Here is a 144,179-nt window from a genome sequence, read left to right on the forward strand (position 1 = left end):
GCAATTTATTAAATCCATCAGTGCTTCCATCCACCCCCCTCCCCACATGCCCTCCTTCCCCGCATTGCAGAGAATCTTCTTTAAATGGGTCCCCTTTAGGCTGCTACTCCTCACAACAGCAGCAGGGTGGCGGACAGGTTTTCCTATGCCTCTGGTTGTGGCATTGTTGACTGGGTTAGGAAGAGGCAGGTCACCAGGCTTCTTCCCAGTAGCAGCTCTTCTCAGTCTTGACTGGGCAGGGAGGCAGAGGTGGGCACAAGTAGCTGGCAGGGGTAATGAGTGTGCACTACATACTGCATATAGCTGGGAAGCTCCCATTTCACCAACTGCCCCCACAGGAATGGCAGATACACCCACAGCACAGAAGGTGCCTGAATCACCAGTGGCCTCCTTAGTCCCGGGCTCAACGTTATCCTAAGCAGAGCCAGTCTTATTGTTTCTGGGTGGGCCTGAGAAACAATTGAAAATCAAAGTGACACTCAGCCAAAACCACTAAGGTTTGGGCCCTGTTCTGGGTACAAAACCTGTGAAACCAAGAATTCCTGTGGTTTCTACACAAAGGTAAAAATCAGCCCAGACTTGCTCCAAACCCAAGCCCCTCCAGGCCCATTCTGAAACTTGGACCCTGGGCTTTGTCTCAAATTGCCCTGGGCTTGGGCCAGAACCCAAGCCACTCTGAAACCCTAGCCATAGATTTGTTAGGATCACGAATTGAACCTAGCCTGCATTTCGCATTGTAACAAAACTGTATTTTATTACAATTATGTTGCACAGCTCCAGTTATACCACCCCTGTCCTCTCTAACAGCCAATCAGAATGTGCCTATTGTACCTCAGTTTATGACCTCCTTCTTTATTGCCTGTCATTGCTGGCATTATGACTCAGCTTTTATTGAGACTGGAGCGCCAACATTTTGAGAGCACCAACAGTCAGAGAGCCCCTTGCTGGCCTGGCAAGACATGTGCCTGGCCTGTGCTTTTCCTCCCAGCTGGAACTGCAGTTCCATCAGTATGCTAATTCAAGACAGCTGAGAGCAGAAATCCCTACCTGCAGCTTCTTTTAACTCAAACATTTTTAATCAGTTTCCTAATTGGGACCTCAGGGACCCCATTATGCTTTAATAATACATTTGACAAAACCTACCTCTTTTTCTTTTAAAGTCCTTAATTATGGGATGCATTGCAAATGAGTTTGATCATGCCAGGATCTATTCCTTCTGGGATTTTTCGTGCCTTTTAAGGTTGGCACGTAGTAATACATTGGAATCAGATATGAAATGTCTCTCCATATGGACGGTTTATTTAAGGCTATGACATTGCACAGAATCAAGCTGTACTTGCTGATAGCTTTGCTTTGTTCTGCATGCCCCATATTAAGTTACATCCTCATCTCTACCCTATGAGTGACCCCAGTGATGCACCTGTGGTTCCCAGAAATTTAGGAGGAATGTGAGATACTGTACAGGAACCTAAGAATTGTAAACATTGGCACAGACCAAGGGTCCACATTATTCTATTTTTTACATTGGGTACTCACTTGTGCAAACACTGTGTTGTGACCTCAGCAGCTGATCAGTTTATGCCCTGAAGTATGACTGCAATTTAGTATTCTCACTAGTGTCACTGCAGAATCAAAGGAAAATGAAAAAAGTTTCAGAGCACGTGCTTACGCACACATCGTCTGATATATCCCACCCTGTAAGAGGCAGCACACCCACTTCGTACAAGCCAAGAACCTTTCTTGTTTATTGTGCACTCAAAGATACACTGTCCCCTTTATATCCCTGCTCCTGTTATATTCTAGGTTACTGGGCAGGGGGGCTTTTTTCAAGGCACTGAGACTAAAATAGTGAGTTACATAAACTGTGAGCTTTACTGCTCATGTGCATGGCTCCAGGACTTTATGGCTTGTCCTAGTGCCCATCCACTACATTAGAAGTCATATGGTGTTGTTGCCAGGTAACTCTAAAGAGCATGCAGCTGGTATAATGGCACAGTGAAGGGCAAGATTACTCTCTAGCAGGACATCCAGTGTAATGCATCTGTTTTCTGTGTAAAATTGGAGCTGCACAACTGGATGTTGCCTCATTAAATATCTGCACTCTACCCTCAGATTGGAACAAGGGAGAGAGAACTTCTAGGAAGGAGCCGAGTGCCAGAAGCCTGCGGGGGAATAGTTTCCCCTCAGGTTTACTGCTTTAAATCTGTGAGCTTGTATTTCTTGGCAACTCCAGGAGGTTAGTGGTCACCCTATAATGTCTGAATTACAGGGTGGGAAATAAATATTGAGTGGGATGGTGGAACCTGACATAGCTCCGGGAAGAACAAGTTGCCAAGAAACGCTGGGAGTTTGCTGTCTGGCTTTATGGGTGGCCCAGTTTTTGTGCCTGCAGAACAGATCTAGATGATGAAGAGCTTCAACTTTGTTGAAATTCCTTCACACTAGGACTAGAATAGACCATGGTCTGGCAAGTGATTCTCTCCACTACTTGTATGGAAAGGGTGATCCATTTGGTATGTAGGGGCAGAGGTGGGGGAAGGAAAGAGCCTGGATACATTGCGCTGTGAGGTTATCCCTTGAGATTGTATGCAAGAGGGTTTAAAAGAAGGATCAATGGGTACATACTATGAAAACAAACTATGACAGTACAGATGAGGATAAGGTTACACAGTGTCCTGCCACTGAAGGGAGAGAGGTATTGCTAGGGGCAAGATAAGAAAAGTAGGAGATAGGAAAGACTGAAGTCCAAAACTGCAGGAAATGGATGCAGTGGGATGCATCCAGCTGATATTTACAAGTTATTCCTGCTTGACCCTCAAGAAACTGGCTCTGCCTCCTCCAGTATCTCTGGTATCCACCATTACGGGAGGAGGGGACATTCTTGATCACAGATTTTTCACTCAGTTTAACTTTGTTTCTACGAGTAAGTCACTCCATAGTTGTTGTTGTTAATTATTATTGAATATTTATATCATGGTACCCCTTAGCGGGCAATAAGGTCAGGCCTTCTGCTAGGTGCTGTTAAAACATGTACATGATCTAATCCCATTATCCCCCCAATAAAGAAATGAGACATGGCAGACATACAGTTCTTTGGCAGAAGGAAAGAGAACAAGGGAATAAGCATATCCTGTCTTTGGATGCTATCTGGGCAAGACATCGCATACCAGCTCAAACCTCCTACGTCTAGAGCAGTGGTTCTCAACTGTGGTCCACCGCTTGTTCAGGGAAAGCCCCTGGTGCACCGGGCCGGTTTGTTTACCTGCTGCGTCCGCAGGTTCGGCTGATCGCAGCTCCCACTGGCCGCGGTTCACTGCTCCAGGCCAGTGGGGGCTGCAGAAAGCGGCGCGGGCCGAGGGACATGCTGGCCGCCCTTCCTGCAGCCCCCATTGGTCTGGAGCGGCGAACCGCAGCCAGTGAGAGCTGCGATCAGCCGAACCTGCGGACGCAGCAGGTAAACAAACCGGCCCGGTGCACCAGGGGCTTTCCCTGAACAAGCGGTGGACCATAGTTGAGAACCACTGATCTAGAGAGACCAGGTACTCCTCTCCTCATAGTCCCAGGTCACTTAGCATTGTCCACCACTGCTGGCTCCCACTGTTGCTTTCAGCAAACAGGCACACAGAGTACTTTCCTGACACCACTTGTCTAGCCATCAGCTAAAGCAGGAGAGATGGCTCGGCAGGAAAAGCAGCAAATGTCAAACTGCATGACACATCTGCTGAGAAAGAAAAAAGCAAGTGTCTCCGTGTGAATAGCTGCATAATATATAAAAGGCCTTCTTTCTATAAACTGTTAAACATTCTCTCTGGTGTAAGTTCCCTGGCTGCAATGAGCTTACACTGGAAATAAATTGGCCCGGCTTGTTTAGACAATAGAGCGCTTTGCAGATAATGTGTTCATTTGTTTCACAGCTTGGAAAAGTGGCTCTAACTTTTTTTTTTTTTTTTAAAGAAATTAAACTTTAGGTCGGTTATAAATTTTAATGTTCTGTCTAATTTATCTGCTTAAATGCACTCAGATCATCTGTTAGGCCCATTACTTGCTGCAATTTCCCTATTCACTTTGTGAGAATCAGTAACCTCACTGTCCCTTAACTTGAGGTGAAATAGGTTTTTCATGGTAATTTTTAGCATTAACTCCATTTATTGGTTTTTTTCCCCTTAAAGTGCAGTAATAATCAGAAAAGTGACTGTTAAGTTGAGTATGAAGGTGCCGCTTTATCTGTTCCTTTTGTTGCTCCAAGTCATAGCTGCTGATTAAAATCTAGTTTTTACTCCTCTTAGCCCTGCAGAGCCAACAGAGTGACAGGAGAGGGAGACAGATTATTTTCGGCATCATGCAACATGAACTGAATTGTCAGATTAATTCCAGTTGTGAAATGTTCATTGATAATGTCAAAGTGACAGACAGACCCTCGCTGAATTTTCAGACCCTCAGATGAGTATGAGGTACTAGCAGTTGGGAAAAAAAATCACCTTTTTGGCTTGTAAATTTGTTCTGCAATCAATAGGAAAGTATAAACATCTCACCCTGCAATGTCATTTTTAAAGTTACTTCTCCGATTGTTACCATACTTAAAATAAGAGGACATAAATATGGGCCTCATCCTGCAAAGTGCTAAGTACCCTCAGTTCCCAGAAATACATCTCACAGGATCAGGCCCCATAAATACATTGATAAGAAACAAAGTCCATGTTCTAAATAGCACCAATTTACAGAGATCAAAATGGGTAAAGTGCACAATAAGAGCTGGGCAGTTACAGCAGTTATTTGGAAGCCACAGATGTAGTGTGTTGGGTACAAGGTTGAAGCCCATATGCCTTGAACTCTCTCTCTTTCAGTGTACCCAGCATAATTGTACCACTTGCCTTTACTGCTCTTATATAAATTGAGTTGTTATATTTTATAGCAATTAGCTAAAATATGTCCAGAGCATCTGTTTAAAGTTGCAATTTTAAAACAGGATATAGCACAAGTATGTACACAGTAATATAATACACTGTAAAACATTAAAATGTGGGAAATTGAAAACTGAAACAAGGAAATATTTTTTTCATACAATCTGTGATTAAGCTGTGGAACTTACTGCCCCAGGAAGTTGTTGAGGCCAAAAACTGAAGATTCACAAAGAGACTGGAGAACATTATGGGTATCATGAATACCCACAGTTATAATTAATGACAACAAAAAATTTGGAAGGGATATTTAACCTTGTGCTTCAGGATTTAAGCCAATCTCTAACTATTAGAGATCAGGATGAGATCGATGTGTGTGTGTGTGTGTGGGGGGGTGCAGATTACTTCATATCTGCCTACTTCAGGGTTCTTATATTTTCCACTGAATCATATGGCATATTGGGTTAGATGGTCCTTGGGTCCGATCCACTATAGCAATTCCTAGGCAACTTGGAAAGTCAGCTGTTTTTATGCTATGGGCAGCTATATCTATCTAGGTTTTTTATACTGCATTCATCTGATACCTTACTATGGACTTTATTCTAAGTATAGAAAATACTGCTATAAAGTCAAATACTACAGTATGATAAATGTTGATGCTTTAATTGTATGGAGCTGGCCTCTGATTTTAAATCCACAAATAATTGCACCTGCATAGTCAGAGGCTCCTCTTAAAAACAAATAATCAGGCCCACTTTATGTACTGTAGCATGCACATCTGAATGGGAAGTGCTGAATTTTAAAAGAGGAAATTAAAAATGGTAAAATTAACACTGCCAATGGTGTTGAAGTGATTGGTGGTTTTATGATGTCCATGAACCTTCACTAGAGAGTCAAGAAGAGAGCACCAATCTTTTAAATTTGTGGTTTGATCAGGATTGAGCCATTGACCTTGTTGATTTCAATGCTCAGCCAGCTGGCAGAAAGATGTGTGCGATTTATCATAATATACAGCATGATTACTTTTCCGAAACACAGTTAAAATCTATTCCTTTGTTGGTGGGAGATTCCAGTATCCACTCAGGAGAAGGCTAGTTGGAATTGGGGACATGCCGAAGTTATGAGATATATCCCCCACATTTTCCAAAATATGGCCTCACCCAACTCCTTGTTAATAATTCTGGTTAGTGTGCCCAATGGGCATTTCCCATTGAAAGCTACTAACAGAGAGCATTCAAAGCACTATGCACACATGTGACTTCTCTACCACTGAAACGGGAAGGGTGCTGTGAGTCAGGAATGACAAAGCTAGCAGCAACCAGGGCCAGGTTCAATGTCTAGGGGTTCCTTTCCATTGATACAACACAGAACTGGCTCAAGCCCCCACCAGTAACCTGGGAAAATTACACACCACCCTTGGGTGCCTCTAAGAGGCAATACTTCCCCACTCGCAAGCACAGAGTCTGAGTGTAGAAAAGAAACTTTTAATAAAAGGAAGAAAGTAACTGGGCGTTAATTTGGGAAAACACCACAAACAGGGTTCATAAACATAAACCATGAGCAAAAGACCTACCCCCAAGTAAATTGGGCAGTGTCCTTTTCCCCTCAGGTTCTTAAGTCCAGCAACCCAAAAGTTCCTTTCATGTGCCTGACCTTTCTCTGCACCCCACTCACAGTTGCTGTCCTTGGTCAGTGCAGACACAGAGTTCAGAGGTGCATTTGCAGAGTTCACTTCCCACCCTGGGTGGAGGGGAGGTAAAGAGGCACTTTACTCACTCACTTGCCACCCCTCTCTGTGGGGCTCTGCTCTGGCCCTCTCCGCCAGCCGCTCCTGCCGGCTGCCTGTTCACCACGCCTGCTGGCCGCTTCTGCCGGCATCCTGCTCACGCCTCTCTGCCAGCCGCCCTGCTGGCAACTCGCCACACCGCTCTGCCTCACCAGCAACTCGTTTGCCAGCTGACTGTCAGTCGCCTTCTGCTGCCACCTGCCTCTCCGCTGTGACCTCTGTACGTCAGTCTCTTAGTAATTTTCAGCTCTTTGCAGGCTGGGCAGAAACACAGCCCCATCTCAAGTGACTTCAGCTCTCAGTGATTTTTAGCTCTTAGCAGGCAGGGCAGAAACACAGTCCTACCACAACTGATTTCAGCTCTGATCGAGCATTTAAAATAACAAAGAGGCTCCTAATGAAACCTATTTAGCTCTTTCTTTGAACAGAGTGTGTGTGGGATGGATCAAGTGTTGGTGGGGGCAGGGGCGGGGGCCTGGGCCGAGATCCTGGAATTCAGATCAGGCTCATCTCTCATTTAAAGTGAGACTGAAACAAGTTTACTTGTAAGTTCTTGTTGGGAAAAAAAAAAGGACCAAACCTTGCAGGCCTCAGTCAGTTTCCACCCAGGCAAATCTCGCATTGACTTCAATGGCTATTTTGTTTGTGAAGGGATGGTAGGATTTGACCCAAACTCATCAATACCTGACTGTTTTCCCAGTAGATGCTAACTCAGGCTAGATTCTGATGTTTGTTACACCAGTGGAGTCAGTGGAGTTACTGTGGACAATTGCTGGTGTAATAGAAATCAGGATTTTGTCCTTTACTTGTTCCTGAAGGGAGACTCCTGGATAATATATTGTTGCTAACTTCTTTTTCTATGTTCAGCTTGGAGGTGAAGGGAAACTTTGGGGTCCATTTGTGGTCTCCTGTCCCCATGCATTGAGACAGCATCTTTCTCCCCACACCACATTCAACCCCACCAGAAATGTTGTTCCATCTACTCTACAAATGAAAGAAACTGTATCAGCAACAGTTATTTGAACAGTTTCAACATATCTCCAATATTTTAAAGTATTTAAATATTTATACTGATTTGTCAGCAGTAAGTAGCTGACAAGTGGAGATAAATTGTTATTTATGCAGAGATATCCCATATCCACTTGTTTGACTGCATTTGTGAAGGATGATACTTTGGAAAATAAAATATAGCATCCATCATTGTTTGCTTGAATACAAGAGGTGGGATTTACGGTCTTTCTGCTCTGTCACGCTATGGCCTGGTCTATACCTAACATCGACCTAGCCATGTCACTCAGTGGCATGAAAAATTCACACCCCCGAGATACAGAGTTAAGCTGACCTAAGCCCCAGTGTAGATATCACTAGATCAGTGGTTCTCAACCTGCAGTCCAATCAGCCAACAGCTGCTGCCCCCGTGACATTCTCAGGGCCATACAAGTAGTACCGGATATGGCCCACAATGGTAAATAGGTTGAGAACTACTGTACTAGGTTGTTGAAAGAAGTCTTCTTTCGGGGGGTTAATCTACTGTTAAGGTGGTAGATTAACTACAGTGATGGAAAAGCCCCTTCTGTCGCTGTGGCAAGTGTTTACACTAGGGTGCTACCATGGCACAACTGTGGCACTATAGCTGTAACTTCAGTAGTGTAGACAAACCTTGGGGAAATTTGGAGTAACTCCACAGACTTCAATAGGATTTCTCCAAATTGGTACCAGTGTAAAAGACCATAGCCTGGTGCAAGAAGCTGACATAGTATAATTTCTTCAGCCTCCAGAGCTTTTCTAAAGCCTTCTTGGAAGCAGGCACAGACCAGTGCTGTATTGGAAAATGGTTTTACTAATACAGATTAAATTGCATGACTGTCTTAAGGTTACACCAGTGATTACATTGGAACCCTTCTTTTTATCTGTAGGACAGTTACAGCACAAGCAGTGATAATGTAAGCTTCTTCCATTTCTGCCACACCAATGTGCCCTGATTTGGAGGGACCGTGTCTAGGGATAAGATTCATAAAGAAGGGATTTTATTTTCCATGACCCATCCAGCCGTTGGCTTCTACTGAGATTTCCAGGAGAGTTTCACATCAGTGCCAATAGTGCTTTTTTCAGAGCAGTGGACACTAGCCTATAGGGAACTGGACTGAGACCGTCCTATTGATGAGACCGGTCACCAAACAGCCATCAGATGGTAGCAGTGTTAGTCACTACTAAGCTTAAACATGGAGCATCCACGCTGAGTACTACTGCTTGAAATTGTTCTTAAATTCACAAGACTGTCTGGAATTGCCTGGGTCTGTTTGTTATGGGTGTTGTGATGCAACATTGCTAAGTTCTGAGTTCAAATCCTGGTGTTGTGCAATATTTGATGACACAAGGTCACAGAGGAAACAGGACACAAATGTCATGACATAACATCTCCTTATCTCATAGGGAAAATACTACTAGATGGCACCACTCTCCACAACCACTCTATGAACCAGTTCAAATGGATTTGGAACACATAGAAGCACAGGACAGGTACAGTTGTATCCCATGATTCATTGCATGGTTTCATTGTGTGATGACACATAGCTGAGCAGTCAATACTTTAGTGAGGTTTTCCACTAGGTACACTGTTGTAAGGGACCAGGGCATAGGCAGTCTGCCCTAGCAGTCACAGCTGGGCTGAGGTCTGCCTACCAAGGATGGGAGTCACGGGGCAGGAGTTGGAGGAATTGCAAGGCCAAGTCCCATAAACAAGAGTGAAAGTCAGGCTGGATCACAAAGCAGAGATCAGTGGTAGTATGAGGTTAGAATTGAGAGAGGAATCAGTGTCAGAGTAGGCTGACATCAGAAATCGGGCAATAAGGCAAGGTCTGACATTGCAGTAGGCTAAGGTCTGTGTGATTGCCCAGACAACTTCCTGGGGCAACCCCTGGGGTTAAGTAGGGATACTTGGCCAATCAGAGGGCCACAGGGTACTGTCACTCTGGGTCTCATGGATGGTATGTCCTACGGTGCCTACTCTCCACAGTACTCCCTGGCTGTGCCTCTGCATAGCCTCTTGGTGGCACAATAGGAATATCAGCTTTGCCAGGTTTTGTAGACCTGGGTTCTATTCCCGGCATTTTAACAACTGTCATAAGCCTGATCTACTCCATATTTATTTTGTGAATTTTGATTGGCTGTTGTGCATAGAGTTTCAACAACTCACTGGTATTATAATTTGCTTGTGCCAGGGCCTAGGAGGAACAGATCACAGAGGAAGCAGTTTTATCACAACTGCCTGTGTCTGACTTAAACTAGAATGGGTTAAAAAAAAAAAAGGGTAGGGGGAATTTCATGAAAGTTTTTTGAATTGCCTTCCATTTTTTTTAAAAATCCTGAAATTTAGAAAAAAAAATGCAGTTGGCTCTATAGCTGACCAAAAGCCAGGAGAAAAAAATGTGCAACAATTTCACCAAATTTTTTCCTGATTGTATTTTACATTTTAAAATTTCTGTCCAGCTCTAAAATAATCTGTTTCTGAGACGATGCTCCAAAACCTATTAATGCTTTGGTCAGTTTGTAATGCATTGGTTTTGTGTATGAGTGAGGTTGCGCTTTATTAGCTGCCCACAGAGAAAGTAAAAGATCAACTACTGCTACTAGCCTCATCCTACAAAGGCTTACATGTGTGCTTAACTTTACTACCCCTGAAATCAAGGCAGCCGTTCATGGTAGTACATGCATCAGTGTTGGCAGGATCAGGACCTAATGGATTCCTTTTTTAGCTCAAGTAATAGAGGATTAGAGTTCTAGGCCCAGAATTCTAGTGTGTGAGAGAGATTTATATAATTCTTATAGAATCATAGAACGATAGAAAGGTAGGGCTGGAAGGGACCTCAAGAGGTCATCTAGTCCACGCCCCCCTGCACTGAGATATGACCAAGTAAACCTAGACCGTCCCTGACTGGTGTTTGTCCAACCTGTTCTTAAAAATCTCTAATGATGGGGGTTCCACAACATCCCTTGGTAACTGTGATGGGGTGTACCTGGCCTTTTTGGCTCCCTACAGGAGGCCCCATGATTCTACTCCATCCCGCGCCAGGAAGCAATGATGTGGGGCAGTGAAGCTCCAGGCTTGCCCAGTTTGCATCTTGGAAACTACAGAGAACTGGTTCTCCAGGGGCCGAAAGGGCTAGTGACAGCCAATCAGAGCCCAGCAGGCTCAGATAAAAGGAGCAGCTGGGGCTTAGCAGGGCAGTCCTTGGCTTGGAGAAAGGGTGTGATCTGATCTGATCTTCTGGCTAGGGTGACCAGATAGCATGTGTGAAAAATTGGGACACTATTGGTGGGTTATAACTGCATATATAAGACAAAGCCCCTAATATCGGGTTGTCTGCTTACTCTACTTCTGGCCACAGGAACCTGAGCACTAGCTTCTGGTGACATTTGCACAGTTGGGGTTTCAGGGAGAGAGAGATCTGAGAACTCTGGCCCTGAGCTCAGGGTCAAGATAAAGGGTCTGGTAGGAAGAGGCCTGGGGAAGTAACAGCACTTAATCAAAGTGAGTACATGGCTGCTGTTTATAGGGTCCCTGGGCTGGAACCTGGAGTTGTGGACGGGCCTGGGTTCCCCACTGGCCATGAATAATGTGGCATAACCCCTGAGAAGAGTGGGAGGGGGAAGCCTTACCTAAGCCCCAAGAAGGGGACAGGACTTTTTTTGAAGCCCAAGCAAAGGGTTGACGTCAAAGTGCTTAGAATGGGGCTGAAGACTCTGCTGAGGGCAGATAGATTGTTTACTTGTTGGACTCTTTGCTACCCTGTAAATGGGGTCATTTTTCACTGTGTGACCTGGCTAGAGGGCCAAGCCACAGAAGACTGGCAGTGACAGAGCGTATAAAGGAGTGGAAAAGGACTGCAATACTGCACCCAGATGCATGGATGTACTCAAGAGGTATTTCCCCCTACAGTATCCTGCTCCAATTCTTTACTATCCTTATAGTTTGAAAGTGTTTCCTAATATGTAATCTAAATTTCCCTTGCTGCAGATTAAACTGATTACTTTGTGCCCTACCTTCAGTGGACAACGAGAACAATTGATTATTGTCCTCTTTATAACAGTGCTTAACATATTTGAAGACTGTTACTGTGTCCTCCCTCAGTTTTTAAACCTTTCCTCATAGATTAAGTTTTCTAACGCTTTTATCATTTTCGTTGGTCTCCTCTGGACTCGCTCCAATTTGTCCATATCCTTCCTAAAGTGTAGCACCCAAAACTAGACAGAATACTTTAGCTCAGGCCTCACCAGTGCCAAATAGAGTAGAATAATAATCTCCTGTGTGTTACATATCACACTCCTGTTAGTACACACTGATATATTAGCCTTTTTTGCAGCTTTATCACAGTGTTAGCTCACATTGAAATTGTGATCCACAATAATCCCCAGATTCTCTTCTCCAGTACTACTGCCGAGCCATTTAGTCTCCATTTTGTATTTGTGCATTTCATATTTCCTTAAGTTAAGTACTATGGACTTGTCTTTAATGAATTTCATCTTATTTCAGACCAATTCTCCAATTTATCAAGGTCCTTTTGAATTCTAATCCAGTCTTCCAAAGTGCTAGCAACCCCTCCCAGTTTGGTATTATCTGCAAATTTATAAGTATTCTCTCCACTCCATTATCCAAGTCAATAATGAAAATATTTAATAGTACCAAATCCAAGACAAATCCATGTGGGACCCCACTAGATACATCCTTCCAGTTTGGCAGTAAACCATATATAATTACTCTTTGGGTATGGTCTTTCACCTCCTTATGGACTCCCTTTATAGTAATTTAATCTAGACCACATTTCCCTAGTTTGGTTGTGAGAATGTAATGTGGGACAGAAAGCTTTATGAAAATCAAGACATATCATGTCTAGGGCTAAGATTGTGTCATGCTTATTTTTAGTATTTTTATTTCAGGGAAGCTGTGACCTGTCTTTGACTTTTGCTGCTGCGGTTCCATGGTTTGCCCTGCCACCATGGTGGCAAGAAACTGTGGGGTCCCCCCTCCACCCATGGTGGCTGGGAGCTGCAGGGTGACCATATTTCCCAAAGAGAAAATGGGACACCCCCAGCTGCTCACCCAAGGCGCCCTTCCTGCGTGAGGCTCTCTCCCATCTATGGAACCCAGAGGAGGGCCCCCTGAGGAGTCTGTCACCTGTTGCTGGAACCTTGCAGGGGGCCCCCTGTCACCGGAACCCTGCCAGGGCCCCTGGGGCTGAAGCAGAGAGTGTTAAGGAGGTCTCTGGAAGTCATGGATTCCATGACTTCCATGACATAAATATCACCTTAATCATGTCTACTCTTTTCGTGTCCCCCTGCCCCCAACCACTAGGCCAGTAACCCTGTCAAAGAAGGAAATTAGTTTAGTTTGGTATGATTTGCTCTTGACAAATCCCTGTTGGTTATTACTTATCACCTTATTATCCTCTAGGTGCTTACAGATTGATTGTTGAGTAGTTTGTTTCATTATCTTTTCAGGTATCAAAGTTAGACTGACTTGTCCATAGTTCCCCAAGTCGTCTTTGTTCCCCTTTTTAAAGATTGGTGCAATGTTTGCCCTTCTCCAATGCTCCACGAGTTCTCAAAGATAATCACTAATGGTATCAAGATTGCTTCAGCTAGTGCCTTAAGTACTCTTAAGGCACTATCTGAAGTGTGTCTTATGTCTGTTGCCTGTAGCAGATTCATTACAGATTGGTGTGCTGCCAACATCAGTACTGCTCCAGAGCCAATCTGTCATACTGGTGATACGACAAGGGAAGCTGGGTGGGTTCCCTCTGAGTCCATAATGAACCCAATGTCAGAGCATGATGTTCAAGGGAGCTGTGCTATTTTAATTGCTATCTTAAGGGGACAATTTTGTGTTCTTTCTCAAGTGCAATGTATCACATACTGAATAGCAATGAATCCTGCAACCAAGTTAAAAAAAATGTAAATAGTGGCTATTTAAGAGGCCTGGATTACTTCTTTAAACTGCAAACTTGTCAGTCAGACTTTTACAGTACACTTTCCCTCATCTCCTTCCCACTCCCTCCTCCCACTCTCTCATGTGTTTGGCAGATTAGACGAACCTTTGACGATAAAATATAAGTAGCTTTTATAAATAGAAAACTTTAGTAGCAGGGCTGCCAATAGCACTCAGAAGCTTTGGAATTGTATTATAATATATTATACCTCTGAAAGGTGCTCAGTGGTAAACAGGTTTTGTTCTCATGCTTACTCCAGCACTTCTACAGCAGAGCAAAACAATCATTTAGAGCAAATGGCAAGTTTCAATGTTGAGTGAAGCAACAAACAGAAAGAAAAAGAGATGTTTTTCTTTATTTTTATTTTTGGTGTTCACTGACATTTACATTGCCTAAAACATTGAGCTCTTTGGATGAAAGGTGCAATCTTCATTGATTATACAGTGTACATGAAGGGATGCTTATATGGGTTTACGTTGTATATAAAAGGAATAATTTTAGCCACCATTGAACATCAACCATCCCTGGAGAGAAACACAGCAGCCGCTTAAGAGCATACAGCAACTCTCTGCAACAGTTTGAGACAAGAAGTAGGGACCATTATATTCATGTGAAACTGCAGGGGGAGTGTGAGTGGAAAGAATGCAATAGACCCGTTCTGAACCACTACTCATACACAAACTGTCATATCGTCTTTGAACTCCATAAGTGATCAACATTTTGGCTTCACATCTCAATCAAAATGTAGCACCTCCAGCAGCACTGAACACCCCTCCCCCCGCAAATACCAGGATGGGTTGTTAGTTTGGTGCTGACCAATGTTAGGGGGCTTATTCCTTCACCTGCTTACTTCCCTGGTCCTTCTCGCATGAACAGAGAGCAACAATACCCAAAGTCCAAAGATGCAAACAATCTGATGTTTATTGGGGTGAACTTCTGCAAGCAATGATTCCAGTTTCCTTCCTCAGTGTCCCCCTTCCCAGCTCTGACACCACAGAGCCTTACCTGTGTCCCTGTTCCCATTTCCCCCCTTAGCAAAACATGATTCCAATTTCCCCACCCCCATTCCCCCCACCTACTTCCTGATTGACTGCAGACTATATAGTAAAACTTGAGTTCTGCTTAGCTATACCTTAACCAACCATTTTACTGAAATTTAACTAACCAATCCTAACATATTGTGACATGATTATTTAACCAATTATATCCCACCACCTTAATTAGTTTACACCCAGCAAAATTAATTATACAGCAGACAGGAACAATTACAGAACCAGACAGAGACCATGCAAATAAACAATAGCAAAGTGAGAACTATTATGACAAAACAATATAGAAGTGAGGATATCACAACTACATCTATAAAGACATAAGGGTTTCCCAGCTGTGTCTATTGATAAGTGAGTTCTTACTGAACAGAAAACTATCAAACTAAATTTCCTTTTACATTTTCTAGGCACTTCCTTTTCTCTGGAGGTGGTCGGCACTATCAGCCCAATAGCACCTTATTTCAATGTGTCTAGTTTGGAATGTGAGGATGTGACCATTCGCTTCCCAGCTTATGGCTGCCTCTGCTGCTTAGCCAAAGGCCTTAGCCTAAGAACAGGGCCTCAGACTGTCACAGTAAGAGAAGGCCCTTACACCGGCAGACAGTGATTTTGATTCTTTCTTTTGTACCTCTATAACTAGCTAAGTGATAAGAATACAGCTAAATTCTTAGAGTATAGGCCTTTACAGACAGCCCTGAATATCTATATCCTAACAACCAAAACCTTAACATCACCTCATACCAGAGATGTCTGTGAATAAACTCCAGGCTGACTATTGGAGGAAGTTAAGATGTGGATCCAAACCTTGCAGCATGGGCCTCTCACTCTTTCCTATGATCTTTTTACATGTTTGTCTCTATTTCATGTAAATCAAGTGGCAAAGCAATATATGCTGATAAACACAGAGGTATGAGGAAAAGCCATTAGCAGGTTTTGAGTCCATTGGTGCCATAAATGTCTTTATTGTAGCCCAATGTAGTAACCGTAGACTTCCCTACAGCTGGAAGTGTGAGCCAGAGAATTCTCCCAGTGTCACAATTACAGAAACACCTAACTGGAGTCACTGTGTGCTGATTTGCTATGACAATTAGCAGTGTTCAGTGGCCCTTGGTATGTCTCATTTGTCACTGCTGCTGTGATGGTCTAGTAGTTGTATATGGGTAAGCAGTGTAAAGCAGGTAGGCATAAAGTACGTCCTTCTTCCTGCATCTGTATCTGCCCGATTCAAAAGGGAGGAAAATAGATTTCAATAGTGCTTCTAGTATAGTGATCAGAGTCTAATCGAGATCTCCAGTGCAGACTAAGAGCAAAACTCACTCTATATAGAAAATGAAGCTTACATAGGACTTTTGGGTGTGATGAAAAATCCAAGATCTCAGCCATAAGGCATTAAGAACATAAGAATGGCCATACTGGGTCAGACCAAAGGTCCATCTAGCCCAGTATCCTGTCTTCTGACAGTGGCCAGTGCCAGGTTCCATGGCACATTTTGTAATCCCCATCTCCTTGACAAATTCCATCTTGGGTAATTATACTCCATCCATTTACAGTTTAGTTGGATACAGGATTCTTCTTCATTTCCTGTCCTTGAATGCTATGTGGTGTTGTTATGCACTGTTAAGCAACTGCCTTGTTTCATCCTAAAAGTGGCTGCATTATAGGAGGAGGTGTCCATATGTGTTTGGGATCTTTCAGGGGGAAAATATTATTTGCAGATATAAAGGAAATAGAATGGACCAAATTCTGTTCCTAGATACACGATAATTATTACTCTTTGTATCATGATACTGTTTAGAGGCCCAACCAAAATCAAGGCCACATTGTGCTAGGTGCTATACAAACACAGAATAAGAGACAGTCCCTGTCCCAAAGGTGTTACAAACTAAATAGACAAGATAGACCGAGGGAGTATTATTGTCATCACCCCCATTTTATAGATGAGGAACTGAGGCACAGAAAGATGAAAGGACTTGCCCAAAATTGCACAGGAAGTCTGAGACAGAGCCAGGAAGTGAACTTAGATTACTTGAGGTTCGTTAGCCCTAGATAATGCTTAGATTACTTGAGGTTGCGTAAGCCCTAGATAATGGTTCATTATGTGTACAAAGGTTCTGTGGCAGTTGGGATGTGCCAGTTGATCACACAAGGTGGGAGCAACAGCCACGTGGGGTAACAAAGAAGTAGTTGCACCTACATCCAGGGGAAGGTTTGTGCACAATCTTTGGGGGGACATGTTCAAACAGCAACATTGCATATTACAACATAGTGCATGGAAACACCACCCCCCCATTTTCAGCTCTTTCACACACATGACTTCACGAATTACACTCATGTGACAGCACGAGATTTCAACTACAAATATAATTATAATTATAATTTTCAGTCTCATTAGCAGCCTGGGGAGGATTTGACCTAATGTTCTTTGGGCAGAGGGCTCCATATCCAGTCCCTTGTGTCTTCCACTTACCCTTGTAACTTGGAGGAGTAAATAGTTCTACCATTCACTCCAGGCACAGATTTAATTCCATGTTGTAAAACAAAAATTCCTGCCGCACAATTCATCACAGAGACTAAACAATTGAAGCCAGTCACAGAAATATTCCTCTTAGTTTAGTTCTTGTCTGCGCTCTCCACCCTGACACTTCAGATTTCCCTGCCACCCATACATAATAATGAAAGAGGAGAAGGAAGCTTCCCGTTGGACAGTAGCATGATTTATCCACAAACATCCCCTTTCTCTCATGGAGATGCTTGTCGGGTTACCTGCTCCAGACCAAATTCAGGGCAAACATATAGTTTTATATATTGTAGTCCACAACAAGACTTTCCCTGTAGTGATAATGCTATTTAGTGAATCAGTGGCAGCCAGATGGAAGCCAATCCCTAAGTGATCCCCTATGAGACCACAGCTAGCGTGAGGGATGATGGTTCAGTTATTAGTGCTCGTCTAGGACTCAGGAGACCTGCTCTCGCTCTGATGTACCACAGTCTTAATATCTGACCTTAAACAAGTTACATAATCTTTCTCTGACACAAATCCCCATCTGTAAAATGGAGAGGAAAGTACATCTCTAATGCACTTGAGTGCTATATACTTATGTTTTCATAGTATCTGAGTATCACAAAGAAAAAAAGCCCATACATGTCTTACCGAGAACATGATTAGCTCGTGTGTGTAGATACACCTCAATGATACAATGAGCCATGTCCCAGAGTATGTCTGTTCTTCAAGCAGTGGGTTAAATTCCCAGCTCAAGGAGACATACCCATGCTAGCTCTGATTGAGCTAATGCACTAAAAATAGAGTGTAGCTGTGGTGGCTGGAGGGGCTATCTGTGCTAGGGTGTCATAAATATAAAGGGAAGGGTAAACCCCTTTGAAATCCCTCCTGGCCAGGGGAAAACTCCTCTCACCTGTAAAGGGTTAAGAAGCTAAAGGTAACCTCGCTGGCACCTGACCAAAATGACCAATGAGGAGACAAGATACTTTCAAAAGCTGGGAGGAGGGAGAGAAACAAAGGGTCTGTGTCTGTCTATATGCTGGTCTTTACCGGGGATAGACCAGGAATGGAGTCTTAGAACTTTTAGTAAGTAATCTAGCTAGGTATGTGTTAGATTATGATTTCTTTAAATGGCTGAGAAAAGAATTGTGCTGAATAGAATAACTATTTCTGTCTGTGTATCTTTTTTGTAACTTAAGGTTTTGCCTAGAGGGGTTCTCTATGTTTTTGAATCTAATTACCCTGTAAGATATCTACCATCCTGATTTTACAGGGGGGATTTCTTTATTTCTATTTACTTCTATTTTTTATTAAAAGTCTTCTTGTAAAAAACTGAATGCTTTTTCATTGTTCTCAGATCCAAGGGTTTGGGTCTGTGGTCACCTATGCAAATTGGTGAGGCTTTTTATCCAACATTTCCCAGGAAAGGGGGGGTGCAAGTGTTGGGAGGATTGTTCATTGTTCTTAAGATCCAAGGGTCTGGGTCTGTAGTCACCTAGGCAAATTGGTGAGGCTTTTTACCAAACCTTGTCCAGGAAGTGGGGTGCAGGGTTTTCGGAAGTATTTTGGGGGGAAAGACGCGTCCAAACAGCTCTTCCCCAGTAACCAGTATTAGTTTGGTGGTGGTAGCGGCCAGTCCAAGGACAACGGGGGGAATATTTTGTACCTTGGGGAAGTTTTGACCTAAGCTGGTAAAGATAAGCTTAGGAGGTTTTTTCATGCAGGTCCCCACATCTGTACCCTAGAGTTCAGAGTGGGGGAGGAACCTTGACATAGCGTCTCAGATGGGTATGTACTTGGGGCAGCTAGCTGCTCATGCCAACATGGCTACACTCTATTTTTAGTACCCCCGCCTTGAACTGTAGCCTTACCCTCAGATAGATATAAGGACCAGAGGAATGTGTTTATTTACCATTACTCTCTGCTGAATGGAATCAGAGCTACTCAGCCATGTGTCATAGGCTCTGTACTGCTAATGGAAATTCTCATGTAGCTCAAATGGGGGAAAATGTGAATTATTTGGAATAGGAGGATCTTGGTCCAATCTCTGCTGTCACTATGAAGTTAAGGGCCCGTTGTGTAGTGAAGTATAGCTGTGAAGTTCCAGGTGGCCTCGCTTTGTTACAGGAGACAAACAAGATAATTCCATTGATCAAACAGAATTGTTCATTTTTTCTATTTGACTTTCAAATACTGGATAGGTGGGTTCACGTTCCCATGTATATTTTAAAGGTACACTCATGCTTTCCTCTAAGTTTAGTGTAAATATTTTTTGCAACTGTTTGTGGGCTTCTCTTTGTTTTCTAAACCATTTTTATGTGAATTTAATGCTGGCAGAAGGTGCCTGATTTACTGGCTTAAAGCCCTCTGTCCACAGAACAGGTACGATGTGGGCAGATGCAAGGACAATGCAGGCTTCCCCCCTGCCCCAATGATATTTTCATTTCTTCTTGGCTTCTCTGCTGTGGGCTGGGGTGGCAAGGTGGTGATGTACACACCTCTCCCTGTGAACTAGACTTAGAACATATAGAAAATGAACCAAAGTCATTGCGTGTAGGCCAAGAACCATTCATCACACAGCAACAACCTGTGGTCACTACCAGACTGAATCAGCTGCAAAATTTGGATCTGGGTACAAGTTTTGATCCCACCTCGCCCAAAATGTGGGGGTCTCACAGTCAGCGTTTTCACTCAGGCCCCTATCTCCTTCACATATACTTTGCTTTGCTGTTGCTGTCCACTGATAATGTTGTGCCTTGGATTTTAAGTTTGGCTGTGAGATTTCCTCCCCTATTCTGAGAAGCAGTTAATGACAATGTTGTACCAACAAATGATTGGTCCTCCATCATTCTGAAGCCTCCCTCACTTCACTTCTCTGCAAGAATAAACTCAGGAGGGAGGCTGCATCTCCAGCTGTGTCATGTGCCAGTAGATGGCAGCAGAAGATCACTGTGGGAACAGAGTGACAGATCATGCAAGAGAGAGACAGGGGAAGAAAAAGAAGAGGGGTTCACAGGAGGCCGGTATTTTAAACAGAATCATTTTTCTTCCTCTCTCCCCAAGACATCTCTGGATCAGATTCTTTTTTTCTCTCTGTCTCCTACTTCTTTTATTACTTTCTATAACAATTATCCAGAAGGGCTTTTCATTTTGCTTGACATTACATTTCCACACGTGGGTGTGGGTTTAATGCAGGGGTGGATAATAATTTTCGCAGGAGGGCTACTCCGTGAATTTTGGTAAGTCGTCAAGGGCCACACATTTCTACTATATTAATGGAGCAGGTGCGGGGTCTGGGAGGGAGTTTGGGTGCTGGAGTGGGTTCTGACCTGGGGTAGGGGTGCAGGAGTGGGTGCGAGGTGTAGGCTCTGGCTGGGAGGCGCTTACCACTGGTGGCTCCTGCTAGCGGTGCAGCGGGGCACTCAGGCAGTCAGCCTGCATGCTGGGCCCCACGCCATTCCTGGAAGTGGTTGTGGCCGACTGCTGCTGGCATGTCTCTGCGCGCCTCTTGGGGGCAGAGGGCAGTATAGGGGGGCAGCGGGTCTCTGTGTGCTGCCTGCACCTGCAAGCACCACCCCTGCAGCTCACATTGGCTGTTTTCCAGCTAATGGGAGCTGTGAGGACAGTGCTGGGGGCGGGGGAAGTGCGTGGAGCCACCTGCCCCCAGATGTGCCAGCAGCAGCCAGCTGCTTCCGGGAGCGGCATGGGGCCACGGCAGGCATGCAGCCTGCCTGAGCGCTCTTCTGCGCCGTGGGACTTTTAGCAGCCTGGACTCGGAGGTCGTGTGGGGGCAGAGGAGGCTGGACAGAAACGTTAGTCATGGCAGGCTAGACAAAAACATAAGATGGGCCAGATCCAGCCCACCGGGCCATATTTTTTCCACCTCCAGTCTAACACACAGCCCTCCCCCTACACCTCAAAAACAACAGCATCAAAAAGAACCAGGAAATGTAGAGATTATTTCACTAAAAACGTGGCTTTCTAAGGTTTGTTTGGTATCCCTTGGTTTCCTATTTCCCCACCACCCGCAGCCCTCTGCACACCTGCCTGTAAGACAATGTGTTTCTGGATTAGTTAGCTGGTTCCCTTGTCCTCTTTTCCCCCCTCCTCCCTGCCTGAAATGACAGTCTAGATCAGGGAAGAGAGAATTTTCTTTGCACCGTCTCCTGGAGAAAGACTCCACATGCTGCTTTTCTGTGTTGAAATGCACCTTTTATCCTGATTGCTCCATCTGAAAGCTGCTCTGCAAGGGTACACATGCAGAGTAAAATATTAATAATTATTCATATTACCACAGTAGCTAGAAACTCTGGTCATGGATTGGCACCCCATTGTGCAAACATACAACATACATGGTACAAACATAGAACCAAAAGACAGTCCATGCTTCAAAGAGATTATAATCTAATTGTTGGTTTCAAGCATCCGGGCTGCAGGGTAATTTAATTCCCTGTGGCTCCACCTGCCATCTCATTACCTTTCAAGTGCCATGTGCTCCTGACACTTCTAATAGGTCATTAATCCTGGACCAGGGCGGGAGAGCAGGTGCAAACGGTGAGTGGGAGAGCTATTCAAGGGGCACAAGATGATTATATGACGAAGTCACAGAGTGCATTAGCTTCTGTGCTCCCCTCTCCCTGACAGGTAGCGACACGGTTTTCAGTATTGCAAGGCACTTATATTCCATCTTTGGTAATTGTATGTCACTGAGTGCTGGCCTTCAATGTAGAAAGGGGAAGAAAGGGCACAATTATGCCAGTTTTTGTGCTTACAGTACACACAAGGCTGTTTCCAAAGAATCAGAGAATAAGCCTGATCATTATTAGTACTTATAGACAGCCCAAAGGAGTGGTGTTCAGGCAGGGGTCTGGATTCAGTTCTGGATGGGATTCAGGGCCCAGACTTGAGGCCAAATCAGGCTCAAATTTTGGGTTTGTTGGTGCTGAATAATAGTCCCTGTATATTGATACAAGATTTTTGGTCCCAAATGGCAGAAATGTTTTGGCAAGATTGCTTGCTATTTTGAATGCTAGAAATCTCATGCCAACAGCTCTTCTCATGGTATTCTTGCTATCTTGGGCCACATCTGGACTATAATGGGCCTCTTCTTGGATCTGACCTGTACACCAAACTGTAGAAGCAAGTTTGGATTATATGGTTTGAAACTTGTCCCTTATGTTGAAGTTGAGGTTTGGGTTTGGGATAATCTCTGTTACCAAGATCTTGGAATGAAGGAAGGAGGATATGTCAGATACATAGAAACAGAAGAAAGGATTGATGGGGATAGCTCAGGATGGCATTTGATGGCTCAGGGGATTGGCAGTGAGTTTATGGAGTCCTTCACTTCAAGGACACTGGTCCCCAGGCCATGGTGCCGGAACAGGGGGGGCCCAAAAGGCCATGGCCCTTCCACTTTTTGAAAGTGGACGGGCCTGGACCATCCACTTTTTGTCATGGGCCCGGCCCCCATCCCTCCTCTTTCCCCTGAGGCACAGCCCCCTGGCCAGGCTGGGAGCAGAGCCCAGCCCAGGGAGCCTAGGCAGCTGAAGACCGCTCCACCTGCCTGGGGTGGGGGGCCCAAGAGCAGCCCCTGGCCCTGTGTCCCCACCCCCAGACTCTCACCCAGAGCAGGTGGAAGGTCCACAGCTCTGCACAGCTGCCGGGTGGCTCTTACTATGGCCCAGATGCAGCTCTTCAGCCACCAAGGCTCCACCCCAAGGCAGGAATCCGGAGCCGGGTTGGGGTAAGAGCCACACAGGCAGCTGTGGGGAGCTGTGGACCCTCCACCTGCACTGGGCAGTGACCCTTGCAAGCTATATTGTGACAAAGTTCTGTCCTTGTCTCCATGGGTCCCGCATTTCCTGGCAGATTTCACTAGCCTCAGAGGCTTAGTGTGACCCCCCATGTAACCCTTCTCTCTCTAGAGACAAGGGTTACAGTCTAATGAACCATTTTCATCATAAGCCAGCGAGGGAGGTGAGGAGAAGCTATCCTCCCTTCACAGTCTCTGTTGTCTCCCAGTCTCAGTGATTAACAGGGGGGTGGGACAAAGGGGGTAGCTCAGGCCCACCCTCTACTCCAGGCTCCAGCCCAGGGACCCTAATAGTATCAGCTATGGTAGCTGACCTTTTAGAAACATGACACGTACAATTCCCTGGGCTACTTCCCCCACACCAGCCCCCACTTCCTCAAGTTCCACTTCACCCTTACCTCAGGGCCTTGTTCCTTGTGTCTTATATAGTGTGTACTGCTCAGTCTCTCCAACAGCACAACTTCCTCCCACAGCTCCTGACATCCACACCCACCTGACTAACTGGGAGGCTTTTAACTAGTTTCAGCCAGCCCCTGATTGGCTTCAGGTGTCCCAATCAACCTAGCCTTCTCCCTGCCTTCTGGAAAGTTCTTAATTGGCCCCAGGTGTCTTAATTGACCTGGAGCAGCTGCCATTTCACTTATCCTGGTACCAGGGATTTGTTTAGTCTGGAGCTAATATATCTATCTCCCACTACTTTTCTATAGCCATCTGGCCTTGCCCTGTCACAGTATCCTTGGCATGATTTGCTCCCTATGGGGAGAAAGAAAAGTATTTTTAAATGTTAAAGGAAATCTCAAGCGTTCTAATGCAAAGAGCCTTGCATAATCTCACCAGGATGCCTTCATCACAGTGCCTGGACTTGTCCTTTATTATTAGCCATTCACCCTATCAGTCCTCATTATCAGGGCCATCGCTTACAGGCGACAAAGCCCATTAATACCCAATTTAAGCAAGAAGCTTGTAAGGGGAAAAATAATATCTACCAAGGTTCTATTGACCAGCTTGAATGTGAAGAGTGGAATTAGCCTTCCAGCAATGGGTATTTCCATCCAAGATATTATTACTAGATAACTCATCGTCAACTTCCCTCATTTGCATAATTAAAAAGATGGCAGCCCCTATTATCTGCTTTGCTTCCTCTGCACAGCATATTTTAAAAAAAGTCTAAGAAAGTTTGGGAATGCACAAAATCAGAACCGTCCTCTAATGATCTGAAATCGCTCCAGAGCTTTAGTGCAATACAGTTTGATTGTTGCGTAACTTCTTTTATTACAAAAAAGACCCCACAAAACAAACCTGCATCCCAAAGGTTTGTTAACTCTTTAAAGCCCAAGAGGCTTAAGGAATTAACAAGCAATAGCAGAGTGTGATAGCCATTAACACATTCAGCCCTGGTGTAAGTGGGTCACTAGAATAGTATGCAGTCCCCTTCTGTGCCCATTCCACAGATGACATGAGTCTATTCTGCTCTTAGCTTGAAAGAGTAGCTCTTTAGCTCAAGCTATAACCAGTCATTCTTTTGGGGCTGGAGGGTCACTGGTTCAATCCCAGTCCCTGGTGTTGTCAAAGAGAGCAATCTTACCATCGCAATAATACCATGGCTTCTTCCACAGCTGAATTTGACGCATCATGTTAAGACAGAGAAGACAGTACAGGGAAGTGATGTGTTTGAGGTTGTACGGAGCAAGTCTGGGGAGGTTTTGGACTGGATGCTGTAAATGAATCCCCATTCACTAAAGCAAATGGAGCTGTTTGAAGGTGGGAGCTGAAGTGGTCATGCTTTGTGTATATGAGAAACTAGGCAGCAGCTGGAGTATAGATGGCTGGGGCTTGGGGAGGCAGTAATCAAGGGAGTTACACATCTCCTTTGCTCATTTAACAAGGAGTGTTAGTGGACTAGCATACTGACATTCTCCCTCACTTCTAGCTGAAGGACAGAAGTTCAAACACTATCATAGGTCATGATAGTAAATAAGGGGGCTTTGCTCTTCTTTGTTCCTGTGTCTATATCCTTGGACTCCTACAGCAGAATGGCAGTGGAGAGGGGTCGGACTGTGGTTCATGGCTGGGAAAGTATTAGTAGAGCTGGGAGGGGGCCCAGGATTGCCAGAGCAGGGGTTGCTGCAGGTTTGGACTGAGGTGCAGTGGTGGAACTGTGTTAAGGAAGGAGCCTGTGCAACATCTGGAAAGGTATAATCAACTAATTAGGATACATCTTTAAAAGGGATATCAATCCTCTCTCCTTCAGGAGGCAAGGCACTCAGTAACTGCATGGGCAAAGGAGGAAATGCCACCTAATGGCATGTTGCTATCTAGTTGCCCATTATGGGGATTATCTCTGAAGCAGATGGTACAGGCCGACATTGTGGCTGACGGTACCAGAATAGCTGTACCATTGACTTGATACATACAGCAATACCTGTATCCCTATTCCTCACTCAAGCCAGCACTATTTATGATTGCTAAAAAAAATAATGTACCTACAAAACTGAAACAAAACCAGATTGTATATCATTCTTTGATGTGAGGAGCAGCAAGCCAATAGAAGAGGCAAACCAAACAGGTGTTTGTTTATAGGCAAGGGCGCAAACCTAATCAACCCAGACGACTGTTTGAGATGCACCTTGTTGGTCTGTAGACTGAAAGAAAGCTGTGGGTCTTAAGTCGTTGCAAACTGGTAGCAATTATTTCTCAGGGTGCACCATCATCCCTCTGGCAATCTGTACTATGAATGGAGGCTGATGAAAAGACCAGAGGGATTTTAATGCTTTTGATGATCTGTTACTTAGAGTCAAAAGACTTCAGCATAAAAAAGGAGCTGGGATTCTGGGTGTTCTAGCGGCAGTTATATTTGAATGCAATGGTATAGAAGCAACAGATGAAACGATGACTGGAAAGTGTTCAACAAAATGGGGTAAGGGGGAAGGTATTAAAATTAGCTTTGACACTGAGTTACAATAGTCAGCATTTCCCTGCTCTGCACTGCCAGCCAGAAATCTCAGGGCCTAGGGAAAGCAACCTCTGAAACACATAGGAAAAAATAATAGGAGAAAAACTAGGGGAGAAAATTCTGTGGCATTTAAAACAGACAAGCAAAATTGGATTCACAGTGTCTGCCTTTCCCTCCTAAAGGCAATTACACTTTGTAAAGTCTTCATTTCCCCTGATGCATCACTTCCATGAGATTATTATCTTAATTAGATATGAGCTGGTAATTTAATATAGCAGTAAAATAAACAACCTTGTGAGAGGAGCAGATAGGTAGCTATACTGAGGCTGCACCTGAACTGCTATGTTCAGGTATGTTGTACCAGAAAGACATTGTACAATGGAGATAATACGTGTCTCCCTCCCAGGAGTTTTGTGAGGCTGCATTCATTCATTTTTGTGGGGTGCTTATATTCTTTGCTGATGGGGTCCGGATAGGCACCTAGTCTGCCGTTTACTTCAAGTAGCCAGTACTTGGAATATAAGCAGTTTAGGTTGCATGCACAGGTCACATGGTATTGTTTCTATTCACTGATTGCATGAACAGAAGCTTCAGACTCATGTCTGGTGCAGAAACTCATGATAAATTCAATATTTGCTTTCTGTGAACATTCTGCAATATTATTATAATTATTATTACTTGTATTACAGTAGTGTCTAAAGATCCCCATTGAGATTGGGGCCCCACTGTGCTAGGCACTGGACAGACACAGAGTCAGACATAATTCATCCTGCCCCCAAAATAGACAAGGCAGATAAAGCATGGAAAGAAAAACAGGTGAAATAAATTCCTAAGGTTACAGAGCAGGTCAGTGGCAGAGCCAGGATTATAACCCAGGTCTCCTAATTCCCACCATTGTGCTTTGGCCACTAGACTACACTGCATCTCAATAACCCGTTTCATTTCTAACTTCCCTGCCATTTAGTATCAGAAGCAAAAGGAGTGATGCACTGCTGGTCTTAGCCAGAAGTTGCTTTTTGCTGATCCTCCATCAGCTCTTCCATTTGTACCACTCAAATGATTTTCCCAGTCCACTTGATATTTCCTGTCTTTTATCAGCAGAAGAAAAGTAAGTAATGACTGAGAAGACATTAATAACATCTAAATAAAGTGTTCATGGTTTAAGTAGGAACAGACTACAGAACATACAGCACAGAAGAGAGCCCTGCAGGGCATTGTGAAGGAGCCTCTTAAATCAGCTGGGTAATGTTTGCACTGGACAGTGGTAGACAAGGCAAACAAAGACCTCAGGATGCATCTCTAGAAGCAGAGAGTATTGTAACAGGCAAGTACTTCATTAGAATGTGGAGAGTGTCTCTGGTCACTCTGTAAGAGTGAGGATATTACACAAAACGAGATGGTGGAGTAAAGTCAAAAGAACACTGGCAAGAAAATGTAACTTCCCTTTTTCCTCCATAAATTTTGTTTTGCCATGTCTATGTAATTCTTTGTTATTCCTCAGTGAAAAGCAAATACATTGCTGCCAGGCATCCCTACAATACAAAAACCAGTGTTCAGAGCCCTGCTGTGCACAAGCAGCTCTACAATAATACACTGTATGTGCAGCCCAAAAGCTCATGAGCAGCTGTGCAAAACCAAACCAGTCTGCCCAGCTTCAGCACTCACAGACAATCTTACACCAGCAATCCAATGACTGTAGCCTCTGCATTCAGAAGCAAGCTCACAACATCAAAGTAGAGTGACTCAGTAATCAGGATGAACCCTAATGTGTATGTGTTGGGGAAGGGAAAGGAGGAGATCTGTTACAGAATTTAGGGATTTTAGCAAGCATCCTACAGAAAGTGGGTCTGGGCTGGAACAATCACACACCCTAATGTGTATGCAAAACCACTTTAGTATCCTCCTCATGCTGCAGGGAGTTTGTCATGTTTATTCAATTGATAATCGTTATGATTTGTGGTGCACTTGTGCCTAAAAACCCAGCAAATAGATAACGAAAGACAGTCCCTTCCCCAATGAGCTTACAATCTAAAACAGTAAAAAAGTGGAAGGAAAGGAGTATTATCCCATCTTACCTACAGGAAACTGAGGCACAAAGAGAATAAATGACTTGCCTGAGGTCACACAATAAGTCTATGGCAGACTAGAAATTGAATCAGGTCTCTTGTGTGCCAGTCTAGTACCTTAATCACAAGACCATCCTTCTTGCCTTTTACAAGATGTACAAATTACTTTTCTGCACATAATTTTTGCCCACTGAGCTAATGCGTTCTGGCAAAGGCATACAGACATGCAATACTCTTGTTCTTTCTCACTAATTTTGGCAGCCTGTCCGTGTGCACTGTATATATCTGGACAGCTCAAACCAATAAAAACAGATTTTATCACTGTCTGTGGCTATAGACCTACACACAAGGGCAGCGAGATCATAGTGGGGGAATCATTTGATTTGATTCGTTAGTTTGAGTGGAAAGAGTCTGTGCTCTCTTCATTTTTTTCTTTATCATGTTACCTCCAACCCCAAAACCACAGCATAGCCACAATATGAACACCTAGCATGTCTGATTTTGCTCTCAGTTACACTGACGTGAATCTGGAGTAACTCCAATGTAAAACTGGTATGAGGCAGAGAAGAATGAGGCCCAGAGATTAGAGGAGTGATGTAGTAGTTGAGCAGGGGTATAAAATTGAAGGTTCCCCGGTCCAGGGAGTGCATTTGCACTTGTTGGTATCAGCTTGAGATAGGTGAGCATATTTCCCTGTGCTTAATATGGGACACCCGGTAAATTACACGGGAAGGGATGGGAGCTGCTTTCAGCCGCAGAGCAGGAGGACGGGGGGGGGGGGGGATGTTCTGGCCTGTGTCTTTGCTGAGTTCATTACTCTGTGTCCTTACTCCCCCACTCCCCTGTAGCTGGAAGCAGCTCCTATCGGTGCTGGCCACCGACATAACCCAGCCACCTCCTATCCCCTGGCTACAGCATGGGCAGGAAGGGGTTAAGCCCTAAGGATGCATTGTGTACAAGGGCCCAGGGAACCTGACTGCAGGGGCTTCAGGGAACCCGGCCAGAGAGGTGGCTCAGCAGGGGAGGGTGTGTAGAGGATGCAGCAGCCCCGTGCTCTCTGGGGGCAGGACCTGGGGGTGTGAAGAGGGTGCTGTGGAGCCCGCAGGGTCGGGGTGCAAACAGGCTGGAAATCGCTTCCTCCCCCACTCTAGAGCTCAGCTGAGGGGCGGAAAGGCTTCCCTGTGCCCGTACTGTATGGGGCTTTGGCACACACAGGGCTCGGCTCCTCCTGACCAGCATCCTGAGCTGGAGGGTCCTGGGCTTTCCTGGGGTGCAAGCCCAGTCAGAGGCAGTGGGGGAAGGAAGGAGCCTGCTGGACAGGCTGTAGGTGAGCTGAGCGCTCCGACCAGGGCCTGGTTCTCTGCACAGTGTTGGAAGAGGGAAGCACCCTGCTGGAGAGGATATGAAGGAGCAGCGGGGCTGGGGGAGGCAAAGGGGCAAAGCAGAGAGAGGACAGTGACGGAGAGTGTGTAAAGGACTGATGGGTGGGAGCAGAAGCAACGCATAACCGGTCGCTGCCTGGCATCTGGCCGCACTCATTAGCCACCACAACTTGCAGCACACAGCCAGTGCTGTCCAGAAACGGAACGGGGGGAGTGGCCCTGCTGGTCAAGAGCTGGCATGTAGCGGGGGCTGTGCTGATGGACAGTAGTGTCCGGCCCCCACATGTTGCCTTGCATACCCCGCCCCCATCATTGGTCCACTGGTGGGCAGGCAGCTGACAAGTACCGATGTGGGGGAGACAGAAAATATGGGACAATTTGCCTGTTTTTAAGAAAAAGTCGGGACACCTGCAGGAGAGCTTAAATATGGGACTGTCACTTTAAAAACAGGACATCTGGTCACCCTAGACAAGAGACAATCCATTGAAAAATACAACCACCTTTTCCAACAAGCTCCAAGAAGTTGCTTCTTTCGGCCTCCAACCTCAGTGCCCACGAGCTGAGATCCAATCTCTGATGCTCTTTCATTGGTTTTACACGATTGTAACTCCATTGACTTCAAAAGGGGTAAACAGTGAGTTGGTAAAATTTGCAGATGATACAAAACTACTCAAGATAGTTAAGTCCCAAGCAGACTGTGAAGAGCTACAAAAGGATCTCACAAAACTGGGTGACTAGGCAACAAAATGGTAGATGAAATTCAATGTTGATAAATGCGAAGTAGTACACATTGGAAAACATAATCCCAACTATACATATAAACATTGGAAAGCATAATCCCAACTATACATATAAAATGATGGGTCTAAATTAGCTGTTACCACTCAAGAAAGGGATCTTGGAGTCATTGTGGATAGTTCTCTGAAAACATCCACTCAATGTGCAGTGACAGTCAAAAAAGCGAACAGAATGTTGGGAATCATTAAGAAAGGGATAGATAATAAGAGAGAAAATATCAAATTGCCTCTATATAAATCTGTGGTATGCCCACATCTCAAATACTGCATGCAGATTTGGTAGCCCTATCTCAAAAAAGATGTATTGGAATTGGAAAAGGTTCAGAAAAGGGCAACAAAAATGATTAGGGGTATGGAACAGCTGCCATATGAGGAGCGATTAATAAGACTGGGATTTTTCAGCTCGGAAAAGAGATGACTAAGGCTGTTTTGATAGAGGTCTATAAAATCATGACTGGTGTGGAGAAAGTAAATAAGGAAGTGTTATTTACTCCTTTTGATAACACAAGAACTAGGGGTCACCAAATGAAATTAATAGGTAGCAGATTTAGAACAAACAAAAGGAAGTATTTTTTCACACAACGCACAGTCAACCTGTGGAACTCCTAGCCAGAGGATGTTGTGAAGGCCAAGACTATAATAGGGTTCAAAAAAGAACTAGGTATGTTCCTGGGGGCTAGGTCCATCAATGGCTATTAGCCAGGATGGGCAGGAGTAGTGTCCCTAGCCTCTGTTTGTCAGAAGCTGGGAATGGGTGACAGAGGATGGATTACTTGATGATTACCTGTTCTGTTCATTCCCTCTGGGGTACATGGCATTGGCTACTGTCGGAAGACAGGATACTGGGCTATATGGGCCTTTGGTCTGACCCAGTATGTCCGTTCTTATGTTAAAAGAGTTACTACTCATTTATAGTGGTGTAAGGGAATGAGGCTCAATAAATCCAATCATCGCCAGCTGCAAATTTGTTTAGTTTGTTTCACAGATATTTAGAGACACGTTTTTCTATCTCTCTGGGTACTTCCATAGCTCACATCACCCTAGTATCTGAGTATCTTACAAAATCTAATTAATTTATCCTTATAACAGCCCTGTCATGTAGGGAAGCATTATGTAGGGAACTGAGACACAGTGAGATTAAGTCTGGGGCAGAACCAGGAATGGAACCCAGATCATGGAGTCTCAGTCCCACTACATTAATTACAAGACTGTCCAGACCTTGACAAGACCTTCTTGTTATAAAAAGCAATTCAAAGTAAGCTTTTGCCTGGCAAAGTAGGGCCATTAAATTCTCTGTTCAATCTCCTTGACAAAATGGGATTTCGGCACTGTACCTCATCCATGTCCCCATTGTCTGCCCCATTCTCTGGTTGCAAAAACAGATGACTAACGTCAGATCAATAATGTCATATCCTTGAGGTATTTATATGTCATCTAATCTCTATGTAATGGATTACACACCGCATTTGCACTAGGGGTTTGAATTTCATTATTGTTATTAAGATGTCATTTTCATCGCATCTCCATTCATTTTCATTTTGCAGAGGACTGTGTTGAAACTTTGGAGGCTTTGCTAACCAATTACAATAATGTCTTTCAATTATGTTGCAAATAGAACTCTAATAGCTAATATTTTGAGTGTAAAACTTTCGCCTTTTATATGGCCTGACAGTCAATATATGCAAGCATCTTCAAATACTATTATTATTCTAAATCATTTACAGAGTGCCATCAATTCACACATGCTTTGTACACATAGAAAAAAACAAGTCACCTGCCCCAAGAGCTTATTATCTAAATAAGATACGACTCAGGGTATGTCTACAATGGCAGAGTTACAGTGCTGGCAGTTACAGCACCGCTCAGAGAGCGCTGAAGGGAAACCACTGTTGTGTGTTCACACTGTCAGCTGCCTGTGCAATAGCGTATTCACACTTGTGGCACTTGCAGCGGTATTCGGAGCGGTGCACTCTGGGCCGCTATCCCACAGAGCATCTCTTCCTCTTCTGCCACTAAGAGTTGTGGGAAGGTGGAGGGCGTCGCGGGGCATCCTGGGTCCTGTCCCAATGCCCCGTGATGCATTGCTTCACATCCCAGCAATCCCTGTGCTTCCGTCTGCATTTGGCATCATCTTTCAATGGTTTGTGTACTGCGTGCTCTGCCTCTTTGGTCTGCAGAAATGAATCTCGCACTGTTGACCAGCATGCTGCTCTCTCTGACTAACACTTCACTAGTTGCAGTGGAGTTATTCCTTAAACTACAAAGGCAAGAGGAGTGCGACATTGATCTTCCCACTTATACTAGCCATGACACGAGATAGCTTGCGGCATTCATGGAAGTGCTGACCACAGTGGAATGCTGCTTCTGGGCTCGGGAAACAAGCACTGAGTGGTGGGATCACATCGTCATGCGCGTCTGGGATGACGAGCAATGGCTGCAGAACTTTCGGATGAGGAAAGCCACTTTCATGGGACTGTGTGATGAGCTCGCCCAGCCCTGCAGCACAATGACATGAGAATGAGAGCTGCCCTGCTGTTGGAGAAGTGCGTGACAATTGCACAGTGGAAGCTGTTTACTCCAGACTGCTACAGATTGGTTGCTAACCAGTTAGGAGTGGGAAAGTCTACCATTGAACTCGTGTTGATGGAAGTGTACAAGGCCATTAATCTCATCTTGCTTCAAAAGACTGTAACTCTGGGCAACGTGCATGACATTGTGGATGGCTTTGCACAAATGGGCTTCCTTAACTGTGAAGGGGTGATAGATGGCATGCCTTTTCCAATTCTGGCATCAGACCACTTAGCCAACGAGTACATTAATCAGTATGGGTATTTCTCAATGGTTCTCCAGGTGCTTGTGGATCACTGTGGGCCTTTCACAGACATTAACACAGGCTGGTCTGGAAAGGTGCATGACATATGCATCTTTTGGAACACTGGCCTGTTCAGGAAGCTGCAAGCAGGGACTTTCTTCCCGGACTAGAAGATCACCGTAGGGGGAGTTGAAATGCCCATTGTGATCCTGGGAGATCCCACCTACCCCTTAATGCCGTGGCTTATGAAACCATACAAGGGGCACCTTGACAGCGGCAAGGAGCAGTTCAACAATAGACTGAGCAAGTGCAGAATCACTGTTGAGTGTGCTTTTGGCCATTTAAAGGCCCTCTGGCACTGCCTATATGGGAAGCTGGACCTGGCCGATTACAATATTCCTATGCTTATAGTTTCATGCTGTACACTCCATAATATTTGTGAAGGGAAGGGTGAAAGCTTCACTCAGGGCTGGACCGCTGAGGCTCAGTGCCTGGAGGCTGAATTTGAACAGCCAGAGACCAGGGCTATTAGAGGGGCACACCGCAGGGCCATAAGGATCAGGGATGCCTTGAGGCAGTAATCTGAAGCTGAAAGTCACTAATATTTGTTGCTATGCTTGGGAGTGATTATGATTGGTGCAGACGATGCAATATGAAGGTTTAAGGTAATTGTCTGTTTGCTTTCAATGAACAAAATAAAGATTGCTTTCAAACCAACACAATTCTTTTATTAAAAAACAACAACTGGAAGAGAGAGTCAAACAAAAAACACATCAGCACAGAGGGGGATGGAGAAGGGAAGGTCCTAGGAGGAGGTGGGGTCCCGGGACAGTTAAAGATTTGTGTATGTCCAGAGATCATTTCCAACCTTCTCCTTTGGAGTACAGTGCAGCGGTTTCTGTACTTCAGCAGGGCCAAACTGCAGAGGGATGGGTCTTGAGTGTAGTGGGTACTGGGAGTCTGCAGTGTTGGACAGTGACAGGGGAGGAGTGGAATGTCACAGGTACAGACTGGAGCCAGGAGGTTGATAAGAGTGTGTTGGCGTTGTCTGGGGGGCACATGGGAAAGAGTTTTGCGACAACGGTTGCAGGAAAGGGCGGCAAGGAGCTGCTCGGTTTGCCATGCTAGTATCGCCTGGAGTGTGTCCGCTTGGCGCTCCATAAATTTTAAGAGTGGCTCCGTGGCTTCATTCTGGTGTACCGCATTCTCCTTTCTGTCCCTCATCTCGCTGTCTCACCACTCCTTCAATTCCTGTTTTTTGGCCGTGGAGTGTGTCATAATGTCATGCAGAAAGTCCTTCTTAGTTCTTCGTGGCCACTTTCTAATTCTGAGCAGCCGTTCAGCCTGCGATAATAAAGAGGGAGGCTGGGCTCCCAAGGTCTCCTCTGTGAAGCCAAAACACAACATTTTAAAGAATCAGTATTGTTTGCAACACACGGACCACTGACTCAGTGATTTAAACACAGCCAGTATTCACATACCTGTCACTAACAGGCTGACCCCAGGCAAGCACACATGAGCCACAAGACCCCCAAAATGGCGAGTAGCCACAGAGCAGGGTAAATCAGTGTTCCTGGCCCCTATTGTACACTGGGCACTTGGCTCTTGAGGAGAGCCAGCACTGTAGGGGGGGCCTGATAACCATTCCTGTCCCCACAGTTTCCACAGGATGTGTTCATTATGGAAGATATCTCGCTGCTGAGGGTGAGCAGGGAATCAAGAGGGAAGGTCATCTCCAAGACTGCGGCTTACAACCTGGCCCTTATGTGGCTTGCCTGTGTGCAGCATTGGTCCCCCTGCTGCCCCCTGTGATAGCAGAGTGGCACAGGAAATTTACTGTTAATGGGGCAATAAACAAAGCAGCTCTGCCAAAGAACCTGTGGCAGTGGATTGCCCAGTATCTCTGTGAGTTTCCTGGAGCTCTCTGAGGCAGATTCCCATGAAATGAGGGAGTCAATCAACAGCCTGTTCCGCTGCTCAGGCTAGGCATGTGGTAGTATGCACATCCTATAGACACAAGCCTGCTTTCTGCAACCCTCCTGCCCCCAACAACTTGCTTCAGCGATTCCCAAAATCAAATCCACTTACCAGGGGCCTCCTCTCCTGTCTGCTTTGCCAAGATCCAACAGCTGTGACTGGCTAGCCTTCTCTGGGTTAGAAAAGTGCTCCTGGTTGCACACATCTCTGACCTCTGAGTTGTCTTCTGCTTCTGGGTCCCACTCCTTGTCCAAGTTTTCCTCCTTCTGGCTCAATCCACTCTCAACTGGCCCGTGAGCCACCGAAGTATCCACAGTGGCCTTCTCAGTGGAGGTTTGGTCGCCACCGAGTATCATGTTCAGCTCTTTGTAAAACTGGCAGCTTGTGAGGGCAGCACTGGAGCGGCGGTTTGCCTCCCATACCTTGTGGTAGGCATTCTGCAGCTCCTTCATTTTGACCCTGCACTCCAGTGTGTCCTGGTCATGGCCCCTTTCTGTCATGCATTGTGAAATCTGTCCGAAGGTATCATAATTCTTACAGCTGGAGCGCAGCTGGGACTGGACAGCCTCCTCTCCCCAAATGCTGATGAGGTCCAGCAGCTCGGCATTGCTGCAAGTGGGGGATCGCCTGGTGCGTGGACCAGGCATGGCCACCTGGAAAGATGCGCTGAGACCACTGCACGCATCACTGAGCAAACAGGAAGGGGACTTTCAAAATTCCAAAGGGGATGACGGTTGGTCACCTGAGGGCAGGGCAGTAGAGTTCAAACTGATGACCAGAGAGGCAAGAACAGGGATTGTGGGACACCTCCCGGAAGTCAATAGCAGGGTAATAGCTGTAATCAACCAGGGTGTCTACACTGGCAGTGCAGCGCTGTAGCCCCGACGCAGAAAGCTCTACGCCTCTCGTTGGGGTGGTTTTTTTACAGCGCTGCAACTGCGCAGTTTCTGCACACTAAGTGGCTTGGCAGCGTGTACACCTCAGGAGTTACACCACAGAAAGCTGCTTTACTGCGCAGAAACTTGCCAGTGTAGACAGGGCCTAAGATAAGACACAACAGTGGACAACAGATCAGGTTAGGCATCTGAGAGAAAAGAGAGAGGGAACCTGGCCGTTCTAAGTGTAGAGGCAGCATTTGAGAAGGCACAAACTAACAGTGGGAGAAGGAAAGGAAGGATTAGAAGGAGTGTAAAGAGCAAGAAGAGGGTGAAATGAGAGCAGAGGGCCCCAGTCTTTTGTAACCCAGACACTTTGATAGCCATCCCAGCATTTACAGCCTTTAAAGATTGTTCACTTGAATGTAAGAAGCCAATGACTCTGATTTGAGACAGGTATCATGAGGGCAAGCATTATGCAAGTGTTTCACTCCTCCCCAGCTTTGCCATAATCTTTCATACACTCTTTCATTCCAGGGCCTTCTCCAATTACATGATGGTTTTGTTATGGGGGCCAATATACTGTCAATTCGGAAACAGGCTGCCTTACACTGAGCTTGTTTTCCCTTGAAATTCATATAACAACTTGATCCTGGGCTTACAGACATGATATGCCAGAGCCCCACTTATCGCCTACTTTTATTTGTCTCAGGATTCAGGCTCTAGGACCCTGGGAGGTGGGAGGCTCCAGAGCTTGGGCTGCAGTCTGAGCTGAACTTCTACCCCACAATTAATCATCCCCTTAGCCTAAGCCCCATGAGCCTGAGTCAGCTGGCCTGGGCCAGCTGCAGGTTTTTAATTGCAGTGTCGACATACCCTTACTGTCTTCTAGTGATTCACTCTTTGATGGGTTCGTGATATGACAGAAGATAACCAAACTCACCAGGCCTGCTGTGACTTTTGGCTCTAGACTGGATACAGTGGTATAGCTGGCCTCAGCAATAAACTAGGGAAGATAAACAGGTTGTGACATCAGCTGTGGCTCATCTAGGACCTCTGTTTCCTTGGGATGCACCCGATGATTCTATAATCTGATTTTTCGTTCTAATAAAAGAGACATAAGAACAAACTTCTGCTCGTTCCTTAAACTGAACTATATTATTGTTAAAATAGAGCCATACGTTTGCATGACACTTAAACATAAGAAGACAAGGCCCCCTGTCCTGATGAGCTTCCAATCTATTGTATTTCTCTGGACTTTCCTGCTATGAAGTGACATATGTCGAAGGAAAACTAACTGTATCATCTTTTGTTAATTTGATCTGAGAATAAGGCCTTTACCTTACTTAACCAGAATCTGGGGAAACAGATGCCACAGAAAGTCCAGCAAGGGATACTTTGTAATAACACTTTACGATTTGCTTTATCCCAGGATCTCAGGTGCCATGGGGATGAATACAGGATAAATACGTGAACTAATAGATCTCAAAGCACTTTACAAACTTTAATAAAATATACCTCTCAAGTACCTGCTACCACTGCAATGGCAACCAGACATACTAAAGTTTGCAATGACAGGATTAGGACACCTATTTTTGGACCCCTTTATAGCTTACCGACTCCTCTTCTGCTCTGGGTATTGTGCTCTTGGGTGTAATAAAATGTAGTGCTTTGGCTGGCTGGCTGCTTTGGAGACTATATCTGTCTATGGAACAGACCTCCTTTTCTTGGCCCACTATGAATGGCTGTTTAATTTTTGTTAGGGCACCTTTTGAATTTTAAACTGATTGGGCAAAGCAAGAGGAAAGGCAGAGGTGGATTTATTGGCCGTAACTCTGTGAAAGGCAAGCTGCCTTTCCCTCTCACCTCTGCGTTAACACGTAAATCACCAGATTATCTGCAGTGATTATTTAGCTAACTTCAAACACTGAGCAAGGGGGCGCAGAAGGGAAAATAATTGTTCATCTTTGCTAATGAACCCTGGGAGCACATACTATGCAAAAACCTGAAATGCAAGGCTCTGGCTACACATTTTCCAAATAGTTTCTTTGAGTACATCATGGAAACCCAGAATATCATGTTCAAGTAGTGTGTGGTTGATAGCATTAGAATCCATGGCTATACGTTCAGTGAACCTACTGAGATCAGCAAAGAGGAAGGATGATCCAGTTGTTAGGATGATAGACTGGGCTTGGGACAGCTGGGTTCAATTCCTTGCTCCACCAGACTTGCTGTTTGACATTGGACAAGTCACTTAATCTCTCTGTGTCTCGTTTCTCTAGCTGGAAAATAATAATAGCACTACCCTACCTCCCATGGATGTTGCGAGAATACATACATTAAAGATCAGGTGGTGCTCAGATACTATGGTGATGGGGGTCAGATAAGTACTTTAGATAGGGTGTGCTGAGTCAAGGCCTGGGAACCAGAAACTCTGTAATTCCTGCTCTCTGGCATTCAGCTCTTTGCATTTCTCAGCTATGAAGTGGTATGCTTCAAAGAGGAACCTCATCATATGACCTCAATTTTCTCATTTGTTTGGAAACAATATAACTACATCTTCAGTTTGCATTTGTACACAATGTTCTCTACTTTTACTACATGCGGCCTTTCATAGAAAGATCTCAAAGGATTTTTCAAATTTCACAAAAGCCTAAGTTAAGTGAATGTTGTTATCCCCATATTACAGATGGGGACATGAGCCCCAGAAGTCAAGTTAATGGAGGTGGATTCAAACTAAAAACCTCAATGTGAGAACAAACGAATTTTGAAATAGTTTGAAATCCAACCTCTGTTTTGAATTTCACAAATGACTTCTACCCCTTTAACAGGTCAAAGTACATGGATCCAGACTTTAGGGTGTTCAAAATTCAAAATGAGATTGGAATTTTGCAGTTGCACCCCCTAACACTTTATGGAAATATGCTTAGGAATGTAAATATGACATAACTGGAATATATTTTATGCTACATATACCATGTAACATATCTTTGCAAAGGTTATGTTCTACTGAATGTATTCATCCTATTTGTATGCAGGTATCATTTTTATATCTAAAGTTATGAGTGTTGGCTCTATGCTTGTATTTAAAGTGTTTGCTGTAGAAAGCACCTAAGGCAGATTTGGTCAATATAGTGTGAAGGGGTTATTCAAGTAATTGGGAGTACTTGGCCAACAATAGACCTTGATAGACGCCAGCCCACATCTGAGCTTTCCTGGGAATGTTCCAGCTAACATGGCGTCGGCCTGTAAAGAATTGAGTCATGCATGGACATGTGACTTGCCCATGTGACTCCAAAACTCTACCTTGTAGCTGTAATTCTACATGGGAGAGAGAGGGGTTTACACCCACAAGAGGGAGACTATATAAGCCCCTGGGGAAACCTCTCCATTTTGTCTTCAGCTGGCTCAAGAGATAGCCTCTCCACCCCCCCCCCCCCCCAAGGATTCCTGAAAGAAACTGGAACAAAGGCCAGTAACTACAGGGGTGTGAGTGATTCCTGGACCCAGACTAGAAGGAGGCTAGTCTGTCAAATAAGCTTATTGGAACATCTTTGAGGGTGAGATTTGCCTGCATTTAGTTTCCTACTGTATTAGGCTTAGACTTGCATGTTTTATTTTATTTCGTTTGGTAATTTACTTTGTTCTGTCTGTTATTACTTAGAACCACTTAAATCCTACTTTTTGTATTTCATAAAATCACACTTTTTACTTATGAATTAATCCAGAGTAAGTATTAGGAGGAAGGCAAACAGCTGTGCATCTTTCTCTATCAGTTGTATAGATGGCAAACAATTTATGAGTTTACCCTGTATAAGGTTTATATAGGTTTATATATATAAGGTTTATACAGGATAAAATGGACTTATTTGGGGTTTGGACCCCACTGGGAGCTGAGTATCTGAGTGCTAGAGACAGGAGCACTTCCTAAGCTGTTTTCAGTAAAGCCTGCAGCTTGTGGGGGACGTGGTTCAGACTTGGATCTGTGTTTGCAGCAGAAAAGCGTTCTGGCTCAAACAACGCAAGGTACTGAAGTCCCAAGCTGGCAGGGCAAACGGGCTCAGAGGGAGTCCCAGCACATCAGGGGACAGTTCCCAAGGGGGTTTCTGTGATCCAGCCCGTCACACCCCCATTTCTATTTACTAAGTAATCTTGAGAAGTGACTTTTCCCAATGTCACATGGTAAGTTCAGAGGCAAATTTAAATAGGTCCATTAGGTTTGTAGGATTCTATACTATATAGGTTCTGATACCATCTTTGCGATCTAGGTGCCCTGGTGAGAGCTGGACAAGATGTGGACTAGCAGGTGGCAGCACAGGGTGCATCTGATTGCCGCTAGCCTGTAGAGGTGTTTTTTTTTTTTTTATCTTGCCTGGTAGGAAGATCAAGATTTCAGGAGCAAGAGGAAGACAACAGTCCGATCCTGTGTGGAAAGAGGAATGGGAGCCTGTTCTAGTAGCCCTGAAAACTTGGGTGGCTCTGCCTCATTTAGCTTTAACCCACACGTAGTGCTGGCAGGCCCATTGGGGAATTGGTAGTGAGTGAAAACCTGGGTAGCCCATTGAGTGGAGAAGGAGAGGAAAGCTGTGAGGTCAATTAGGGTTTTGGAGAGGACACTGAAGGCTTGGAGGCATGTTGAGGGTTGTAGGCAGGGATCTAAGGGGTCAGGAGAGATGGGAGAGCACTTCTCCAAATCGATCCAATGCTAAAGGTTCAGGTTTGGTTCTGTTTGGACCCAACTCAGTTTTCTGTGAACTGGTTTATCCTCGCACCCATAATCTGAACATGATCAGAAATTCTGGGTGGAATCTTGGCCCCACTGAAATTAGGGCCAAAATTTCCTTTGATTTCAATGAGGTCAAGATTTCACTCACTGTGTTACCTAATTCCATTTGTGTTTGTATCACTGCTGTTTCTTGCGTCCTGACTTTGGGCTGAACCTAGCAGCCTACCTCAATTCTGCATGGGAACTAGGAAAGCCACAAACAAAAAAGGAGCGTTATTCTACCAAGTGCATATGAGAAGAGAACAATTCCACTTCCGAATGCTGCGAACTCAGCTGTTCCCCCTGCCTGACACAATCCTTCTGCAGACTGCATGGACTGAAAATACATTCATCTTTCCACACCATTTAGGCCATTGCCTACCTAATGGAACATATAATGTGATGAAATTGCCACCTGGTGGTTGAGATATGGGAAAGTTCCCAAGGGCATAATTATATAGACTGTTTTTTAATGTTCCAACTCTACCTGCTATATAGATATATCCCTGCCTCTGAATTTAGTTAATGGTATGGCCAGTAGATATCAATCAGAGACATTATTTTCCTGTGCTTTTCCCCTAATTGTTGAGCCTGAAAGAGTCTATTTAAGATGTGAATTAGCCATACATATGAATACAGGGTGATGGAGTCCTGGACTGAAATCTGACTGAAGGAGCAAAGGACAAAAGGGCAGTGAAGAACAGCAGTGTATCAAGTGGCAAAGAGCTGGTGTCAAGTGAGGTTATGCAGTGTTAAGTCAGTCTTATGCGACACCTTCATTAATGATCTAGGAGTAGGGATAAAATAGCCTCTTAATGGAGTTTACAGGTAATATTAAGTTGAAAGGTGTTGCAAATGCCATCAAGGACTAGAAAATAACATGAAGGGGTTTGTACATTATGGCTAATAGAGCTTGGACATTGTGTTTTTCCCCTCTCCACAAAGAGTGAGAGCACATGGATATTTTCAGCCAGAAAACAAGACAAGGAAGAACAAAAGTAAATTCTCCATGAGAAAGAGAGACTACATGGTGTGTGTCTCCTCTGATAATCTGTTCTGATGATCTATGAGAGCAAAATGGCTGCTGAACTCTCTGCAGGTGGAGAGTGCAGGTACGCTTAAAAGTGCAGCACACACAAAAGAAGCCATTAGTCTCATAGGTACTTACATCACTGACATATGGGTAGAAAAGAAACCAGCCTTCTTGGAAAAAAACATAAGCTGATACATATGGGAGAAAAGAATCAGAAAGACAGCTGTTAATCGGGAAAGAGGGATAAGAACTTGGGAAGCAGTACTGACAAAAATAAGACTGATAGCAAATTGGTTATGAGCTTGCTATGTGATACATCAAGAGTGTTTTTTGGGATGCATATGCTGAGGCACTGTGTCGAGGAGAGGAGATAGTTTCTGGCTATGGGAGAAATTTCTCCCTGGATAGAGAACGAGCAAAAGGTATATGTATTCCTTAAATCCCTTTTGTGATTTTGGTGAGAATGCACCCAGTGTATTCTCTTTTGAGCACCTACAAGATGTGACCAAACCTAAACATATTCGGAGAAGAGAAACAAGAATGATTGAGTGGTTGGATGTACTGACTTCTAAGGAAAGGTTAAATAGGAAGAGCCTTGACAAACCACGACTCAGGATGAAGTGATAACCAGCTCGGGGCCTTTTTCCATGCCACCCCATAGACATGAAATGCTCTACTAATCCTGGCTTGCCAAATAGCCATCACCCTTCCCACATTCTGAGCCCTCCTAATGACCCACTAGTTCCACAGTGCATGCAAGAATTGATCCAAACCAAGCAGAATCCTCACCTCCCTGCCCCCTACATTATTCCTCCTTCTGACCTTCCCAGGCTATATTCTCCATTTCTGTTTAACAGAGACGGTGAGCTCTTTAGGGAAAGGACCATCTTTGTTACCCTGTTAGTGCAGCACTATGTGCACATTGTCAGTATTTAGAAAATAGCTAATGATAATGACAACCCTTCTATCCACAAGTATTTGAGGAGTGCAAATGAACACCAGAGAGGGAAACAAGAAAAGAATTAGGGTGATCCAATGGGTTAGGTAGGGTGACCAAATGTCCCGATTTTATAGGGACAGTCCCGATATTTGGGGCTTAGTGTTATATAGGCGCCTATTACCCCCCATCCCCTGTCCTGATTTTTCATACTTGCTTTCTGGTCACTCTAGGGGTAGGTCTGGCTAGGAATACAAAGACAGTGACACTGAGCAATGGAAAAATAGGCTGAATATTTGGGGAGAAAAAACAATGCTCCAATAGTGACTCTGGAATAATCTTCTGAGGGAAAGAGTGAGCATCTCACTGCTTAAGTCATTTTAAACTGGACAGGACACAGCCCTGAAGAATATGCTGTGAGGAAGAGTTTTGTGTTAGTCTCCAAGGGATGGATTAACTAGTCTAACAGGCCATTTCTCTCTCTTTCTTCTAGGAGCTCTGGCCCGACTTGTCATTACTTCTCTTTCACAGAGAACTCTCAGCCATCAGCATTTCTTCTAGCTGTAGATTTAAGCACCGCTTTCACGTGTATGCTCTCTCCTTTCTGAGGGGGGAAAGGCAGCAGCTTAAAGCTGGGTTGCTGGTTAGCATGCTGCATGCATAGACAAATCAATCAGCCCCCGCCCAGGCATCTTAATCAGCAGCATGTGGTTCACTGCAGTGGTTAAGTGCTTACCATGCCGCCGATGGCATCTTCTTTAAAGACACTATTGATTGCTTTTCTCTCTCTTCTGAGGAGAGTTTCCAGCTGTGTAGACAGCATCAGGGAGAGGGCAGGGGTAAAGGTGGCTTCTCAAAGCTCTGTGGGATTTGGATCGACGGTTTAATTTCCTCAGGGGCAGGCAAGTTGACACTGTACTGCACGCAGGCTTGTGTGGGGAAGGGGAAGGAGATGACTGTTTGAAAGGGCTATTGATTATTTGAGTCAGCCTAGCATATGGCCAAGGGGGGATGATGCAGTGTGAGAACCATGCACAGCAAGGGGAAGGAGGGAGAAGGAGGTAGCCTCAGAGTGAAATGGAAGAGACCACACTACTGAGTGATCTCCCTTGGGAGACTGTTTAGCCAGGGAAAGAGTCCAGGAGTTGGGGGGGGGGGGGGGGAGGGAGGATGGAAGTGGGCGTGTTCTAATCCTCTGTCAACCCCAAAATAGCACATTGAAAAACTGCGTGTGTGGGGCGAAAGTGAGGGCATGTGAGATCATTTAGAGTGCATTTTCACGGAAGGAGGAGCTGTAGGGGGGAACAAAATGAACACATCCACAAACATGTTTACCACTATGCTGTTTTGAGAGGTTTCCTCGGTGGATAAAAAATAAAATATTTTAAAACAACTGCAATGTCCTTTTTCTCTGGAAAGATGAAACTGATGCTGAAGTAAAGTGCCATCCTGATAATCACAGAGACTGAAATCTGTGTGACTGTCTGTCTAATCTGTTATAGTTAATGTGTCTCTCACCATAGTATCTAGGCCTCAACTATTCTGTGTATCCCTGGCACATTATGGCCACAGGTAGTTCAAGCCTCCTTCATGCCATCCTTATTCTGTGCCAAAGTGCCTCAGCTTTGACATGGAGGGACCATAATAGAGAACAAAGAGGTTGGTAAAGTCTCCAGGGCTTATTCAGTTCTTGTCCTTTTTGAAGGGATTACCAACCAGAGGGCTGCTAAGTGGCCAGTTATGGTGCAAGCATGGTACTGAACTATATATACATGCACAGAGATTGCTTTTAATTGAAGCGATCTCCAAATGTACATCTTTGATCCTGCTGCACTCCAGAGCTATTGCTGAGGTTAAATCACATTCCGCAAAGTGAAGAGGTGTATTTAGCTGCAGTAAGCAACAAAGGCAGAGAGCAGCATGCGGCTATGTTGTCATTAAACACCATCTAGTTACACTATATTGATATTAAGAAATATACACACTTACAAGGTGATATTTTAGAAGAATACATTTTCCAGCAAAATTGGCGTGCCCTAGCAGATTTGTGGAGCTGAGTCCGCAGGATAGCCTGGTGTTCACACAATCATAGATGTTATAGAAGGCAATTGCCTGCCCCCAGCACAGCTGTTTTCAACCTTCTCCATATTGTGACCTCATGTTTCAACTGAAACAGGTTTGGGACTCCTTTCCCAACTAACCAGACAGAAAGGGAGGCTGGTTGCACCCTGTGGACCCCTTGATCAGTGTAAGTGGGTGGCAGACTCTGAATAAGCATGCAAGACTCCACTGTCTATGCATCTTGTCTAGTGCTTGAACCTTGCATGAAAGTGGAATTACTGTTGACTTAAACTATCAGGGTCCAGTAAGGATATAAAAGGGATTAGTGTCTCTTTTATGGGCAGAGGAGGTTCTTCAGGGGAACCCCTAGGAACATCCAGGCTTTTGGAGAAGGTTGGAAGATTGTTTTGTTGTTGGAGTTACCAATAAAGCCAGATCCCAAGAAGAGGGTGAGTATGGACAATCTATAGTATGAGCATACTCTGTTAATCTGGAGCCTGGTAGGAACTCTGTCTGCTTACAGTAATCCAGTCCCTCTTTCTGCCAATGCAAGTTTGTTCCCTCGAGGATATTTCCCAGTGTTCTGTATTAAAAGTTTCAAAGAAGTGAGATTTCAGCCCCTTCCCTTGCAAGTGTACTGCACAGTTTAAGGACCCATTGACACTATAGGCGCAGCTAGGCGTTTTGTCTGCAGGTCATGACATTCATGTCTGAGCAGGTTATACAACAAATAGGTCTCAACTGTGTTTACATAGCAGCATTCTTCACACCAAAATCATGTGTCACTCTGGCTAGTGTGTCTGCACTTACCATACTTCTGTGGAAAATTCTGGGAAAGTCTGGGCAGTTATTCTCAGCATGAAGAAAAGACGGAAATGCCCTCTGGAAATACCTACATGAAATCAGTGGGTGTCTCTATCCAGTACCAAGATCACCACCACAGCAGCTCTCTCTACAGACTTGTCCATACAGTATCTGGAATTAACCAACTTGTCTGTGATTCACACCTTTGCTATTTCATTGCAAGTCTGTGTGGGCACAAATTTTGTACCCTATTTTGATCTAAATTAAGTCAGTAAAAATGTGAATTACAATCCATTATTAACTGGCAGTCTTGCCAGAGAGGCCAAGGATTGAGTGAGAGCATGAGTGAAGAGTGCGCCCCACAGTGTTCTTTAAGGTGGTGTGGCACACATTCCCCTCAGTGCTTCTGGCCAGCTCCATTGGCAGGTGCTGGGTGCAGGTTGGGCCAATGCCCCTGCTGCTTTCGGTCAGTGGTTGCTGCAGAGCACTAGAAAGGTGAAGTCTCTGCAGTCACCTAAGAGCAGGGCCTATGATTTTTCTTGGCCCTTGCATGGGGAAGAAGGCTCCTGGTGCACACACAAGGTGCTTAATTCCCATCTGTGCCTCTGCGGGGCAGTAGTGCTAGATGGGGGCCATTGTCCTCCCGTGGGTGTTCTGCTAGGCAGGGCAGGTGTCTCAGTGCCCTCTTCTGTGCAGTGCTGTGAGGAGTAGTCGGGTGGGAGTGTGTGTACAGTGCACTGAAAATGGGGAGGACTAAATATGATTTCACTGTGTTTAACCAAGGGAGTTCTGGACGGGGCAATTTCCTCAGTACGGTATTATTGAGTCAGTTGGGCTTGAGCCTGACTTCAGTGGGATTTGCAGGTGTCAAACACTTCTCAAGATTTGGCCCTTAGTTGCCAAAGCTGACAGAAAAATGATCAAGTGAGCAAGTCTGAATTCAGTATAAATGGAGAATAAAAATGAAATGCTTGCCAGGGATAAGGTGGAAATGAAAAGCCAGCCTCACTGTAAACCGTCTTTCTAAGCCAAGGTGTTTCCAGCATGTGTCAATGTGACCTCCCATTCCCCCTCATTATCTTTCACTTATTAACCCTGATCTAACTATTATTGATAGCTCCATTATTCTACTTGGGACAGCACTGATGCTCTCACTGACCTTGCCCTGGGTGATCAGAAACTCATTGAACGCGCAGGATATTCTTTGGAAGAGAAGATTGAGAGAAAAGTGTATTTAAACAAGAAACAGCCACATGCGCTCAGATCATTTGCAATAGCGGGGTTTCCTCTGGCACTATTCATTACCTCACAGAGAGCACTGTATCAGACTAAACTGGAAACTTGTCCAAAAGCCTCTTTTGTCTTGGCGATGAAGGGCATAATAAGGACGGGGGAAGGATCCATTAGTCCTTGGCGTACAGTACTACTCACTGTGCTTGGGCTCAAATGTTGAACAATGATCCAAAATAAAGAACACAGGAAACAGCACAGTTCAGGAAGATTTAATGGATGTAGGATTAGCCTCAGTTTCTTGATTCTGTATTTCTGGCCTGTCTGTTCCATTGGTATGTGTTATTTATATTTCAGTCACACCCCAAATGCAGTAGCTGCTTTCCAGACAACAAAAGAGACAGTCCCTGCTCTAAAGAGCTTATAATCTAAGCAATAAATAGAAATATTTTACTTTGCAATAATAAGAGAGATCCAACCAGGATTGTTTGGGGTTGAGGGTAATGTCCCTAGGGTGAGGACTGTTTGCTGTGATGAGTGACAATCCTTCGAACAGTAACAGCGCTTGTCTGTTTTATTTAAAGCAACATAATCGCTAATGCATCACAGAACAGCATGTCCAATTCTGCATGTGTTGAGCACTTCCTATAGATGCTCAACTCCTACTGAAATCAGTGAGAACTGAGGGTGCTCACCATTCCCAAGAAGGTGGCTTAGGGCCAGACAATACCCTTGTTTATGAATGGGCTTCATGCTCAGCCTCAGAATTTCACTCCTAGCATTGGGAGACTGTTCAGTTAAAAGTCGTATGTGTAAAAATATATCTGGAATTACTTGTGTTACTAATACAATAACACTTTAATTATTAAGAAGGAAAGATTTTTTAAAATGGAAGTGCCTTTTCACTGTGATGATTGTTTTAGAGGTCCAAATAGAGAGAAATGAATAATGGAAACAATCAGGCTTTTGTTTATTGGTGATTTCAGTTTCCAGTTTTCATGCATTTACACAGTGCTTCAGGCTGGGGATGAACATGCTGCAAAGGACTGTTCATTTGCTTGCAGAAAAACCTGCACAGGGAACCAAAATAATACAAAATAATGGATACATTTGTATCAGTCTTTGGTTTGGTGAATGCTTGATTTTTGGAAAAATTAATATCTGGGCCAAATCCGGCCTCAATCTTGATAGAGAGAATACTAGTGGACTGTTAACTGATGGATGCATGTAGGCTGGAATTTTAAAAGAAGTCAAGATTGGGGTCCTAACTTACTTAGGCACCTTTATAAAAACCCAGTCATAATGAATTATAATTTTGGTTCTATTTGGCAATTCTTGCTGATATGTTGCATAGGTCTTTTTTTCCAGAGCTACTGCTGTTTGTATCGGAGGCCTTCTTATGAACACTGCTGATGTGAGCTGGAACTTAAAAAATATCACTGGATGTTGTAAACATATAGCATTGGATGGTGCTAATTACATTTGTAAAAAATCACAGGATCCTAGTTTTCAAAAGTGGCTGCCTGAACTGCATATCCAAAAACCAGCATCTGTGCATGCACTTGTGCACCTACATATGTAACCCCCCATTTCTTCTTCCAGCTTGGTGAAAAAAAAATAAAGCTGTCTGACTGGAACAAAGTGTCTCAGAAATATTGCCAAGAGTTGCCTACTATGGGAAACCCAAGTGTAAGACGCACATGATAGGTGGAATGAATTTCCAATTCTTTCCTTATCTCCAGTTCACACTGTCATTTCCTGAGGCTTTATTTATATTTTAGTCACGCCCCTACATTTTCAATATGAAATAATGTTTAATTTCTAGCAGATTAGCAACCACTGAATAGCTGGACACAGGAAGCATAATTTAAATTCTCCCATCAGTAAAAATTACTCTCCATGCCCTTTTCTTACTGGATTCCTGAAGTAAAGCAAAATGTATCAAAGACAGCCTAGGACTGATATAGCCAAATCCAAGTGGAATCACAAAAGTAGCTTCTACAGACAAAATGTATCTGTAGTGTAGAGAATGTTAGGGAAGACGTTGGCAGTGCAGCTAAATGCCCAGGCCACTGCCAGTACCTTGAATATCAATTATCATACTTATTGCCAAAAGTACCTGTTAGGCCTTTGTAGCAGGCTTAGCATAACTAGGCAGGCCAGGAAAGGAGGGGAAGTGACTACGAGAATTGAGCATGGTCCTGTGCCATCCTGTCTTGCTTCCTTCAAACTGCTTAAGTATGTGGTTTTGGAAAGACAGGAAGTCTGTCTCTCTTTGACTTCCAGTGTGTGTGTGTGTCAGGACTCATGGGACTGCAGACTCTGCAAAAACACATCTGTATGACTAATGGCTTAAAAGTGCTTGCTTAATGGGTTTTTTTTTTTTGATTGACATGTTGTTGATGTAATTGTAGCAGTTACTAACATAAAAGGGGCAGACAGGTCTGAGTGATTTGGATTTGACCTTCTGGACATTTATGGGAATCCCCAGAGATATCCCTGCAGATAGCTGGCCACTTGAACCTTGTCATTTGATCACTCAAGACCCCTCCAGACCATGGGTAACTTCTGTTTGGAGGTGCTCTAACGCTTTTGCCTATTTGTGTGTACTTGAGACCTAATAAAATAGTAAGTTTGAATGAGAGCACTTGGTTTGTGCCAATCTTTAATCAGACAGATGTGCTGTGTCCCCCTTTGATTGGTTCCTGACAGCACCTCGCAAAGAGTACAGTTACCCTGAGCTTTGGGTTGAGAGAATCCTGGGTAACAGGCACAGCTGAATGGGAGTAGTGCCTGTTTATTCATGGGCAGAATTTGACCTTAAATATTCTACTAGTGGATAATCAAGGAAACCACCACATATTCTCAAAACATAGAAACATTTCTAACTGGATCAAAGCTGGCATGGCCTTTACTTCCTCTCTGCAGACCCACAAAGACCTGAAAATGTTTCCACAGTGGGTTGGATCAAACATTCAGTCCCCAGGGTCACAGTAGGAAAGAGAATACAAATGCCGTGAACAAAGGAGGAGATGAAAGGAGAGCAGTGAGGAGAAAAAGATTACCATAGGAATTGTCATTCCAGAGCAGTCCTCTGGTTGACTAGTCTAGTATCCTACTTCAGAGCAGCCCGTTGGTTCATCTAGCTTGATCTCCTTCTTAATCCCTCGTCAGAGTAGAGGACTAGATGCTAGACTACCTCTGAACTTCCTAAGTCATAGTCATGATAGAGTCATGTTTAAGACCACAAGAGAACACCTGGTTTGACCTCCTGCATATCATAGGCCACCAGCACCTGCACACTAAACTCAACAACCGAAATTAGACCAACAGTTCTAATTACAGCTCACAGGAGACTAGACTATTATGTGACACAGGCAAAGAATAGGAGGGACTGAGGTGCACCAATGCTTGAGGCCCCTGCCAGTTGATTAAGTGAGATATACCCCGATAATCCTGGCAAGAGACTCACGCTGCAGTGGAAGGTGAAAAACCTCCAAGGACACTGCCAATCTGACCTTGGGGAAAAACCTTCACAACCTAACATGCAGTGATCAGTTATACCCCAAGCATATGAGTAAGAATGAGACTTTGAAAAGCTCCTGAGAGACAGCATTCTCAATACCACCTCAGAGCACTGGTTCACCTTGTCTAGTGCCCTACCTCCAGCTGTGGCCATCTTTGTTGCTTCTGAGGAAGGAGACAAAAAGCCCCCCAAAACCTAGAATACATTGGGCTAAAAAATCCCTTCCTGACCCCTGCAGGTAACTGGCTAACATTCTGAAACATGTGATTTTAGGACCATAAGACATGAACCAGAAGGAACCCCCAGGGCTGAGCCCTGCCCCCCCACCATCTGCTTCTACAGGATTGGACTAAAAATCTTGCTGGAACAGTGTCACTCTCTCAATCAGTACTCCTTGTTTCTGAACCTAGTCCAAAACATCGTGTGCCTCTCTTTCTCTGGAGTATCTTGGCATATCCACTTCTTGGATGAATATACTCACTTGAATGAGAATACTTACTTGCCTGAGCCCCAGAAATACAAAGGTTTCCAAGAGAAAAACTTATCTGAACATTTTGGACCTTCAAAAAGTGTTTTCTCTGAGGTGGGTAAAGGTTTTTTTGGAAGCTGGAGCTCTCACCATTTTAAAAGCAGTTCTGCTCATCCATTGTGGTAATGACACTGTTACTGTGTCTTCTGGGCAACTTGATGTTCCAGGAATACATTTGTTTTAATGAGGTGATCCTGGGGTTAGATGTGGAATCAGAGGAACAGGACACCTGGGTTAATAACATTTAGTTGAATTTTTCTCCCAAAATTTGTTGCATCGGTTGCACAAACTAACCAGGAAAGTCAGTAGCAGTTAGTTGATGGTGCAATAAAATGCACCATCCAATAAAATGCTCACTACTCCTTACTTCTGGAGTAGATGACTAACCCATATTCAAGGTCACTGAACTTCTTCATGTGGGGTTGACCTATCTCTGTTGCTGAGCAGGATTCCTCTTGTCTATACAGCTCCCATGGAATGAACACAAAATGCTTTATAACCACCATAGTGTACCACCACCGACCCCTGGCCTTCTTATGCATCAGAATGAAAGCTAACTGTGGCAGCTTTTTGTGAGATAATGTAAGGGAGCTGTATGGCCTCTTGTTGGGTGTGCGTGTCAGGTCTCCTTTTGACCATGCTGATAAGAACACCTTGAAGCAGTGATGATGAAGACTTGATTTGCATACGACATTGTCAGCAGTTTTCCTGCTAGCTGGCTGTTGCCTCTGCAAAGACTACCATGGGGGAGGAGATGGAGGTGTTGAACTTTGAAGTGGGTTATTAATTATTCATATCTCCAGTGCCTGGAACGAGGTAGCTAGAATCTCAGTAGCTAGATCTAGAATTCATTATCTTCTTCTTGCTGTTTGCAATAAAAATAACACTGAATATTAATCCTATCACCTTCCCTCCCTCCACTTGCTCCTCTCTTCCTCCTCCCTGGTCTCTGCAGGTTGTTCAGAACCATACTGCTCACTTAATTTCCCAGTCTCTGGACTACTCATGCTCCTCACCATGTTTATTTGGTTACACTGGTGGACCGTTATATTGAGGTCAAGGTCCAGCTGCTGACTTTTAAGATCCTCAAAGTCCACGACAGTCTCCTACCTAATCAGGCAGAAATCATGCTCATTGTTATGATCTGTGAGCTAGGTCATCCCCACTGCTTTTATTTCCACATTCCAAATATAAAGCTTCGGCACATCTTTCCTCTACCTAAACAGAGTTGTTTGTCAGCCTCAGTGAGTGTGATCATATCTAAACTTGAAGACTTATTTCTTAACTGAATGCATATAACTCTTTGTTAGCTTTTATTTCCATCTATGATACTTGCCAGTGATGTGATATAAATGAATACAAATATGGAACTAACAAGCTGCATGCTAAACAGCCACCATTCAATCACTTGCTGTTTATAGCATCCCATCTCTCATACTTCATGTATATATTATCTGTTTCCATCAGCAGTTCTCATCCTTTTTCCTAATAGGATCCCCCCTTCCATTTAAAAATATGGGAAGGGCAGGTCTGTCATGACCCCAGGCATCTGTTCATAGAGTCCAAAGCCAGAAGGGAATATTTTGATCATATAGTCTGACCTCCTGTACAATATAGGCCAAAGAAATCCCCCAAAATAATTCACAGAGCAAATCTTTTAGGAAAACATCCAGTCTTGATTTTAAAATTGCCAGAATTTAAAAATGGAGAATCCACCATGAACCTTGGTAAATTGTTACAATGGTTAATTACCCTCACTGCTAAAAAATGTATGTCTTATTTCCAGTCTGAATTTGTCTTGCTTAAATTTCCAGCCATCGGATTGTGTTTTACCTTTGTCTGTTAGACCAAAGAGCCCATTATTAAATATTTGTTCCCCATGTAGATATGTGTAGACTGTCATCAAGTTACCCCTTAACCTTCCCTTAATTAAGCCAAATAGATTGAGCTCCTTGAGTCTATCACTATCAGGCATGTTTTCTAATCCTTTAATCATTCTCATGATTCTTCTCTGAATCCACTCCAATTTGTCAACATCCTTCCTGAATTGTGGGCACCAGAACTGGATGTAGTAGTCCAGCCGTGGTTGCACCAGTGCCAAATATAGAGGTGAAATAACCTCTCTACTTCTACTCAAGATTCCCTTGTCTAACCATCTGAAGGTTTCATTAGCTCTTTTGGCCCGAACAGCTCACTGGGAGCTTATGTTCAGCTGATTATCCACCATGACTCCCAAATCTATTCCAGAATCACTGCTTCCTGTACGTATGGCCTATGTTCTTTGTCCCTATATGTAGACATTTACATTGGGCCATATTAAAATGCATATTGTCTGCTTGTGTCCAGCTTCCCAAGCAATCCAGATTGCTCTGATTCAGTGATATGTCTTCTTCGTTATTTACCACTCCCCAAATTTTGTTCATGACACCTGGGGTGAGAAGCCCTGGTTTAGATTATAAATTCTTCTGGTCAGGGACCTGGTTCTCACAGTTGTCTTTAAAGTGCCTGATACACTTTTGGTGCTATAATAGGCCAAATCGTAAACTCCTTACTTAGTTTGCTGACAGACTATGTTTAACACTGGTAATCACCACTGTTCGTATTCTGGTATCACCTCAAGGCACCAAATTGAGATTAGGATCCATTGTGCTAGACAGACACAGTAGTAACATGACATAAAAGACAGTCCCTGTTCAAATTTCTCCCAGTCTAAATAAACTCGACACATGAAAATTGGGGAGGAAGGATGTGGCTATAAGCAGTGATCAGAGTGATGGGTGGCAAATGTCATGTTAGTTCCTCTACTTTTTTTTAAAAAGTTTTGTTTTCCTTATTAAAAAAGTATATAGTGGGAAACGGTTTGAGAGACTAAATGGGACAAGTCAATAAAGGGAATACAAATGGAAAAAGTAAGAGCGGCAAGGAAAGGATGGATTTATTTCTTCATCCTCTTATGTACTGTTCACCTTTACAAAAGCACTTGCCTTTTATTCCTTTTGCACAGAAATCATCACAATAACGTTAATCATGATTTTTTTTGTGACAGTGAAGGCGTATACTGTGGAATTCAATTTTGTAATTTAACATTAATTAAAGACTTTAACATAATGCATACACAATAGGGGACTGAATTAAGGTGGTACAGACAACCATGAATTTTCAGAGGCTTATAAATTGGCCAAATTTGGGCAGATTTTCATGGGGATGGCAAAAGGCACATCACTGACCAAAACGCACCCCCTGTCAAATGTCAAGTCCCTGCTCCAAAGCAATGAGGCAGTAGTGGATTTAAAATAAATGTTTAACAGCTGAACTCTTTTGGCTGAATTCTTCCAGAAGAATTCTGACAGAGGCAGACAGCCTGCATGGAAAATTTCACTCCAAATGTTTAAAGTTTTGCAAAGTTATAAGCATTTGAAACCAGGGTCTTATAATAGGAAATGTCAGACAACCTTAAAAGGAGGTGACGCTACCAGCCCTGCCTATAAGTAACCCATTTACACTGTGCTTTATGCTCATCCAGAAAAGAATGGAGAACGTAATTATAATGTGTGATATTTTTGTTAATAGAAGCATAGAACCAACACCTATGTTTCCTATAGGTGGGGATGTGAAAAACTCATAGATTTGAAGGATAGAAGGGACCATTAGGTTGTCTAGTCTGACCTCCTATATAACACAGGCCAAAAAATTTCACTCAGTTACCCCGCTGTTGAGCCGGTGTTAAGCCCAATAACTTGTGTTTGACTAAAGCATATCTTCCAGAAAGGTATCCAGTCTTGATCTAAGACTTTCCTTGGTAGTTTCTCTCAATAGTTAATCACCCTCATTGTTAAATTTGTGCCTTATTTTTAATTTGAATGTATCTCTTTTTTACATCCAGCCATTGGTTCTTGTGATGCATTTCTCCACTGGACTCAAGGTCCTTTTATTACCTATGTTAGCCCTATCATACCTTTAATACCTATTTTCTCACTATGAAGTAATCAAGTCACCTCTGAATCTTTTCGCTAAACTAAAGCGTTGAGTTCCTTAAATCTCTCATGACAAGGCATTTTTCCAGCCCTCAAATAATTTGTTGTTCTTCTCAGCATCCTCTCTCATTTTTCAACATCTTAGACAGAGTTGGCTTCAGCTCTGTTCAAATGACAATGAAAGAAGCAATTAGTATTTGCCAAATTAAAAAAAAATGACAAAACTGTTTAGGGACACAAATGTTTTCCTCAAACTTCCCATCATGGATTACACAGTGAATCAAGGGGAAAAAATCACAAAAATCTGTACATTTTAAGCATACCTAAAAGTGTAGTGTAAATTTCTTCTGTATAATAATACAGAATAACTTTTCACCCCATTAACTTTGCTCCTCTGATAATATCAATGTGCTTTACAAACAATAATTAACTAAGCCTCTCAGCACCCCAGAAACATAGTTAAGTATTATCCGCACCTTACAGATGGAGAAACTAAGGCAGAAAGATTAAGTGACTTCACCAAAGTCACACAGTGAATTAGTAGAAAAGGCAAACCCTGATTCTCAGTCCCTTGCTCTAATCACTAGACAGATATCCTTTTAGATCAGCGGTTCTTAACCTATTTACCACTGTGTGCCGCATATGCAGCTCTCTACGTGTTATAAGGGCCGCATCCAAACAAAATATATATTATACACACACACACACCCCCCGTGTAACCCTGAGGATGTCACATGGGCTGCAGCTATATGCTGATTGGGCTGCATGTGTCCCATGGGCCATGGGTTGAGAACCACTGTTTTAGATGCATCCTGCCAGGGCCTTGAGAAAAATCCCATATTTCCTGCTTGCAAAGTGCTTTGCCTTACAAGTGCATTAAAATATGCCATTTATCAAGCAGATTGTAAACTCATCTCAGGCAGGAGAAAGGAGATGTAAAGTTATTGAAAATATAGTTGCCATGATTTCAAGTTTAAAACCTATTACATTCTTAGTACACAAGTCTGTGTATTTGGATGTGTGCGTAAGTGATCGTTAAAGCTAGGCACACTGCTGTTAGACAAAGAGGCAGTCCACCTCATGTTAGCTTCTTTATTTCAAAGACCTAAGATACTTAAACTAAGATGGAAATGAAGTGTTTAAAAACTCACACTGTGAACCACTGATCATTGCCATTCTTTCTCCATTTCCAGTGGTGAAGGATAATTTTTTTAAAGAACATTTGAAGATTTCAGCTGGGATGAAATAGCTACCCTGGGCCTTGAAGGAATCTCGGGAAAGCTGCTCTACCATCATCTCTGAAACACTGGAGGTAGAGAGTCAGGAGACCATCAATCAGAGTTTATACACACAGCTGGGAGTCAGATATAGGGAGGATAAAAGTTGATGAGAAAAAGGTAGTTCTTACAAATCATAAAAATCTACTGAACTGTCAGCATGAAGATGACAGTGTATGGTTGCAGTGATAACAACAAGCACAGCTGGATTGTGCATGTGAAACAGAGAGAAGAATTTGTCTGACTGTGTCAGAGCTTTACTGCATCTATCAAACTGGTTGCTGAACAGGTTTTAGCCAAGTGGAATAAATAATAATAGTACTTTGCCCTTCTACAAGGGGATCCCAAAGCATTTTCCAAGCTATGGATTAGGCCTCACAGCTCCCCTGTGAGATAGGTCAGAGTTGTTATCTAAATTTTAGAGATGGAGAAATGGAAGCACAGAGAAGTGAACTGATCTCCTAACTCCCATCTCATATTCCCCTTTCCAAAGCTAGTCTAGAAGAATATTCTTGTCTCCTTTCTCTGAAGACAGCAGTTGAACTATTTCCAATGAAAACTTACCACATTAATTAAAAAAAAAAAACCACATTCAGAAATAACCCTTTAATCAGAGCTGTGAGATCCTGGTTGGTGTCATTTCAAAGGGGTGGAAGAGGACCTTTCTTTTATTCTGATCCATATGGGTTCAAACTTCTGAGTTTGTTTTTGAGTTATCAAGGAACATAAAAACTCAAAGAGAGACTCAGCCAAAACAGTTGATTCACCTGATTTCAAAGAAAATTCCTAAATTGGCTCAGGATCTTTTAAGGGACTTTAGCGAACTCTATGACAAAGTTATTCCAAATCTGCAATGAAATCTAAAACCAGGCAAATTTTCTGTGGTTTTGCGTTTACCACTGCTTTGTCCATATCTTTATTGCTGTATCTAATTATCACGATGGAATCCAGGATACTGGATCTCAGTGAGAGCTTCATGGTCTCTACTGTATCTTTGGTGGTTGCTCCTCAAACCAGATCTGTGCATGGAAAGGCCTCCCATCCACAATGAACTTCCACTCTGAGACTCCATATTCTCCATTTCCAGTGGTGGGATGCTGTATTTGGTGGTCAACATTATCACAGTGGCTATAGCAGATAGTGCCTGGTAGAGCGTGGTTCCAAACAAGCAGAGGAATGTTGGTAGTCAGAGCTGCTCAGAATTTTTTCCTGCTGAAAATTTTCTTCCTGAATCATCTCATTTAGACAAAATTGAATTTTTTATATGGGAAAGTATCAATTCTGATGAAAAATTTTGATTTTCTGGCAATAAATGCCAAAATGAAAACTTTTGTTTTCTATCAGCATTTTGGAATGAAACAACAGCTTTTTGCTTTGACGTAAAATGTTGCTTCATTTCTTTGGTTTAAAAAACAAACAAACTGAAGTCACCTTGTATGTTGAAATGTCAATTCAAAAGGAGTGTTTATTTTGTTTCGATTGAAAAGGCCAAAGTTATTTGTTTTAACATTTCTGATGTAAAACTTGTTGGAATTCTTTGTTTCACAGACTTTTTTGATATTTGACTCTGTTCTGAATTGAAACCGAAACCAGTCTTGAAACAGCAAAATTTTCAGCAGGCTGAAAATTCTATTTTCTGAACAGCTCTAGTACTCGACTACTAGAGCTGTTCAGAAACAGAATTTTCTGATGCTTTGTGAGAGCCTCTTTATAGCCCTGGCTAAACATCACAGAGATGTAGTTTCAATTTTCAAACACTGACAGCGTTGGTGAAGTTAGTGAAAGGGAGTGGAAGTCAGGAGATGGGGGTTCTGTGCTAAGTTCTTCCTGAGCATGACGCTGGGCAATTCACTTCTCTGTTCCTTGGTTTCCCCAACTGTAAAGTGGGAAGTAATAATAATGATACTTCCCTCCTTCAGGGGAGTGTTGTGAGGCTGATATAGAATGAGCTATACAAGAACAAAGCATTATCTATTATGCAGTATTACCAACTCCTGTTAATCAACCCATTTGCTACTCACAGAGTCTGTTGAAATCCTGAGATCCATCTCTTCTGCTACCAGTGCTTCACAATGCTGTCATTTTCCCTTCCTGAAAGGAACAGCATTAGTTGCTGCAGAAGGTTTTAGAAACTGCTGATTTGTGGCAGTACCTGCTGAAAAGATGTATCACTGGCACTAAGCTCTTAAGTGACTGTCTCAAGTGGACAGAAAAAGGCAACTCCGCCAGCAATCACATTCCAGTGTCTGCGCATCAGTCCAGAATATGCTTTACTAACCTTGTGCCTGCTCACTTCTGGACAGCTTTCTGTGTTAGTAAGACCCATTCAAGCATATAATGGAGTTTCTTCCGTTAAGATCGCTTCTCTTGCTCCAATGTATCTTTCAGGTGTCTTCTACTGACAGCATTTTCACAAATCCTTAAGGGATAACACTGAATGACCATATAAGGCACAGAGGTTCAAGGGGGGAGTAAGAGTCCCTCCTCCACACTCTTCTGTGCAGCCTCACCACATCTTGGCTCCAGTTGCAAAGGGAGGTGGAGAAGGGAAGCAGCCACTGCGCAGCTCCTATTTCCCCCACCGCCTCATAAGCAAATGGGCAAGGAAGTGATGGAGAAGGGTGAGAGGTGGACAGATTCTTGATTCTGCCCCCTACAAAGCCCACGATAGTGCAGTGAGCTGGCATGGAGTGGGGAAGTATGTTGTATCTGGCAAGGGGCTGTAAAGCAAAATGGGAGCAGGGGCAGGATTGTGACTATCTGCTTTACAAGTACTCCTTGGTGCTTCTCCTGAGGCCATAGCCCTTGTACCCTACAGACGCAATCTAACCCCCTAAAGCAGAAACTGAGGATTTCCTCTTAAACTCAGTGTCCTGGGAGAACTCCTTTTGGGATGTAATAAACTATTTCAGGGTTTTTTTTTTAGAAATACAGTAACTGAAAATGGAGAGTATTTTTAAATGCAATTTTCTCATTGATTTTTCCATAGAGTGCTATATAATCCATGGTTACAGAAACAAAGAGACGAATCATAATGTAAGTAGCACATTGATAAAACCAATAATAAATAAATTGGACTGAAAACGCATGAGAAGTTCCAGTAAAAATTCCAAATTGCAACATTAATTATTGACAGTCCATATATAGCTTTATTCAGATGTTTGGAAAGGAAACTCTGACGCACAGCAAGATTAAGGTATGAGCATTAAGATCTTATGGGGAGGAATAAAATGTAAATAAACCAGAATAAGAAAACCAACCCTCTTACCTCCTTCTACCTCGGAGGCCCAGAGGAGTAAACCAGCCAGAACAAAGCACAAGCTTTCACTATTAATGGTCTGATTCTGTAAGCTGTGTATATATAGGAAACTTGCAGGATTGGCCCCTATTTCTGCTGAAAAGTTTGAATGCTCTGTCCCAAATTTTAGAAAACATTTTGGGTCTCTCACCCATCATGTATAGATTTTTCATTAGTTATTATGCTGTGTAAAGCACAAGTCTCCAACTCATGGACATAGGAAACTGTCACCTTCTATTCTGATAACTCTCTCTCTTTTGTCCTCCCAAATTGTAACTAGTAGAAGATGAAGGGCCAACCCTGCCCCCAGCTGAGGTCAGGGAGAACAAGATAAACTAACCGTCCGTGCTTAGCTTTATATACTGCGAATAGTCCCATTGAAATCAGTCTTTGCAGGGCTGTGGACTTTTAAACAAAATTATCTGTAGCCCCTCCCTTCAATTGGTTTCCCCAGTTGAAGGCAAATTGAGGGAGGCTACGCTACTCTGGAATGGAAATGTCCAGTGGAGATCTAAGAATTATATTGATAGGATAGCCCTTGCAATGATTGTGGATGGAAGATGACCAAGGGGGAGACTAAAGAGTTGGGACGTGAACTGGATATCAGCAGTCTGGATATCAGACAATTTGCATGACAGCCAGGCATATGATCATGAGTTTTGGAAGAAGGCTATAAAAGTCACCAACTCTGAATAGGGAAGTGGCAAGAAAGAAGAAGACGATGACTATCTGTAGCCCCAACGAGTATCCTAAAATAACCACATTTGTTTAAGTGATAGGGTTTGTATAGAGTATATTCATAATGTAAAGGAAGATTTTAGTCCAGAATCTCCAAATGACCTGAGAGGTTCAGAATATGAAAATAGTTTGCTGAATTTGTGTTATATTTCTAGCTTCCATCCAAATTACTGGTGTTTGCTTTCAGCTGGAAAAATAATCTGTAGTAAAAAATCTCTCTCTCTCTCGTTACTTTCTCCCCCTAAAACATTGTATACTGAATCTGTTTATTGAGATGTAATTACTGTTTAATAAGATATGTATGACTATTACACAAATGCTGAATTCCATTAGTACATATGAGTCAGACGGATGATATTTAATTTGCAATGAATTATTTTATTTAATCTATAATTACATATTTCATGACACTCTTTAAGAAACTGTGGGTATTTTCTGACATAAAATTATGCAATAAGACAAATCAACTAAGCCGCTGACGGTACCTCAGAAATATAGTCTTAAAATAGAGTATCTAGTGGGGTCCAACAGGGGTCTGCTCTGGGTCTGGTACTAGTTAATATATTCATTAATGACTTGGGTAATGGAGTGGAAATACAATTTCAGATGACACCAAGCTGGGGGGTGGGTTGCAAGCACTTTGGAGGACAGGTTCAGAATTCAAAATGACCGTGAAAAATGGAAGAATTGGTCTGAACTGAACAAGATGAAATTCCGTAAAGACAAGTGCAAAGCACTTTCACTCAGGAAGGAAAAAATGAAATGAACAACTAAAAAATGAGGAATAACTGGTTTGGTGGTAGTACTGCTGAAAAGGATCTGGGGATTATAGTGGATGCATTTCTTAATGTCCTGTTTTTGGCAGAAACCAGAAAAAAGTGGTACCAAAGATACCACATGAAAGAATGATCCTCTTGGCTTTGGATTTCCAACTGGGCCAAAATCAGAGAACAATGGAAACAGTCTGCAAAACAACAATTTCCACACTTAGAAAATAATGAAACTATTATAAGAGGAAGCCTGCTTTCCTGACCAAAAAAAGCTTTGTAACAGTTTGGATTTCAGGAGACTTTCTCCTGAATGGAGCTATGCTCAGTCTTTCTTTCATGGAGTTTTAAACAACGTTTGTCAGTTTCTTTAATCTAATTTTACTGTATTGGTTGAATGCTATTTTCACATCAGTGAAATGCCTGTATTTTGTTCCATATCCATATAGCATTGTGGTTGATTCATCTCCATTACACCATGGAGTGCAACTATTTCTACAAACCTATGATTTGCAAAAGACATGCGAAAGTAAAATAAACATGCAAAACTGATTTTTATGTTTTGAAAGTTTGTTCAAAAAAGGTACATAACTTACCAAGGTATACTGCAAAAATGAGTGAGTTTCACAGGCAAAACCACATAGTTTTAATAGTTTTGCATTCTTTAAAAGTAATTTGGAACCCTCTGGTCTTTCCTTAAATCTTTTGAGATTCATTAAGTGCTAATGTACAGTGCAGAGCACTAGAAGTGCCCGCTAGAGCAGCACTTTTCACCCCACCCCTCTGGCACATAGATCTGAATGGAGATGGCTGTCTTTAATGCTCAAATTGGAGGGGAAAGTGTGTCCCCACTCCTCCTGCAATGCCAGAAGTCTGTATGTAATTGGTTGGAAGACTGCCCTTCCCCTCTTCTACACCTGGGACCAGTGCTGTCCCCACACTGTTCTTCTGTTCCACACAAATACAGTATAAATGTGCATACATTTCATAGCATTTACGTACCTGAGATGCATTGGGAATGCCTAGATTCAACAGTGACAGGTTGTATAGAAAACACAAAGATGACAGACAGATTAGTCATTTTGTTTTCTTTCCCTCATTTCTTCACTGCCTTTTCTCTTTTGATCTTTCATCTCATCTGCCCCCACAACTCCCTTTTCCACTCTGAGGGACCTCAAACCTAACCAGCCATCTCTTTCCTGAGCTGTATGGTTTTAATGGTGGTGATGGGGGGACACCTTCATTACCCTTCCTAGTTGCAGCCTGATCTCCACCTAAAGCTTGCTCATGTATTTCCCTCCTGCTGATACCTAGGCCAGTATTTCCCAACCTTTCACACAAACTGTACCAAGTCAGTAGACTAAGCCCTCGTCTGAACTTGCCGTTACTCACTGGGCAGTCCCTGGGGCCTCTACACAGAACAATGGCCCTTCTGGCAGGGAGAGGCAAAGCAGGTCCTGTGGTTGGTAGAGCGGTTGCTGCAGTCTGGTTACTCAGTGAGTTGCTGAGGTAGCCCATATGCTTTGCTGGTTAGAATTTGCCTGGAAGGGATGGCAGCCATTTTGGCTGGATTTGGGCACTGACTCCATTTTATGCAAACCAGGTAGGGGCCCCACAGGCTGCTGGCATGTTGCCAGTGTGGCACAGAACACAGCAAACTTTGAGTTTGTCCTGGCCTTAGAGCCTGCCAAATTTCTAGTTTAATATGCATTCATCTTTGCGACATTCAGGGGAACGTGTAATGAAAATCGCCATATTAGTCATGAGCTGTCAACAGTGAAGAATTTCAATTACCATCTTACAGTGTCAGCTCACTCCAGAGAATGAATATAGCATGACACATCAGAATAACAAACGTGTGACGGATCTATTTTAATTGCCTTTCTTATCCACACTTAACCTCTATCATTGTGGCAGGAGGGAGAAGGCGAGAGAGGAGGTAACCTTCTTTTATTTCAAACCAATTGCAAAGGGTAGAGAAAAGGATGGGGAGTCAGCCACCATCCATCAACATCTGAAACTGAATTGGCAAGCGGCTCCCCCTACGGAGACTGGCTATTGTGTCTCCGTCCTTTTCAAAACAGTTGCATGTAATCAGCTGATTGGATATTCCTGCTGTTTGCCTATAAATTATTCATCAGTTAAAAAGGACAGGCTGATTTTCTTTTTCTCAAGATAAATTTGGAATGGGGGCTACAGCACAAGCTTTGCTGGTGATTTCCTGTCTCCACATGAGAGTGGCTCGGTTGCTCTTCTGCTTATTATTTGATTGTTGGGTGGTGCTAGGTCTCCCCACATGGATATGACGTGAAGCTTTGCTATTGTCTTTGTCTTGTGGGACCTTAATATTTCTTCTCTGGGAAAACACGATGTAGTTATAGATTTGTTTAATGTATTCAAAATTATTGATGGCATGTGTTTCATACTTGCAGTCTACCCAGAGTGATTTGCTGCAGCATAGCATGGATGCCTGAAAATCTTCGACAGCAGGCACCGGCCCATACAAGATGTTGGTTTCAATTAATCGCTTGCCCGATGTTCCTAATGTGCCGCAGTCATAATTAATTTCACATCACCCATGGAAGGGCAGCATCATGATGATTATGTTACTAGAAATCAGGTGATAGGAGGGAGTTGGGTTTTTTGAAGAACTGACATATTATTGACTAGCAGTTATTTCACCTTGCAATTAATAATGGCATTAAAAGGTATCAAAGATGTCACAGAATCATAGACATTAGAGTTGAAGAAGGCCTTAAATCATCTTTAATTCATCCTTCCTTTGCCAATGTAGGGTCTGGATTCTAGGTGCTGGTTCCAGTCCAGCTCAACTATGAACAAGAAACTGAGCAATTTAGTCACATTGCCCAAGATAAATGAAGTGCAATAAATAAGCAGTAGAAATGGTAGAAAAGTAGAGTGGAGTTTTGAATGGGAGTTACAGGCTCTCAGCACCTCTCAGGATCTGACTCATGGTTTCTGTCTTGACAGTGTCCCTTTACAATTATCTAGATGTTTCCCATAAATATTCATGAGCAGTTCTGATGAAAAGTGCCACATGACTTCTCAGCTGTGTTTACAGACCCTTCACCTGGGTCCTTGAAGAGGCTGCTGGCATGCACTCAGCAATGCAGTAATTATATTCATTAAGAAGGAATGGATGAACTGTGTCTAGGTATATGTATTTTCTTGATTTTAAGAAGAAATTCTTGTACCTGCCTCCGAGATTTCTTTCCTTAAAACCTCACAGGGCATCAGTGGAAAATTTTAATAATAATTTGTTTTTAATATGGTCTGAACCATACAAGTCTCAGTACATTTTTATCATTCCAAAACCTGGGCATATGAACATAGGCACATGTGAGCTCATTTCTACTGGCAGGTATAATAATGTGGGGATATCTGTTTGGTATGTGGGAAGAGCAGTGTACTCCCTTCAGAAAACATGGAAGAAAGGTGTAAATCATGATACCCTGCACTTTTCAAAGTGAATTACAAACATGAACTAATAAATCCTCACTACACCCTGGAGTGGTAAGTAGCTAAGGCCCAGACCTTGCAGTGAGATCCATGTGGACTCACAATAGGACTGGGGCTTTTGGGATTTTTTATCCCCATATTGGGAAACTGAGGCAGAAAGTAAGTGACTTGCTCTAACCTACAAAGCGTCAGTATTAGAACTCAGGTTTCAGAGTAGCAGCCATATTAGTCTATATCCGCAAAAAAGAAAGAGAGGACTTGTGGCACCTTAGAGACTAACCAATTTATTTGAGCATAAGCTTTCGTGAGCTACAGCTCACTTCATTGGATGCATGCAGTAGAAAATTATATATAATTATATATATACATTTTTTAATTAAAAAAAAGACTTTTTACAGGTTATTTAAAAAAAACCCCACAAACCTTTTGTTATTGGTTGGTTTGGTCCAATAGCACTTGGCCGACGTAAAGCTTGGTGTGCTGGCCAGGGGCCCAGCCACCACCATGAACCCGGACTTGGTGGGCGTAGGCCGAGGAGCTGTCCCGTTAGTGTTGTGACCAGGGCGCTGGAGCCAGCGGCAGCCATGGAAGGAGTTGATTCTTTGCGGGGAAGAGAGGTTTTTGGAGCCCCCTTTGGTATTAGCCTCGCCTGTTGCAGTATATTCCCAGAGCAACCTGTGTTTGGGAGAGATGGAGATGCGAGGGCCCGGCACCCAGAAAGGGCCCAGGTTTTCAAACAATCTCGGCACCCAACATGCACCCAGTGTCACGGGCTCCATGGAGAACCTGGGCCTAGGGATGTGTGCCTCATGCTTGGAGACATGGCCCATTCTGTACAATATAGGAGGACATTTCCCCATCAGATACTCTGACTTTCTGTAATTTGATGAAGTGATCAAGTGAAGTGAAGTGAGCTGATGAAGTGAGCTGTAGCTGATGAAGTGAGCTGTAGCTCACGAAAGCTTATGCTCAAATAATTAGAACTCAGCAGTTCCTGATTACATTCCTGTGTTCAGGCCATTGCTCACTTTGCCACACTAAATAAACAATACTGGGGATTAGCAGGTGTATAACAGAAAATGTGGCTCAGAGATAAAACATTTACAACTATCTTAAATACATTTGCTAATACAAATATCAGAAAATGTAGAAGAAATTCCCCTCTCACATGGAGAACAAGTAATATTTCAGATATAAATGTCACACCTGTACATAATTCAGAGCAAAAGAGCATTGAGGGGTGGTCATATTGATCCTTCTCATTCAAAATTGCATCCTGCGTCCATATTAACATGAACTAAGTTCTCATCAACCCATCCCAGGCTTGTGTCCATTTAGAAAGGAAAAGCCAGTGTAGGTATGAGTGGCTGTGAGATGTTGTCCTCTAGTGGCTGGTCCACAGAGACAATATGGGACGTTCCACTACTAGAAGTTGGGGGGAAATCGCCTTTAGCTTGTGGGACACAGACCTGTGTTTTTATCTCTGCAAGGCATGGCTTGCTTAGCTGCTAAACTGATGGGATAAATCGCAGAGCTCATTGCACGCTGCTATGCGGCAGAGTTACCGCCCCCCACAGCTTCCCACAGTCCCAGGGGGGCATTGGTGAGGACTGAAAATACTCAGGACTAAAGATGGCTGAGGAGAGAGAAGTGTTTTCCACCAAAAATGTAGGAAGAATTAAAAAAAAATTTTTGTTCTTTTTTTAAATGGAATTCGGTGTTTGAAAATTTGTAATTTTGTTTCATTTTGGGGGGTGCCTACCTCCAGTTTTCCCCCTCATCTTTTCCCTCTCCTTTTCCAGGAACAGGAACCTTTGATTGAAACATTGGAAAATTTCCCAGGAAACGTAATGACAAAATTTGTTTCCTTCAAAAATTGTTTCGTAAAAACAAACAAGCAAAGAAACAAACAGCTCTTCTATCAAAACATTTCAACCAACTCTACTGAGATCTGATTTCCAAAGGTCAGGACAGTCCCAGCCAAACTAGAACGGTTGGCAGCTGTTGAGTCCTAATGCCAGCTCCCTGTGATTAGAGAACAAAGACGCCTGGTGTAGTTGGTACATAAATTTGTTGTAACAGGATGATGCAGTACGAGGTACTGATGATTCAGTAGGTGATGCACTTCAGGACTGAACCAATGCCCTAGAACAATGTTAAGAGTTACTGAATTACCGGTGAGGCATGTCTTTAAAGTGAGATGGATTTTCAGCTCTTGAATTGCCTGCAATTCTTTTTTTTGAAAACAAGGGCTGCTGGTGCTGATATGATGACATCTGGAGCAGGACCCGTGAAAGGAACACCAGGGGGACTGCCCAGCATGAGGTTGGGCTGTTGAGGGATGGGATAGGTTATCTGAACCAATGCCATTACGGATACACCTGCACATTCTTCTCAACAGTATTTTGCACTATGGATTCACCGAATGGTGTCAAGAAGAACCTTGTGGACCAGGTGTTCACCAATCCAGTTGCAGCAAGGCATGTTCTGGTATTTTCATACAGGTAGGGCCTTTGTTCTTAGCTCGTTTCACTTTTCGGATTTCATAGATTTCAAAGCCAGAAGGGAACATTAGATTGTCTAGTCTGCCCTCCTGTATATCATAGGTCATAGAATTTCATCCAGTTACCACTGGATTGTGTCTAATAACTTGTGTTTGGCTAAAAGTGTGTCTTCCAGAAAAGCATCTAGTCTTGATTTGAAAACTTCAAGACATGGAGAATCCAACACTCCCCATGGTCATTTTCTCTAATGGTTAATCACCCTGACTGTTAAAATGTGTCCTTATTTTTAATTTGAATTTGTCTGGCTTTAACTTCTAGCCATTGGTTCTTGATACATTTTTCTTTGCTAGATTGAAAAGCCCTTTAATAACTGCTGTTTTCTCCCTGTGATGATACTAATACACTGTAATCAAGTCACCTCTTCATCTCCTTTGATATGATAATCAGATTGAGCTCCTAAATATCTCACTGTATGTCTTTTTTGTAGCCCCTGAATCATTTTTGTTGCTCTTCTCTGCACCCTCTTTAATTTTTCAATACTTTTTTTAAATTGTGGACTCCAGAACTGGATGGCGTATCAGTCTAATCAATGCCATATACATAGGTATCTCTTGACCTAACTGAACTGGGTGCCTGATCCAACTCCCACTTCAGACAATGAAGACTTGCCGTTGACTATGATGGACACTGAATCTGGCCCCTGGTTTTCATGTCCAAAACAAAACTTTGAACTATCCCTAAACTTTGGAGCAGTTGAGATATGATTCCATATCCAAACATTGTGGCTCCAGTCCATCTTTAGGCTTAATTGCAATAAAAATATTTATTATTAATTAATAATTAATTAAATATTAAAATCCAAAAGAAAAAAGAATGTTTCCATTTGTAAACCTTGTCAGGATTTCAAGCTAAACTAAGTTGTGTGTCCTTTTTATAAAGAACATTTTTGTAGACATTTTTATTCTTGCTGAATGATTAAATCCAGGAAACTAAATTAGGCAGATCCTGACAAGTTAATCAAGCCTATAAGGGAGTATTAGAATTAACTGTGCTCATTTAGTCTGAAAGAGAAGTGATCATAGAATTGATAGAATACATAAAAGAAGGCCAAACCAAATTTATTAACCATTTAACAACTTCCTTTAGGTAAATGAAAATGTAAGTAGTGCTATATAATTACTGCTGTTTTGTTTTTTTAGGGAATATCACAAGCTAGACTAGAAAAGGAGTACTAGTGGCACCTTAGAGACTAACTAATTTATTTGAGCATAAGCTTTCGTGAGCTACAGCTCACTTCATCGGATGCATTCGGTGGAAAATACAGTGGGGAGATTTATATACATAGAGAACATGAAACAATGGGTGTTACCATACACACTGTAACCAGAGTGATCACTTAAGGTGAGCTATTACCAGTAGGAGAGCCGGAGGTGGACGGGACCTTTTGTAGTGATAATCAAGGTGGGCCATTTCCAGCAGTTAACAGGAACAGCCAAGGAGCGGGGGTGGGGGGGGAGGAGGAGGAATACACATGGGGAAATAGTTTTACTTTGTGTAATGACACATCCATTCCCAGTCTCTATTCAAGCCTAAATTAATTGTATCCAGTTTGCAAATTAATTCCAATTCAGCAGTCTCTCGTTGGAGTCTATTTTTGAAGTCTTTTTGTTTTAATATTGTGACCTTTAGGTCTGAGATCGAGTGACCAGAGAGATTGAAGTGTTCTCCGACTGGTTTATGAGTGTTATAATTCTTGACATCTGATTTGTGTCCATTTATTCTTTTACGTAGAGACTGTCCAGTTTGACCAATGTACATGGCAGAGGGGCATTGCTGGCACATGATGGCATATATCACATTGGTAGATGTGCAGGTGAATGAGCCTCTGATAGTGTGGCTGATGTGATTAGGCCCTATGATGGTGTCCCCTGAATAGATATGTGGACACAGTTGGCAACGGGCTTTGTTACAAGGATAGGTTCCTGGGTTAGTGGTTCTGTTGTGTGGTGTGTGGTTGCTGGTGAGTATTTGCTTCAGGTTGGGGGGCTGTCTGTAGGCAAGGACTGACCTGTCTCCCAAGATTTGTGAGAGTGATGGGTCGTCCTTCAGGATAGGTTGTAGATCCTTGATGGTGCATTGGAGAGGTTTTAGTTGGGGGCTGAAGGTGATGGCTGGTGGCGTTCTGTTATTTTCTTTGTTGGGCCTGTCCTGTAGTAGTTGACTTCTGGGTACTCTTCTGGCTCTGTCAATTTGTTTCTTCACTTCAACAGGTGGGTATTGTAGTTGTAAGAATGCTTGATAGAGACCTTATAGGTGTTTGTCTCTGTCTGAGGGGTTGGAGCAAATGCGGTTGTATCGTAGAGCTTGGCTGTAGACGATGGATCGTGTGGTGTGGTCTGCAAGCTGGAGGCATGTAGGTGGGACTACAACTGTTCCTACATGTAGGACTACAACTGTTACAACTACAACCCCCCACTGTTCCTCAGATGTTCTTGTCAACTGCTGGAAATGGCCCACCTTGATTATCACTACAAAAGGTTCCACCCCCCACCCCCCCGGCTCTCCTGCTGGTAATAGCTCACCTTAAGTGATCACTCTGGTTACAGTGTGTATGGTAACACCCATTGTTTCATGTTCTCTATGTATATAAATCTCCCCACTGTATTTTCCACTGAATGCATCCGATGAAGTGAGCTGTAGCTCACGAAAGCTTATGCTCAGATAAATTTGTAAGTCTCTAAGGTGCGACAAGTACTCCTTTTCCTAATATCATGCATGTATGTATCAATTTTCTTTGTAAACCTTACATACTCCAGTTCCTGAAATTTTTATTCAGAGTCCTCCCCCCTTACTCACTATGGGTAATAATCTCCTTAATTCAAATGGGACTATTGGCAGAGTAAAATACTGCTCAATCTGAATAAAGGTATCAGAATTTGACCTTCAGCTTTTACTTCATGTTCAGGAACAACTCCCACTGATTTGTACCTGAGTAAGGACTGAGTAAAGTGTTCAAGATTTGGCACCGAATATATAGGGTCCATAGACATATAGGCACTTCACTCACCACTGAAATGCTTTCAGCTCAGAGATGGAAGGCAGTTGCTGTTCAGCAGTGCTTTAACTCCCTCCTTTAACTCCATTTCATGCAGAGAAATCCATCTCTGATATGACCCATCATTGCTTAATAGCAAAGTCCTTTAGTTACTTGCCTCCAAGGAAGTTAAATTTGGCCTGAAGTCAAAAAAGAACTCTATATCCAATTATAATCACAAAGGGAGTTTTAGGCAGGTAAAAATATAATCCATAAAACTGGCATTTGGCCAGAAGAAATTTGTAATTGCAAGTCCTAACACTTGAAATCTGATCCTATCAACTAAGTTTATCCAGCCTGGGAAGAGAAACATACCATGTTACCTATGTGTCCAATCAAAACATTTTGAATGTCAAACACTATGTTCTCTCAACAAACTGCTCCAAAAACAGGCCATGGACCAAGAAATATTCATCCATATGTTAATAAGTGATTGAATTGTATTTTAGGTTTGACGGAGCAAAGCCAGAGCAGAGGGTGGGGGGCGGTGCTGGGAGGCTGAACCAAATGATCAAGTTTTGAAAGGGGATTTGAAGGAGAAGAGTGAAGCTGAATGGTGCAAAAGGATGGCATTGCATGCATGGGAGGTGGGTGGCAAGAAAGTGCAGAACACCTCTTGTGTGAGAGAAATGGGAGTGCTCAGGGGATCTGAGTTGGGTGTGAGGGGGACTGGCAGAAGAGAAGGGAGATATAGCCAGGAGCAGAGATGCTGCTATTGTTTTCAGTATACATACAGCACAGCATTTTACTCTCACATATTTCCTTTCTAATTTAGGCCCAGTTAGTGTTCCCTGCATGTGGTAGGCAGCCTGGTGGAAGGAAAATTCTGGAAGTTTCCTCTAAATTTTTCCATCTTAGATGCAGGGCTTTCTTTCCCCTAGGTTAGAATCAGGGCATCTAGCCCCCAAACCACAGAATTTGAGGATCCAGCAGAAGCCCTATGCCATTTGAATGGCTTATTAGTGGACCCCTATTTCTTTCCCCATTCTCCCTGACAGAGCGGCTGCTTCTCCCACTGGCAAATGCCCCTAACATCCCATGTGAAGCATATTCCACAGTGTGGAGGAGAGTTATAGCAAAGAGAATACAGCATGGGGCTTTCCAATAAAGTTCCAGGGATCACTGCATATCAGTCCCAGCTCTTCCCTCCAGCTCCACAGTCACAGAGCCCTGGATCCAAAGAAGGTTCTGTGCAGGGTCTGGGATGTTGCAAGATGGATGGTGCTGTGAACGGGCCTGAACCTCACCCAGGAGAAATGACATGTAAGAGGGTAGCCTCAATGTGCTGAGTTAGGGGGAGTGGAAGTCCCATCCCCTAATAATGTATTCACTTAGGTATTTTCCATCCTGATTTTACAGAAGTGATTTTTACCATTTTTAAAAAATAAAATCCTTCTTTTAAGAACCTGACTGATTTCTCTATTGTCCTGAGACCCAGGGATTTGGGTGTGTGATCACTTTGTAACCAATTGGTTAGGATATTATTCTCAAGCCTCCCCAGGAAAGAGGATGTAAGGGCTTGGGGGGATATTTTGGGAGAATAGGAGTCCTTTCCCTGATACTTTGTTAAATCACGTAATGGTGGCAGCATACCCTCTAAGGGCAAAGAATTTGTGCCTTGGGGAAGTTTTAACCTAAGCTGGTAGAAATAACCTTAGGGGGTCTTTCATGCGGGTCCCCAGATCTGCACCCATGAGTTCAGAGTGGGGAGGGAACCCTGAGAGCTCCATTGCAGTCAGTGGAGCTCAACTAACTCACCCCAGCTGAGGCTCTGGCAGAGAGTGTGCATATAAATGTCAGGGGAGAGACTGGTCAGATGCAGCGGACTTGGGGAGCTTCGTATTTAGGACAAGTTTGCATGTTGAATTTAGAAGCGAGAGATATCAGGACAGCTAAACAAACACAAATCTCTGACCTCCTCTCTTTAATTGGTGCTCCTGTCTGATGAGCTCATTAAGAGAAAAACTGTTAACACTCGCTTCATGTTGGCAGAAGACTAGTATGCAGTGCGTGCTGTCAACTCAACAGGAGATCAAGAGGAATCCAGCTCTGACATGACCCATCGTTGCTAAATAGCAAATTCCTGTAGTTACTTGTGTTACGCAAAACGGCTTGAGTCACATTAAAGGGGTCCTTTTGAACCGCAAGCTCATTATTTTTAATTTTTTATTTATTTAATTCTTCAAATGCACAGGCAGGCTGCTGTACAGCCTGGCTCTCTGCGTTTTCCTGCCAGACACCTAATGAATATGGATATTGTTTGTGCTGCTCTTTTGGGGCAAGGGGCCAAGTCCTGCTGCCTGTGCTTCCCTTGACTTAAAAAAATTCCCAGCAATTAGGGCCCAATCCAGTGAGGTGTTGAGAGCCCTTACCTCCCATTGACTACAATGGATTGGCACCACTCGGTAGTACTCAGTCCCCTGCAGGATGGACCCGTGATGCGAATGGAAACCTTCAGAAAGTCCTAGAAGGGAATAGGTCCAAGACAGTCAAGTTTTCCAGCTGTCTGCATGCTCTGATTTCTGCTCCTAAATGAAAACTAGAAAACACACCGATAAACACAACTCCTTTCCCTCAATAGACAAATGGACAGCAAACAAACATACTGGGTTTTACTGTGTGTATTTTTTTTTTAAATTATGGATATAAAAATTTGGGTCAAGAATCTTAGACCGGGGAGAAATGGTGGAATTTTACAAGTGCAGAAGGGCTGAAGACCTCAGAGGATTGGTGACAGGAGCCTTAAACCTCCTGGTTGCCTATTCATATTCACCCCACCTCAGTAACAACCAAAAGTGTTACTGGTTGCCATATGGTGGCCAGTATGAAATGACATTTGTAAGTCTCGTTCCAGTGTCCAGGAGACAGATGCCTCCTCTCCTCAGGGCAGCCTCGGCAGACAACCAAATGCTTGAACAAAGTGGGGACTGAGCTTGCATCACATTCCTAGCTAATAAATCACACTTTCACCTGTGGTCTCTTAAGATCTAGGGTGCACGTACTGTGGAAGGACAGTGTCGGGGAAAATTGTATTGCCACTGCCCATGTTTTATTCTAGGTAAAGGACATCATATCACATGAGATATCAGTCCAGTACCCTTCACCAGCACTACAATTCATTAGTAAGGAAAGCAAGAAAACTGAAATACAGATCCTCCTTCTGCAAAAGCTCTGTTCTATATGAACTAGAGGAAAATCTCTTGAGTTTTTGGCAGTGATGGGCCTCTGATGTACAATTAAGCAGTTCTGATTCCATCCAGTAGAGGCAAATGGTTCGCAGGCACACTCCTAAGTAGCACATTACAATACATTAGAGGTAGACAGACGCTTTGTCCTTGGGAAGTGCAGAGTCTGCAGACACCACCAGGCACTCTCCTTTCACATTCCACATATCACAATGGACATATGTGTTGGTCCCTAATTTGACAGGACAGGAGTGTAATGTATTGATTAACATTGATTTGATATTTGCATTGGTGATTTATACCTGTGCTGGACTGCCCTTCAGGGGGGAGGGATAGCTCAGTGCTTTGAGCATTGGCCTGCTAAACCCAGGGTTGTGAGCTCAGTCCTTGAGGGGGCCATTTAGGGATGGGGCAAAAATCAGGGATTGGTCCTGCTTTGAGCAGGGGGTTGGACTAGATGACCTCCTGAGGTCCCTTCCAACCCTGATATTCTATGATACTGAAAAAGGTCTGACACTACTATTGGATACCTGTACAGATTGATGGGAAAGCTCAGATTAAACCTGATGGTTTCCTTAGGAGCAGATTTCCCGGATGGTACTGTCTGACATGCAGTATCTTAGGGTCTTAGAATGGTCTTCATAGGGCTATAGCACCTGAGGTCACAGAGCTAAAAGCTAGGTGGCAGTGTATGAGTGCCCTTATCTCACACCTCAGTAGACATGAGTGCTGAGTCCCTTTGCTGTTTGCAGTTTTTGCACATCACTAAATACTCTGCCACAGCTCATCAGGGTGGTGAATACTTATTGCTCTGGAGTGGCCCAGGATTGAACTAGACATAATAAATAGAAATAAGAACAGGCATGGTGGAGGGTGAGACTGGATTCCAGGTCAGCCAGAGGTAGGTAGGTAGGTAGGTAGGTAGGGTGTGTGTGTGTGTGTGTGTGTGGTTCTGGCACTTCTGGACTGAGTAAACTGACAGAGCAGTTGGGTGGAGGGAACAGGAGCGTGAAATCTGCCTACATGATGCCTGGCAGTAGCCTGTGCTATCAGAACTTCTCTTTCAAAGCTTGTAATGTCACTTGCAGATTAAAAAAAGAGAAATAAATAACATATAGTCCTGTGTGGTGTGGACTTTTCTTTAACATGTCTGAAGAGTGAGCACAAATCAAAGGCTCCTACACATTTGCTGCCCAAATTCCAGGTGGTCTCGTGCACTGTGAATTATTTTTATGATTGTTGGTATTCCTACAGAAATACCTTAAAAGAGCCTTAGCCAGGGATAAAGAAATGCCATACATGGATATTTATATGTAGAAGGGTTATTTTATTATAAGCACCTTAATCTATGAGCTAATAGCATGTAGTAATTTATCAGAGCTGACATGCTGCCTTTTTATATCATCTCTTCCTAGGCAGAATCTGATCTAATATAATGCAAAGTAGGAGCAGCTTTAAAATACTTTGCATTGACATTTTTCTTCACACTGAGATCATGTGATAAAAAAAGTATTTTAACAGCACAGAATACAAGAGAGGGTGGTTTTATAAAGCTTCTTGTAACCAAGGAGCTTCCAGGCACTTTACAAAACAATGACTAAGATACGGGAAACACGGCAGCTGGGTGAGATGAACACCAAAAGCATGTGCACAGAGCAGCCTCGGACATTAGAACTGGACTTAGCAAGAGAGGAAAGCCGAATGCTGGCATGTAGCTGTAGGTACTAGGTATCCACAGCATGCTTTATTCAAGCAAAAAATGAAACAGCTCTGCCATTTTGCTGTTCTCCCTGACTCCTTTGTTAAGGTTCCCTCTAGTGTTCTCAAATGTGTAACGGACTTAATCACCCCATATTTATTTAATTAGCAGGCCCAGAGGCCTCAATCACAGAGAAAATCTCTTTTTGACACAGATTTTACATACCCATCCCTTCTATTAGGAGCTGAGAACTCACAATTCATTGCTTTCAGAGATTAAGGTGAAAAAGGACATTATGGTCATCTAGTCTGCCCTACATATAAGCCAGAGAATTTCACAAAATCCGTAACTTCTGGATGAGGTAGAAAATATATTTTAGAAAGACATCCAATTATTTAGAGATCTCAAATGACAGAGAATCTACCATGTCCCCAGGTAAGTTGTTCCAATGGTTAATTACCTTCTTTCTAAAAATGTGCACTTTATTTGTGGTCTGAATTTGCCTAGTTCCAGCTTCTGGCCATTTGAATCTTATGATGTCTTTTTGGGGGGTAAATTAAAAAGCCCTCCATCAGAAATCTCTTCCCCACATAGGTACCTGTAGCCCTTGATCCAGCCAACTCTTAACCTTCTCTTTGTTAAACTAAATAGAACAAGCTTCTTTAGTCTCTTGCTGTAAAGCAGATTTAGGCTTCCCAAGAGGTCCTCTAGAAAAACAGAGAGGGACTGATACTCTTGATACTTCAAAGGTAAAAATACAAGCAGGCCAAAAAGCTGGGTATTTTTTAAAAGAATCAAAACTTTCCAGAAACTTATTTGTCCAACATAAACAGGCAAAAAAGACCTTTGTAGGTCACCTTTCAATCCCACTTAAAACTCTGGTTAGGAGCTTTAGTGGAGCAAAAATCTTTGTTCAGGTCCTCTGCACAGGGATGAACTTAATCTGCAATGAATTAACTCAAAACACTCCGGACAAGATATGGATATATTCAGTGCCTCCCCTCTAATATACAGCATCCAAGGGGATTTTAAAAACATAATCCATATATAAAGAGGCTTTTTAAAACCTTTGTTCTGACATGACAGAAAGGCTGGTCATGATACCTGAGATTGCTAATACCATTTCAAAACAAAACCACTGTTCTTTTCTATACAGGATAGCTTCCTACATTTAATTTTGTTTGCAGTAAAACACATGAGAGTGCACTGGCAGTTATAATAAAACATATTTTTTTAATTTTTAAATACACCAAGGAAACAGCATTAACAAAAGGCCCAAAGCCTGCAGATCCCCGCCTGATCATTAGCACGTACATCACTGTCTTAATTAGAATTCAATTTAATGAAACATTTTTCATTGCTCATTCTTAAGTGTTTTTGGGATAATTAAAATCATCAATTAGATTTGTTTTCATGCTTCTGGTTGCTTGGGAAAGACTGAGCTGGCTTTTTATTTTTTAATGCTGTGAAATGCGAAAGGGAAGCAGCATTGAAAGAGAAGATCAAAATGTTCCCAGTGCTTAACCTATAAAAACAAACAAGAACTATTGATGATTTTGTGTGTGGTATTGAAAATACGACTGAGGGGAACAGTGTTTTACAGCTCGATAGACAGAATAATTGATCAGACACAAAAAAGCCTCTCTCGTATTCCTTTTTCAGAGCAGACCTGTCAAGACTCACACTGCTCACAATCAGCCTTGGTCTTATGGAGAATCCAGAATCAATTTCATGGAGAATCTGCTCCTGTGCACACTCTGTGGTCTATCTAAACTTGCAGCCCTTCCCTCTAGCCTCTCTCACCACTGGCTTCCCCATTGGAGTCTCTTCACCTTGGCTTTCATGTAGTGGTCTGGGGTCCTAGAGTAATGTGAGGCAGACACTGCTTTTGCAGTCTTAGTAGAGACAGGTGCTGAGATAGAGAATCCTGACACAGAAAGCACCATGCATGGGATATCCAGATACTGCAAACATAGGGCCAAACTCTGCTCCATTAGATAGGTGGTACCCGTCAGTGGAATTAGGTCTATAATACCCAAGGACCCAGTTACACAGGCTATTTCCCTTGTAAGGTCATCTCCTGATTCCTAATGGGTACAATCAAGAATCCAGCATGGTCATTACTAATACCATGGTCATTAGTGGGGACTGAATTCAGATCCAAAACACAGATCCACTAAAGTGAAAGGACAATTCCTTTTAGCTGTCCTTGGCAGGCTGTTATAATCCCTGGGGACAGCCACTAGCAGCTGACAATCACACACACTAAACCAGTATATTGCACTTACTCATAAGCTTATATCAATTATCCATTTCAACCTACCCGCCCCACCTCAAACTGCCAAATCTCTAGTTCTCAATGGTGGGTGATAATGTCCATCACCCATCTACCCCGCCCCTTTCTTAAATGCTAAACTCTGTCTTTCCCATTACCAGCATCTCTCCCTCAGCTGCTTAAACTTCCTCTTCATTCTTTTTGCAGCACAAACCCTCCAAGGCGCTGCCTATCCTTCCTCCTGCATTGCTATGTGCTCCTTCCACCAGCTGCCAAAATAACTGCCTTGTGCAATAGGTAACTTCTTTTTCCACAGATATTCACAAACATTGTTGCTATTTGTTCCAGATCACTTTATGGCCCTGGACATGTCATAGTTCCCCAAATGAACATTTGTGCTTTGAAATCAGAGGAAACTGGAGATTTTTCATGTTTACAGTGCAAACTGATTTTAATTGGCAATAAAATTTCTGAATTTTAATACTTTGAAAATTCTGCATTTTTTCCCACTTAGAAACAAGGCCATTTTTGGAGTGAAAACCTATAAAATTTGAGGCTGCTTCCCCACAAAAGGGTCATAATTGAAATTTCAGCATCAAATTAAAAACCCATATTTAAGCACATCAGGAGAATCATTATAGATGCTTATAAGCCAGGCCTTTGAATAACCTATTGGCCTGTTGAATTCTATAACAACTGATAAGCCTTTTATAAAAACATCTGTTAATGATCTGTTATCCATTTATAAACTATTTATAAATGGAAGCTTCATATAAAATGTGACCAAGTTCAGTCATCATGTCCCTTTTAGTCCTGGTCATCTCTGTGTTTCTATGATATATATAGCCAGTAATGATCAATCCAACTTGTTTCATATTGGTTAATAAACAGCTGTCAGATGGGAATGACTTTTGATTGCTACCATCTGGAAGCAGATCTGAACTTCTCCATGGTAGCTCCTGAGGTCAAAGCAACTGTAGGGGATCTTGGTATACGTTACATTACTGTGATGAATTATTCTGCCAGAGACAGTAGTTATTGCTTTGCTGGGTGCCATGAATTTATTAAAATAATGTTCTGACATAATATGCTATGCCTGAATGAATCATGATTTCAGCAGTATGCTATGAAGTTCCAATTTGTGTTATTCCAAATGGCTACAAATGGGACTCCCTAACGAGTCCAGTGATTAACAAATCAATGCCTGTAAAGAAAAAGTTCATATGACATTAAAAAAAATCTCAGAAAAGTATGCAGTGATGAAAGATTGCAAAGTGCTTTGAAGGTTACTTTGCCCACCAGTGCAATATGGACATTTCTGGGATGGAATGTAACAGCTATTTGTGCCAGCAACCTGGAATAACAGTTCTCTTTGGAGAGAAGCAAAGACTAACTTCTCAAATTGAAATGTAAGATTATCCATATTGCAGTTGGCCATGACACTGGGATTTATACACATGAAAAGTGTAAGAGGAATATTGAAATGACCAGGAACAGGGGGTGGTATCGATGATGCTGGAAACTGTTTTTGGACAGGCAAAACAGCGAGCAGAAAAAGAGGCTAAGTTTGTGGAAGACATTATAATCAATTGTTCACTCATCTTTAGTCACCTTCTTAGAGGGTTGTCATCTAAAAGGGGATGTGGGTTCAGGGCAAGATGCCTTAGGAATCCAGAAGACTATCAGTCCTTCCCTGAAAGAAGAGATTCCCAGATAGAGTTGAAGTGTGACTAGATGGGGACACGTGGCCTAGCAAAGTCCTATACATGTTGATAGTTTGAAGAGACATCAACATCTAGACCTTCTGAGGTTCCCCCCTCACTAGATATATATGGAATTTGGCTATGTAGCCGCTGGATTATAATATGCTTCCTTGTATAAATCATGCCATTATGTCAATATTGGGATTTACACTGTTTTTTATTTCCATTGTAGTTATTGTGTATGGGTCATCATAGTCACTGGAGTATTTAAGACACCAGTGGAGAACAGGAAACTTGTGGGAAACACTGGTGAGATCCTGGTGGAAAGCAGTTGGGTTTATCTGGTGTCACCACATAAACAGCAATAATTAACATTATGGTTCAACATCAACCACAAGTTTACCTCTCTCATTCTGACTGCCCTAAATTCTGCTTTAAAGTCACAGTGTTCTTTGACTAGAAAGGAAAGGACCAAGTTGCTTATCCCCATACCACTTCCAAGGATGGAACCAGCGTGTTTACGTTCCTGGCCACTACCATTCTCACCCAGTTTGGTGGGTGAGTGCGGATGTATGTGATATGTTATAGCTGACTTCCACATATTGCTCTATCCCTCCCTGTGTTCTCTCCACAAACAGAAATGGTCAAATATGGCTGCCAAGCTGTAACACCCAGATAGTTTCTACTTCAAAGGGTGATGAGAGGTACTGAGAAGAGATTGGCCCAAACTGCAAAGTTTGCAATGACTGTAGAACCAAAACTTCTGAAAGTTTAGAACTGTTTGGACCTGGAACGTTGTTTTGGACCCCTTTCTAATTGTGATCTTTAGTTATTATACAGAGGATAATATGCTAACCATTAATTAACATTGATAATGATCATAATAATTAATAAGAAACAATTTCTGCTATGGTGAGAAAGGGGGAAATTCTTCTGCATTGAAAGCTGAAATATCTTATACGAACAGTGGAATTGACATCCTGGATCCAACCCATCGTCCAGTTAGTCCAGTATTGTGTCTCCAGCGGTATCTAGCACCAAATGCTTCAGAGCAAAGTACAAGAACCCTCCTAATCCTTAGTATTTAGGGACTGGCTTATACCCTGAAGTATGAAGTTTAATCTTTCTCTTAAGATGTTTGATACCATGTTATTGGTCTGTATATTCTTGTTATCCATATAAATGTCTAATCTGCTTTATGAATTTTGCTGGTTTTGGTCTCCTAACGTCCAGTGCCACTGAGTTCCACAGTTTAATTACATATTGTCTTCTCTCTCTTAAATGTGCTCATCACTGGGGTAACTGGGAACCCACAAAACAAGGGCAACAGTTGGTCAAAAGGACTATATTCTCCAGTCAACAGTAGGGAGTTGAAATTGCTAATTGTGTGACTCTGTGTGTGTGTGTAGTTTCTTTTAATTTGTGGGGAGTGTAACACATTAGCAATTCATGCTCAGTATCTAATTTACACCTTGCCCACCTGCAAAAAATTCAGCCCTAACACTGAACACTGCTGCTTTATGATTTTCTTTATTATCCCCAGTGTTTTTGGCATCAGTGGCAAAGGAAATGCTTTTCAAATGATTTTTTCTATGGTACTGATGCCACATTCAAAACCAATCACCCCTGAAACTCAGGTTTCAGAGTAGCAGCCGTGTTAGTCTGTATCTGCAAAAAGAAAAGGAGGACTTGTGGCACCTTAGAGACTAACCAATTTATTTGAGCATAAGCTTCCGTGAGCTACAGCTGTAGCTCATGAATAAATTGGTTAGTCTCTAAGGTGCCACAAGTACTCCTTTTCTTTATGTGGACACAGTTGGCACTGGGCTGTGTTGCAAGGATGGGTTCCTTCGTTAGTGGTTTTGTTGTGTGGTGGCTTCAGGTTGGGGGGCTGTCTGTAAGCAAGGACTAAAATTGGCCTAGTGGGGCAGCAGGGAAAGGGGATCTGCCTTTGGAAAATATTCATTGGCTGGAACCTTAGTTGAGAACAAAAAGTCTGAGATTCAAGCTGTTCAAAATCTGTCAGTAATAACAATAATAATAATAAAAATCCTATCAAGGTTTTAATGTTTCTCAGAGAAAATAAGGACAGTGGATCATATCAATGTGCATGTAATTCATTCTTTAAATCAGACATGCAGGAGGAAAGAGATTCACTGGGAAATGGGCTGTAGCAGCATGTTGCCCATTATAGTGGTGTTTGCTCGTGCTGAGAACTCAGCTGGACTTTGCAGTTATGCCATCACTTCCTTCCTGAGCTCCCTGGGTTAGCTGGAGCCATTTATCAGTGTGCTTGTGCTAGTCATCTCCGTTATGTACCTTGCAGCGTGAGGCATGTTTTGGAGAGTAAGATTTGGAGTGTTAGAAAGGGGAGGGTGGGGAACTGGGCACAGATGGCATTAGAAATGCAGTGGAGCAGCTGTCGATGTTATCTGGGAATGAGTTATTAATGACTAGCACTCTGACTTGGTGTGCTGACAGAACCAGGCTTGCTGTTAGAAGTGGCACTAACTTGCATGCAAATCAGGAATAATATGGCTAACAGGAGAAGAGTTTCTAGCTCCTCGGAGGTGCTGAGTGCCAACAGCTCTGATAGGAACTTTTCTCATGTGGTCAGCTCCTACAGTTCTTTGAAAAATGGAGAGAAGAGAAAGAAAAACTGTAGAACAACATTATTTTACAATTTTAGATTTTAAATTAGGCTAGACAATTTCATGAGCATTTAAAACCCTTTTTGGTTTATACATTTGAAGATGAGCATGCTTCAGAGCATAATTTGACTGCCTTTGGGGTTCAGGAAGGAATTCTGCTACCCTACAGAAGCACCTATTTAGTGAAGAGAACTATTAGCATCTTCTCCTTTCTCTGAAGCACTCGGTGTTTGACCAGTGCTTGTAGCAGGATATTGAAATTGGTGGACTGCTGGTGAGACCCAGCATGGAAAATCCTATGATTGGTTGAATTAGGATGCATTTTATTTTGCCTCCCTCCCCCATTTTTCTTCTATTTCTGAAATGTTTGATAAAAAACTTCAGACAGCTCTCCCCATCTGCCCCAATTCCAGCCACCTTGTGTTGTATGTGATGTACAAGACATATTGTACTGCCTCGTGTGTGATTGTACATATTGCATTGCCTCCTGTGTCTGACTCACTGGAAAACTAGATCAGGGCTCTGGAAGCAAATACCCCTAACACATGAAAGGAATCAGTGTCCCCAGTCATCTTGTGATTATGGTTAGAAAGATAATAAGTGACCCTCAGGTCATATATTGCATCAACCAGAACAACTGTGAAAGAAGTGGAAATGAGCAAAGGAAATGTTTAATCTTTTGAGGGAAGGAAAGAAACCCCAGAACTTGCTCTTCATTTTTAAGGAATAGATTTAGTTGAGCTGGTTTGTGCTATGTGTTTTGCTTTGCCTCCCCAGAGGGTTTTTGACATCTGGAATTCTCCAGTCTAAAGGTACAGGAGGAAAATCCACCTTGGTGGTGGAGGGGAAGGACTATGCCCGCCTTCACCCAATGCTTTGGTTTCATTTGTATAGGGGAGATTTATGATTGTGACAGTGTTGGGATACTGTCTTGTCCCAAGTATACAAGGGATTGATTCTAGTTCCACTTACCGTTCCCACCTTGCACTGCTCTGGGGGAAAGCTATAAGAAGTGCTGCTGGGGAGAGAGTAGGGGGAAAATGCCTTGGGTAAGATAAGGCCAGGTTCTGGGTCAGCCCCAGATGGAGGAAACTTTTAGTTATGTATGTTTTGTTTTGGATATGGTAACTTGCTTTGATTTATGCTGCTCAAGACTTGCTCCTGCTGATAATTGCTGATTTCTTCCTGCTGCCTCACACCTCCGGCTGACAGCAAGATCAGGAATTACTAACAGTTAATTCACATCTTAAAATGAAAAGCACCAGACATCAGCCATGCAGGGCGCATAAACCATGTCTGCCTTTCCCTGGAAACCCTTGCAAAGTACCACAGAGAAGCCTGTCTGGTGTCCCAGGTCAACAGAAGTCCTCAGTGCACTTTACCTCAGTGTGACAATGAAGGAGGACTGAGTTTTACTCAATACATCCAGCTTTGGCAACAATCTCCCTGGAAACTCCCCAAATGTCATATCCCAGCACATGCTGAGCCTCGTGGAAAACCTAGAGTGAACTCTCAGGGGAGCTGATGGGGAGCTGTTTCTGCTGCTGTCCCTTGCAGCTGAGAAAAGCCAGTTGTAATGAATATAAAAGGATCCGTTGATTGTGGCAGCTGGACCTGGACAGGACCCTGCACTCACTAACTCTGGTCTATTAAAGAGCATTGAAATTGCTTTTATCAACTAACTATCTTTTATACAACAACTATATATAAAGTATTAAAATGCTATGGGGAATATAAATAAAAGAGAAGCAGATATTTTCAGAAAAAAATATTAGGCTAGAATTAAAATAAAAATAATAGATATAAATTAAGGGATAGAGAGACAATTTATATTTTACTTTTTTAACCTCCCGGCTGCTTGCCATAGTTTCTGCAGTGGGGGTGATCTTATCCCACTCTTAGCTGATAGAACAGAACTTTCCCTAATGCAAACATTAAATACATAATCCCTGTTAAATCTTACTCTTGAATCCTGAAGGGCTGGAATGACTCTCTCATCAGATCATCTCTTATTAAACCTTCACTCCTTAATTGGGTTTGTACCTGGATTCAGGGATTCAAATCCCTGAGCTAGAGCTGGGTCTGAGCTGCAAAGTTAAGAGCTGAATCAAACAATTCCTTAAACTTGTGTCTCTGAATCGTCCCCACAGCCACCTATTTCCCTTACGGCCTTCTCCTTTGCTGCTCTTTGATTAATCCATGTGCTCACATGGTAATATGGTTGGTGCACCCATCACTGAGACTAGTTTATGCCCACATTGGTTATTCTTTGGAGGAAGATCACAACCACCTCTGTTCCCCATCCCCAAGTCATCTTCATCTTGCTCTGGCTCCCTTTTCTGCAGGCATCAGCCAGGAGCCATCCCAGTTAAATTTGATAAGTCAATTCAGCTTAAAAATGTTTTTGATTGGCATTTTTATAGAAATAGAAATGCAGTAAGACCGTAAAACAGATGCCTAGTCAGATTCCCTGGAAAGCAATACTGAGTACTGAACGATGATGACAGAAACTTTGCTAGTTTCTCTGATCCCCATCAGAGGAAACATCAAGGAGAGAAATTTCTGAGTGTGTGTCTGTGTGTTGCCTCCACCTTTCACTTGCAGGCCCTCTGCCTTTCATGGGAAACTCTCTGCCTTTTCTAAGGACGGTTATTTCTTTTGGTGTGATATCCACTCTAAAACGTTGTATTAAAGAACGTAGTCAGTGCTGGATAACAGCTTCTGCTACCTAGATGGTCATTTGAGTGCATTTTATTATCTGGAGACATTCACTTCCAGCAAAGTTCAGCATCCATGTCCATTAGCTGCTCCTTTCTATCCTTAGTGAGTGTGAAGAACATCTCAGGGCACGCATTGATTAGAATGTTATTTAAGCAGCGCTGTTGGGAGTGACACCCAAACTCCAGCAGTAAAAGCTATTCAGGTAAACGTCGCAGGTGCAATTAAAACTGGGACAGACTGGATTTAGAACAGCACTTAGCTCAATTGCAAACACAACAGTCAGACTGAGTTCACCTTCACAGGCCCTCATCCAGCTCTCAGTCTGTTTTTTAAAACACTCCCTTCACCCCTTATGCTTTATCTTTAAGAACTCACATACATTGACACTCCCAGCTGCTCACTAGGCTTCTCTGTTAAAGTCTTGGCCTTCTCTTTCTGTTCCTCACCACGACTCTCCACATTATGTTTCACAGTGTATACACAGAGAAGTTAGCTAAAAACATAAACTACTCTGCTGGAAGGTTGCAATGTACCTCTAACTTATTTCTTAAAATTCAGAGTGATAACACACAAGAATCCCCAAAACAGAGAGGCACAATGCAGGCTGTGCCCTACAAACAGAGAGGCAAAAGTCATCCCACCTTAATCTGCAGGCTGGCTGTTTGCAAACCGACTGCTGATCAATCAAGGCTTTATTACAGAGGCCTGCAAGCAGGACCAGTGTAACCCACACACCTTCTGGGTGTGGTCTGTCCCATCTAGTGGCACCATAAAATGAGTCTGCTCTATAGCCTCAGCTAACAGATAGTTGGCTTTTAGCTCACGTGGTAGAGGCTCATGCACTAAGCTCCAGAGATCCCTGCTTTGATCCTGCACGCCGACAACCGGGAAAACCTCTGAGAATTTTAATACAGAGTTTGAGAGCCCAGTCTCACTTGCACTACCTCAATGAACATTCATACCTCCTTCCAAGGACAGTTGAGTGAATGTGACAAGAGGTTTCCAGGCAATATTCACTCACATTTAGAATGAATTCACTTTGCCCATGCTCACACCACTGTTGTGTTGCTTTTGGTGAATATCCATGAGACAGTGTTTGACTGGCATGAATGTTCTTGGAAAGTCAAAGTCACATGCCTGTGCATTTGAAACTGAATTTTAAATTTGCTCATGAAAATCTTTGCTCTAGTAGTGCATGAATATTTATCCAGCCAGGAAATAGAAATAATTGCATGTGATTTGTCTGAATAATTAGCTAACCCACACAGCTTGCACCCAAATAAAAAATGTTCAAAATTGTCAGTGAACGCAAAAAAAAATCTTTTAGTCAAACAACATTTTGTTCAACCTGAAACAAAGCACTTTGTTTTGATTTTAAGAATTTTAAATATTTTAAACTTTCTAAAATAAAATCAAGTTAAAGGAAACTTGAAAACAGTAATTGTGAATTGGAAAATTGAAACATTTTGAGTTTTTCAGATTTTTTTTTTTAACTGAAGGAATTTGGCAAAATCAACATATTTTGGTGTCAACAAATTTACATTTTTTGCTGAAAAAAGTTTCAGTCAAAAGATTTCACCCAGCTCTACCAGGAAATATATTTTATTATTTAGCAATGTACTAAGGTATTGGTGAGGGGACCCAGTTGAGATCAGGGCTGCATTGTGCTGGTGGCTGTACAAACGCACATGGTAAGAGACAGTCCTGACCCCCAAAGAGTGAACAATCTAAACAGACAATGGATGGGAGGGTAAAGAGAGATGGAGTCACTTGCTCAAAGTTAGGCACCTAGTCAGTGGCAGAACCAGCAACAGATCCCAGAGCTTCTGTGTCAGGGATCAATCTGCTGGACTCCACTGCCTGTCGTATTGGCTTTATGCACAAAAATGAATTCTGAGGGAGGCTTCTAGTGACTCCCCATAGAGGGATTTGCTACTAGCTACGAAAGAAGCTTTCCTTTAGTTCAGGTGGTAGCGGCCTCAGTGTGTTTTGAGCTGAAGGGCATAGGTTCAAATCCTGTTTCCTTATGTATGTGTGTGAATAATATAGTAACTGTGGCTGTTGTCTGGCTATGGCTGGATGCATTATATTGTTACAACATGGACAACAAAACCAACAGACTATTGTCACCAAGCAGGTGGCTAGATAAAAGATTGCCACTGCTATCCATGCTACAAGGCATTAGCTGATAACCAGGTGGATGCAGAAAGCAATCTCCCCACGTTGTACAATAGTATTATGGTATATTATGTCAGTGGCAGGGCTTCCACTTTGTTCTGAAAAATCTCATATAGGCCATTGCTGGACACATCCTAGTAGACTAGATGAACCATTGCGTTATTCTGTTGTGGCCGTTCCTAGGCTCCTAACCTGCTTCACCATTTACAGGGATTGTTTCCTAAAGCTTTTTTACATACCTTGGACTGATAGGTATGATCATAGGCATTCCATCCTTCTGATGCATTTTCACAAATCCGTTTCAGGGCTTTCTTGAAAGGAGTAAATGTTCTTTTTAAAATGCTTGATTTGGATGCATTTTTTGTCTTCTGTTAGGTTATAGGTTTCCAGCATGAATCAACATGATACATTGCCAGCCACTCATAAATAATGCACAGAAGGATTACATGGAGTGATAAAAGCTAGTGATTTATTTCCGGCAACTTTAACACCGGGGTCTGCAGCAGTGGACAGTTCCACCACTCCCCCAGCATCAGCTAACACTTGCTGTGCAAAAGCAGATACATGTATACATAGATAACAATTTACACCCTTGCCTGCCTGGAGCAGTGAGAAAGCTGCATGGTCTCCACTCTGTTTTTTAAGCAGAGATGAGAAGCATGAAATTAACAAAAAAAAAGATGGACCTGTTTTTCTCAGGCAAAACATACAAAACAAAAAGAATTACCCTTAACTAGAAGGAAACTTATACCTGTCAATTAGAAAATCAGCCAAAGCTGGAGATTCTGTGTATAGCTCTTTTCTCTCCAAGTTAATGCTGAACCAGTGCTGCAGTACAATGCTTAGGGGCACTGCATTGGAGGAGGTGTCTTTGGCAATAAAGGTTAAATCAAGGTTTGACCACTTGGGTTTAATCAAACACCCTATGGCATCTGGGGTTATTAAGCCCTGGTGTTCTGGGCAGATTCCAGTGCTGTTCATTGCATTCTGTTTCCCTGAATTCTGACCAGCTTTTTCAGCTGGGTACAGGATTTGTCTTCATTTCCTGTGCTACACTGGTGTGTACCGTTGCTGTTGGGTTGTGTTTTAAGACAGAAAAGCTGATTAATCCCTCTCCAGAGGTTGCTGCATGTTACCAGGGATTACTGTATCTCTCCTAACTACTGTAGAAGAATGTTGTGAGACTTAGGTAGTTAAATGGGACTCACCCTGTAAGCAAGACTTTAATAGGGCCAGGAATTTGCCCTAAGTGCTGAACTCCCATTGAAATCAATGGACGAGGGGCCTTGTCTGGTAATGGTCTGGTAATTCCCTGTTTAAGCAGCCAGCACACTTTTGGCACTAAGGAAATTAATAAGTGCAACAATATTACCTGACAAGGGTATGGCGAGGTCTTGGGATCACAGGTAAAAGGTTTTATTATTGTCCATTTCTACTTCTGCTAATGTACCTGAAATACAGTGGGAGTCTAGGTTAACTGTGCATTCCAAAGTCAGAGCTGATTTTAAATGCCAATGACTGGGGCTTTACAAGATTAAAAAAGTCTGTCTTTTTTAAAAAGTTCACCGAGACTCACATTCCCCAGGGAAATTAGTCCATTGGCTGGGAGGTAGAGTACATTTTTGTTCTCCGTATTATTTTTCAAGAGCATACTTTATTAGTTAGGTTTTCTATAATTATCTGTTAATTATCTCTGGAGGTAACGATTTGGCAAAGGTTAATGACTCTCCTCATATAGGAAAAATTGCAATTTAGTTTTAAATGAAGGTGTTGATTCTTGTGGGAAAAAAATCTTTTCAGCTCAACTGGACTTTAAAGAGATATTGCAAAAAGATTGGGACACCCAACATTTCACTTACAGTATTTACCTGTGTGTTCGTAAGGTCTTTGTAATTATTTTTTAAAGAATCAGTTTGTTGAAGTGTCAACTTATGCCTCACACAAGAAATATAGCTTGGCTGCTTGTACATAACACTTCTTTGCCTTTCTACAGCAGTTTTCAAACACACCAGGACTGCACAGCACCTTCCAAATATTAATGACATAAGCTTCACAACGCGGCTGGGAGATAGGTAACTATAGTTAGTCCCATTTTACAAACAGGGAAACCAAGGCACAGAGAAGTGAGTTGTCCCACTTGTGCTCTATGCCTAATCTAATCATGTTACAGACATAAATAGTGCATTTTATGAGTGGTTATAAGCACATCAATAGATGATGTTATAGATAGATAAGCAACCGACTGACATGCTGAACTCTAACAGTTGCTTAACCATTTATTAAAACATCTATTATTAATTTATTAACCTTTTATGAACTATTTCTAAATGTACACTTAATAAAAAGCGTGAGCCTATAGAGTTAATAACAAAGACTTTATTTTAATCAACATTCTGACTGTAGAATGTAGATGTAGTACAATGTATAACGCTAGCCTTCATGATTAAGTCTGACAATAAATACACCAGAAGATTCTTGTCTTTTTTAAAAGGCATGATACAACCCTCTATACTTTGTTTATTCAGCATCGTATAGCATTTTGACAATACGCTATTTCTTTATTTATTTATATGTCATAGTACAGTTATAAATGTATGTGACCCAATTTAGATATTAGTACAATTTAAGAAATTTTTTAAATTGAGTTTCACTTTTCCTACTTTTTCTACTATACTCAGCTCTGACGGTCTGGTAATTCCCTGTTTTATTTCTAGTCACTTTTCACTCTCTGATTCCCTTGCTCTAGCCAAGGCTGATTTCAAACACTGTAGGGGAAATTAACATTGTTTTTCCAACCTCCCTGTTTTCATAGCAAATATAAAAGGAAATTGTGAAAAAAGCTTCTGTTCATAATACATTTTCTATTTTTCAACAAAAGCTAATTTAGGTTTGAGCTACTGGACAGTTGGTGTACTGTAGCTAGCTAGGCATTTGAAGCACGCTCATCAACATGGTATCTGCCCCCCAAATAGAATATCACTTTCAAGATTCCAAGAGGGTGTTTATAAACCATGTTTTTAAAATGATGAAATAAAAAGAACCCAGCCCTTCACTGTTGCTGCTGTACATCAAATATCCTGCTTCCTCCTTGCCTTATTGATTATCTGGCTCCCCCTCTTCTCCTTTCATCCTGAAGGAGAATAAAAGAGACAGCCAATAAGGTACAGTATGTTTTCATTTCAACTTGTGCTTCATACACAATTTTAGTGACAGTTTTATATATATTACCCAACACCAAATACATCCAGAGGTCAAATCAGTATTTAAACAGACATTCTAAATGGAAATGAGCTTCGAGACGTTTAGACGTGCTCGCTATGTGCAGATTCCACTCCGCTCAGTAATCAGTAATGGAGAAAGAGCCTGGAAACAAAGCTATAAATATTTATTCATTTGCCCACTCAGAAGCAGAGCTTGTCTATCCCTCTCAATGGCCAACACAGACATGGGAGTGTTTCCTGCAGGATGTTTGTCCAGTCTTGCTTTACGTTTCTCAAGTGACGGCACTTCCACCATTTGCCCAGGCAACATTTTCCACAGCCTGATATATCTCATGGCTTGGATGTTCTTTCTGCTGTCCAGCTCATGTTTTCTTTTGTTTAATCTCACCAGGGAATTGGGGGCAGCCTGGGGAGTCTCCCACTGTGGAGCAGGGATCTTAGAAGCCCTCAGAGCCTAGCTGGAGCTAGGGATCCCCCTGCTTTCAGGATCCCAGCTCTGTGGCAGGGATTCTGAAATCCTTGGGGTCCCCAACTCTGAGGCAGTCAGCATGGCGGAGCTGCCCTGGAGCTGCAGACCCTGGAAGCTAGGGCTTCTCAACAGCTTGCCAGGCCATCTGGCAGGGAACCAGGCAGAAATCTGCAGATTCTCCCAGGTTTCTATGGGAACCATACCTATGTTTTGACAGAGGTTTGTTGAAACCTAAAATGTTTCTGTGAAATGTTTTTGTTTTTGATGAATCTGCATTTTCTGATTTTAAAATGGTTTTGTTTGAAAATTCCTGACAATCTTATTCAGATTATGAATATGACACCCACACTCCTCACGGGAGCCTCTGCAAATTTTCATTCATATTTCTTGACAAATTGGCACTGGATATGTCTCTGTTCCTTCTGTCCTTGCTTTCCAATAACAAGTAAATTTGTCAGCGGAAATGCTCATCCAATTAGGGAACAAATACTTGCCATGTGATTGATGCAGCTAATCAAAACTGAACAACAGAGCTAGACTTTCCAATAGCAAATCTTCACAGCTAAATGCTCATGGATGAGCTACTCAGAATTTATTTTGGCAAATAAGTTTGAATAGAAAATGAATTCAAGAAAATTGTGATTTGTGTGCAGACAACTTACACACAGAAACCCAAGCAGAATTTGTCAAATAACTTATTAATTGCATTTGATTTTGTCTATAACACAATTGTCCAGTTCTGATTCCATCCAATAAAAGGCATTAACCTATACACACAAGCTCATTCACCAAAACTTTGTTTTAAATCTGTTCCTCCATCTCCTTTGTAAATTTTGTTGTTCTTCTCTGGATTTTTTCCATTGTGGTATTGAGGTGGCCAGAGCTGGATGCAGCATCCTAGTTGTGCTCTCCCCAGAGAAGGAGAGAGAGAGAAGCTGCTCTGTGATATGATGTGTGAGCTTTCTTTGCCTCTCTCATATTCCTGTTTTTCATTTTTGGCCTCTGCAAGTGAGAATTATATTCAGTGACAGCAAAGAATGACAGAGAGTGATGTTGCCAAATACATTTCCAAATCACTAAGGGCTCATTTTTAGATGTTCAGAGGAATTCACTGGAGCTTCCCACTTTCAGAATGGAGTTTAGGAATTGGCTGGAGGACTCACTCATTATTCAGTTATTACCTGATGAGAAGGTTTTCATCTGGTCACAGGCCAAATGAAAAAACTCTAACATCTTCTCACAAACAGCCTGGAAATTTTCATTGCTGTGCATCTAACATTCAAAACTCCCTTCTTACAGAGACCACATCCTGAAGCACAATTAGAGAGTGTGTATATGCAAGCCCATCACTGCTCTGTGCTTCATCCAATCAGAACTACTCAAGTATGTGACATGCCATAAGCCCTCTACTGCCAGCAGCATCTCCTTTAGTTTGAGTGGTCAGGGTCTGATCTCTTGGAGCAGGAGGCCCTGCGTTATGGCTGTAGCTGTGAAGAGCCATGGGGACACCTTGTGCTACACAATAACCACCATGAAGCCCTAGGTGGCTGTGGATTTGTTGCATATAAAAATCATTGGTGAAAATAATTGTAATGAACACGAGGGTGAAATGTTCTTGAGCAAGAACCCTAAAAATTCATCTCTACTATCCAAAGTACGGTTTGGGAAGTCACCACATATAGAGGAAAGCAGGGTACCAGAGCTGAGATCCACCATGTAGATGAGGGAACAGAATTCTGCCCTAGGATTTCTTTTGGGCATTACCCCCCACACCACCAGACGTTCAGAGTCAACAAGAATTCATCTGATTTTCGTCATTTTGCTGTCTGGTTGTTATTGTATTAATACCTGGGAGCTACTGCTTAAAGAATTACATGATTTTTCATTTGGCTTTTGATTTCCTGCCTATATACCTACATGACCAAAGCCCGTTACAAGTCGAATTTAAATTGACAAAATAAGCTCCTTAAACCTGCTTTTCCAACCCCCTTAAGTCATTCACTAACTGGTAGGTGAACTGGACAGAAGAGTTTTTTATTTTGCTTACCAGGACTTTTCAGTTGTCGATTCAGATTTCCCAGGCTCTTCCTGTCACTGCCAACAAATGCAATTAGCTTCATTTGCTGTGACACTGTCAAAAATGTGTGGGTCAAAAATGCAAAGTGATTGGCCTCATTGAACCTATCTCCTGCCCCCCAGGGTGAGTCTACAGCAGCTTGTCAACTGAGATCCATGATGGTCAATACTCATGCTACACACTCGAGGGCTTCTTGTGTGAAAAATAAGAAGGTACAGGAAAGAAGATCAAAATTCTGGCAAAATAATCTGTCCTTTATTTATTTTTTCATGCAGTGTCAGTATTTAGATAATACAGTGAAACAGCATCTTCTGGTCTACAATAGAATCTAAGATAAATGACAACTTTTATTTATCTATTTTGGGAGATAGAAGTTCAAACAAATATGATGACATGCACTAAATTTTGCTAATGAACAGCATGTTAAAACATAAAAGCCAACTAGAGATGGACCCAAACCAAACCCCCAGATTCAAACACCCTAGTCTTTGAGGTGTTCAAAATATGGGACAGATTTTGCAGTGTAAACTGCAACTCTTTTGTAAATTAGGTGCAGCTCTCAGGTTGCTGCCAAGTCAGCCAGGTGGTTGTTAGTGTTACAGGTTTTGTGTTCCAGCCTTGATTTAGCCAGCTGGAAATCAGATTGCTTATAAAATAGCAGAGAGGCCAAGATTTTTGAAAGTGTCTAGTGATTTTAGATGCCACAATTTTTGGGTGCCCAACCTGAGACACCTTACAGAGACCTGGGTTTTCAGAGAATGATGAGCAACCACTCTCTGTAAAATCAGGCCCCTTTAAGGTACATCAAGTTGGACATCAAAAGTCACTAAGCTCTTTTGGAAACCTTGCCCAGTGAATTTGATAGGGAAAGTGTTCTACAGAGTCTTTGACTGGTCTGTAGTTGATTTCAGAACATCTACCTCTGTAAGCCAATCAGAATGTAGTTTTTCAATACTGCTGTCACTAACAAAAACTATCAGGTAAAATGATTAAATCTGTGTCAGTCAATTAGTATAATTAATGAATAGGACACAGAAGATCAAGGTGCGGTGCTGATTAATTTGTATTTTAGGTGCTCACATCTCCTGCTTCCAGCCCTCCTGAGAAGTAGATTAATCAGTCCGGTTATGCAGACCAAAATGTGTTATTACAGGTTTGAAATGGACATTCTTTGAAGGTGATCACAAAGGGTGTCACCTGCCGGTGCAGCACCGGGCACACAGATGGCTTTAGATAAATAATAACATTGAAGCTGATCTGTTCTGCCTTCAGGGCAGCAGAAGTCCTTGGCAGGAGTGGAAGCAGATCTGGATTAGGGAAGGAGGACAGATACTGGTATTTCCCTCAGGGTCCACATTGTGCCAGGAAGCTGTGTTTGAAATGTGGGCTTTCCTGGTACCCAGCATACAGTGGGTTTTGGAGGAGCTAGCTGCCATTATGCATCTAGGTGCTTTTGGAAATGGGTGCCTATCTGCTTCTTTAGGTGCCTAGATGCCATTGAAAAAAAGGTCCTGAGCACTTACATCCTTCACTAATGCCAAAAGAAGTCATGGATGAGCAGCCCCTCTCAGAATCGGGCCAATAATTTTCTAATGTTTTAATTGTAATTTTACATTACTACTACAATAAAACTTGCAATTATTTCTTGAAATGATTAAAAAGCACATCCTTATGTCATTTTAACTTGTTATAAGTGTTTAAACAAGTCTCTTAAGAGCAGATTACACAGTCACCTGTCAGGGATGGTCTTGATAATAATTAGTCCTGCCTTGAGTGCAGAGGACTGGGCTAGAAGACCTCTTGAGGTCCCTTCCAGTCCTATGATCCTATGATCTTATCTTTTTCCTTCGACTCACATTTCTAGTATCTGAGGACCTCATAGTTTTTAATGCATTCATCCTTACAAATACCCCTATGAAATAGGAAAGTTCTATTCTTTCCATTTTACAGCTGGGGAATTGAACTACAGAGAGACTAAGAGCTAGATCAGGGATTGGCACCTTTGGCCTGCGGCCCACTGCTTTGTTTACCTGCTGTTTGTTTACCTGCAGCGTCCGCAGGTTTGGCTGATCCCACTGGCTGCAGTTTGCTGCTCCAGGCCAATAGGGGCTGTGGGAAGCGGCGGCCAGCATATCCCTCGGCCCGCGCTGCTTCCCGCAGCCCCCTTTGGCTTGGAGCGGCGAACCGCAGCCAGTGGGAGCTGCGATCAGCTGAACCTGCGGATGCGGCAGGTAAACAAACTGGCCCAGCCTGCCAGGGGGCTTACCCTGGCAGGCTGTGGGCCAAAGGTTGCCGATCCCTGGGCTAGGTCCACAAAGGAACTTAGGCACCTAAGTACAAAATTTAGATCAATGATTTGCTGCTATCTAACCCTGTAGGCACCTAAATTTCCTTGGTGCCTAAGTTTCTGCCAGTGGGCATGTGCACAGTCACCTAATTCTTGATGCCTAGTTCATGCCTAAGCCCCAGCGGGATTCACACATTAGTCATTCTCCTACCTATCTGACCTGTGGGTCCTGATCTAGTAGTGTACACTGAAGATTGGGTCCCCCACAAAACACAACTGGAGGAGGAAGTGGCTGTGGTACCGTTACACGCTCTAGCCCAGTGTTTGGAGCACTCACCCAAGATGTGGGAGAATCAGGTTCCCGGCCCTGTTCCAGTGAATGCTTATTTTACACAAAGTGGAAGAGTTTCAACAGGAAAGATTGAGAGAGACCTGTGACAAATGCGTGACCATGGAAACTTCAAAATACTTTTGTATTGAGATATGTTAGACACTGTGGGCCCACTGATTACTCTGCAGCTATAAATTTTATATATATCTCTGAGCTAGGGATTGTATTCTAGCTCCGGAGGGCAGGGTTACCTAGCTTTCCTCAGGAACTAAAATCAATTGGGGGGGGGGGAGGGAGGTAGAGGCGGATAATTACTGCAAGTCCCAGAACAGATAAGCAACTCCACAGAAGAACCTTATCAATAGTAGCTCATGTGTGTCCATGCTAAAAATCTGCAACTCTAGAACTCGGTAGAGATGTCAGCTGCTAATGTCACCATCACTTCCTCACCCAGAGATTACACACCCTGTGACTGCATGATCTGGTTCAACATCCCCATTTCATTTTATATTAAAAGAAACTCTTCTGCCAGGGAGCTGCTTAGTGCTAATGTTTCTCAGTGAATGGTGCAGTTCAAAGTGAAATATACAAAAGCTGGTTGGGCCATGAGGAGTGAAGGGAAGGGGCCCACAGGGAAAACTAGAATTTCAAAGCTTTAAATCCTTCAAAGCACCCCAGTGCCATGGCTTTCATAGCATTTTGTGCAATGCATAATAAAGTAATACACAGTGTTGAAGATGTTTTGGTTAGCTTGGGAATTAATGACCAGTGAAGCCCAAATGATTTGGCACTTCAGGTTGGATAAGCACCCTAAAGCTTGAATGCAATATCCAGACTTGCCAAGAGTTCATGAGTCTACAAAACTAGCCTGGATATCTTATCCTAGCAGCTTAGCTTGACTGGTGATATTAGGGCATCTGTGCTTCCAGGAGGTACCAGCAAGGGCAGAGACTCTGAAAAATGAAAGATGATTTGACAGTATTAACAGGCTACTGCTGCCTAGCAGTAAGAATGAGGCCAAAGAGGAGGAGGTATAGAAAAGTGTCTCATTAGCATGAGGAGGTACTGGTGTTGACCCTAGGTCTTCTCAGACATGCCCAGTCTCCAACCACCCCACTCTTCTTTGACCCTGTGCGCTTGGGAGGATCCATGTGGGGTGGGGAGGGAAGGTGGAGAATTACTGCTTGGTGTAGAGAACCACACTAATATTTTGTTTCTCTTGTACCTACGTGTATTCTTCTTTTGCACTGGGGGATGGCTGCTTTTGACCTCTTTGTAGGACTTACATAATCGAGTCCTTCATCCATAAAACATGGATTTCTGTCACATACAGCAAGGAATCAGGGACAGCCCTGTGAGGCCTGGATCAAGTATAAACCGAGCCCATGAGTAAGAGTCCCCCCGAGAAGGGGACAGTATGAAAAGGGCTCCATCAAAAACACCCTCTTTTGGCAGTGATAGCAACACAGAGCTTGCTACTCTATTCTAGTCTGTTTCAGTTCTTATAGCTGTGTCATCACCAGAGTATCTGAGCACTCCCAACAGTGTGTGATATATGGCTCAAGACTAAATGCAGCCACTCCCACTCCTTCCCCCATCTTCCTCAATCCCAGGCCAGTCCTTCCATCTCCAAGCTGCCACCCCCAACCCCAGGAACTGAAAAGAGCATGAGAGATGGCTGGTTTATGGCCCTGCATTCTGAAAGATGAGAGAGCAGCTGACAGGAGAAATAGAAAGAACTTTCAAGACCCCACCGCTCCTGACCATGGGTTTTGATAACTGCTCATAAAGCTTCGACTCAGCAACTCTGTGTTTCATTGGTCTCCTCTGATCTAATAAGCCAAGGATAATACATATGCTGTGGAAAGAGCCAACCACCCGACCTCTTATTAGGTCATGGAATCCTGGATCCGCTGGTAATAAATTACCATTCCTGTTCACATCATTTTTTTTTAATAGCAAAGCACTCGAGCAATTATCCTTCAGCAATTAGTCAGTATCAGGAGTCATTAACTGGTGTGTAGGTTAATGACCTAAGACCCCATCTGCCTGAGATCCCTCTGAGAATGGAGCAAAAGGGCTTAACGCTTCCTTCCTGATAGCATATTAATAAGTACACAGAGCCAGCGGGAAGGGGAGGCAAAGCTGTTAGCAGCCAGAGAAACTGGTTCCTGCTCTTTTTCTCTCTGTAACTATTACAGTATATTTCAAGTGAGGGACTGGATAGTTCCAGTGACTTAATGGGATATTGACTATTTCACATCTAGGTCACCGGTTCTAACTCAGGCCAAACAGTTGGCTGAAAGTTGTTACCGTCTCATGACCAGGCAATTGCCCCTGTGAAATGAATTGATGGTCTCAGTTCAGTTCCTAATAGATGGGTGTCAATGAGACCACAGAGCCACTACCATTAGCATTCCAGTCTCATCTGGGCTGCCCAGGCTCAACCAGTCCATGGAGTCTCAGCTATGCCAAGGTGGTTTGGGATGAGATACATTGGTGAGCTGTACTGTGGGTGAAGCATGCTCTGCTGCTGAACTTCTTCTGCAGATCAGTATAGGACTTTAGTGCTCAAGGAAAAGGCCAGACTTGACAGATCTAAATCCTCATACCACCCCCTATCCTCCAGGACAGAACAATCCTGCTTTCCAAAATCAGATGGTAAAATTGCATTAGAAATGCAGCAAAACTGCTAATTAGCCTGAGCGGTTCCAGTGCTGTCATTCATTTCCTACTAATCAGAACCCAGAGCTTTATGCTGGGGTATATTTCTTCATTCTGGATTTACGGTTACTGCACGATAGTATTGTATAAAATAAAGTGCTTTCTGGTTGCTCTTCCCCCTGAGTTGTCCCCAGGATGCCCTTGTAACTGAAAAGACTTATTAGGTTTTGTGGCTGTGAATTATTTCTATGCATACTTGAGTATATAACATCATGTGTACTGGAACTGCTGAGTCTATTCAGCTAATCAGTACAAGCCCATATAGCTTATTAAATAATTTGTTCAGCTTCACAATTTATCTGTCTGTTCTTGTTTGATCTCAGCCCATCCGGTATTTGCAAGCCTGTTACATTAGATGCTGGCAGATCTAGGCACCATTCAGCCTGGGCATCCCCCCATTGGTAACTGATGGTCTTTCCGCTACCCGTTTCCTGGAGAATTTTTGCTCTGTCTATTCTTAACCAAAATGATTAATCCATATGGAAGGGCAGAGTTAAAAATCAAATATGTGATTAGGAAGACTGTTCTTTGCTTTTGCCAGTCAGGCTACGTTCCATGTGCTGGAGCAGCAGATGCATCATTATCCCCCCTCAGAATCACAGTGGCTAATTTGATGTGACTTGGACGAGGCAAGGTGGATGAGGTAATATCTTTTATTGGACCAACTTCTGTTCTGTTGGTGAAAGCCAGGCTTTCAACATGGTTGCAACAACACTGCAGATGACACTGGAAAAGAAAGAATTTTCTATAGCTTGAGTCCATAATTACAATCCCCCAGAGGGATCAAGGAAGCAGATTTGGTATATTGAGAAGGGCAGTCATGGGCGGTGAGTGAACCCCAAGCTCAGAGAGGCTAGCCCCTGGCCTGACCCTCCCCTCCTGCCCGAGGCCCTGCCTCACCAACCAAAGCCCAGAGCCCCTGCCCCGCATGTGGCTGCCAGCACTCCCCCCAACCCAGCATGCTGGGCAGGCAGCGTGGGCCCCTGCCCAGCCCTGCACACCAGGTGGTCAGTGTCCCCCCTGCCCCAGAGTGCCCGGAAGGCAGCACGGCCCTCCTCCCCCAGCCCTGGAGCACTGGGTGGGTGGGTAGCATGCCCCCGCAAGTTCCAGAGGGCAGGTTGGCCATGGGGGGGGGGGGGGGAGAGCCCCCACTGCACAGCGCAGGGAAGCAGGAAGGAGCCTGGGGGCAAAGCATGGGCAGGGCCATGAAAGGCTGTTTGGGGAGGCTCAGCCTTCGATACCCACAGTCCACGGGGACAGTGCTGGGAGGTAGTGAGGGACAGGGATTCAGGCACATCTGATCAAATTATACTTTCCTTCCAGAATCCCAATCATAGAACTACAAATAGCTTAAAACCGAACACAGCTCATAACCCTCACTGACAAAGGGGGATCGAATAACCATCTACACTAGTGATACTTGAGCCACAGGAGGTCCTTCCTAGTTCTGCAAAGGCATGTCATCACCAGAAAAACAGATGCATCCTTTTACTTAATGCCTTCCAGGGATTTAGACACCCAGTAAACCCAGCCTCTGATCCTGCAGGCTGTTTCAGGAGGATGGATCCTGGTCCCTGAGCAGAGCCCTTGAAGGCAATGGAGCTCCATGGGAGTGTAGCACTGGTGTAAATTAGATTAGAATCAGACCCATTGTCTTGGTGACCTCAGGCATCCTGCTACAGGACAGGACTCCATTGATTTTACACATTTGGCTCTATACTGGGATGTCTGGTTTGGGAGAGTGATTTGTTGTTTTACATGGTTTTAAGCCACATGTGATTTAGGAAGGCATAAACATACTGTCGCAGAATAAGACATGCCAGCTTGTTTTATAAAGTTGTTATACCAAGATGCATATTGAATATATATTTTCTTGCTTTTAAAATTGAGTAACAACTATTTTACACTTTCCTAAGGGAAAATAAATTTCTCTTTATCTATCTAGGTACATATAGGTTCCCTACCACAACAGTATCTGAATGCCACACACACATCAATGGATTTATCCTTACAATTCACACGTGATGTAGGGAGACATTATCCCCATCTACAGCTGGGAACCAAGGCTTATAGGGAAAGGGATTTACCCAAGGCCACACAGTGAGACTGTGGCAGAGCTAGAAATCAAACTCCAGCCTCCCAAGTCTCAGTCCCATTCCTTAACCACAACATCATCATTCCTCACTAAGCCAATATTAAATTAAAACACACTGTGCCAGGGGTGCTGGAACAATTTGTATAGTGCGGGTGCTGAGAGCCATGGAATCAAACCAAGCTGCAGCACCCTATAACCCCTAGTTCCAGCACCTATGCAATGTGCCGGGGTGTTTTTGTTTCCAGAAATAGAGTCCCATTTTATATCATGACAAATCCCAGCCTTATAATAAAACATTAACTACACATGCTAAATAAATTGTGTAATATAGACACTGCAGGAAGATTAGGCTCTAAGCCTCATTGTGCTAGGTTCTGTACACATATTGTGGCAGACGCTGTCCCTGACTACAGTACATTCCATGATGCAGCATCCTTGGTTTGCTTTCTCACTAATTAGCAAAGTTCAGCAATCCCCAAAAGGTCATTAGTAACTTAACCAGCAGGTTGCCTTCTAGCTGTACAGAATTGCTCAACTCTGACAGACATAACATCAATGAAGATAGAGATGCAAAAGGCAGGATTGTTCCCTGCAGTCTAGTCACCAGTGCTTTTTCCAGCCTCGTTTTATACATCTTAAGTCCCAGCACTTTTCCACTATTAGACCTCCTTAAAATCTGCAATGTTGAGAGAAAGATTCTGCCTGCCTACGATCCACCTTTTTGAATTTGTTACTTACAAGAGCCCCAGCAATATGCTGCTTCCTAAAGCTCTAAGCTGGCCTGATTGCAGGCCTTTTAAAGAGGAAGAGCAGCTCAGATGTGCTAGGGAGAGAGTGCTAATGACAAGCAGGTGTTTGTTCCTTTCATCTTATTGGTTTAAGAGGAAAAGAGTGGGAATTATCATTTTGTACTGGAAAGGTGCAGAATGGCTTTAAGAGCACTAAATGGACACAAGGCCCCCTCTGAGGGAGGGAGATTAAGAGGGTCGTGATGGAGAGCAAGAAATAATCACCAAGCAGGCTGATTATCTGGAAACCTTGTAAATAACCAGTCCCCCTTTGAGAAGCATGTAACTGGACAAAAGACTACCCCAAAGGGCCAATTCAATCCAGCATTACTCTAGTTCTGCAAGGCTGTGACTAGTGCTCAAGTGGGGCTGGAATGGTGTTCTAGCATTTGTTTTGAGAATTAGAATGGTGTTCCCAGGGCCTCCCTTGCTGGCTGTGAGAGGACCCAGCAGCTGCTGCCACCTCCCCTCCCTGCCATGTGTGAAACAGCAGCATGGGGTAACCATAGGGCCAGGAGCCTGGCCACCACAGCAGGTGACAGACTGGGGAGACCTGCATCCCTGTTGGGTGAGGAGTCCCCTGCCGGTGTTCTGCTGCTGCCTACTGGAAGGAAAGGTCCCGGCTTTTCCGCGAGCCCCACAGCAGCGGGGAAGTGGGGCTGCAACACGGATTCTAGGCCCAGGTGCCCAAAGAGAGTGGGGGGATACTGTGCAGCTCCACAGGCCCCCAGAGCCTCCGTTTCCCATGGAAAGCCCCAGCATCTAGCTACGTCCCCTTCCCTGCTGCGGCCCTATCTGGTCAGGGGGACTGTGAAGCACCGTGGCCTTGCCTCACAACTATCAAAGGCTTTACATTGGGTGGGGATGCAAGCACCCCAGCTCATCACCTCCAGTGTGGGTGGTGAGTCCCTGGCTATGGGGCTGACCCACACTGCTGTCTTGGGAGGGGAGGTTGCGGCTGCTGGGTCTCTGCTCAAAGTTCACCAAGAGGGGGGCCTGCTCCCTGCTTTGTTGTGCCCCTTGCCCTGCCTCCCTTCTGGTCAGTGCTGCAGGCACCCCCTTCGTCCCCTTCAAGGTGGGGTGGTGGTGAGCCCTTTATCACTGAACAGACTGAAGAGTCCTGGAAGGAGTAGTGGCCCCCTTCCCTCCTTTTGCTGCCTATAAGAAAATTAACCTGGTCTGGTGTCAGCTGGGCTCCAACAGAAAAGTGAGTTCCAGCACTTGTCTTTTTAGGACCGTGGCTGTGGCTCCATCAAAACTGGACTAACACAGTGGTGAGTCAGGCCCTAAAACTGGACTTCAAGGGGGTTGAAATCCACATGGGAATTTTACAGAGGAGGTCTGCTGTATAATGGATCAAATCAATCCCTGGCTCTGCACTTATTGGACCTGAATGTTGTACTATGATCCCCTATTTAGTTCACATGTATGCTAGGTAGTGTAGCCTACTGGTTATAGCAAGGGACTCGGAGTCAAGACACAGATCCACAATGGGACTCAGGAACCTAGGCTAGGCTAGGGTGACCAGACAGCAAGTGTGAAAAATCGGGCAGGGGCTGGAGGGTAATAGGTGTCTATATAAGACAAAGCAAGCCCATCTCCCTCAGTGATAGGTGCCTAGGGAGGTGAGCTTCCCTTGTAACTGTTAGCCTTGTAGCTAGGGTTCTTGCATAGTATGTGAGATGTCTGTGGTTCAAGTACCCCCTTCTCTGAGTAGGGATCTGTTATCTCTCAGGGGAGTGACCTGACCACTAAGCTATTTTTTTTTTACTGCCTCAATAATATTTAATTCATTAAATGGAACAACTTCAATAGGACAGAGAGCGTGCCCCACATCAGCATGTTCTGTAGCTTAGTAGTTAAAACACTCACCACACTGGTGGCCAAGCACTGTTCAGATCTTTTCTCCCCTTAGGAAGATGGGGATTTCAGCTGGGGATCTGCCACATCCACTAGGCTACAGGATATAAGGGAGTGCCTTTCCCTTCCCTACCCTCATCTGTTTTCTTTAAACTCATCTGAGGGTCCTGATCTGGTAGGTGTGCTTGCTCAAAGACCATCTACTGGATCAGGCCCCTGCACACGACTTAGGTGGCTGAACGCCTATCTTACCTGGACTGTGAATTGCTCTAGGCTGGTTTAGGCTGAAGAGAGATGTCTGGTTACCTAGAGTAAGACTGCAGTGCACATGCCCAGAAGAAAACACTTAGGCGCTGAGTGAGTTCAGGCTCCTACAGGGTTAGGCGCAGCTGAGTGGGAGTTTTGTGGATCACATGGTGCCTAAAAATGGGATTTATGTGCCCAAGTACCTTTGTGGATCGCACTCCTACATCCCATCACTGCAATCCACGAACCCCCTGAGTGGCTGCTGCCTAACCTTGTAGGTACCTCCATTTTATCTGTAAAACTCCCACTGGCACCTAAGTTTCTGCCTTTGGGCATGCATACTGCTGCCTCAGGCAGATGCTCAGATGTTTATTTCCCAGCTAAGATCCAGCACGACCCTCAGACCAGCTGAAATAGACTCTCTCTCGCCTATCTCACTTTTCCAGAGCATGGCTAATTCCACACAAAATGTCCTCCCTCATAACTTTTTAGCCCAGTGGCTCAGGTACTCGCCTGGGATGCAGGAGACACCAGAGGTTTAAACAGGGCTCAGGTGAGGGCTCTAACCACTGGGGCTATGGCCTATTCTGATATGAAGCTCTCTTAGTCACTTTTGTTGATACCATTCTACTATGTATAAATAATTAAATATAGATTGGCAAAAGTGAAAGTGAGAATGACTGTGTAGTCCAGCAATTAGGGTAGTTGCCTCAGAGGTAGGAAATGCCATTCAAGTCTTTCCTCCTCAGGCAGAGGGGGGAACTGAACCAGTATATCCCACATCTTGGATGAGTACCCTTTCCACTTCACTAAAGAGAGGCTTCCTTCTCACTGCTCAGACCTCTACTGTGCAGATTAGAAACCAGAGCCTCAGAAATGGCCAAATGGCCTGCCTGGCATACAATGGCATCTCTTTAGACTTGTACGTGCTATAGGGAAAGGATCATCTTTTTTGCTCTATGTTTGTACAGTGCTTTGCACAAAGGAGGTGGGGCTTCTAGGCTCTACCACAGTACAAATAGTAAATAGTAACGCAATAATAATTAGTGTATTGGGTGTCAGTGTAATTTCATCCTGACACTGATTTGCTGTGTGGTGACCTTGGACATGTCACTTAAGTTCTCTTATTCCCAGTTTCCCTATGTACAAACTGATTTTGACCTACTTCATAAGTTAACAATGCTTTTGAAGAGAAGACTTGAAATCAATTCATTAAAGGTGGCTAGGGTAAGAGGACAATTTATACTTTTTGTTTATCAGAATGATTTTAAAAGCAAATGTATATCTATTTGATCGCTCCCCCTGCCTTTAATATGTCATTTGTGTTCTGAGATTGTGAGCTCTTTAGGGAAGGGACTATATCTTTGTATGTGTTTTGCCAGGACTTAGCACAATGAAGCCCGTAAGTACAGCCTTTGGGTGCTCCTGTAATATGAATATTAAATACAAAGAAGTACACTGTTTTGTGGGCCCAACCAGTGGCTGAGGTGGGACTAGAACTCAAGATCTCCTACCTCCCTGCACAGATTTTTTTTAAAAACTGAAAACAGCAATTCATATTTTCACAAATAGTCAGCCAGCAAAGACATTTTGTCAAACAATTCTGAAGATGGTTCTGTAATTTTGCAGAAGCTTGGTGAGTTCAAAAACCTGGCATATTTTAATGAAAAAGCTTCAGTTATGAATATGTTGCTCAGCAATTGCTAAGCCCACAAGTGGCTGTAGAGGAGAGACAGTGGTGCCCAGTGGGTAGGGCAGTGGACAGGGCATCAGAAACTATGGGCTCTACTTAGTGGTATGCCACTGACCTGAGCAACTTCACCTTCCTCTGCCTCTGTTTCCCCATCTCCCCTGTCTGTTTAGATTATAAGGGAGTCTCTCTCTCTTTAACTATGGATTTGTACAGTGCCCTGAGCTGGGCTGGGGTGTCCTGTACCTATAACACAAATCATATGTATCACCCAACAGCCATATTAGCCCCATGTTACAAGGGACAGCCAGTGTGGATGCCTCTCCTTCCATGATCATGGGGAAGGCATTACTTCTTCTTATACTATGTTGCCCTGAGTCACAGGTGTGGAATGTGTCCGGGTGAACATCGCCCTTTCTGGAGGCTGCTTCTCTATGGGTTCAAGAGGGAAGGCATAAATTGAGCTATTAGCTGGAGAAATGGAACCTGAGCGCAAAGCGCAGCAAGTGGTTTTTAATGAGTCTATTTATACTGGGCCAGCGGGTAGTCCTGACGTTGAGTCAAACCTGAGAGAGACCAGAGCTGGCAGCCAGCCAATGTTCTGCTGAGAAGGAGCTAAATTATGCATCTTATTTAGTACATTTATTAAAAGATCTTCTAACGTTTCCAGGCAAACGTCCCAAAACAAATGCTACTATCAGTTAAGAGCCTCACAGTCCTGCGCTACATTTAATGCATTGCGATTCCCTCATAATAGCTTTCTGGTGTTTGCAGAGCTTCATCTCTTAAAGGTGCTTTATGAATTGCTATTGTGTGGAGATATTAAAGGGAAAGAATTCTCCCTGGGCTGGGAGCAGAGGGAGATGATTAGTGCCTGTGAGAGCAAGAGATTAATAGCACTGGTTATAGGCAGACTCCATGCAAGTTTCCGAGCATCCCTGTGTTAATACACCTCCATCCTGGGGCTTCCCCAAAGCACAGACTGCTGTCAGTCAGGTAGAACTCTGCAGAGGTTTCTGTTACACAACTGACATAGACTTATACCACTGCGTCTATATTTGATCACATCAGCTCTAACCTCATAAACTTCCCCAGCTTGCAGCTCTCTAACCAGCGGTGTTGGGAGATGTCTCTCCATTCATTCCATTTACATAAAGCACTGTATCTAAAATCTCTTGGTAGATTGTTATTAATAATCATAAAGTTATTATACAGAGCCGATAGTGTGATCAGAAGATAAAGTCCCTGCCCTGGAGATTGTCTTGGTTCCCACAACTCCACAGGAAGTCAATGGGAATTGTGGCTGTTCACCACCTCGGGGGATTAGGGCTGAATAATAGATGGACAGTATAAAATGCTCTTGGAGACTCAAAAGAAGGCTCAAACTTGAATAATTCAGTAATGGAAACATAGTTATTATTATTACTTAATATTTGTATTATCATAGCACCTAGAAGTTATGGATCAGGACCCCATTGGGCTAGGCAGTGTACGATCACAGAATAAAAGGATGGTCCTTGCCCTAACGGGTTTACAATCTAAGACAACAGACAACAGATGCATATAGACGAGGGATGGGCAAACTACGGCCCACCACCCATTTTAATCCAGCCCTCAAGCTCCTGCTGGGGAGTGGGGTCTGGGGTTTGCCCCACTCTGGCACTTCAGCTGGGGAGCAGGGTCGGGGGCCTCTCCACACAGCTCCCGGAAGCAGCGGCATGGACCTGCTCCGGTGCTCCAGCTGGGGAGCAGGGTCAGGAGCCGCTCCATGCAGCTCCCGGAAGCAGCAGCATGCCTCCCCTCCAGCTCCCACATGTAGGGGCAGCTAGGGGGCTCTGCTCTGCATGCTGCCCCCACCCTAAGCACTGCCCCCACAGCTCCCATTGGCCGGGAATTGCAGCCAATGGGAGCTGCAGGGGTGGTGCCTGTGGACGGGGCAGGATACAGAGCCACCTGGCCGTGCCTCCGCATAGGAGCTGGAGAAGCCGCTGCTTCTGGGAGCTGCTTGAGGTAAGCGCTCCCCAAAGCCTGTACCCCTGAGCCTCTCTCTGCATCCCAACCCCTTTCCCCAGCCCTCTTCCTCCTCCTGACCTCTGAATCCCTTGGTCCCAGCCTGGAGCACCCTCCTATATCCCAAACTCCCCATCCCCAGCTCCACTCCAGAGCCCACACCCCCAGCCGGAGCCCTCACTGCCCCACCCTCATACCCCACTCCTCTGCCCGAGCCCAGACCCCCTCCTGCACCCTGAACTCCTCATTTCTGGCCCCACCCCAGAGCCCACACCCCCAACCAGAGCCCTCACCCCGTCCTGCACCCCAACCCCAATTTTGTGAACATTCATGGCCCTCCATAAAATTTCTATTCTGAGATGTGGCCCTCAGGCCAAAAAGTTTGCCCACCCCTGATATAGACAGATAGTAGATAATAAGCACCAGAACATGGGAAGATAGAGACTCCCTCTGCACTCGGTCCACCTCAGTGTTAATAGCTTGCGTAAACTGACAGGACTGAAGGTCTGCATTAGAACTGGTGTGGGGGGGAAGGTGTGTCAATTTTTCATAATTTTGTACAGGAATTTTGGAATGTTGATGACCATTTTCTAAAATTTGGGTAGCTCTATAGCTGGTCAATTTTTTAAAAAAATGTGGATGAAAGTTTCTTTTAGAACATAAAACATAAGAACGGCCATCCTGAGTCAGACCAATGTTTCATCTAGCCCAGTATCCTGTCTTCCGACAGTGACTGATGTCAGATGCCTCACAGGGAATGAACAGAATAGGGCAATTATTGAATGATCTATCCCGTGTTGTCCAGTCCCAGCATCTGGCAAGTCTGAGGCTCAGGGACATCCAGAACATGGGGTTGCTAAAAAACTAAAATATTGAAGTTTGAAAAAAATTGACCAGCTCTAGTCAGCATATTGTATCAGGGATCTCCCAGAGCAAAATCTGAAAAGAGTTCCACAGATGGGGTTTGCCACTGAGAATGAGCTGCCCCCAGCAATCTCCCAAGTTGCCGATGGTCGCAGTACTGTCTGGAACCTCTGCAGCCACAGTCGCAACACAGCCTCCTTCCCCTAGCCCTGCCCCTGACATGCCCCCTACACCAGGGCTTCAATGGGTCATTGGAATGCAACATTATGGCTGTCTTCTGCTATGCCTATACAGGGGGCATTCTTCCCTCTTCTGGAACTGTGGTTTTCAGGTCCATTTACATTGCTCTGGTCCTTTTAACCAAGAATACATGGGCTATTGTGGGTTGACGAGCTTATCGTAAAAGCCTATGGAACTGAATAGAGGGCTTAGATCATACCCAAAAGATTTAGTAATCTCCATAGGATGGCAAGCAGAGCATCCGTTTGACCCACTCTTACTCTTTTGTGACCTCTCATAGCCACATTCTGCCCACCATGCTGCTCCTTTCAACTTTCACCCTTCCCGTACAGGGTAGTGATTCCCACAGCTGTTAGTGGCTGTCCTTTCATCCACAGAACTGCCATGTGCCTACTGGATCCAGAGGTGAGCGACAAAGATGATCAAAGAGATAGAATGCAAGCCATATGAGCAAAGGTCAAAGGAACTGGGCATGTTTAGTTTGGAAAGGAAGAGATTAAGGATGGATATGATAGCAATCTTCAAATACATGAAAAGCTTCCATAAAAAAGATGGAGAAAAGTTGTTCTCTCTTGCCACAGAGGGCAATGGTTTCAAACTACAGCATAGCAGATTTAGATTAAATCTCAGGAGAAAACTTCTTAACTGTAAGAATAGTAGGACAATGGAACAAACTGCATACCTTGAGAAGGCATGGAATCCCCTTCACTGGAGTTTTCAGGAGTCTGGATAGCCATCTGTCTTGGATGGGTTAGATCAGGGATCGGCAACCTTTGGCATGCAGCCCGCCAAGGTAAGCCCCCTGGCAGGCCAGGCTGGTTTGTTTACCTGCTGCGTCCGCAGGTTTGGCCCATTGCAGCTCCCACTGGCCGCGGTTCACTGCTGCAGGCCAATGGGGGCTGTGGGAAGTGGCAGCCAGCACATCCCTCATCCCACACCACTTCCTGCAGCCCACATTGTCCTGGAGCGGTGAACCGCAGCCAGTGGGAGCTGTGATCAGCCGAACCTGCGGATGTGGCAGGTAAACAAACCAGCCCAGCCCACCAGGGGGCTTACCCTGGTGGGCCGCGTGCCAGAGGTTGCCGATCCCTGGTTTAGATACAAAAAATCCTGCATCTTAGCAGGGGGTTAGACCAGATGACTCTTGCTATGCCTTCTAACCCTATGGTTCTATGATATTGAATTATACCCCATCCACTATTAAAGCTGCATATTGACCAAGTGTTATGCAAAATTGAGACCAGGTTTAAGGCTGGATTGGCTACCGGATCTTTCACCATCGTACATTTAATTTCCACCCTGGGTTGTTTGGTTGGGTTATTTTTAACCTTTGTTTTGTTTTTTAATATAAACATATACCATTATTGCTGTTCTTTTACACTACCTGAATTATCTTTGGAAGAGCACATTAATGCAACATTTCCCAATTCTGTGACTTAAAGGGACCTCCACACTCTTCTTTAGCCAGAGATATAATATGTTAAGCCCAGATAGAATTAAATGTTACCAATTTGCATTAAATATTAGCACAGATTTTATGAGAGCCAGATCTGGTAGCACCGCTAATTATTAAGTTTGCCATTATACGACCCTGTTTCCAGTTGCTTATAAATTTTCCAAAATATAACAATTTGGGATAAAATTTTCCACTCCGTGTGTTTGTCTTGGTCTGAATTCTTCTGGAAAGTTTCAGTCGAAACAGTTCAGCTTGTGACAGATATGGTAATTTCCTGCAATAAGATCTTACTGTATTAAGTTCATGTATCATTGTGGGCCAGGGATTGTATGTAATTCTATGAGGGAGGGTGACCACAGCCATCCAGGAACTAAGAACAGTGTGGGGTGACTAGGCAAATTCACTCAGGTTTTAACATCTCCAGAGAGATATCACCACCTGGAAAGGCTTGCATAAACTGGTTCAAACTGGATTCTCCAGAGCCCAACAGATGAAGGAAGGACTTTTGGATAAATAGCTTGAATTTAAACTGACTCAGGGGCTTCTTTCTGATCCAATACATTGACAGGACCTTCTGTCCAAGGGAGGGCCCCAATCCTTAGGGAAGTGTTGGAAGGACCAGCCAGAACCTGAGACTGAAGTTGAGGTGACCTCTGGTAAGCTTTTTAGGATATGTGCAGGTTCTTTCATTGCTTTTGATGTGTATTCTCTGTAATGTTTCACCTTAAGAATAAATGTGCTTGCTTAGAAAGGGTTGTGTGGTAACCTATAACAGTGGGCAATTACCCTGTTTATAGCCTCTGAAGGGAAAGCCAAGTGTAGGCACTGACCTGTTTAGGCAGTCTGGCTTGTTATGAATAAGAATGTAGGCAAGGAACTATGCAGCCTGGAAAAATCCTAATCAAGAGGGCAAGAGATGTGGGTCTCTGCCCAAGAGAGGTGATGGCTGAGGAACCAGGAGCCCAAAGTGGGTCCCCTCAAGGGAGAATACAGATGCATTTGCTGTGAACTGTGACACAGCTATTTCCCAAAACAAAGTTAAGGAAAATTGCATTCTTTTGTCCATGCACCACCACGATGGTGACCTTTTCTTTGAAAACTCTAGTGCTTCCATGGTTTTGGAGCAGGGACTTGAAATATGGAAGGGTGGGAGGTGGCCTTTGTGTGAGGGATGTGCCTTTTGCCTTCCCTGTGAAACTCTACTCAGTAGAGCTTTGCTAGAACTATACAGTGAAATTCCCCAAAGATTCCATCCACAGGGGCGTGTTCCACTTCTGGGCTCTCAATGAGCCCTCTGTTGGGCCCAGGCAGGGTGGAGGAGGAAGGAGTCTGATTCTAATGAAGAAAAGACAACAGCTGGACCTGCCCAGGGGGAAGGAAAGGCCAATCAGATGAGGAGCAGAGGTGTGGGAGAAGAACAAATACTGGCTGGACAAAGATACTGGGACATTTGTGGATGTCAATATGATGTCACATGATGGAAACTGTTTTCAGGTTTACTTTGTTTTACAAAATAGGAAATTGCACACAAAACAACTATGTTAAAATAACATTATTAAGGTTGCAACATCAAGCACTCCAAAGTTAGGAAATGCCAATATTAAGATTGCCTGTGCAGCCTGAATTCTGTCCTCATTATGACACAGTCTTTAATTAGATGAAAGCATTCTATTTTTTCCACAGGACCCCTGCCTCATTCAGTGCACAGGATGGACTTGCTCTGGGAGTGAATCAGGGTTGTGGAGTGAAGCTGGCTGTTGTCTGTAGACCCCTGCCTCATTTGTTGCAGGAGTCTGAAGGTCTGTAGTGGTGGAGACAGGGCATTGCAGGAAGAGAAAGGATGGTCTCATGGTTAAGGCAGTTAAGTTGATTGCAGTCCTGGAGAACTGGATTCTAACCCAGGGTGTCCAATGTCTGTAGCTCTGGGGCAGCCCACCATCCTGGGGAATTGTAGGCCTCTAGGGTCTATCGCTTCAGGACAGTTTTCCAGGTGCACTGCTCAAGCTCCAGTCCCTTTTGTGGAGAATTTCAAAATTTGGGGGTATTATTAAAATTAGAATGAAAACAAATTTTGAAATATCAAAACTGGAATTATGTTTTCCAGACCAGATCTAAAGGCAGCCACTGCTTTATAGTTTTCTTTTATTTTTCTTCCAGTGTTGATGGCAAGTCTCATGTATCATGGAATATGTTTATTAATGGTCTCCATTCAGCCACAATCAGGGTGGATGGGGCACTCCTTTACTGTGAGGCTAATCCATTTGGATAATCCACTCACTGCTTCAGCTGTGCTGTGCAGTTCTCTAATTGCTTACTTTATTAATCTAAAAGGAAATGCTTTAGAGAGAGTTTAAAAAAAACTCCTAAGTACTTCTTGCAGAGATAGGATTCACTGGAGATTGAAAATGAAAACTTTGAATAGAGGTTTATTTAAAATCATGGCACAGACAAATCCCTTACGGGAATGTTCCCTACTCTATTACTGTGGATGGGTACTGAGATTACCAATGATCTTTGTCTTCTCTTTACAAAGGAACTCTGAGTTACTCTGGGCTGCATAGGGTCCATCTTGCAATGGATTGAGCATTCTGTCAACTCCTAGCATGACCAGTAGGAACTGAGGATGCTCAGCCTCTAACCAGTTTGATTCCTAACTACACCAACCCGGATCATCCTCGTGTGTAGTCAGCAGAACTATGCCACTTTACACCAGCTGAGGCTCACTGTTTCCATATTCTGTTATTGCATGAAGAATACTTTGTCTGCCCTTAGAAATGTAAGACTTGTAGACATTTTGTGTGACTGCAGAAATGCAGGTGCAAGCCATGCCACGTTCTCGTGTGCCTACTTAGTAGTCATGTAGCTTCCCAGGCTTACACATAGCTGCCCGTAACTTTGTAGCTATAAAGAAAATTCTACAGGGCAAGCATTCAAGCTCTTTTTGATGTTTATTTCTGTCACGCAATGGATCACAAGGTTCTTTAATGATCGTGTAATCCATCATGACACAAAACACTGAAAGGGATATGCTTCATAGAGCTGCTTGGGTCATATATCAACTATATCTCCTATGAAAGTTCCCATGCACTGTTGCCCTGTGTGGTGTGCTATGGACCATCATTTAGAGTTGAAGGATGTGATTTATCATGTGGACTTTGACTCAAAAGGAATTTCTCCAGGTTTTAATATTATCGTTGATAAATTTTTGCACAGTACTTTTTGCAAGCCTCTTAGTGCTTTACTGAATGCCATACTATGTAGATTATGTAAGGGGATCCTTTCATGCTACCTCCTACCAGAATGATGGAACATAGAAACAATAATAATTGCACCGTTCATTCATGGATCTCAAAGCGCTTTTCAAATTTCCACCAATTGATTAATTAACTAAAGTGCTGATAGGGTTCTTGTGCCTATACAAGACCAACATATCAAGATAGTTCTTTGGTCTGGGGCTTTTATACTCTGAAAGCCTAACAATACACCTGCAAGGTAGGTAAGTCTATTTTAGCTGTTTTACAGATGGGAAAGTAGGGGTCAAGAAGTTAACAATTGAATGACTTGTCTATAGTCACCCAATGAGTTGGTGTCATTCCTGGGAACGGAATGCTGGAATCCTGACTTGCATTCTCCTCCTGTGAGTGCTAGAATCCATAGCCTTTTCTGTCAAAACCTCTCATTGACACAGAAAAAGAAAGCAACATTCATTCATGGTGGATATTATTATTCATTCTGCTTAGCACTAGGAATGCTAAGTATTGCCCTAATCCTTAAACCATGACCTCATCTGACTTTGTCCCAAAGGGACACAGTGTTTCTTTTCTAGAGACTGCTAAAGCCTCTCCTCCTGTGAACTGAAAGCCAAGATGAGGTGTCTAACTTCTCATGGGAAGATAACAAATGATAGTAAATAAGGCAGTTCCCTCCTGGTGTAACCTTGGCCCATGAAGGCCATGAAATGTATTGTTCATTTAAATTAAATTCATTTTGCTGTCACATTAGTTCTGCTTGAAGATTTTATATCTAGCTGAGATGCTTAAGGACATGGTCCTGGAGCAGTGAACATGCTAACACAGACAGATAGGCAGGGCTCAAACTTTAATCAAGACTGGAAATTCGGACTCGAGAGGTGGTGTGAATTGTATGCCTCTCTAAGAGAGATGAGCCTGAGCCCCAACTTCTGCAGCCAAATTTCCCCCAGGTTGGTGGGTGTTTGGATCCAGGCTCTTAGTTCAGGAAAGAATAGAGCAGGGGACCCAGGTCTGGACTAAAAAGTAAGTACTGTAAACCTGGGCCTAGGGCTCCAGCTTCTGGAGTCATGTGATTATATCAAAGTCTCAGCTTTTGTTAAAAAATACATTTCTGTCTCTCATGATTGGGAAGAAAAGCTTGAAAATGTGAACTGGGTGTAACTTATGCAGTGGTGTCTGCCTAAGTCACCAGAGAGCCTACAACAATACCTCTGAGAGGTGTTAACTTCCCCATTCATTTGAGTGGAGTGGGGTCTCCAAGATCCATTCCTCTGGAAACCCAGCCAACATGATGCCAGCAAAGGAGAGAGGAGAAGAGTGGAGTAGACCTCGCCAATCCTCTGAAGCAAATACATCCCAGCTGCTGGGGTAAGTACTTGGGGTTCCCCATGCTGCTGGCCCTACCTCTCAAGGACAGGGATGGGCAGAAATGACTCCTGCTGCCCCCTGCTGCTCTCAGATGGGATAAGAGGCTCCATGCTCCTTTTCCTGCCCTTCTAAGCGAGGAGATGGGGCCTTGCCACTGTCACTCCAGTGAGAGGGAAGAGACATGGTAGGGTAGGGATTCCTTGGTGTGCCTATAGTCCTAGATTGCCTTAATATGCTGCTGTGGGGACCAGCTATAACATTTAGATCTGTATCCAAATTGACCCAGAAGTCAAGGTGATCCACACTGGGATTTGGTTCAGGACTATCTCTACCATCTATGACTCTCAGATATTAGCCAGCAAGGCACAAATATGAATAGCTTACCCTCCATTTACAAGTCATGCCTTTGTGATTTATATGGAACCTTCTATCTTTTTCTGATCTCTGGATACGGGAGCTCTTTGCGCTGATCACAATTTAAATATATGGCTATTAATCACTGAAGAATGAAGGAAGAGCATTACAGCCTCTTTCTGAGACCAGGCTGAGAAAGGATCAGCTTTCTTTGACCGAGTCTCAGGACAACAACCTCTAACTCATTTCTCTTTCAGGATGCTTCTCTTTCATCATGCTAGTCCTCTGCTGAAGCAGTATTGTGACTGTGGCAGCAGTGAGATGCTACAAGCGACAGCTGCACAAGTTCAGTGCTGCTACCTTTAGACACATCATTTTGTTGCACCGCGTGACTCCAAAAGCACTGTGTGCTGCTGCTGCCATATATTTGTCCCACTCACCTCCCTATGGAGTTATTCAAGTCAAAGGGACATTTTGGGTTATAAATACAGACTCCCTCTGACAGCATCTGGGCATCCAGCTTCTCAGAGTGATGCAGAGTAGCCCTACCATGCATTAAATAAATGACTAGATCTTTCTAATGCCAATGAAAGTTTATGGGCAAGGGTTATTTATATTTATAGCATCAATAAACCAATCTATAGTCCTACTGATGCCCATTATTTTCTGCTTGTATGCTGAGTGGGTGGATTGCAATGCTTTGGAATGCAACTCAAGGGTGCTTCAAAGGCTGAGAGGCTTTCTGGGTCAAAGCCAGTGGACGTGAATGGCAGTAATAAGTACGCTGTGTTGTTACCTGGCACTTACAGTGTGTCTTTGGTCTGGTGATATCAGTGTATTTTACAAATGATAATTAAGCCTCACAACATGCCTGTAAATTAGATTCTCATGTTACTCCTAAGGAAACTGAGGTGCAGAGAGGTCAAGTGATTTGCCCAAGGTTACACAGTTACTCAGCTGCAGAGCTAGGACTAGAAACCAGGATTCCTTCTTCTGCTCTAATCAATGGACACATGTCCTTCTTGTAATTATGCTGATCTAAGGAAGTGAGAGAATGGGGATCTCCATATCCCATTCCTGATTCATTTATCTGAAAATGCCAGAGTCAGCAAATTTACAGGAGGCAGATGCCCCGACCTAACAGTGGTGGACAAAAGGGATCAAGCCAACAGAACACAGTGGCAAGTGGGGAGGCATTGCAGTGTATGCAAATGAGTAAAGATATCCTTTAATAACACCCCTGATATATTTTGGGGAGTGGAGGGGTCCTTCTCCCTCCACTCATGATTGGAGTGGAGACTTCATTTCTCCGACCCAGTCTCTAGTCAATTCTATATAATTATCATACTGCAATGATGTATCTAAAGTAACTCCTATGCTTCTCAGAAATCTTCCTATCCATGGTTTTAGCACTCAGATACTATGTAGATTGTTGCCACACACCCGAAGTCAGACAGATAGCTCAGTCTTCTCACAGTGCTTCACACAGTACTTTGAGATCTGCGGATGAGAAGCAGAACTATACGGAGGGCAATCCTACACTAGTTGAAGTCAATGAAAACATTGCCATTGACTTCAGTGGGCTGCTGTTATCAGTGCTTCTCCATCCCGTCAGCATATTAAACAACGGGGCGACGGAATGTGAAGGTGCTGCAGCTAACCCTGCTAACCCTAGAGACTGGTGTCTAGAGTCGGTGGTGATAGACACTTTAAGAATGCATTTCTAATCATCACCGTCCCTGATCTACCTCTGTGTGCTTGATAAAAACCTGCAAACGATGGGAGGAAAGGAAAAACCTGTTGAACAAATAATCAAGTGCAGCTGGAAATTAATGGAATGAACAGCAGCAGCCTGACAATTTCCCACTTCCCCTTGATACAGATTTGCCAGTATTGCATTCAATTGTTTCAGTGAACGTTATGGCAGAATAACATCTGGTATCAGGGAGTATCAAGCTCTCTTATTTTAGCCTCTCAGATGTGGTACCCAAAGCATCCGTACTCTTGGGAAAAATAATCACACCATCATTAGAGGCATTCTAAAAGAAAGTGCCCTGCAAGCATCTGCTGTTGTTCCAGAAATCAGCACTGATCCAACCACTAATTCCTACCTGTGGGTCACTTCAATTTACCTTCTCAGCTGAAGGACATTTGTCTGAGAAGAAAACAAAACTGCTGTGACAGTGATTCAAGATCTGAAAACTACAACAATGGATGAAATCCACAAAACTGTCTCTTGGTGAAAAACAATCCCATGCTGTAAAATCAGTAGGATTGTTTCTGGAAGTATTGCATTCAGAGGACATCCATGGGTCTTCTGCACTGAAGCAGTCTACACTGTAAGCAAAATTGTCTGAGAAATATCACCGCCTTTACTGTAACTTTTTCCTCTTCTTATTATGAGCAGGCAGCAAAGCAGACACTCATATCTGTTGCGTCTGCCTCATACAGCTAATTTTTCAATTTACATAAATAAATAACCTGCCAAAACTAATCACTTCTCTTCAGAATCTAAATATATCATTTCTCCTTTTCCCCCCATCTGTTTTGGTTTAATTATTTTTGCATCAGTTGTCATTTTAGGAGCTGGTGTGGACTAAAAAGGGATAATCGGATATGTCTTACTGTTTTAATTTAAGTAATTAAGATTGCTGCTTTTGTCTAGGTATCTGGATAGAGAAATGAAGGGGCTGATCATACTTTGTTGTTGTTTAGATTACAATAGATTCTTTAGTAATCTAAGTAAACTAAAAAAACCCAATAATAAAAACCTAGACCAACATTTACAAAATCGGTGGTGAGATTTTTTTTAAAAGTGCCTAAGGGAGTTAGGCACTGAGTCCCATTGAATGTCTGTGGGACAACTGCATCTTAGTCACTTAGGCCCAGAGCCTCAAAGGTATTTAGTCTACTGGGAGATGAGATGATACCTTTGAGATCTGAGCCTTAGGTACTTTTGAAAATCCTACCCCAGTGCCTAAATTTAGGCTCCTAAGGGGAGATTTTTAAAGGCACAAATAGCAGTGAGGTGTCCAGCTGCTATTGACCTTCTGTGGGCCTTAGGTGCCTAACCGCCATTTCTCACTTTGAAAATCTCTTCCCCATTCCAAATGTATGCACCTAGCAGTAACAATTGAAGGCCTAATTTAGGACGTTAGCCACCTGTTTTAAAAACTTGGTCCTGGCCCTTTTTTATTTTGATATAGTGGATCAGGTCAGAAAATTACAAAAAAAAATTTAAAATCTTTCAGCTGAACTATTAAAATGAGCCAACAATAAGTGGCCTCCCGACTCTATTCCTGCAACCCTTGATATTCCTACCCAGTGTCTGTTACCCACACTCACTGTATCATATCTAAAATCAGATGATCCTGCAAACACTTACTACAAGATGTGATACTGACCACGATGAGCTTTGACTCCGACAAATGCTACTCACAGTAGTAAGTGCAGGATGTTTAGAGAATTTCGTCTGTAAACTCCTCAGGGCACAGAATGCGTTTTTCAAATGATTTTTCTAACTGCTTCTCTCTCTCTCTCTCTCTCTCTCTTTTGGGTGCTTTAGATATATATTGCTCTTATTATTCAATAATTAATTAACAACAGGAATTTCAACTCCCTAAAGTTTAAGGACTGCAGAGCCCTTCGAGGTATAATCCTAGGTAGTGCAACTGTAGATGACATTGATATTCATATGAATGTTCTACTCCTTTTAGTGAAACTCACCAAGCTCTTTGCCTCAAAAATAGTCAGCAGCAGCAAGTTCCACAGGTTAATTTTACGTTGTGTGAAAAAATATTTTTGTTTATGCATTTTATGTCCATTGCCTTTTCATATTGTCAGAGCCCTATTGTACTCTAACCGGAAGTTAAATGTAACTGGCAAGTAATACAAATTTAAATTCTGAATTTCCTCTTCTATTGTGACTACAAAATGTGGTACCTGGACTTCTTAAACTTTTTGAAAGGTCCAGATTTTACTGATGATAAATGAACTCTCTTTGTGCTTTGGATGCTGCATTTGGTCTTTGCTTTGCCTTTCAAATTCAAATTCCTCTATCTAAATCTGGAAACAATAGCTGATTTGCAATGTGCTACTTAGCTCAGTCTCTCTAGGGCTTCTGCACTCCGTCTTCTGACAGGTTTCAGAGTAGCAGCCGTGTTAGTCTGTATTCACAAAAAGAAAAGGAGTACTTGTGGCACCTTAGAGACTAACAAATTTATTTGAGCATAAGCTTTCATGAGCTACAGCATCTGATGAAGTGAGCTGTAGCTCACAAAAGCTTATGCTCAAATAAATTTGTTAGTCTCTAAGGTGCCACAAGTACTCCTTTTCTTTTTGCGTCTTCTGACAGTTCATTGAGCCAGACTTCATCTTGACACTGGTAGCTGGAGTTCTGTTATGTTTGTCGCTGTCATGCAGTCTGCAATACACTCCATGGGAGCCACCATCCATTGTGGGTCTAATTCTGCTCTGACAGAAGTCAGTGAGAGCAGCACTTTTGCAAATCCCAGCCCATGACTGGCTAGGGCTCATGAAGACTCCAATGGCAAAACTCCTGTTGATTTCAATAGGACTAGGATCTCATTCACACTGTGGTGACACTAAACAATGCATGCTGTACTCATCAGCTTTTGAGACAGAGAGCACAATGTCAGTGTGTGCTCAGTATGCTAAAAAAAAGGGTTGCCAGTGATTTTACTACAGTGAAGTATACACAGCTCATATACGCTGTGAGAACATTACCATCTTTAACAGCTCGAACTCTCAATTCCACATGCTTTCTTAGGAGCTCCCTAACACACATTTTTATTTTCATTCAGTTTATGTTTGAACCGTGTTCATTTTATTTATGTTTGAAGGCACCTTGGTACGTTTGCTCAGTAAAGCACCTTGTAACACACTGTATTTTTTAAAATAACAATTTGTATTGATTTTCATACATACCATCATACATCATTTATCCTTCACATCTATATTGTAAACAAATGCATCCATCACTCTGCTTCATCCCCTGATATTTCCCAAATGCACAGAACTGATTGCTTCAGACCAAGCTAAAAGGCCATTAAGTAAAAAATCATAAATATTTAAAAGACAAATTTCTTTACCCATGTTATCAACAGCACCTTAGATTATAAAAAGATGAAGCATTTTGAAAATCTAATTTATATTTGACTTTTTATTTTGTCGATTTACTTTTTTTGCATTTTATCCAGCTTGAGCAATGAGAATAAACTAGTCAGTTCTACTTTTAATTTAGTGGCAAATTATTATTGTTATTTTATTTGTATTGCAGTAGTGCCTGAGAGCCCCAGTCATGGACAGCAAACCCATTATGCAAGGTGTTGTACAAACACAGAACAAAAGTTACACTTAGTTTTATTCATTGCCACCTTTAGGTTCTCATGCACAGTCCCAGTGATACACTGTTTGGGTTGCAAACACAGCTCTGACATGTTTACTTTTAAATGCACCCTATTCTCCTATGAAGTTCATGCAAATGTACAATATGAGCAGCAACCAGGGGGCATGGTTTCCAAAGCAGGCAGCAATGTATTTAATACACTGATGGTTTGTCGGTCATCGTGTTCTCTTCCCATGGTTTGCCCCAGTGACTATACCAGCCTGCTACTTTTTAAAGCTTAATTACTTCTTGCTTAGCTCAGCGGATAGGGACCTGTAATCAGTTCTGGGTTCAATCTTCACTGATGATTATTGTGCCAGATATGGCAATTTCCTACAATATCTTTGGGAGAACCCAGGGTATTAAATGTATGTATCATTGTGGGCCAGGGATTGTATGTAATTCCATGGGGGAAGCAGCTCCTCCAGGAATTCAAAACAGAGGTGGAGGGGTGATTAGGTAAATTCTCTTAGGCTGACACATCCCAGGAGGTACCATCACCTGGAGAGGCTCGCATATACTGGTTCAAACGGGATTTTCCGGAGACCAACGGACACAGAAAGAGCGGATAACTGGGAGCAATAACATTATTCGTAGCCTTCAAAGGGTAAGCAAAGTGCGGACACTGGCTTGTTTTGGGCAGTCTGGTTTGCTGGGAATAACACACTATAGGCAAGAAAACCTAAAATCGTGCAGCCTGGAAAAACCCTGGTCAATAGAAAGAGATTCATATCTCTGCCTAAAAGAGGTGATGGCTCAGGAGCCTGGAGCCCAAAGTGGTGCCCTTGCTGGACCATGCTGGGGGAATGCAGGCACAGTTGCCTTGAACTTTGACAATTATGATGTCTCTATTTGTTACATTTGCAAAAACGCTGTGAAAGCATCTTCCGCTATGTCTCCTGGAGACCCAAAACACGGCAGATTTCCTGTCTGTTAATATGCTTCTGCTGATACCAGCAGCTGCCACTACCTCTCCGCTATGCCTAACAGGGAGTTTGACATGTGAACTGATTACAGGCAAAGTGCTGAAGGTCAGTGGGAAATGGGATTACAGTTCAGAACGCCAGGATAGAGAGAAACACAAACAAACGAGGTCAATCCGAGATGACAGAAGGAATGCTCAGCTGACTATATATGCTGCCATTCTACCTATATTTATTGACTGTTAAGTGCCTGCAACATGCTTGGAGCTGTATAATACATAAAGGAAGACATGGTCCCTTGTGCAATCGAAGGCTGATGTTGTCTCTTGCCCTATTTGTCCATGCTGGCATGGGAGAAAGGGAGTGCAAGGGCCCTCCCTGCCCTGGCTGTATGCCTGGCAGGTCCAGGCATGGTGGGGAGTGTGACCTCTGCAGGCTCACTGTTCCCACGGCCATGCAAGTGGGTGAGATGTGCTCCCCCTCCTCCCACTGACTGGCTAAACACTGTTGAGCCAGCATGGAGTGGGGGAAGTAATATAGTAATGGATTACAGAGCAAATGGGCAGTCAGGGAGAGAATTGTGACTCTTGGACTGAGCTGGTCCTGAGGCAGCCTAGTGACAGGCTGCCTCTTACTCCGAGTGGATCGTAAACTTAGTCTAGCCTTAAATAGATAGGCAACAAAAAATGCACTGGAAGCCCCAGCGGATGGTGTTTGCTTAGAGCTCTTTCTTTGTTTTCCTTTTCAGAAAAATCAATGGGATGGTAATAGCTTTCAGTGAGATGGGTTAGCATATGTAGTATGTCTCATAGTGCTACCCATGCAATATTAATTTTGCTGTACCTGTACTTTCACTAGAACTGAGCAGAAAGTGCTTGGTCAAAAACACTGGTGAATTTCTTTCTCAGTTATCTAACTAACCCTACTGACTAACACTCAAAGCAAGGCAGTAAAATGAACAGCAGGTGTCAGTCCTAGACAAAGGCAATTTAGTGACACAAACAAAATAAATCTGTAAAGAACAGTGTGTCTCCCCTCGCTCCCCACTCAGTTACAAACACGCACCTGATACCAAAAAGCATACAGCAGTATATCAGAGAGACAAGGTGAGTGAGGTAATATTTTTATTGAACCAACTTCTGTTGGTGAAAGAGACAAGCTTTTGAGCAACACAAAGCTCTTTGTCAGGTCTCTACATATATACAGCAGTATCTATCAGTATATGTACATCAGTATCACCAATCCCAGATGTTCAAGAGTCAGAAGTCTGGCACCCCGAAAACCAGGATGTTGGCTTCAAAATCAAGAGCTAAACAATACATTTAAAATTTTAAAATTATATTTGTATGTTTTATTTCCCTTTTGTTTTTGAACCCATAGGATATACTGGAGTCACATCTTCAAGCTTTCCTCTGTAACCACGAGGGCTAGAAAGTAGGTTTTTTTTTTTTTTTAAATGAAAGCTGAGATTTTCAAATATTCACATGATTCCGGGAGCTGAGGCTTTAAGAAAAAGAGCAATTATCATGAGAGTTGGCATTACTACGTAATGCATATAGCTATATTAAGCCAAATCCTTCTCACTGAGTTTTACTCGGGCCTCACTAAGAGAGTAAAATTGAGTAAGGACTTCAGAACTTGACCCCTTATCACTGTGGCAGCACAAATGGGGCTTGAATGACACTTGTCAGCCAGTCAGTCCTGCAATACTAGTTTCCCAAGGGGTAAGGATCCCACCCCATCTTTACCAGCAATGGTTCTGCATGTTCAGTGGAAGGTCACTCCCATCTTTTTGAGCAGACCATATGCAAAATAGCAAAGCACGTACATCACATTCTGTCCCTAGCTTGCTCATAGCTGGACATCATCTTTTTAATGTAATTTATGTGATTTTAGGGTCCAGTGCTTAGCACCTGCCTTGAACTGAATGGGAATTGAGGGCAGTCAGGACTTCTCAGAGACACTGAGCATCTCTCAGGATCAAGCTTTTGAAAGTTGGCTTGGATGCTACCTTGCACCTTTTGTCACATTCATGCCATGCATCAGATGAGTAGAATAGAGTCCTTAGATTTGGAGCCATTTTGACTTGAGAGTGTCCCTTTAAGTCTTGGATCCTGAAAACAAATATTAGAGGGAGCTCTGGTGTCCCACAAACACATGATTACTACAACATAAAGGTGAGCAGCTACACAGCAAGGAGAACACAAATCCCATGATGAATCAATTTTTCCCCTCTATAAAAATCCTCTGTCATATTAATGCATGATGCATAAATCCAAGGGGCTTGTCAGACTTCCCAAGGTTGGTCACAAGCAACTCTCTGAGAATCTTAACAGGCCTCTGCTATTCTCAATACATTTCACAATAGGTGCCAGATGTGCCTGAAACCTGACAGCTGTCAGGGTCTCATCGCTAGATCCAGGACAGACCATTAATAACACTTGCATTATTACTATACCCCCTAGGCTCATATTATATGCTCCATCTTCTTTATGGCTCCACTGAACAACAAAAAGAAAATAAACAAAGTGACTGAATGAATCCAAGAAAAAAATCATATTACAATACAGTCATATGTTATTTTATCCATATATTCCAGTATTTCACTTATGTTGTCCTTGGCTAAAAGCTCATGCTGCCTTTACTGTCTTTCTTTTGAGATTCAGGGAGCCATAACAAACCTCTCTAATTCTGATCCACCCACCAGGAATATGAGCCATGTCTACTGCTTTGGCTCAGTTCATTGGGGCCATGGAAGAAACAAACTCCTGGAACTTAACTAGTCATCATGTGGCTAACCAACAACTAAAGAGGGGGAAAGACATGGCAAAAATCTATGGGGGTCAGTAGTTACACGCCCCACTGTAGCACCCCGTAGCGGCAGGTCATGGCATCGCAGGGGTCCTCATCTCTAGTACCCCATCATGACCACTTCTTTGGTCAAAAATGGCTTGTTTACATCTTCTGTGATCCATCCCCCTGGCTAGGTCACTAGGGCTGCGAGTTTTGGTTGGGTGTATTCCTGGAGGCTTCATCACATGACATAATCTTTAATTCCTGGAGACTCTAGGACAATCCTTGAGGGTTGGCAAGGAGGTCACATATTAGTCCAGTCCCTTTCCAGGGTAAAGAAGGTCAACTAAAGAATCCAAAATAAATGTCCAAACATAAGAGTCTTCTGCCTCTCTTGGGCTATGCTGAAATTTCCTGCTCTTCACCCCTACTCCCAGGCACTGCTAAGTTCCTTCTTTGTGCCTTAGACTGAGCACTGCCTCCCATGGCGTTTTCCCTATTGACCCTTCTTCCCAGCAGGTTTTTCTACTGCCTCTCCTACCTGGGGATTCTGGCAACTTCTCCCAGGGACCTCCCTACTTTTTTACTGGCCCTATCTCTGAGTCTCCCACAGGAGGCTAAACTGCTTCCCATGGTTCTCAACAGCCTTCCAGAGAAACAAAGTTCCCCTTGCTCTCTCTCCTGGATATTGTCCTCTGTCTGAGTTCTCTTCCCTCTCTATGTACTTCTCCCTGACCTTCCACAGCGGGGATCACTAATGGCAATTAAGTCCAGATCAGGATCAGCTGGGATTAACTACTAGGTTACAGGCCAGGCTGAGCTTGACTCTCCTTAAAGTCTCAGCCAGTCTGTGACAATAAGGGTGCAGTACAGACTTACTTCAATTTTACTGGACTGAATGTTTTTCTGTTGGAAAATCCTGATTTGTCAAAACAAAATGTAACAGAAATTCCCATGCAATGGCAATTCCAGTTTCTGCATGGCCCTAGAGAGCAACCATAACCTTACGGAAAATACACCGGGTGTCACGTCCGGGATAAGGGTAGTCATATCTAGTGGTCAGAGCAGGAGTCAGGCCAAGTCAGGTACCTGGAAGTTAGTCTTTGAGGTGGACCAGAGGGTGAACTGAGAGTCAGGTGTCTGGATGAAGGAAGGTCAGGTTACCAGGAGATCAGGGTCAGGCACCAGGTTACAGACAGCAATCGAATGGCAAAGTTGAGGACAAACCAGGGTCAGAAGCTGGAGTCTAGGGTCTACCACAAGCAGAGCCTGGAGCAGAGACAGGCAGCTAGTCTGTGTTGTTGCTCAGACAGCTCTTCTTTATGGCTTATTGGGTTAAGTACTGGTTTTGGCCAATCAGGGGGCTGCAAGGGGCCACCTTTCAGGTTCTTCTGGGAGGTACTTCCTGCCGAGCCCAGCCTCACAGGGTTCTCCTGTGGAAGCCCAGCCTAAGCCTCTCATGGTCATGCGGAGATAGCAGCAGCCCAGAACTCCTATGCGTCTAGCCCTGCAGGTTCTAACACTGGGATCTTTAATGACAAGTGGTCAAGGACTCTGTTTTATGGCTTAGCTAAAAGATGGTTCCTCCAGTATTACAGGACCCCCTTGCATCATCTTCAGACATGGATTCAGCACTAACTCAGAGGGAAGCGCAGCTCTTTCTAAATCACCTGCTTAGAACATTACAGGTTAAATTGTGCCATTTTCAATTTAAATTGTGCATTGGGAGCAGGGTGGAGCAGAAGAGTCCTCCCAGGGGCTGTGAAGGCTGCCCCTTCCCTTGAGTGCAGCTGTTGTTGACCCTTGCACAGGGAGTGCCAGGGCAAAGAAGAAGGCTCCTTGGGCCCACTCCACTCTGCCCAACTGCACCAATGCCCAGGACATTCTGGCCCTGATAACCTATCAGAAGGGGCTCAAAGGATTGTGAATAGGTTGTGGAGCCATTCATCGGTTTAGGTAACCAATTACAATCCTGCCCAAGTATTATCGTTTGAAAGTCAGTACTGTTCTGTGCCCTCTGCAGAACTAATCAGTGCTCTCAATCCAGTTTTTAGTGATCAAGTGTCTACATTCCAGTTGGCATAATTGTTAGCAGCTTCTCTGGAGATGCCAGGGATCGTACCGGCTGTGGAGACAAACTGCAATCACACCCCAGATGAGGGACCTTTCTTGGAGAGCTGAAGGGACAGCCATTGTGGAGAAAGTTTACAACGGTGCTGCCCAAGCAGTAGCTGTTGTCTGGAAGAACAGAGGGTTTTCGTTTTCAGGGTTGTCAGTCCAGCACCATTCACCAGCGATAAATTAGCCTGAAAATGGAATCAACTGTGCAATCAGATGTTCCTGCAACAGAAAGTGTAATAACTCTGTTTAACAAAGGAATACCTTGAAAATTGTGTACACAATTGTGTTGGTGAATCATTCATGAGGGTGAGATTTCAGCTTTCAGGTGTTTTAACACACAACAGGTTATTGATACTTTCAGTTTGTTTTACTTAGATTATAAACTCTTTGGGACAGGGCTCCTCTTTTTATTTGTTCTGTGTTTGTACAGCTCCTAGCACAATAGGTCCATAACTTGGGCTCCTAGGTGCTACAGTAATAAAATAAAATAAAATAAAAAATTTCTGCCCACACATTCTTTTATCACCAAAGAATGCCAAGAAATCACATGAGGTCTATATGCCTTGTTGGAATTGAAGCTATAAATGATAGACACAGCTACCTCTCCTTATGTTTGGTATTTTCACCCCCACTTACACTTTTAAATGAAGCCACAGACTATTCTAAACTAGTATGGAGTTGAATAAATGTTCCTTTCCCCTGACTTCAGATGTTCAGGAAAGAAGTGGACTCCAAGAATGGGTTATTTCTACAGCTGGTCAAAAAGCAGGTGGACTCAAAAAACCCCACAAACACTTTTTTCCTGTTTTTTTCCCCATCAAAATCTGAAAAATGTTGAACATCTCTAGTTATTTTTTGGTGTTTTCTGATACACTAAGTTATGTGAGTCTAAGCGAAGCTGCATTAGGTCCGTGGTTTTTGTTTTTTTCTGAAAACATAACATACAAGAGTGTTGATGTTTCTTATTTGTGCACTGTTACCTTCATATTGGTGCTGCTAGAATACACCACAGCTAAGGAACCTTCGCATCTCAAGGGCTACATCAGATCACTTTTCCAAACAGTGGCTGAGAATGAACATGTCATCATGTCATAGTGACGAGACATGAACATTTTCTCAAGATTCTTTATTTGTTAACAAAGCAAAGATCAGGCTCTCAGCTTCTCTGGAAAAAACAAAGTAAGGGAAGTAATCTTTCCTGAGTTTACATACTGGTGTCTTTTTGTTCAGTTCAATGGCAACTTTGGAAGCACTGGCTAGTGGTAGGACTTGCTGGCTTCTTATTTAGCACAAACAATTGTCTCTTTTTAGTATTTTAAATCTTAATAGGCATACTTGGGATGGTAGCCTAGCAGCAATAAGAACAAGCTGTCATGTAGCTCAAGAAAGCTTATGCTCAAATAAATTGGTTAGTTTCTAAGGTGCCACAAGTACTCCTTTTCTTTTTGTGTTATGATGCGATTTCCAGCTGAATTTTGTATACTCAGGGGGTTCTGATAGCTTGCATCAGCATCTGAACGTTTTGCTGTTTTCTGTGCACTGAATGTGACTATAGACTCTTTTGAGGTCTGTTCATCACTAGCCCCAAGCTTGCTCCCAGGCCTGCCAGAAAATTCACAACTATCTCCCAAAGCAGAGCTGAGACTGAAAGTGTGTCTACCCTATACCTGCACAACTCAGTTGTGCTGCTGTAGCGCCATATTGAAGTTGTTTCCTACATTGACAGAAAGGGTTTTTCCATTGATGTAGTTAATCCACCTCTCCAAGGAGCAGTATCTAGGTCTATGGAAGACTTGTTCCATTCAGGTGGCCATGCCTACACCGGGGTTAGGTTGACCTAGCTACATTGCTCAGGGCTATGAACAAACATGATGCCTAATTTTTAAGTGTGGACCAGACCTGAGTGCAAGAAAATTCTGTTCTCTGTTTTAGGCAGGATAACCATGGGTACCTGAAAAACAGGAATGTCACTTTCAGAGTAACAGCCGTGTTAGTCTGTATTCGCAAAAAGAAAAGGAGTACTAGTGACACCTTAGAGACTAACCAATTTATTTGAGCATAAGCTTTCGTGAGCTACAGCTCACAATGTCGCTGTTTTCATGTCCTGTCAATTTTACAAAAAAGCGTTTTTGTCCCACTTTTTTGTAAACAATCCCAGCAGTCTCAGTCACCTGACAAAGCCACCAGACAGCTAAACTTGTGAAATTGACAATAGGTTAGGCAAGTAACTCAAAAGTTGGATGTCATTCAAGGTGTCAGTGACGAGAGAGATATAAATACCTAGATTAGCTAGACAGAGAACTCATCAAGCTCCTCACATATTGAATCCCTATCCTCTCCACCCTTGCAAGGCCAGTCCTACCCTGCACATGGGAATGAGAAGATAGGGGCCGGCTTGGCTTGAGAGTTGGGGAAGGAAGAAGAAGTGGAAACCATTTTAACTCTCTCTTCACTCATTGCCAAAACTCCCTTGACTAACCACCCCCAGTCTTAAGACAGCATTCTGCTTCCTTTCTTTACACCACTTCTGTAAGATCTGTAACACTTTTCTGTAACAGTAAAAGTAAAAGTGTTTTACTTTTCAACTTATGGCTTTGAGACCTGCTGATTATGCACACAAACTATCCAATATACAAATTGAATGTACAGTGTATGAAAATCTGGGGCCTTTTAAAATCAATGTTACTAGTTCATAACAAAGGGCACTTGGTTATGCAAAGGTTACATTTTTAGTACTGCAGATTTGATGCATGCAGCTTCCGTTTCTTGCTAATCAGAGTGTGTCTTATTCCTTGTACATCAGTGCTAAAAATGTACTTTACATCTCAGATTCTAACTTCCTCTCAAATGCTGTAATCATTCATTAGAGCTTTTCTTGGCTCACAGGTGAGGAATATTTTTTTAAGGAACCAGCCTTGTTTATTGAGGAGCTCAAAACTTCAAAGTTTTCCTGCCTACATTCTTTTAAGGTAGTTTTCTCAGGTCCATGTGATTTACAAGTGCTGCGGGGGGTGGGGGGTGTATTTCTCTGTTGATCTGGGGAGGTTTTTATATTGATCCCTTTGCAATAAGATTTTAAATAGCTTTGTTTTGTTGGTCTCTGTATAGTGGATGGTTTGGTTACCGAAATCCAATCACTGTCTAAATGTTCCAGTGAGCCAACATGATATGAACCCTCTATTAGCTTTCTTGCTCCATAACTTACATGAATAAAAATAAATAATAATGTGTTAATTTGATCACTTTTATGGTCAGTGTTTCAAAATGAGCAAACTCCATGGAATTATGTGCCTGATGCTTTCTTCATACTATAGACCATGCCTTGGTATGTTCTTTGCCTGCTGATACCTTTAACAAATTGAAAGTCCTTTCTCCTCATCAGAAATGACCAGAGAGTTCTCTGCCTATCTTCATTCCCCCCTGCTGTTAACAGACATTTGACTTTCAGTTATGAGAAACCTCTCTCTTCTTTCTTCATTTGTAAGGTAATATCTCCACGATGCCCTTGTTTCATTCTCTCTCTCGTCTTCTCTGCCTCTCCTTCTGCCCTCTGATCCTGGAGAGGATCCTACAAGGTGTGCTGTCGGAGTATGTTTCAAAAACCCAGAGCTTCTTGGGAAGAACTGAGCTGCTTGATCTCACTTGTGCATCATTACTCCTTGTTTTGCTTTAACTTCCTTTTATAATCTAGTTAACAAAGACCCATTTTCCAGATCCTTTGTACTTCTGTAAATGCTTCCCTTTTATGCTGATGTTTCTTCCTATATCCTGGTTTAACCCTATTGCTGCCTACCAATTTGGAGAATGTACTAGGACAAAATGTCTCCTCCATTTCTTTTCCCTAACCTCATTACTATCTGTGGTTTTTTCATAGCATCTGACACCATGGCATGGAGATGCAGCCTCCTAGCTTACCATTTTGTTTTTTAACAAAAAAGAAAAAGACTGTTGCATTGTGGACTAATGATGTATGGAGACCTTTGCCTCTCAGTCACCAGTTCAAATCTTGGTGAAGTTGATAATGACCCAAAATTGCAGGTTCCAGTAGAGCCCTAACCCTGACGTGACTCCTTTTCTTCCATACAGTCTAATAACACTCTCTCCAACTGCTCTTTTGCAGTATCTAATCTAATCTATCTATCTATCTATCTACGTAGACCATACGTCAGTGGACCACGTCTTCTTAATCTCCTGGCTCTTCTACTCATCTCTGCAAAAGGCTTCCTACTTCAGGCCCTTTTACCACCTACCCCTCTCCTCTCCTATTGTAGAGTATCTTCCAGGTCTCTCCCTTGCTGCAGTTTCTCTGGAATGCCTCTCCCTGCCACCACTCACTTACACAGGAAAGCAGCCTTGTTTTAAAATGACGACCTTAAAAACAAAGAGTGGCTTAGCTGTTTGCAAATTCCCTACCAAACGGTAGTGTTTACTGTAAAGGGCAAACTCCCAAATGAGATAAATAAGCATGCAATTTGTCTAGGGGGCTCTGTTTCACCAAATAATTTATGAGAGCATTAATAAAGCAGAGCTAACATCCCCGCTGAGTAAAATACAAACCCAGGATATCATCTGGTTTGCAGACTCCAAAATAATGTACATTTTCCTTTCAACAAATCAAATACCCCAGTTTTTTTCCCCTTAGGCTGCATTTTTTTTATTGACGTCTCCAGCTGTCTGCTGAGCCAACTCTTCAGGTAGATACAATGACCCAGTGGTATGCTGCAGTAAATTCCTCAAGCTTACTCTCTCTGTCTTCAGGACAGTGGACTCAGTGAACCTAGGGGGCCTTTATTTTTATTGTAGCAATAAATTCTCCCAGTGTGATGAAGACTTATTTTACACTCTTCCCTTTGATAATGGTAGCACAGTACAGAGCAAGGCCATCCAAGCTGGGAACGCCCAAGCGTCTGAAACAAAAATAGGTTTCAATAAAACACTGTGATAGCTGTAAAAGGAACATGATATTAATTGGTCCAGTTATAGCATCCCAGGAAGGCTTGTTTTTACAATGCCCGTATAATCATATAGGCCCCAATTCTGCAAAAAGAACCACACAGATGAACCCCCATGCCCTCAACAAGCACCGTTGAGCTCCAGGGAAAAAAATGATTTCAGTGGGGTTCCACTATTGCCACAGAAAGTTGCCTGACCCATTCTCTTTTCAGGATCATTAAGGGCCCTAGATACAAACTAGGTTTCCAAGCTGCTTTGCATTACATGGTACTTAGAGGGGTGAGAAAAAATTGGGCATTTTCACATTGTGATGTAAATTTGAACTTTGCCCCATTGCCATGATTTTTTTAATGTTAGAATGAGCCCCTTTCCATCGGAGCAAGATGAATGGTACAAAATGATGCTTTCAAATGTCCATTCAAAATCTGACAGTCTCTATTCGGCCATCAGGGTCTGTGCATTTTTAAGTCCTCTGTTGGTTGCACACACACACACACACACACACCATTTCACACTGCCTTGAACAGAATTTAGAAAAAAATCACACAGCTCTAGTGTTTCATTGAACTCTTACACCAATTGTCCACAGTGTAATGTATTAGGGACGGATCAGAACCAGAACCTCCAGATCCAAACCTTGCTAAACTCTTTGGGATGTTCATCTCTGGGGCCTGTTGACCCCTACTGAAAACATTATTTCCAGCTGCTCTGTTTTTCCTGAACGTGTCAGAAGACAGGACCATTGTTCTGACTCATTATGGCCGTTCTTATTTACCTAAGATGTTTCTTACAAAAGGCTCCTTTGGCCTTACACCATCCAAAATATTTATTTGTACCTTGCTATTTTTCCCCCTTTAAATTAAGATCTCTCTTTTCTGGTAAAAACAAAACAAAACAAAAAAAACAAAAACACTCAGTAGTAAACAGCACTCTCGTGTCATGTGCTACATTCTGAGGGCAGGTTTTGTGACAGGCAGGTCAACTGCTGTGCAAATGTCTAATTTATGAGCAGCTGTCATTCCTATCTAGATATGTGACAGTTCATTTGCTAGTTAAAAAAATAAATAAAAAGGAACCGGACAAAGCAGAGAGAGGATAATGTATGGCATCTTGCAAGGCTCACTGCTAGGGTAGGCCTTTTGTTTTTCAGAGGGCTAGGAAATATAGGTGAATGGGATTCAATCACATTTAAGCCCAGTCAGATATACCATTACAGACAAGATCAACATCAGCCAATCAGTTTTTTTGGTCCATTTCTACTATAGACATGTAGATTTTTTTTTTAAAGTCTTCTTTCCAAACAGGATATTTGGTGATTTACCGGTATATGCTCAGAGCATCATATAGACATTAACTAATCCTCACAACACCCTTTGAGGTAGGTCACTCAAAAGGTGAATTAGTTTGCTCAAGGCCACAGACAGTCAGAGGCAGAACCAGGATTAGAATGCCAGCCCTACTGGTTCATAACCCTCTGTTTATTCCTTCAGGCCCCACTACTTTTTAAAAACTGAGCCTTATTGTTGGTGAAATATGTTGAATCTACGGCTCCATCACACAGCTGGGAACAGGGAGTCTGGAGCTCTGGATTCCATTGTTGGTTTTGACGTCAATGAGACTACTCTTGGGCTTAGTATTATGCATAGATAGAGTGATGTGCTGGAAATGAGCCTCAGTGACTCATTGGTGCAAGACCAACTCACTTGTGGCCATGCTGAGTTTAAACTGATGGCTGCACATCCACAAGGAGATGTCAGAATGACAGGGAGCTGTGTTATTGGACCAGGGGATAAATGCAGGTGGGGAGAAGTAGATTTGTGAGTCATCGGCTGAAAGGTTCAATCTGCTGCCATTACCCAACTGTGAAACACCATGTAGGCTAAAGATCAGAAGCAGAGAAGACAAGCAATAGAACAATGTTGGAGCCTTTTGCAACCAGGTGGGTTGTTTTCTGCTACCATCAGTAATATTTGTTCATTACCTATTTACATTACTGATGAAAATCAAAGAACTAAAAACAGGGTGTGTGTGAAGTATGAAAGGACATTTGTAATAAGGGACTGTTGAGAGGACTTGAATCCAGATGATCCTGAACTTTGAAAGGTATAACCACATAACTAATAATCAAAACAAGGGCAAGCCACTTGGTTCCCCTGAATGATTTTTTCCTTTAGACTAGTCTGACTCCAACAGCAGCAATTCACTTGTCCAAGGGCTCTCCAAGGCACCAGTGAACATCACAAGGCTATTCTGGGAGCTGTCAGCTACCCAGCTACTGCCATTATGACTCTTTTAAGGGCCTCATCAGTGACTTTGTCCTGGGCTAGCAAGATCTTTAGGATAAAGTCACTAGTTCTTAATGGTGAGAGCAGGGAATGAAACATCCTTTAGGATTTACATATTAAGATGCTTCAGTGAAGCCAAGCATGGCTGAATTATCACTGCAGTCTATAACGCCTTGTCCATGAAAGGCCCAGGCCTGAGAGGAGCCAGGCCTCTGAAACTCCCATCAAAGTAAATGGGAGTTAAAGGTGCTCAACAAGGGTTCAGCACCTCTCTGGATCAGGCCCTTCTGGTGTTACATGAATTTGTAGCCAAAGTCTAGAGAAAGGGGAAGACGTTTCAGTCCTTGGTCTAGGCTCAGGCTAATGAAGAATAAACAGGTGGCTTTTTTCAGGGTAATGCCTGTTTTTAAAGTGCCATTGATGGGCTCATGGAAAACGCTGAAAGGCATGTGTATTAGGACGTCATTCAGGCAAGGTGAATCAAAGGGGTTCGGGTCATGAGGAACAAGAATTAGTGAGCCCCAAGCCAAACTCAATATTTGGTAACTTGTGTTGCAATTTCATAGTACTAGCATGTTACAATCCCAACTGAGAGAGGTCTGGGAGTCCATCCTCTGGAAGCTTGGGCTCTTCACGGCCAGCTGTGAGGCCATCCTTATGTTCTTATTAATACTAGAAATGAATGGTAAGATTATCATCTTTAGTCACCCAGTGTCTTCCCTTGTCAAATGCTGGGTGATATGCTTTAGTCAAACACTAATTATTGGGCTCAACACTGGGATAGCAGGGTAGAATTTTATAGTGTGTTATACATGTTTAGATGATCTATTGGTCCCTTCTGGCCTTAAAATCTAAGCATCTTTGAAAATGAAGTCCTCCAGCTTATTATTAGCCATCTCAGCCTCTGAATAGATCATTAACATTTATCATTACCTTCTGTGTATTCAGAATTCTGCTTGTTAGGTGAAACCTTAGAAATACTGTAGCCTGGAATAGTCAAAATGCAATTGTGCTATTTGGATTCCAGACAAAGCTTTTATCATCTGGCACTAGACTGCTGTTGTGCCCTGGAAAATATATGTCTGCTCTGGCAGTCAATGAATCTCATCTGCTTTATGCAAAGAGAGCATGAGGGGAGAAAATATATACACATCTGATTGCTGCATATCTGACCAGAAATATGTTCGTATCTTACTGAAAGAAACAGGGCTGCTGCATATTCATGAGACAGATACATTCAACACGCTCTCCCCCACAGGCACAAAACATGTATATCAATATGAAGTTTGTGCATAATTACATGAAAGCAAATGTTCCCCAGACATTAAACACGCGAACTTAGCCAGAAAAGGTCCTGCCTTCTTATGGACATTATTAAATGAATGCAAGGGTTTCGTGGGTGTCAATATCAAGGGAAGAGAGGACTTGTTTAGAGCTGTCCAAGGGAAGATAACTAGGAGTAACAAGATGACACTGAGAACACAAGATAGTTCAGGCTGAATTTCAGGAAAGATTTCCTAGAAGTGAAAGCTGTTACAGTCTGGAATGGGAAAACAATGGAAACTCCATGGGTGGATCATTTAAACTAGGCTGGACTTCATTAGCAGCTTCATCCTGCACCATTAACGTCAATAGTGAGACAAGCTAGTAATGTAAAGATTGGGGGGATTCAGGTGGTGGGAACTACTGGGTTTGCTACAGTGGGTCACATTCAGAGCTGGTGTAAGTAGGTGCAGCTCCACTGAAGACAGCAAGACTCAGTGCATCTGTTTACACTAGTTCTGAATTTACGCCCTGATTCAGCAAAGCACTTAAAGATGTGATTAAGTTCCATTGAAATCAGTAGTTATAGTTAGGTGTATGCTGAAGTGCCTCACTGAACAGTGCTTCATTAGATAAGTTCATGTAGCATAGGTCCATCAATGGCTGTTACCCAAGATGGTCTGGGATGCAACCCCATGCTCTGAGTGTCCCTAGTCTCTGTTTTCCAGAACCTGGGAGTGGATGACAGGGGATGGATCACTTGATGATTGCCTGTTCTGTTCATTCCCACTGATACATGGCATTGGCCGCTGTCAGAAGACAGAAGCCTGGGCTAGATGAACCATTGGTCTGACCTAATATGGCTGTTCTTATGTTATGTTCTTATGGTGATAGATTTAAGCACATGCTTAAGTACTTTATTGAATCAAAGCCATAGCCACTGACTAAGTAAGAGATTTAAATGCCAGATTGTCTGCTTGAGGTAAAGAAGTTCTCTGTTTACCCACACAACAGGTACAGCAGAGGAAGCAGCAGTACAAACTCCCTCTACACTTCTCCTATATGCTTCAGTCCTTACGGAAAAATCCTATAGAGATTAACAGAAATAAAAACAATCAGGTTCTATAGAAATTGCCTTAAAAGCCCATAGATTTTGTTAACTGATAACCTTTCTGTAGTTCATTTGGATCATCCTTTTATGATGGCTTGATACCAGTCGAGTGGAGAGGATTCCCCAGCTGGCTGTTTAAACCAGTTGTCCTTTCTCTTTGCCCCTCCAGATTAGTGCACAGTGGACTGAGTGGGATCAGGGATCTAGCCCTGTATGCATATATTTCCATGTCCTTTGCAAATTAGAATTTGTCGAACTCCAGCTCCTTCACAGGTTAAAATAACACCAATTAAATTGCTTTTAAGCCTCTGTATTTCCTATGAGAACATGGTGAACTTTTTCAATTTTGATGACTAATAAGGGACATCAAGAGATCTAGTGGGTAGCTGGTCAGCACCAAAGCAATATCCCTAGTGTCTTTGATTTATATTTTGCTCATTTAACACAGCAGACCTAGTAACCTGTGTGACTTCTTCCCTGCAGGTGTGCTGGAGTTCTAAGCCTTGAAGTGAAAACTGCCCCATTTTACCTCTGTTCTTAGACTCAAAGCACCTTTGGGTAGCGACTATGTCTTGCTCTAGGCTTCAATGATGCTAAGCTCCCATTAGCACTCAGTAAGTAAATGGTAGGGCCAGACTGTGACGCTCTGTACCTCGGGGGAACACCCAGCATCCCCATGTTCATCCTTGTAAAATGATTGTGTGGTATCCAATGCAAAGTTTGTCATGTCGGGTGTCTTCGGAAGGCTTATGATGCACTGAGCATTGTTGTTACAGTAATGTTATAATAAAGTTATAGGTTATAATTTCATGTATGTAGTTATGAGGCTGAAAATGTTTCCTCATGCCTTAAAATAAGCCCAGGCAAAAACTCTCCAAGAGCTGAGAGGCAGTTCACACCTCATCAGGGCATGTATGGGACAAACCCAACCCAGCCTCACAGGAAAAAAGGACGCTGGCCTAGACAGCAACAAAAGAATCTGTTGGACTCTTGAGGGAGTCACCCCTCTTTCTTTGGTCAGTTTGGAACTGCAATGAGGTAATGCTCACCTGACTCTGAAGGAGCAAAGGCAAGAGAGAAGAAAGTACATGATAAAAGGGAGAGATGTTTTGCCATACTCTTCCTCTCTCTTCACCTACATCTACAGACATCACACCAAGCAGCTGAAGCGCTGATCAACGGGGAGAGCCTGGCTGAAGAGCAACCAGCCAGCCTGTGGTGAGAAACATCTAAGTTTGTAAGGACATTGAAAGTGTTACGATCAGCTTAGAATGTATTTTGCTTTTATTTCCTTTGACCAAATCTGACTTGTTATGCTTTGAGTTATAATCACCTAAAATCTATTTTTATAGTTAATAAATCTGTAAAAAAATTTATTTTTATCGTTAATAAATAGTTAATAAATCTGTTTGATTATTCTACCTGAAGCAGTACGTTTGGGTTGAAGCATGACAGAGGCACCCCTTGGGATAACAAGCCTGGTATATATCAATGTCTTTGTTAAACTGACGAACTCATATAAGCTTGCAGCATCCAGCAGGCATAACTGGACACTGCAAGATGGAGTTTCCTAGGGTTGTGTCTGGGACCGGAGATATTGGACACTATCATTCAACTGCAAGTAGCTGGGAGCAGCTTACATAACAGAGGCTGTGCGTGAACAGCCCAGGAGTGGGGGTTCTCACAGAAGAGCAGGGTAAGGCTGGCTCCCAGAGTTAAAGATTGGAGTGACCTAGCAGACCACCAGAGGGAATTTGTCACACAAATCATGTGGCCATCACTCAGTTTTTACAATATTTGCTCAGGCCTTCTCCCAGGGGCAGCACAAAAGTCTTGAAAGGAACCTGGCAGAGAATTGGAGATGTTCTTTCAGAGTGCTCCCATATATTTCTGAAAGCAAGAGACATTGAGGAGACAGCTGAAAGGTGAAATGCTCTACACTATTAGACCCAAAGGTACTGGGGATTTGCAATATATTCCAATGGGAGCATAGAGAGGATTATGGATTCCTAGACAATGTCTGTCAAAAATTTAAAAAATAGCATCATCCATGCAAAAATGCCACTTTGGAAAGGCACATTTCCTTTACAAGAAACCAGGTGCCATGTGAGACCATTGAGGATTAAAGAACAGATCTGTGCAATAAAGTTAAGTATGTGAATTTGAAAAGTTAAGAGATGGGCTAATTAGAGACCATTATTAGCAATGTAAAACCACATTACTTATAGCAGGTTGCTCACCATGGGATTGCTCACTGCACAGAAAATGCTCTCTAATTCACTTATATTTAAATTATATAAACTTTTAAAAAGAGAAACAAAGAACTCAAGTTTAAATTATTGTAGGTTATCAAAGCTACGGGATACTGTTATGTCAAAAATATAGCAGCTATTTCTAAAGGGTACATTCTTACTCAAAAAGAAAAGGAGTATTTGTGGCACCTTAGAGACTAACACCTTGTTAGTCTGGCACCTTGTGAGCTGTAGCTCACAAAAGCTTATGCTCAAATAAATTTGTTAGTCTCTAAGGTGCCACAAGTACTCCTTTTCTTTTTGCGGATACAGACTAACACGGCTGCTACTCTGAAACCTGTCATTTTTACTGAAGCAAAGCAAAACTAATGTTTAGAAATGCACCTCCAAGCTTCCATGATTTGTTAAGACCATGGTGTTTTACAATATATGCTTTAGCATAAAATCAGGGCCCCTAAATGCTGACTATTTAAACCTCTTGCTGAAACAACTGGTTCAACTAGACCAGGCCAAAAAAGTGCTATGTGACCCTCAAATTCCTGAGAACATTTAACCTCTAAAGCAGCATAAGAAGCATATCTCCCTTGTTTGAAACTCAGATCCATGTACACAAAGCAAAATGATTTTAAAATTAACATTAAACAACAAAGATTTTCTATTTTTCTTTTATATGGTCACTGACTATGAGGTACACAGTGAGTGACAACGGTGCTAAAAAGTACTACAAAGTACTTAGAAACAGCACTTTTTTTGTAATGTGCATGGCTTGCTTCTGCAGATTGTCTGCAACTTCTAGTGAATGAGCCTCTGCAGAGTGAATTACAACAATTTCAGCTGGGGAAAAGCAAAAAAAGTCGGACAATTCATTCTTTTCCTGACATTTTGAACATCTAGTATGTTGCAGGGATAACAAACTTCTTTGTTCCTGGAGAAATTGGTCTAAGACAGGGATCGGCAACCTTTGGCACTTGGCCCGTCAGGGAAATCCACTGGCGTGCCGGGATGGTTTGTTTACCTGCAGCGTCCGCAGGTTCGTCTGATAGCAGCTCCCACTAGCTGTGGTTCACCGTTCCCGGCCAATGGGAGCTACAGGAAGCGGCATGGGCTGAGGGATGTGCTGGCCGCCACTTCCTGCAGTCCCCATTGGCCTGGAACAGCGAACCACAGCCAGTGGGAGCTGCGATTGGCTGAACCTGAGGACACTTCAGGTAAACAAATTGTCCCGGCCCACCAGAGGATTTCCCTGATGGGCCGCGTGCCAAAGGTTGCCAATCCCTGGTCTAGGAAATTATTGGAAGTTATTATTCTACATTATTAACATGTATTGCTAACTAATTGAATGGAAGATGCTTTGCATTCATACTGCTTCACAGTGGCTAAAGGTGACTGAAACAGGAAGAGGGAGCTCTCACTGCACCAGCCAAGATAAAGAGGGAACTATGGCAGATCACAGCTTAGCCAAGCCAGGAAGAGCTTTTTCTGCTTTAACAGAGGAGGGGGTTTGGTCCTCTAACTGCCCTCCCTTGTTTTAAACCCTGCTGTTAGCGAGACAGTAATCCTTTCTCTACTTGATTGAACTTTAGTGGCATTTGAAGCTTTAACCTCTGAATCAGCCACTTGAGTCACTCCTAGAACTTCCTGAGCATCACCTGTGCCTTATAAAATAATATTCTGATCAGATAAAGGTAAATGTGTTGGAAATAATTTATGGATGTGACAGCAATGAAGGATCAATCAGTTGTGGAGTGGTGGAAGATTACACAGGATATGATCAGTTCTCCAGACATCGCATTCTTGGATCACTGATTCAATGCTTCTCACCTTCCACATGGCTTGATGAAAATACAGACCAATCATTCTGAGAGTTCAGTCTTGCATGCAGGCTAACTGTGCTGTTCACAGCAGGAATAAGTTCTCTCAGAACATCTGGCACTGCAGGGAGCTGAGTGACAGGCACATTTTAGCAACAGGCTCTGTTTCTACACCAGCCTTATCAGCGTGTGTCACAGCTGTAATTCTGTTCTGAATCTATCCAGGGGTCAAAACTGAAATCTTTGGAGAAAATGTTCCTATGGAGCTTTGCTTCCATGCCACCCAAGGCATGTAGCAGAGAGTCAACAAAATAAAATGGTGCCAGGTTAATAATGACGCTGAATATTTATGTAGCACTTCACATCTTCACAGTGCCATACACATGTTAGTCCTCATAACACATCTCTGATGTAGGGAAGTTTTACTGTCTGTAGTTTACAGTTGGTGATACTGGAGCATAGAAAGGTTAAGCAGTCAGCTCTTGGCTCTCACTTCATCACATCATCGAGCTTTTCTCTCCCCATGAAAGCTAGAAACTTATTGTCATGCTGTCTGGAGTGGCTCATGACTGCGAGTGTCAACCTCAGGGCAGATTGCCAAGAAACAGGGCATGAACCCCAAACTGGTTGTGTACTCCATACTTAGATTTCACCAACCGAGTAACATGTGTGAACTCCTCAGGCATTATAACAGCCTTCATAAGAAGCCACGGGCGGTCCCCTTGTGTTTTCTGATCTATCTATCAAGCCTGACTCTGATAGGTGGTCTCTGTAAAAACAAAATTCAGGTTATGCCCCCAGTCCCAAAGGACCAGTCACTTACCCCAGGCCATTTGTCCTCAGATCTCAAACCAAAGACAAGGCTGTATCAATACTGTAGCAAACTAACAGTGTATTAACTAGGAAAAAAGAAAAAAGAAAGTAATTTACATGGTTAAAGCAGGTAAGCACACACACACAAATGAGGTACAAACTTAAGTTCAAAAGAAAATAGAAGCTTCTATAATAAGCAACCTTTTATGTCCTTTAGGGTGAACCCAAACCAAGAAACTTGGTTGATGCGGGGAGAGCTATGTCTCGCTAGCAGGACTGGATTAAGGCAGGGGCTTTAGGGGCTGCAGCCCAGGGCCCCAGCTCAAGGGTGGCCCCACAAAAATAAATCACAGGCAGCGATCTCCAACTCTGGGCCACTAAAAGTCCTGTGGCACAGTGGGGCGCTCAGGCAGGCTGCCTGCATGCCGTGGCCCCACGCCACTCCTAGAAATGGCTGGCTGCTGGTATATTTCTGAGGCTTCTGGCGGGGGAGAGGTGGCTCTGCACACTGCCCTCACCCCCAGCACCGTCCTCACAGCTCCCATTGGCTGGAAACCGGCCAATGGGAGCTATGGGGATGGCACTTGCATGTGCGGGCAGCGCACAGGGACACGCTGTTCCCTCCCCACAGGGGCCACAGAGATGTGCTAGCAGCCAGCCACTTCAGGGAGCAGCGTGGGGCTATGGCAGGCAGGCAGGCAGCCTGCCTGAGCCCTGCTGCACCGCCCGCCAGGAGCCCACTATGGTAAGTGCCTCCTGGCCAGAGTCTGCACTATGCACCGCTTCCTCCACCCTGTCTGCAAAGGCCTGTACTTTAAGAATTTAGGTGTATTCTTATCACTTGGCTAGTTCTAGAGGTATAAAAGAAAGAATCAAAATCACTGTCTGCCAGTGTAAGGTCCTTCTCTTACTGTGACAGTCTGAGGCCCTATTCTTAAGCTAAGGTCTTTGGCTAAGCAGCAGAAGCAGCCATAAGCTGGGAAGCGACCGGTCACATCCTCACATTCCAAACTAGTCACATTGAAATAAGGTGCTATTCCGCTGTTAGGAATACAATCCTGTCCTGATAGTGCCTATCACCTCCAGAGAAAGGGAAGTGCCTAGAAAATGTTAAAGGAAACTTAGTTTGATAGCATCCTGTCTGGCAAGAACTCACTTATCAATAGCTGGGATGTGAAATTCTCACTTCTGTATTGTTCTATCACTGTAGTTCCCATTTCCCTATTGTTTGTCTGTATAATCTCTGTCTGGTTCTTTGATTGTTTCTGTCTGCTGTATAATTAATTTTGCTGGGTGTAAACTAATTAAGGTGATGGGATATAATTGGTTACATAATCATGTTACAATATGTTAGGATTGGTTAGTTAAATTTCAGGAAAATGGTTGGTTAAGGTATAGCTAAGCAGAACTCAAGTTTTACTATATAGCCTGCAGTCAATCAGGAAGTGAGTGGGTGGGTGTGTGGGTGGGTGTCTATGAGGAAAATGGGAACAGGGAATGTGGATAAGGAAATTGGAATCATGTTCTGCTGAAGGGGTAGATGGGAACAGGGAATGGTGGTAAGGAAATTGGAATCATGTTTGGCTAAGGGCAGGAATGGGAACAAGGACACAGGTGTAAGGCTCTGTGGTGTCAGAGCTGGGAAGGAGGACACTAAGGAAGGAAACTGGAATCATGCTTGCTGGAAGTTCACCCCAATAAACATTGAATTGTTTGCACCTTTGGACTTCGGGTATTGTTGCTCTCTGTTCACGCGAGAAGGACCAGGGAAGGAAGCGGGTGCAGGAATAAGTCCCCTAACACTGTGGCAAGCTACAAATCTCTGGCAGGTATTACACTTACACAGACATCCACAGGCAGGGACACGCCCAACTGAATTACATGAATACTTCTCCCAGCCATGCATGAACCAACAATAGAGAGGCTCCAGCTAATTCACCCCAGTTCGCCAGTTCTCTACCCCTGGAATATACCATCTTGCCCTGGTCAGAAGCCTGACCAATGTAATTTCACTACCCAGTCCGCCCCTCCCTCGATGTGGAGAGGACACACACTAGCCTTTGTAAAGTGAACTGAGATTTCCCAAGCACTTCAATCAAAACACACTGTTTTAGGTATAATATAAAACCAATTTATTAATTACAGAAAGATTGATTGTAAGTGATTATAAGTAGGGAACATAAAGATCAGTTACCTAAGAAATAAAAGTAAATTCACAATCTGAGTTCTATAAATTAAACAGGATTTCAATCAAACAGTGTTTCACCTGACAGATAGTACAAACAGGTCACAGATCTTCAATACACAGGCTAGAACTCTCCTCCATCAGTTCAAAGTATTTATTCTCCAGGTGTGTTTCCAGTTTTGAGTTGTGGGGGGAGTGAGGCCAAGTCATGATGTCACTTCCCCTCTTTATAGTTTCTTCGAGCTTGCTGAAAAGATCTTTGCTTCTGACGTGAGGGTCTGTTGCCATTGGTCAAGCAGCCTCATTGTATATGTGCTCTCTCTCTCTGAAAAGTCTCTATTGTATACAGTTCCCAGGATAGTGGATTCTCTTTAATGGGCCATCAGCACATCTGGCTACTCCATTGCTGTACTTGAAAGGCTGGTTGTGGGTGTTCCCAACCTCGCAACATATTTCAGTAACACACACATAACAAAACTTCATAACTTCAGATACAATGATAGCACATACAATCCAACAGGATATTAATGTTCAACAGATCAAGACTTTCAAAATGATACCTCACAAAGAATACTTTACCAGACATATCATACCAAACATATCATAACTTTAGAAGGGTGTTGCTTTGAGGTACAGAGTGCCACAATGGATAAACTAAAGCATGGTGGTTAAGTGACATGTTTCGAGGCCTCAGAGTGAGTTGATGGTTGAGCCAGGAACTCAACATCAGCATTCTGACTCCAGTGCACTTTCAGAACAGAGAACCACTGTGCTCAGACTTTTGGTATGTTATTTGGTAGTAGTTTATTCTGCACGGATGCAAATGTCTATACAAGGACTATGACGGTGAAGAATCAGGACCTCTGTTATTATTGCCAAGTCTTGTTAATCTCTCATTTGGAGGGCAGGGTTAGTAATTTTACAAATTTACAATAATAATAATTAATACCCAGCTGGCCAGAGCCAGAAATTGAACCCAGATCTGCTGAGTTCCAGTCCAGTGCCCTATCCATTACACATACCATCGTTCCTCCCTAACAGAAGCCACTGTATATTTTTGAAAACTTTAACATGTGGTGATAGTCTGAAAATGAACTCTGCAGAAAGGGCACCATGTCTATAGGTCATTCAATGCCAATGCAGGATTTGTCAGTACTGTACATTTACTTGTGTTTTATCCAGCCTAGTTCTGAATGTTACAAGGGATATTTTCCTACACATAACTCAACATTAATAGACTAATTGAATGACATTTGAAGTGGTGAAGACCACATGTTCAGTAATTTCCTAGGAATATTTTTGTTTGTAGTTAGAGAAGGGGATTGGGAATTAGGATTCCTGGGTTCTCCTCCTGGCTGTCACTGGGTGATTTTTGGGCAAGTCAACTTTTTATTATATATTTATATACGCACGCACACACACACACACACATACAGGGGCATTGTAAAGCTTAATTGTTGGTTGTGAAATGGATTCAGATCCTTGAACGAAAAGTACTGTAAGAGCATTAATATTATTTTATGTCATAAGGGTAAAGAAGGGCTCCCTTCAAAATGATAAAAAATATTCTAGAGGAAGAAAAATGTGGTTCCAGTTTGTGTTAAAGGCTCGTTTTGGTTCACATTTTATTGGAACACAATTGCATATGCATATGAGTAACTTAGTCCTCGTTGAACCAAAGGATACATAATAATACTCTGGATCATGTCTTTTTTTTTTTTTAAATACACAAAAGAAAAGCCCATCAGATCTGCCCCTTTGAAGTGAACGGCAAAAATCCCACTAACTTTAATGGAGACCAGACCAATTTTAGCCTGGAACACATAACTTTAGTGAACAGGAGATCCAAAACCCATGTCACGGTTCCTCCCCCACTCTGAACTCTAGGGTACAGATGTGGGGACCTGCATGAAAAACCTCCTAAGCTTATCTTTACCAGCTTAGGTCAAAACTTCCCCAAGGTACAAAATATTACCCCCGTTATCCTTGGACTGGCCGCTACCACCACCAAACTAATACTGGTTACTGGGGAAGAGCTGTTTGGACGCGTCCTTCCCCCCAAAATACTTCCCAAAACCTTGCACCCCACTTCCTGGACAAGGTTTGGTAAAAAGCCTCACCAATTTGCCTAGGTGACTACAGACCCAGACCCTTGGATCTTAAGAACAATGAACAATCCTCCCAACACTTGCACCCCCCCTTTCCTGGGAAATGTTGGATAAAAAAGCCTCACCAATTTGCATAGGTGACCACAGACCCAAACCCTTGGATCTGAGAACAATTAAAAAGCATTCAGTGTTTTACAAGAAGACTTTTAATAAAAAATAGAAGTAAATAGAAATAAAGAAATCCCCCCTGTAAAATCAGGATGGTAGATACCTTACAGGGTAATTAGATTCAAAAACATAGAGAACCCCTCTAGGCAAAACCTTAAGTTACAAAAAAGATACACAGACAGAAATAGTTATTCTATTCAGCACAATTCTTTTCTCAGCCATTTAAAGAAATCATAATCTAACACATACCTAGCTAGATTACTTACTAAAAGTTCTAAGACTCCATTCCTGGTCTGTCCCTGGCCAAGACGACTACAGACAGACACAGACCCT

Source organism: Lepidochelys kempii, chromosome 6, assembly GCF_965140285.1.
Source record: "Lepidochelys kempii isolate rLepKem1 chromosome 6, rLepKem1.hap1, whole genome shotgun sequence".
Lineage (NCBI taxonomy): Eukaryota > Metazoa > Chordata > Testudines > Cheloniidae > Lepidochelys > Lepidochelys kempii.